The sequence below is a fragment of the Malus sylvestris genome, chromosome 13 (genome assembly GCF_916048215.2).
Source record: "Malus sylvestris chromosome 13, drMalSylv7.2, whole genome shotgun sequence".
Classification (NCBI taxonomy): domain Eukaryota; kingdom Viridiplantae; phylum Streptophyta; class Magnoliopsida; order Rosales; family Rosaceae; genus Malus; species Malus sylvestris.
In genome coordinates this window covers 4,710,928-4,851,216 of record NC_062272.1, presented here as the reverse complement: position 1 = coordinate 4,851,216, position 140,289 = coordinate 4,710,928, and the positions used below count along the sequence as shown (strand labels likewise).

General features: G+C 37.6%; 15 protein-coding genes, 1 long non-coding RNA gene and 1 pseudogene across 29 annotated transcripts; 6 read left to right on the top strand and 11 right to left on the bottom strand.

Moving 5' to 3' along the window:
• Positions 1 to 1,270: 1,270 nt before the first annotated feature.
• Positions 1,271 to 3,255, bottom strand: LOC126596644 (homeobox-leucine zipper protein ATHB-13-like). The gene is made up of 3 exons (XM_050263310.1): positions 2,864 to 3,255; positions 2,356 to 2,732; positions 1,271 to 1,866 (listed from the first exon to the last, which is right to left on the bottom strand). Exons 1-3 carry the CDS (start codon positions 2,991 to 2,993, stop codon positions 1,504 to 1,506), a joined length of 870 nt encoding a protein of 289 aa, XP_050119267.1. The 5' UTR covers positions 2,994 to 3,255; the 3' UTR covers positions 1,271 to 1,503.
• Positions 3,256 to 10,049: 6,794 nt separating this feature from the next.
• Positions 10,050 to 15,867, bottom strand: LOC126596636 (sucrose transport protein SUC3-like). 6 transcript variants are annotated; one of them, XM_050263293.1, is made up of 15 exons: positions 15,337 to 15,867; positions 14,740 to 14,805; positions 14,372 to 14,470; positions 14,211 to 14,275; positions 14,042 to 14,126; positions 13,860 to 13,893; positions 13,628 to 13,727; positions 13,290 to 13,365; positions 12,279 to 12,644; positions 11,906 to 12,049; positions 11,563 to 11,796; positions 11,415 to 11,478; positions 11,279 to 11,322; positions 10,469 to 11,081; positions 10,050 to 10,376 (listed from the first exon to the last, which is right to left on the bottom strand). In XM_050263293.1, exons 1-14 carry the CDS (start codon positions 15,625 to 15,627, stop codon positions 11,043 to 11,045), a joined length of 1,707 nt encoding a protein of 568 aa, XP_050119250.1. In that variant the 5' UTR covers positions 15,628 to 15,867; the 3' UTR covers positions 10,050 to 10,376; positions 10,469 to 11,042. The 6 variants fall into 6 exon arrangements, with proteins under 6 accessions (XP_050119250.1, XP_050119251.1, XP_050119249.1 ...); XM_050263294.1 differs by having other exon boundaries at positions 10,469 to 11,031; XM_050263292.1 differs by having other exon boundaries at positions 10,469 to 10,762; positions 15,337 to 15,866.
• Positions 15,868 to 16,954: 1,087 nt separating this feature from the next.
• Positions 16,955 to 19,105, bottom strand: LOC126596646 (binding partner of ACD11 1-like). 2 transcript variants are annotated; one of them, XM_050263313.1, is made up of 5 exons: positions 18,923 to 19,105; positions 18,596 to 18,724; positions 18,429 to 18,504; positions 17,662 to 17,769; positions 16,955 to 17,524 (listed from the first exon to the last, which is right to left on the bottom strand). In XM_050263313.1, the coding sequence occupies exons 2-5, from the start codon at positions 18,709 to 18,711 to the stop codon at positions 17,126 to 17,128; spliced, it is 699 nt and encodes a 232-aa protein (XP_050119270.1). In that variant the 5' UTR covers positions 18,712 to 18,724; positions 18,923 to 19,105; the 3' UTR covers positions 16,955 to 17,125. The 2 variants fall into 2 exon arrangements, with proteins under 2 accessions (XP_050119270.1, XP_050119269.1); XM_050263312.1 differs by having other exon boundaries at positions 16,955 to 17,533; positions 18,923 to 19,093.
• A 4,459-nt stretch (positions 19,106 to 23,564) lies between these two features.
• Positions 23,565 to 25,181, bottom strand: LOC126596643 (uncharacterized; annotated as a pseudogene).
• A 6,567-nt stretch (positions 25,182 to 31,748) lies between these two features.
• Positions 31,749 to 32,941, bottom strand: LOC126596649 (transcription factor PRE6-like). Its single transcript, XM_050263315.1, has 2 exons — positions 32,547 to 32,941; positions 31,749 to 32,188 (listed from the first exon to the last, which is right to left on the bottom strand). Exons 1-2 carry the CDS (start codon positions 32,682 to 32,684, stop codon positions 32,036 to 32,038), a joined length of 291 nt encoding a protein of 96 aa, XP_050119272.1. The 5' UTR covers positions 32,685 to 32,941; the 3' UTR covers positions 31,749 to 32,035.
• Positions 32,942 to 39,830: 6,889 nt separating this feature from the next.
• LOC126596645 (peptidyl-prolyl cis-trans isomerase CYP23-like) lies at positions 39,831 to 42,441 on the bottom strand. The gene is made up of 7 exons (XM_050263311.1): positions 42,203 to 42,441; positions 41,853 to 42,115; positions 41,658 to 41,730; positions 41,488 to 41,577; positions 40,836 to 40,875; positions 40,453 to 40,535; positions 39,831 to 40,373 (listed from the first exon to the last, which is right to left on the bottom strand). Exons 1-7 carry the CDS (start codon positions 42,362 to 42,364, stop codon positions 40,353 to 40,355), a joined length of 732 nt encoding a protein of 243 aa, XP_050119268.1. The 5' UTR covers positions 42,365 to 42,441; the 3' UTR covers positions 39,831 to 40,352.
• Positions 42,442 to 56,759: 14,318 nt separating this feature from the next.
• On the top strand, positions 56,760 to 59,548 carry LOC126596639 (F-box/kelch-repeat protein SKIP11-like). 5 transcript variants are annotated; one of them, XM_050263305.1, is made up of 3 exons: positions 56,760 to 57,063; positions 57,396 to 57,488; positions 57,687 to 59,548. In XM_050263305.1, exon 3 carries the CDS (start codon positions 57,756 to 57,758, stop codon positions 59,082 to 59,084), a length of 1,329 nt encoding a protein of 442 aa, XP_050119262.1. In that variant the 5' UTR covers positions 56,760 to 57,063; positions 57,396 to 57,488; positions 57,687 to 57,755; the 3' UTR covers positions 59,085 to 59,548. The 5 variants fall into 5 exon arrangements, with proteins under 5 accessions (XP_050119262.1, XP_050119260.1, XP_050119258.1 ...); XM_050263303.1 differs by having other exon boundaries at positions 57,391 to 57,488; XM_050263301.1 differs by having other exon boundaries at positions 57,386 to 57,488.
• A 13,347-nt stretch (positions 59,549 to 72,895) lies between these two features.
• Positions 72,896 to 73,835, top strand: LOC126597158 (uncharacterized). The gene has a single exon (XM_050263922.1). The coding sequence runs from the start codon at positions 72,998 to 73,000 to the stop codon at positions 73,577 to 73,579; it is 582 nt and encodes a 193-aa protein (XP_050119879.1). The 5' UTR covers positions 72,896 to 72,997; the 3' UTR covers positions 73,580 to 73,835.
• A 6,625-nt stretch (positions 73,836 to 80,460) lies between these two features.
• LOC126597448 (protein GAMETE CELL DEFECTIVE 1, mitochondrial-like) lies at positions 80,461 to 82,671 on the top strand. The gene is made up of 3 exons (XM_050264243.1): positions 80,461 to 81,093; positions 81,698 to 81,887; positions 82,239 to 82,671. Exons 1-3 carry the CDS (start codon positions 80,555 to 80,557, stop codon positions 82,446 to 82,448), a joined length of 939 nt encoding a protein of 312 aa, XP_050120200.1. The 5' UTR covers positions 80,461 to 80,554; the 3' UTR covers positions 82,449 to 82,671.
• Positions 82,672 to 83,859: 1,188 nt separating this feature from the next.
• On the top strand, positions 83,860 to 85,980 carry LOC126596540 (pentatricopeptide repeat-containing protein At1g26900, mitochondrial). Its single transcript, XM_050263162.1, has one exon. It carries the CDS (start codon positions 84,098 to 84,100, stop codon positions 85,862 to 85,864), a length of 1,767 nt encoding a protein of 588 aa, XP_050119119.1. The 5' UTR covers positions 83,860 to 84,097; the 3' UTR covers positions 85,865 to 85,980.
• Positions 85,892 to 91,366, bottom strand: LOC126596539 (PH, RCC1 and FYVE domains-containing protein 1-like). Of its 3 annotated transcripts, XM_050263160.1 has the most exons (10): positions 91,147 to 91,366; positions 90,554 to 91,003; positions 90,326 to 90,412; positions 90,164 to 90,253; positions 89,897 to 89,977; positions 89,603 to 89,797; positions 87,411 to 89,495; positions 87,027 to 87,173; positions 86,617 to 86,906; positions 85,892 to 86,274 (listed from the first exon to the last, which is right to left on the bottom strand). In XM_050263160.1, exons 2-10 carry the CDS (start codon positions 90,599 to 90,601, stop codon positions 86,181 to 86,183), a joined length of 3,117 nt encoding a protein of 1,038 aa, XP_050119117.1. In that variant the 5' UTR covers positions 90,602 to 91,003; positions 91,147 to 91,366; the 3' UTR covers positions 85,892 to 86,180. The 3 variants fall into 3 exon arrangements, with proteins under 3 accessions (XP_050119117.1, XP_050119116.1, XP_050119118.1); XM_050263159.1 differs by having other exon boundaries at positions 90,554 to 91,366; XM_050263161.1 differs by having other exon boundaries at positions 89,603 to 89,776; positions 90,554 to 91,363.
• A 1,132-nt stretch (positions 91,367 to 92,498) lies between these two features.
• Positions 92,499 to 94,509, bottom strand: LOC126596542 (HVA22-like protein c). Its single transcript, XM_050263163.1, has 5 exons — positions 94,347 to 94,509; positions 94,198 to 94,224; positions 93,838 to 93,960; positions 93,438 to 93,690; positions 92,499 to 92,690 (listed from the first exon to the last, which is right to left on the bottom strand). The coding sequence occupies exons 1-5, from the start codon at positions 94,412 to 94,414 to the stop codon at positions 92,622 to 92,624; spliced, it is 540 nt and encodes a 179-aa protein (XP_050119120.1). The 5' UTR covers positions 94,415 to 94,509; the 3' UTR covers positions 92,499 to 92,621.
• Positions 94,510 to 101,003: 6,494 nt separating this feature from the next.
• Positions 101,004 to 102,862, bottom strand: LOC126597290 (transcription factor TCP15-like). The gene has a single exon (XM_050264071.1). The coding sequence runs from the start codon at positions 102,516 to 102,518 to the stop codon at positions 101,313 to 101,315; it is 1,206 nt and encodes a 401-aa protein (XP_050120028.1). The 5' UTR covers positions 102,519 to 102,862; the 3' UTR covers positions 101,004 to 101,312.
• A 12,056-nt stretch (positions 102,863 to 114,918) lies between these two features.
• On the bottom strand, positions 114,919 to 117,029 carry LOC126596598 (uncharacterized). Its single transcript, XM_050263232.1, has 7 exons — positions 116,763 to 117,029; positions 116,614 to 116,649; positions 116,376 to 116,513; positions 116,201 to 116,287; positions 116,077 to 116,124; positions 115,891 to 115,967; positions 114,919 to 115,239 (listed from the first exon to the last, which is right to left on the bottom strand). Exons 1-7 carry the CDS (start codon positions 116,835 to 116,837, stop codon positions 115,092 to 115,094), a joined length of 609 nt encoding a protein of 202 aa, XP_050119189.1. The 5' UTR covers positions 116,838 to 117,029; the 3' UTR covers positions 114,919 to 115,091.
• A 236-nt stretch (positions 117,030 to 117,265) lies between these two features.
• On the top strand, positions 117,266 to 120,935 carry LOC126596596 (cullin-3A). The gene is made up of 2 exons (XM_050263229.1): positions 117,266 to 117,830; positions 118,767 to 120,935. The coding sequence occupies exons 1-2, from the start codon at positions 117,670 to 117,672 to the stop codon at positions 120,802 to 120,804; spliced, it is 2,199 nt and encodes a 732-aa protein (XP_050119186.1). The 5' UTR covers positions 117,266 to 117,669; the 3' UTR covers positions 120,805 to 120,935.
• Positions 120,775 to 122,756, bottom strand: LOC126596597 (uncharacterized). 2 transcript variants are annotated; one of them, XM_050263230.1, is made up of 8 exons: positions 122,405 to 122,756; positions 122,233 to 122,315; positions 122,044 to 122,127; positions 121,697 to 121,845; positions 121,519 to 121,592; positions 121,330 to 121,423; positions 121,147 to 121,228; positions 120,775 to 121,076 (listed from the first exon to the last, which is right to left on the bottom strand). In XM_050263230.1, exons 1-7 carry the CDS (start codon positions 122,646 to 122,648, stop codon positions 121,162 to 121,164), a joined length of 795 nt encoding a protein of 264 aa, XP_050119187.1. In that variant the 5' UTR covers positions 122,649 to 122,756; the 3' UTR covers positions 120,775 to 121,076; positions 121,147 to 121,161. The 2 variants fall into 2 exon arrangements, with proteins under 2 accessions (XP_050119187.1, XP_050119188.1); XM_050263231.1 differs by lacking the exon at positions 122,044 to 122,127.
• Positions 122,757 to 123,186: 430 nt separating this feature from the next.
• Positions 123,187 to 123,963, top strand: LOC126597638 (uncharacterized). Its single transcript, XR_007614294.1, has 2 exons — positions 123,187 to 123,475; positions 123,700 to 123,963. It is a non-coding gene; the product is annotated as an uncharacterized LOC126597638 (long non-coding RNA).
• The last annotated feature ends 16,326 nt before the right edge of the window (positions 123,964 to 140,289 follow it).

The window sequence follows — 140,289 nt, the reverse complement described above, 5'->3', positions numbered from 1 at the left end:
ATATTCTCTAATGGTCAATCTCTTGATCGATAAGGTCAATCTTACTGTTACAACCAATTTTAGGCATCAACGACTGTATATATAGGTCAAAGATATTGCTTTTGAGCTCAAAATATCTTGGAAAAAAGAGACAGAATTGAGGATGAGGACAAGTGAAAGTGTTCCTGTCACTTGAAAATAACTGTTCGAAAATGGACATGTGTTGGAACTTGGAAGTAAAGCATTACATCATGGAAAAGAAAAAGGAGATGGTAAGTGTGGGAAGGGAGATGTATTTTTCTAAAAGCAAGTTGAAAAAGGATCTTGTGGGACGTTAGAGAGTGGGTGACAATGAGTTCACATGACACACTACTCTTTTCTTCTTCTTTTTTCCCGATAAATTAACATTATGGTTTCAATGAGTCGCACTCAAGTTTACCAGTTTATATTCATATCGTAATTGTGTTAACTCGTAAATTCAAGGATATGAAAGTAACAATATAATAACTCATATTATTTGTCTCAAACCTGAAAAAAGCTACAATCTTACTAGTTAGCACAATGTTGATAGAAAAATGTTAATTGTATTTTAGTCAAATTTTATATTCGTACAAGAATCGAGTCGTGTAACTTATCAAGATATCATGTCCAAGATTGTCTTCTTAACAGAGAGAGAGATAGGTGGGTGGTGAAAGAGGTGATGGTGGTGGAGACAGAGCATAGTTGGGTTTTTGTCCATTCCCTTCGATTGTCAGTACATTAAACTTGCCAACGTCCCCTTCACGAGTATGACCCTTTTCCAACTCTGTTTTCTTCCACTCTCTTCCATCTCCTTGTCTTCATTTCCCTCTTGGAATGTGTGCTCGATACTCTCCCCCTCTCAGTACTCTCCCTCTCTCTCTCTCTATAATTTCTCTATATGTATTCTTTTAATTCACTTCAAGTAGATTTGTTTTAGCAAAAACTTAAAAGTAGTAGATTTTGTTCTCCGTTTTGTACTGGATTGATGAAATCAGCAAGCAAATCATTACAAAAGGACTTTTTTTCACAGCACTTGTGGCAAATTTTCATTGACAGTACAATGCCATGATTCCAAAGTACAGAAAAACTCTAGAACTTTTATTTGGTTAATTTTCTCACTAAACTTATAAATGTCCAATTTTATTTGATAAATTTAATATAGAGAAAGTAAAAGGGACAAATAAGAATAACATTTATTGACCAACATGTTAATATTTTTTGACAGAAAATTAGGGAGAAAATCGACAATATACTAAAAAAATACACAAAATGGCGGAGGAGAGAAATCCTTTTTTTTTTATTTATTTTTATTTCATAGTCCATGTTAGCTAGGAGCTGCTGACACACTCAGTCACTAGCTACCATGCAATTCAAATTCACTTGGATATTTTTTTCATCCCATTAACTTTAATCTAGTCACCAAAAGCATGGAATATTTTAATTAAAAACTGATAGAAATTAACATGGTAATTTGGATTTTTTGCCTCTTGATTATTTCATTGCTCAATTGAATTGATGTTGTTCCAACCAAGGCCAAAACCCTGCTGCAGACTGATCGTCGATGCCACAGAACATGTTGGTCAGGCTTTCTTCTTTGACCATCTGATCGATCTTCTGGCATTGCATTGCTTCAGACCTTGATGTGTTTTGGAAGAGCTGGGCAGGCCTTATTATTGAAGACGAAAAAAGGGTTGGATTTTGATGGTGGTGATGATGGTGAGAAGATGGAGGGCTGTCGATCGCCGGCGTTCTCGAAATGTCCAGTTTTATATCGGAATTGTTTTCACTTCTGTTGCTGCAGGATCCCTCTGTGTCTTTGTTGAGGTTGATGGATTCTGCTGGCTCTCTGTTTTTTAATGCCATTATCTGCACCCATTAAATTGATCAGTAAAAAATGTAAGTTTGTTTCGTAGCCGGACCAATTCAAAGATGTATGAAAAAAATAAAGATCTCTACTTCTAGAATGATGATTACCCTTTTAAGCCCCAAATCATGTTCAATTAATCAGTGCATAAAAAGTTTAACCTATCTTGGAAAAAGCAACTTAATGTAACCAGAGATTATTGGTTCAGGGACCCCAAATGATCAACAGTTATAAAGGTTCTTAAAATCATGAGACAATCATTTTAAAGTAAAAAAAGCAAAAATCTTTATGATGAAAAGCAGATGATTAAGTTCCAAACCATATTCTACAGAACCAGAGCACAATCGTATGCAAAACTTGATTTGAGCGATATTTTAATATAATTTAAACTATATAAATAGAGTTTCAGAACTGCTATAACCAACTTGACTACGAGAAGAATTTGATTTAATGCGTACTTTTATAGATCACTGTATTTGAATTGAACTAACCTCAGCTTGAAGTTTTTGGTTCTGAGATTGGAGAGCATCATTGTCAGCTTTGATGGCATCAAACTGTCTCTTGAGGAGATCATAATCTTTCTCCAACTGCTTTGTCTTCCACCTGGCCCTCCTGTTCTGAAACCATATAGCAATCTGTCTTGGCTGCAAACCAAGAGCCCTGGCCAGCTGCATTTTCCTCTCAGGCTCAAGCTTGTTCCCCAACTCAAAGTTCTTTTCAAGTGTCTTCACTTGCTCCATGTTTAGCCTCCTCTTCTTCTCCCCTACCTGTGACCCATCATCTGATAAGTCATCCTCCCCATGAGCTTCTTCTCCCAACTCAATCCCCGAAAACGACACCGATCGCTTTCCTAGAAACGATGCCACTCCTGCATAAACACAACAAATATTAACGTCAAGATTTCAGAAAGACAGACCAGCGAGACGGATTAGCGGCCCACTACTACTTATGAACTTGATTGATCAAAAACGAATTGATGTTAAAGTTTCAGAGACGTGCCATGGAAATCTTGAGGTGTGCAGGAAGGCAGCATTGGATTGAGAGAAGTGGGAGGTTGATGGTCATCGTGACCATGGGGGTTCTGAAGCATGAAATTTGAAGAGAAGAAGACCATCCCATTGGTAGTCATGGTTTGATGATTAATCAAGCTTTTGCCACTAATCTTAATGATCTAGCAGCTGTCATGTTCAGAGAGTGGCACAGAATCTAACTGTTGGTGAAGGAAAGATAGGTTTGTAGATTTATCACAGAAGGAAATGATAGATTTTTTGCTGAAATATTCAAAAGGGAATATTAATTTCTTCAAACGGAAGGGGATGCAGAAATTGATGCAGTGGGTGGCTTATATACCTCATCAGCAGCTTCTAGGAATTCATGTATATATATATATATATATATATATATATATACATATATATATATATATATATATATAAATACACTCACACACACATTATTTTTTGAGGGCTAGCTGTAGGAGGGGAGAGAGTGCATGATTCTTAAGTTATATACATTGTTTTTAGGCTATCTCCAATTCAAGAGTCAAGAGTGAGAAATCTTAAATTTTAGCCCCATATTTTTTAACCATTTATTTATACATATGAGGTTAGACAGTTTTTTCTTCAATAGTAAGAGACCTATAATTCCCACCTCCAACTTTATAATTTATTAAACTTTTGTATTTTGTTAAATTTTTTTGGCTAATAGTTTTGGAATTAATTTTTGTATAATATATGTTGTTTTATTTTTACGAACATTTTGATATAAAAAAAAAATTCAAATTCTTTAAAAAAAATTGTGATGGTAAACACAAACAATTCCTTGACATTACATAAAATTAATAACATTACAAGAACAACAAAAGGATTGCACAAGAATACTTAAAGACGACAATCAAAGACACTAATTAATCACTTTCCGAGATCTATGGACTGGGATTATAGGATGCAGTGTCCAAATCCGGGTACGAGTTTTGTGCAATAATTGCATCTTGTTTAGTTTGCCAATACCTCTTTTTTCTTGGAGTATATTGGAGTGGATCCTTCTCGATAATTTCTCTTCTTTTTCTTCTTTAAGCAATCGTATCCTCGCTTTTCTGTCGTCCCTCGTCTAGGGACGAAATCTGAATTTTCTTCTAGTAGGGTCAACCGAAAACAACTAAGAAAATCTTATTATAGTATGATTATATACAATATGATATTAAGGATGATTTCAAATGATGATGTATTACAATTCCAATGTTACAAAAATTTCAATATAGTAGTGGAAAAGTGATGAGAAAAATATAAGTACATGATAGGCGGGAGAGGGTTTTTTCGGTTTGAATGATAGAAAAAGAGCACTATTGCTCATATAATATTTGATATGGAGTATAAGTATAATGAATGTATGTTGAATATTAGATATATATATATATTTTGTTCAAAGATAACCTGTGTATATTATATAATTGTAGTAAGCAACTAAACAAACGAATTACTTGAATGGGGGCATCTGCCCCCAATAAACCTTCATTGGCTCCATCCATGCCCTCATCTTTACTCCTTATTAAACTAAACACAAGTACTCACCAGATTGTTGAATAAAAAAAGACTCATCATTTTTTTTTCCCTTTTTTTCTCGTCTTCTTTCTATTTATCGCATCCATCTAGCCGTGGGAGTGGCGTTACAGCTAGCTCGACCTCTTCCCCCAATCCACACCATATGTGGAACTGTGAGAAGACTTTGTTCGTTGCCCCCCAAGCTTAACCCACTTTGGAGAATTTTTAGAACCTCCCAAACATTGCAACTTGAATTTTGCGTGGTTGCATGATTTATTTCCAGCTTCAAAAAATCGGTGTGCTTTCCACCCTTACGCATATAGTAAAGGAAAGTTAATCAGATGAAAAATATTAACACAATTAAAACTGTAACATTTAAATATGTGAATTTACCGTATATTCTACATTGCTACCACTTGCTGGATTACGATGTACAACACTTAAAGGTGAACTCCATAGAGTGACATTGTTGGTTGAGAGTTTTGAAGCGAGGTTTACATCATCCTTGTATTCGAGGTTTTCCCCTATAGTGCCTAGATTGTTAGTGAGAAACTTTTTGTAAATACGCCCCCACATCGTATCAATTGTTTAAAAGCAACCAACAAAACCGTCTTCGGCAATCGACACCCAAGCTAAGCATAAGGCGACATCTTCACTAGGAAGCCAATTGGCATTTCTAGCGCTCTCTGTCTACCATAAGAGATAAATTTGAATGGAGAATTGAATGATTGAACAAATTTGGTGGTGAAATATGAGAAAATTGATTTTTTTATATTTTATGGATAAGTGAACAAATGTATGGGTATTTATAAAGTTTTAAAAGAGTTTTGGTGTTGTATCTGATTTGGATTAATTAATAATATCAATTTGACCGTTATTTAAATTTGAGTCATTGAATTTTTTTCTTTACCGTTAAAATTGCTTAAATTAGATTTGAGCCATTGGATTTGAAAAAATAACAATTGAAGAAAAATATTCAAAATTGGCCTTTGGATTGCAACGATAAAAAAGTCTGGGCAACACAAGAAGGACATGTTGGAAACTAATGGGTATGGCGCGCCACACTAGGTCATAACCTAGGAACGCACCAATCCCAGTCGTAAAAAGGCTACTGCTGGTGCATTCGCCCGTAGACAATTAGTCTGCCCTGTTGCATCTGCTGCTCGAGACCCGCCTTTCCCCTCTTCATGTGTTGTAGAAGCAAGTTGGGGGTCATGCCGCCACTTGCTTTCCTTATCCATCCGGGGTGGGTTGCAGTCCCAGATTCTCACCCTCAAACTCAAAATCCCAAAATTTTCACACCCAAAATACATTCCTTGAAGAGATATGGGCCCAAATTTTGAGGTTTTTATTGTTTCCCACCTCCTTGAGACAGCCTCATAGTCATAGGATGTGATTTCCCTCTTTTTATATGAGAGTTCTCCTACCTATGACTTTTCTTTTCTTTTTTCAATTACAAGCAATATAGACTTTTTGGTCTTTCTTTTGTCCGTCACACTTTACCAGAGAGTTAGCTGTGGGAGTAGAGTTGTTAAGTCACTATGAATATGAGTGGGAAAATGTAAGAGGGATTGACAAAAGGCATGCATGTGTGTGTGTGTGTGTTCTTGATATGCATTAGGTCAAATATTGATAATCAGGGCAATATGCCCATCGTTACACCTAAATTCAAATTTCACCACTCTTAATAAATGAAAGTAAGTTTCAAATATCGCTTTGTCAAAAATAAAAAAGAAGAAAAATGTCTTCAAGATTATTTTTACAAGGGGGAATGGAAACTTTTAAACTAGCTTTGTTTCGATTGTGAATTAAAGGGAAAACGCAGGTGGTTCATGTCTATGCTGGACAATGTCAAGTGGGTGACTTTGGAGAGAAAAAGAAATGTCCCTCTTTTTGGACTCAAAAGACATTGTTGGGATGGATTGAGCTTGGGCGTCCTAGAAAAAGTGAAAGGACTTTGGGTTTCATCAGAAAAAAGAATAAAGCATATATTTGATTGATGATTTCAGTTATGTAAAAAAAATGATCAAACCAATTACTTGAGGATAAAAAAAAGGAAATGAGTTGGCGAGAGCGAGAGAGAGAGAGGGAGGGGAGGCAGGAATGAAGGGGATGGGGTCCAAAGAGGGGGGCAGGGTTTGCTACCTAACCCACCAACAGGTATCGTGGGTTAGGACGAAGCTCTCCCGCTGCTAACACTGCTCACTGCTCACTCCTCACCTCAACTCTCTCTCTCTCTCTCTCTCTCCCCTGCACGCCGCTGTGAATTCGAGTGAAGGGGAAACAGTACGTATTGAAAGTGAAAACGAAAGGTTGTTGTCGTAAACCCTACTACTAGGGCCAAGAGCTGGTCAGTTTTGTCTTTGTGCACCCATCATAATCTTAGTATATACCCCCATATGCATGCATATACTTACATATGTATATATACAGATATATATCAACTCTCTCTATCTATATATATCTCACCACTGTTCATCTCTCTTGATTTGTTCTGTTACACCACCTCAATTTCCATATGGGATATGTCATCATCCCTCCACAGTCCACCCCTTCAATTGGAAACTTTCAACATCATCTTTATATATCTGTGCATACTATATAGTTAATAATTACGTAAAGTAACTGTAGTATTCATACGACCACCAGTTGTTTTAATTTATGGTAGGAAAACTTGGAAAGGGATCCTCCAGATCCCTTCTTTCTAATCCATCAAATCAGGAAATCCGTACCGTTGAAATTTGATCCAACGGTTACAAACAGGGAACCACTTTAAAAGTTATAATAACTTCAGCCGTTAGATCAAATTTCAACAGCACGATCCCCTAATTTGATGGATTAGGAGGAAGGGATCCGGAGAGGATCCCGAAAAACTTTACAACTTTTTACTCTTGATCATTTTTCACCTCTTTTTCACCTTGACACGTACAAGTTAACTCGTACAGATCGAAAATTACCCAGGTGCTAAATAGTGTGTGTGGGACTCGGCGGCAGCAAGCACGCGGCTGCATGCATGGAAATTTAAGATGTGGGACTAGATTCTTTACATAATTTTGTCAAACTCCAAGTGTACGTAAAGGGGTGAAAGGACTTGTACAAAGTTAATTAATACTGGAAAATGGAGCTGCGTTGCTCTTTCTGTGCATTAAAAGGAATCGGCAACTAGCGTATCAGCTGGAAAGGATAACAAAGAGAGGGGGCAAGGAAAGCATAGCCCTTTACAAGAAGGATTTCATGGTATGAGACATCACAATGGCGGTGCAGTCAATATTTCAAAAAGAACTAGCGGTTCGTTACTAATGGACCAATCACCGTACCATTCTTAAGTTAGCTACATGATAGCCCAATATATGTGAGGTTTTCTCACAACAGTCTTAAACTAATTTGAAACAAAATCACTTATTGTAATATATACTATATTACATTCTTCAACACACTTGTGTCATGTAAATTGCTCCGAATAAAAAGGGTTCCCTTAGCTTATTACCTGTTTCTATTCATCTTCTGTTCTTTTTCTCATTTTATCATAAATTCTATATGTTGGGAAGCTCGCTTCCTTAACATAAAAACTCAAATTATTGACGACAACAGAAAAAACCACAGAAATGAAAGAAGGTGAAGCAAGAGGGAACCGTGAAATAACTAAAGTACCCATCCATGCATAGTGATATACGATTTGAACCAATTGACATTTATCTGATCGGACGTCATTTAATTTGATTAAAGTACCGCTTCTTAATTTCTTGTTAGCAACTTAGCATGCATGATATGATACACTGATAAAATCATATAACCCATCTTTTCCTTAAGGAAAAGATGTACTTATCAAATCTTTAACTAATCTAGTAATTAATAAAACACTAGAGTTTATTACATGCATGGAGATGGGGCTAGATTGTCAAGGCCTAACATATCTATTTCAAGTGGATGGAACTTGTTTTTGAAAGTAGACCCAGTCATCGTAATAATTGTGAGTCGTTGATGCATAGATGCTCAAATACAAGGGGTTGGCCGGAGCATCCAGGTGTCAGGCTGCCTGATCGAAGATTTGAAAGAGCATATATAGTGTAGAATAATAGTGATGATGGGACATGAAGTGCCAATAGTAACATTAAATAACATAAACAGTTGGTTTAATATTTGGCAAAGACGAGAGTGTAGGCTGCTAAATCACATGCCTGGATTAGAATTGAGTTGTGCAGTAGTTGCAGTGGGGGTGTGCTGTGCCTGTGTGCCCACAAATCCAATGGAATGGGGTGGATATCATATCCATGCATGTTCCCAAATTCCTTAATTTAGTACCTGAATAATATTACCTATATCTATCTGTTTTGTTTTTCTTTATTTTATTAAAATTCATAGAAAATTAGAGAAATTAGAAGGAAAAAAAAGAAAGAGAAAAGGAAGTAACAACTGGGCGAGTGTTTTTGGAATAAAGAAATTGCTGAATCTTCTCCTCTCCACATGCGCTCATAGGATTCTGCTCTCTTCATGTGGCCTTCTCTTCCATTGCTTGACGTCACTCCTCTCTCTCTCTCTCTCTCTCTCTCTCTCTCTCTCTCTCTCTCTCTGTGTACATGCATATGTATCCTTCTTTAGAAATTACAATATTTTATTTCGAGAGCATTTTTACTTGCTACCATAATTATGGTATATGCTCATCATATTTTTAATCATCTATACATTTTTTTACTTAATTCTAATTAATTTTCACATTAAATGTTATCTTTTTTATTTTAAAAAATTAATCAAATTTAAGTGAAAAGACACAAATAATTAAGTATATAATGAACGTACATCATAATTTATGATGATAAAGCAGAAATGTTCCCTTTTATCCTTTTCTTTTATTTGTTGAATCTAATTGTTATATTTTTCTGGGATTTGCTTTTTGGGCAGAGGAGATACGCATACTGATTCCTCAACTACCATGCTTAGCTCAAAAATTAAGTCTCGCACTTTGACACGTCATCAATTTGATAAAATTACAAAGGAAGGAGATCATTCTCTTTCCTTCAAAATTTGCGGATCAAATGATCTGAACTCTTGAAATTTGATATAACGGTCCTTGAAATCCAGGCCCCTAAAGATTGTAATAATTTTTTACCGTTAAATCAAATTTCACAAACCCAAATTACTTGATCTGCGAACTTTGAAGAAAGAGCTAGAGAGGATCTCTTTCCAATTACAAAAACTAGAATTACATCAAACGTGTTAGGTGGCTCCCAGTCTTTTTCTGATCTAGGGATTGAGGTGGGGACAGTGATTCATCTGAGCCGTCCATTTCGTTGGTTGCCTGATGCCGATGTGAGACGGTACTAGGCAGAGCATGGACGTGGCACACATCTTTATTTAGTACTTTTTAATCTTAGCAATTGCAAGCCCAGTCATGCAGGCATGCATTGCCCCTAACAACCCTAACTAGGTTTACCTGCTAATTAATTATAATTAATACGACTAATGCATTCTTAATTAGGGGAAACTTTTGGTGGATCGGTTTGAGATTGAGATGACAGACTAGCATTACAACCTAGTGATCTTTACCAAATGAAAAAAAAAAAAGCATCTAGTGATCTGTACAGCATGAGACTGAGAGGATCTTGAAAAGGAAATAAAGGATGATTAGACTAATACAAACCCACCAATTAACCTCCATCAACATCATATAAACTCATTTACTCGTGTCTCTTGATTGTATATTATCATGAACTTTTAATCAAAATAACGTTTACTTCCATCAAATTCGGGTTACCGGGAATGGGAAAGTAGTGGTAGCCACCGGCCACTTCAGGTCACGCTTGCCGGAACCCGGCCACAACATACTTGCTGCTTTATACAAGGCAAAAACAAAAGTCTTATGAAATATATACATATCCAATCGTAAAATGTTAATCGGATGAGGAGGAAGTGAACAATTTTCCGAGAGCGGCATTGACATTATATGCATGTATGTATTATCCTTTTCAATGTACCTGACAACATACACTCTGCACAAGAAGTGAGGCAAAAAAAAAATGAATGAATTTACGGAATGGGTAATTCGGTTGGTAAGTGTAATACGTACGCATAATTCCAGCGCCAGAGCCAGAGCAATCCCTTGGAGAGCAAATGCTCATGCATGGTTGAATCGTACGCGGGGTGGTCATCATCTGCTTCTGTCATTAGCCGATCGGGTGAACTACTTCTGTCATTACCCAAAATGAAAACCTGTTGAATTGAAAGAACTCGATAGATTTGGTAGTCTGCGAGCTGCGATGATGCCACCAGCAAGGGCAGCGAAGGAGGCCAAAACAAAGGCAGGTATATTTCCTCCCCCAAATAAAGCATCCCATGGCCCCGCACCAAGAGACACAATCATCTACGCAATATCAACGAGGAACATGAAATCAGCACTACCAAACTTGAAGAAGAAAAAGTTCTAAATAAAAAAGTTATGAACGGTCAGTCCATGAAACGGGAGGGACAGGAATAAGAAACAGGTTTATCCAAATGCAGATATCAGGACCCAGGTTACACCGCCACACTACTAGACCTGATCATAGGCTTCACCTTGCTCCGAACTTCTACTTCACTTTTGTCGGGTTCAGGCTGGGCCTATCTAGAATTTGGCACTCTCCAAGGCCAAACCTGGTCCATGATCAGGTCAAAATTTTGCATATGAAATAAGAAGCCTGGTTCTGAAATCTTACCATGAGAAAGTAAGTAAAAAGGGATCGGAGAGAACGAAAACGTATATATATATATGCATGTATACCAAGCACAGTGACGGTGAATTGTATCACATGAAAAAAAAAAGATCCAACAGACAACAGCCTGCAGCATTACATAATTGAGCTAAACAAGTGATAGAACAGGAATAGTGCATGCTAAATACCTGTGGAACAACAATTGCAAGATTCAAAACTCCAATAGCCAATCCTGCACAATAGTAAAAATGCGTGAGAATTCAAATCACCAAGTTCAGTAAGAACAGAAATAAGTTGCTAGATTCAGGAAAAAAACACACAAACCTTGGCCACCACCTGCGTCAGCAGTCAACTCTGCTGTAACAGAAAAGGGAACGCTGTAGGTAATCTGCAACACAGAACATACTCAGCGCTTTGCATACTTAGGGGTAGGTAGAAAATGGACATTTTCTACAGGAACACTAATACTCACAGCAAGAGGGAAGCCAAGAAGAGCAAAAACAATCAGGGAAGCAATCCTGATATTTTGATTCCCACCAATTACATGTTCAATCCCTTTAGAATACTCTCCAACGGATATCAAACTTATGATAGCGGTGCCTGCCATGCAGGCAAACACAATAAAATTACTCATTGCCCACACTAGTCTTGCACCCATCTGCTGACACATTGGCTCAATTAGGAAAGAACTGATGCCAAGAACAACCTACGCCCCAGAAAAAGAGAAGCTTAAATTAAAGGTTGCTTGATAGTATTTGAATTACATATGACAAATTTTGGAAATCAAGTATTGGTTCTCAATTTTGAGTTCTTACTGAATTCAATAATAGACCGAATGCACCTTCTCTGACACCCTGATCATAAGCTTGTCCTTTGGCTGAGTTCCCATTCGGATCCCCATGATATACTTCCCTACCCATCCAATCCGTATCAAAAAGAAAGAATGGAAACCAGGATAACTGCATGTAAGAATTGAAATGAAGATAAGTTCAAAACAGAACTTCGTAATGGCAACAAACACAAATTCTAATGGTACCAAATATGAGAAAACAGAAATAAGCAAAAATGCTATTAAAAAGGGTGAGACGGAAAAGCTCATGCAAAATAACAGTGCCACATACCCATGTAAGAGCCATAACAATTAGCACTGAAATGGAAAAGCTTGTGCAAAATAACAGTGTCACATACCCATGTAAGAGCCATAACAATTAGCACTGAATGCATCGCTGGTGGTAAATGCCTTAAACTGGTCAATAGATTGACTAACACTGCTCCAGGTCCATCATTAAAATCACCATTCTTATCTTCCTCAACTTTTGAGATGGCCTCCTTTAGATTCTTATCCCTTTCATAGTCAGTTCTGCTTCCATTTGCATTATCAATAACTTGTTTATCACGCTTTAACTTCGAAAGCTCAAGACGACTTTGTTGGGGATTTAGTTGGGGATCATCCAATAAAGGAGCAGAATCTGATAAAGGATTCTGCTGATACATAGTGAGTGGAACCTCCTCAGCAAAATATAAGGTAACAAGTGTACACAAAGTGAGAAAGATCTGCACACATAACAAACTTATTATCTAGAGTTGTACAGAGTACAATACACCACATGCCTCAGCACCAAATTGCAACACTAGAAGTTCTCATTTGAAAATGAAATGAACTCATGAACAACTCTATGCCTTAAATTCCCAAAAAAAAGGGAACAGAAACTTAATAAATAGATCGATATGATTTCTTTAACCACCCAACTATACACTTGATGTAAGCATATCATACCTACCTCAGTTAATAAACTCAATATATATCACATTGACAAGACCAGCCAAAACTTTTATTACTTGTCCCAGACATTGAAAAATATCATAATCTGGGGCCATCTTATAAGAAATACACCATCCAGTGAAACAATGATTAGTGGCTACGCAATTTAGTTCAGCATAACAAGCAAACTGCAAGTAGGCAGTAGTTAATCGGAATCTTCCATTCATGATTGAGCTAATAAAAATATGTAGCAAATCAGGAAAGAAGTCATAGAAATAGATAGTACAATTCATGGATTTCAAGCTGCATTATTGAGATAGAAGCAGGTTTGCTGATAGAATTGTCAATCATTAAGCACCCAAAAGAAATTAGTATAATTCAAACAGTAGAACATGACTTCATAAATACATGCACTTCCGTGCATGCTGGTAACTCACCACTGCAATAAGAAATGCTGCTTTAAGATTTCCACAGGCTTCACAGCAAGCTCTACTCAACAAGAAAGGAAACCATCTGCCAAGAAACAAAATTGTCAGACAAAGAAACCGCCCCTAGAATTTGAGATGCAAACAATAAGTCTATATTATGTGGGAAAAAAAGAGCAGAATTCAGTGATTGCAAACTAAGTTTGATTAGGTTCAGATGGCATAAAAAGGGTTTAGTGTAAGGGTGATGAGAAGTATATACAAGGACTTTAAAGTCCTATGCAAACACATGCCACTGCACAAAAATATCCCATAAAAAAAGCAAAAAAAACATATTTGAGGAGTTTCACCTGTGCCAATTTCCACTTGCACCAGCAGAAAATCCTAGGATGTTACCAAAGGCCATCCATGAGCAAAACACAGCATTTGCAGTATTGCGTTGCTCGGGGCCTAGAATATAGTTGTGACACAACATATTATGTTTAGACAAAGTATTACATACTTTAAATTTTATAAAAAATAAATAAATAAAAATTTAACATAAATGTAACTAGTTCTATGATAGTTTGGGGCGAAAGTCACCTGCTAGATCAGCCAGAAGAGCACGAGCTGGTCCCTACAAAAATTACGAGTTACACTTTATTTTGAGACATGAGTAGCATTATACTAAAAGTTTGATATTTGTTTTTTCATTAGGAAACTACAGTGTAATCTGTTTTACATTGTGATCGAATCGCACAAACTGATAGCCTTAGAACCATTACCTGCACTGTATTGTTGGCAAGATCCAGCAACCAAAATCCAATAATAAAGGCAAAAGCTGCCCTTGTCCGGGTACCTTTGAATGTGCTGCATTGGCTCAAATGATTTAGCTAACAGTTCATGAGATTTTATAATATAAAACACAAAGAATCAACAGAAGGCAACAAAAACCTGCAATGCTCCTTTGTATCTCCTAATAAATATCCAACGTCTGCAGAAAACCCGATTAACACCACCTAAATTACAAGACTTAGTTTAGCAAAAAAAAGGTATGCACCAATTAATCTAAGATATAATGGTAAAGTACAAAAATAAAAACTCTCCGCACTTACGGAAACTGAAATCATGAGAGATCCTGCAAGAATGAAGGGGCGCCTTCTTCCCAATTTTAAAGAGCATTTGTCACTCCAAATACCAACACAAGGTTGAACCTGAAGAAAATAAAAGTTGAGATAACTTAAGGAAAGAAAATATTTAAAAAATATCCAGATAGCTTCAACCCTAACCCTCCCAGCATATATCCCAGTAGCCAAAATAATCGTGATGGCGCATGCACCAACAGTAGGCTAGAATAAAATCACCCCATTAGGAGATATGTTTGTGCCCCCATCAAATAGACCAACACGATTATAAAGGTTACAACATATATGTTACAATCAAAATTGTTGAAAATTGCTGGAAACTAGCTGCCGTCACTTACCACAAGGCCTGTAATAGGGCCGCAAAGCCAAATAAATGAAGAAAATGCATGCCCTATTCCGAGCGTCTGCATAAAAAATTCAAACAGTGGATATTAACCAAACAAGCTTTCAATAATCCAAAATTAGCACAGGCATTTGTATAGCAATATGAAGATCAAGAAACGATATGAATTGCGAAGATTAAAAAAGAAAAAGTGATAACTAATGCAGTTCGGGTTAATCAACAACCGCTTTCCATATTAACAGTAAGATTGCATTCCATATTCGGAATACACTACACTATCATCTTCCTTTTCATTTTCCACAGCAGAATGTACCAATCGAAGATTGCGAAAATATTTCATGTTCACGCATTACATTAACAGAAAAATAAATTAGTCTACAATCTTAAGCAGTGTGATTCAAACTACAGAATTTGAAATTAAAACTATACAGTAATCTACTAAATGGTAGATATTATACAGTAAATTACACAACAATACATAAAAATTTATTCTTGACATGCAGTAATCTACTAAATGGTAGATATTATACAGTAAATTACACAACAATACATAAAAATTGATTCTTGACATGCAACAGATTCAAAATCTAACCTGTATATAGGGAGTTAAAAGCGAAAGCTGCAACGCCCAACCGAACTGTACGCCGGCGGCGACCGTGCAGCTCAGAATAAGCGTCAAAAGAGTATTGTGTTTGTGTCCGGGCTGACCGGACGGCGAGAGGCCGCCGCCGCCCCCATTTGGAACCCTAGGGGAGGAAGACGTAGACGAATTGAGGTCGATACGATGATGAGGCTCGTCCGTCCCCATCATTTCCACTTCCGCCTCCCTCCTCAGGTTCCTGTACGGCACCCGGATGGACTCCGAGTCCGTCCTCCCCGCCATGGCGACTCGGTTTCACTCACTGAGTAACGGCCGCGAGCCAGAAGCTCAATTTCCCGCGCATTAAACGGAAAAACGGTGCGGATCAAGGTTTTTGCATGTAGATCGGATTCCGGCGTCAGAACTGCGAAGGATCAAATTTGGGCGGGTGCGCGAGCGAAGAGTCTGATCGCAATTCGGTGGCAGATTTAGCGTGCACCGCAGCACCATGAGGACTCCCTACTTCGGCGCCTGCTTTCGGTTTATCAGCTTTATGGGCCCCCGCCAACTTTAAAAGGCCCAGTGAAAGCTACGGTGTGGGCCTATCGCGTGATTCGGACTTAAACATGTGGAATTGTATATTTTTAATATAAAGCCCATACGTAAAGATAACTTTGAATCTGGACCGTCAGATTCGCATTGATTGGAAGTTGAGTCAAATTTACACGACAGTCCACACTTGTTTGTACTCATGAAATTCAAAGTGTGTGACCTGGAAATTCAATTTGATAAACAATGCTATGGCCTCATGCCTATGGTATGTTGCCAAATAAATGTTATTTACGTAACGACATGTGTTTAGTCAAGTTAGAAATCAGTATTTTGATGATGTGTAGTCGTGCTATATCAAGTCCAGTAGGTCGAGAATTTGTAATCCCAAACAAATGATGTGTGTTTTTGGCTATTTCCTTCACGAGAAAGGCTATTCGAGCCTTGATCTTGATGATGACGATCCACTTGCAATGCTCTTAGAATTGATAATCCAGCTTCTTTCAGATCTCCTACCTCCTCTCTCTCCTCTCTTAACCCTAATGCTCCCTCTTCTGAAACTAATCCTAGGATTGCTCCTACTGATGATGCAACTAATCCTACAAATGCTCGTACTACTGCTGCTGCTACTTGTTCTGATTCTGTTAATCCTCCTAATCATGCTCCTAATCATGCTCCAACTTCTCGATCTGCTTCTTCTCCTTCTCGGCCTAATCGAACAATCTCCAGACCAAAGTTATTTTCTTCTCCTTCTGCTGCTTCTCCTTCTCCTTATCGTCTACTTAATCGACCAATCTTCAAGCCAAAAGCCTTCTCTGCTACAACCAACCTCCATGGAAGACCGCAATGCAAGAAGAGTTCAATGCCTTGCAACAACCAGGCAGTTCGTATTAAAAGAAACCCTGACGGTTCTGTAGATAAATACAAGGCCAAGGGCCGTCGCAGGCCAGAGGGCTTGGATTCTACCCAATACTTTCAGTTCATTGGCAAAACACCGCCCATCCTAATTCTTCTCACTTTAGATGCTAAGTACAACTGGTTCGTAAACCCAAATGGATGTTAATAATGTTTTCCTTCATCGTTTGTAAATAATTATTCGCTTCATTTCTCCACTTTGTAATGTTCTTCGGGGTTATGAATATGTACAGAAAGCATTATTTATACTAACGCCAAGGTATCGAAAGTACAAAATGGCTACAGTATTCTGTTCTATATACGAACAAAACAAGAGTATACGATTTTATCAAATACCTCACTGCCTAGCATTATGATTTCCCATATCAGCAGCAGCTTTAGCTGCTCGGTTTAGAGCACCCGACACCCAAAGAGCTCCGTTAGAAAAGTAGCTACTGTTCACTAATTTTCTTCCTGTCTCTGATATTGCTGATTTGGTGATCTCTGACACATGATACCTCTCATTTACAGACTTAACAGCTCCAACCCCTGCATGAATTTTATCGGTGACGCCAAATCTCTGGTTCAGTTCAGTCACCCTAGCTGCTGCACTTGCCGAGACTTGGTTAGACTCGTCCAATGCTTTTGCCTTGGTTAATGCATCTTTTCCGAGCACAAAGCCCCTGGCCAACATGGTCAAGACTACTTCCGGAGCCCCACTCACCACTTCTCCGGCACTAGGAATGTTCCAGCTTCCCTGTGGACGCTGCCAAGAAATACTGATCGCTTACTCTTGCAAACCTTTTTCAGTACAACAGTATTGTGCGTGTGTGCGAAAATGTACAAACGAGAAACCAAATATTTGAGCGGTAGAAAGAAACAAAATATACATACGGTTGAATAAGTTTCATCTTCGTGCCGAGGCCTGTTCCAAAAATCAAATTCATCTTGATAGTGCCCCCAACGCGTTATGCACACAGCTTGATCTATTATTGTAGCACCCTGAGACAATAAGATTTTAAGGGGGAAACATGAATTAACGCTCACAAATCATCGGCGAGAAAGATCATAAGAAACCGCACAAGCGTCATCATCTAGGCATCAGTAAGAAGCCACATACGAGCACAGACAGGTTTAAGTTAATAAAGGACTAGTAAACAAGATAAACCATATAACCAAACCATAATGATAAATACAGCTTTAAGTAAATGTTTCAGGAGGTGGTCGGGATGTGATATAACCAAGCTCCGGCTATAAGGACACTATGATAACACGGAAGCCCATTCATCCAAGCAACAACTTATTTAGTTAAGGTCACCAGTTGAGCCCGGTATTTCGAAATCTTAGGCTATATTGGATACCATCAAAGTTCCATCACTGAATTGTTTAGTATAATTACCATTCTTCTGTCAAAGTATCTATCTCTTGCTATGTATATAAGCACAAATATATTGTCGAAAGCATTTGGCAAGTTTTACACAAATTTTAACGGGACAGCCGGCATAAACGAGCTTTAAGCACCGCTATATTCATCGGTCTAGGCCAACACGGAGCAACTACGACTATGTTTATATGCACAGTGCATTAATCAGAAGTTGATCACGAAATATAGGAAGCGAGCACATGAATGATCAGTTGCGACGAGTCGAAGAAACACTCACACTGAGCAAGCAAGCAGTCCCCTGAGAATACGAATCTTTGAACGTCACATAGGCAGTGCATGCACAATCACCCGACCTGAATTTCCCCAGATTAACAACAAATTAATATCCCAAAAAAAAAATTTAAGACAAAAAAAATATTCAAAATGCTAAAAACACCACGAAACCTGACGATTTCGACATGGTCGATGGAACCAGAGAAGGCGAAGAAATCGTAGACGTCTTTCTCCGTTGCTTTTGGGGACAGACCCGTAACTTCGACGGCGTATCCACCAGAACTCATCTTCTCCGAAAATCTTACGAATTTCATGAAATTAAAAGACTAATTAGTCCAATTAATCCAGATTCCAACCAGAATCTCACAATCTAATCTTCCGACTTTCCAATTCCCAATTCCATCACAGAAATTGATCAAATACATAATCTTCACACAATTTAAACACTAATCGGAAAAATAATGAGAAACGTAAAGCGTGAGGAATTCATTAACGCACCTGAGCTCGGTGTTTCTGATCAATGTGTATCAGAAGACGTGCAGGAGGAGGGAACCCCTTTTAATATCTACTTACACTTGTAGACAAAAAAAAAATATTTGTTTTATAGCAGAGCGTATGGTCACACTTGCTAATGGTGATTGGAGAGTTTTAGTAAGACGACGGTGAATCATCTCACTAGAGATAAATCTAATCAAAATCCTTAGGTTTCACACTAAGCAAGTAAATTATCTTCACTCCATAACTAATAATGGAGAATGGTAATCCAACTGATTTACGACTATACCACGAATAATCGGAGAAAATGCCCATGGCAAAGCCCAATACAGGGTACAATTACAAGCATGAAGCCCAACCCAGCAAATTGGCAAGGCCCATGGCGTATGGATAGATTTGGACCGCAACGTATTTCGACACCGTACCTCTCAGGAGGGGTACGGTCTGGTTTTGTAGAAATTGTCTACTTGAGACTGTCGTTTGACCCGTAGATCTCAACACAAGGTTAAAGTTCTAATTATTAGCATAGGGGGTATAAAAATTTAGCTAGATGTAACTGTGAACACGGAAAATTCCTGAAACGAAAGAGACAAGAAACGACGTGCACAAACAAATATTTGTATTTGATGATTTTGGGTTACAATCTCTCTCTATTTTGATCCTCTGATTCGATCTCCGTAAGGTGTGTATTTGAGGATGTGTGATTGATCCAAAGGGCCGTTGGGCTTGATCTAACGATGAACGTTCTTCAAGGGCCGTGGACTTGATCTTGAAGGTGGATTTGAGCGGATCTTCAAATGGGCTTTTGGGCTTGATCTTTGAAGAACAGTGATGAACGGATCTCCAAGGGCTTTTGGGTTTGATCTTGAAGAACAGTGATTAACGGATCTTCAAGGGCTTTTGGGCTTGATCTTGAAGAACAGTGATGAACGGATCTTCAAGGGCTTTTGGGCTTGATCTTGAAGAACGGTTGGATGTGTGGATTTGTCGACGTTGTTAATCCAAAGGGCCGTTGGGGCTTGATCTTGGATGAACGGATGATGAACGATGATGCTTTCTTCAAGGGCCGTCGGGGCTTGATCTTGAATTGGTGGATGGTTGATCCAAGGGTCGTCGGGGCTTGATCTTGGAAGAACGATGAACGAAGAACGAAGAACACTTTCTTCAAGGGCCGTCGGGGCTTGATCTTGAAGGTGGATTTGATGAAGAACGAAAAGGGGTTTCTTGATTCTTCGGGAACCTGGATGCTTGAGAGCTTCGGAGTTTCAGAGCTTCAGAGCTTTAAGGTGTAATATGAATTGGTTCCCCCAAATGAATGAAATGGGCTTGTATTTATAGAAATTTCCAAGGCCTAATTTTGAATATAATATTCCAGATGAAATAAGTCGTTTCTGCCAGGTGTTGACACGTGTCCTATTTGATGACTTTTCCAACTCATTTCAATTTTCGTTGAGTCACACGCTACGTGTAAAATTTATGTAATACATGAGCGTTGACACTTTGATTTATCGGTCAACATTTATTTACCGAAATTTCGATGTCTACAAATGCCCCCACTTCAAGTCGCGTCGTGTACATGTGCTTGTCGCGTGTATGAGATGCGTTTTGAAGTCCCTTACTGTAGATGTCGATCCAAGGGCCGTCGAGGCTTGATCTTGAATTGGGCTTAAGATTTCTTCAAGGGCCGTTGAGGCTTGTTCTTGAACTTTCGTTTGAAATTTCTTCAAGGGCCGTCGAGGCTTGATCTTGAAGGTTGAAATTGGACCACAAGGAGCTTCATGTGGCAGATGATCTTTGGCTTTGGTAGTGAGTGAATCGACACGTATTTTGTTGCGCTTGTTGACTTTCCACAGCTTTGATCTTGAACTGGGTTGAAGGATTTTCTGGATTCCTCCAATTGTTGATTTTCCACAGCTTATTCTTGAACTAGGTTTTGATTCAAGGGTGGTAGACACTTAATCTTGAATCGGACTTGTGATTTCTTCCAGGGCCGTCGAGGCTTGATTTTGAATTTGGCTGGAAGCTTCTTCAAGGGCCGTTGAGGCTTGATTCTCAAAGGCTGACTCGAACACATGGCAAGCAGGCACGAGGTGAAGGTGACGACTTGTTGCTTTGTTCAATCTTTCTAATTCACACCTGAGCAGTTTGGTCAACGGTATGATCTTCAAGATTGATGGGCTCTTCTTCCAGTTGGTGACTTGATCTTTAAGGATTTGATTCAAGGGTGGTGAATCGGCACGTACAGCCCACAACGCCTAGTAAGTTGACCCAAGAATTTGAGGGTCAAAACAAGTTCACCGTCCTCAGGCAGATGCGGCATCTTCTCGAGTTCTTCATCTCAGACTCTTTCTGCTAAGTTGACTGTGCATGCTGCATTCTTCTCTGCTTGTTTCTTCAGGCAGATATGGCAGCTTCTCGAGTTCCTCAGTTCGGACTCTTTCTGCTGAGTTGACTGTGCAGACCGCATTCTTCTCTGCTTGTTCCTTCTGTACGTTGTCTCCACATGCTGCAAGGTATCATTTTCACTTGCCTTATCTATTCTTCAGGCAGATGTGGTAGCTTATTTGGAAGTACAGCAGCAGTGGGAGACGAGTCCTCGAGAGCAGTGCTAGGTAGGCAATCAGGGAAGGGTTCCAAGCAGTCAGTTCCTTACCCAATCTTGAGTGGAAGTTTCGGCATATTGTTTTCTTTATCCTTGTCTTTGTAGGTAAGAACAAGGACAAAGGAAAGGACAGGGGGAACGCATGATATGAGATACTCTTGCTTTCTACCCTGGTGATATGAGATACTTTTGCTTTGGAGTCATCGGCTTGCAGAGGCACCCCAAGGAATAAGGAACATTGAATGACTCGAGAGGCTTCGTTGGGAAAGCATTTTTGGAGATGAAGAAAGGCTCTGCATGTCTGCCTTGCTATGGAAGGTGAAGGTGGACAGTTATAGGAGGTCCCTTAATACCTGTAGAGGTACTATTCTTTCACTCGTGTCGGCAACTAACGCGTGATTGAACAGTAAACTTCACGTGCTTTCTCCTTCACCGAAAATCTTCGACAAATTGCCCGTGATTTGCGCAAAGTTGAGTGTGCATATGACAGGTGATGACGCGGCTGAAAAAAACTGGCGCCTCTTCGATAACTGGGATCGGCGCTTCGACAAAATTACCCGTGATTTCCGCAAAGCTGAGTTTGCATGTGATGGGTGCTGACGTGGCTGAAAAAGACTGGCGCCTCTTCGATATCTGGGATCGGCGCTTCGACAAATTGCCCGTGATTTTCGCAAAGCTGAGTTTGCGTGTGACGGGTGCCGACGCGTCTGGAAAAGCAAGATGCTTCTCCGATTTCTGAGCTTGCCTCTTCGATTTTTGAATGGCCTCTTCGAATTCTGAGCTCGCCTCTTCGATCTCTGAAATGCCGTCGAGTGTTGATTTTATAGAGGCACGCAGTTCGTTTCAAAGCACACTTCGCTTGTGAAAACTCCCCTCTTGTACTTCTAAGCTCTTGATTTGTCTGATCTCTTCTTCCTTCAACACTTTGAAAATGTCTGGACCCTCCGACCGTCGTTTTGACTTGAATCTTGGTGAAGAGGCAGTCCCGCCTTCTCCAGACAACATATGGCGCCCATCATTCATATCCCCTACTGGTCCTCTTACCGTTGGGGATTCGGTGGTGAAGATTGATATGACTGCTGCGGTGGTGGCCCGGAACCTTGTCACTCCCAGAGATAACAGACTACTTTCCAAACGGTCTGATGAGTTGGCTGTTAAGGATTCTCTGGCTCTCAGTGTGCAGTGTGCAGGTTCTGTGTCTAATATGGCCCAACACCTATTTGCTCGAACCCGTCAAGTTGAATCATTGGCGGCTGAAGTGATGAGTCTCAAACAGGAGATTAGAGGGCTCAAGCAGGAGAATAAACAGTTGCATAAACTCGCACATAGCTATGCGACAAACATGAAAAGGAAGATTGACCAGATGCAGGAATCTGATGGTCAGATTTTACTTGATCATCAGAGGTTTGTGGGTTTGTTCCAGCAGCATTTGCCTTCTTCTTCTGGGGCTGTACCGCGTAATGAAGCCTCAAATGATCAACCTTCAGTGCCTCATTCTCCTGGGGTTCCGCCGAGTACTGAGGCGCCACCTAATCGTCCTTGAAGATACCCTCTTGTAAATTTGATTTGATTTGATTTTTTTTTTTTTTTTTTTTTAAGGTATGTATAATGCAAATTTATGTAAAATTTCCAGAAAAATAAATAAAATGGACTTCTATTTCTCTCAATGCATTTTTTTTTTTGCTATATACATACATATATTATGTATGTATGTATATATATATATATATGTATATTTTTTCACGTGGACTCATCCACCATTCCAAAACCCTTCCCCTTTGCATGGTGCTAGCCACCAAGAATCCACCATTCTCTCCTTTTTTTATTTATTATTATTTATTATTATTTATTATTTTCTTTTCTTTTCTTTTCTTGCCCATGGTGCCAGATGCACCATCTTTTTTTTCCACATGGTGGTGCTGATCCACCAAGATTTTTTTATATTTTCTTTTCTTTTCTTTTGCCAAAAGCATCCCCTTTTTTTTCACGTGGTGACAGATGCACCACCACCTTTTTTTTTTTTTTTTTTTTTTTTTTGTATTTCTTTCTGTATAAATTAGGATGGTGGGTAGAGGAATTTGCAGGGAGCGGACGAAGACGGACGGAGAGCTTTAGGCAGCAGCCATGGCGGAGCAAGGAGGAGAGGATGAGGAGCTGGAGAACTTGGGCAGCAGCCATGGTGGAAGAAGACGAAGGAGTGGAGTTCGTGGTGCATGCAGGAAGTCTCGGCCTTGAAGTAGACGAGGGCACGACTTGCCATATTTGTGTTTGAAGGGCGATAAGTACTGCCTGGCGTTTCGTCTCTGCGTCGCCATTCTTCATCCTCTTCATCAAATGCAATGTAGCAGCGGTGGAAGAGACAGATTGGGTGTTACACATGCAGGGAGGAGCTTGGGCCATGCAATTCACCCACTTCTCTGCCGTGTTGAGATTATGCTTCCTCGTGCGGATGATGTTGATGAACTGGACCTGGTGGCGTAGCTCCTCACTGGTGAGAACTCGCCAAGAAGGTGGTGTCTGATGAACTCGAAATTCCGAGACCTGATCAATCATGATATTCCTCTCGAGCTGGAGATCGGAGCCGACGTCTCCACGGTACCTTCTAGTGGATTCTCCTTCAGTTGCAGGAGCGGTGCTCTTAATAGATCCGACCTTGCTATACTTGCTCATGAACTTGTATTCCCCGTCCTGCAAGGCCTCGAGTTCGAATTGACTAAGACCAGAGATATCACCAGTCAGATCTTTTTCTTCAAACAACATTTTTGCAAGAGCTATGCTAGCATCTTTCTCCGCGAACAGTGCGTAAGGCCCACCAGGTCCATAAAACGTCCTGCTCTGGGACATGTCATATATCTGACCCTTGATAGCCATGAGCAGAGGCTTCTTGGAATCAGAGGCTTCAATTCTTTTTCGGTGATCTCGTCGAGCTGGACGGGAGGACGATATAAGGATGCAAGTTTACCTTGAACAGCATTTGCTGAGGATGTATCACCTTGGTCCGATTCCCATACCCCAGGATGCTTCATTTCCTCCTCAAAGTTACGGAAGGCAATTACAGAACCCTGTTATGAAAATCTAGCCCTAGGTGCTCCATAGAGCGACATATCGTCAAAAAGAAAGTCCCTTATAACAGGCATAGGAGCGCGCACCTCATCATCAGCGAATTGTTCCGCATTCTCATTCACACCAGGAAGTGCCACGTTTTCATTCACACCAGAAGCTTGTTCGGCCAACTGATCAATACTTTCAGTCGGTAACGGCGTCGCCTTGGTCATTATCCCAGCTTCATTACCCACGTAAAAGGTTGAATTGCTTCCTCAAGCTTACACCCAGTGGCCTGCAGAAACTGCCGCGCCGTATCGGCGGTCTGGCCGACGGTGATCTCCAAAAACGAAGAGACCAGAGTCTGCTGGTCACTGACTGACATCACACCCTCCATCTCTCGATTGGCAATGAGTTCTGTTCTTCTGAGATTTTGTTTCTCTCTGAAATCCCTGGTTGCAGATCTCGCACACGTACCGATCCGATTCGAGTAGGGTCTTGGAGGACAGAGACACCACTTCTGCATCCGGATCTGGTGTGCCTGCAGGTCCAGGTAGCTATGAGGCACGGGTGGAAGAAAGACACGGGTTCAGCGGTTGCTGGAATTGAGTTGCGGCGGCGCTGGTAGACGCGGGGGTTGTAGCGACAGGTATGTGGACTTGCTCCGGGTGTACGCACCATATGCAGTACGTGGGGTTTGGTGGAGTGAGGCAGCCATGGATGACGACTTTGGCGTGAAGAGTGTGAGGATGGGCAACTAGGCTTGTCCGGACCATTGTTGGCCCAATAGCATTGTTGATGCTGGAGCTTGGTGTTGGGCCGAGACGTAAATATATATGTTTCCCTTTTCTTTTTTTTTTTTTCTTTTTTTTTTTTCTAAATACATAATAACATATGTATTCATTTTTTTTTTTTCGAAGAAACTGTAATTTATTTTGTACAAAGAGAATTGCAAATTTTCTTAACAAAATAAATTTGTAATAAAATTGACCTTCTTTAATAAAACATTTATTCTTTTTTATTTTGATGTGACTGAACTCGAAAAATTGAACATTCGAGTTGCCTACGTACCCCTCCAAAGAAGAGATCAAGTCGTAACGTAGTTCAAATACTTTTTTTTTGGATTTTCCCTTTTTTTTTTTGTGCCGTTTGCAGTTTCGGCTCATGCAGGCAAGGAGTGTTGGTGTCGTTTGCAGTTTCAACTCGTGCAGACAAGGAGCATTTGGTGCCGTGTTGCCATTTTAGCTCGTGCAGGCAAGGAGCGTTGGTGTCGTCTTTTATGCTCGTGCAGACCAGGAGCGTTGGTTCGTGCAGTTTAGGCTCGTGCAGGCGAGGAGCCTTGTGTCTTGCAGTTTAGGCTCTTGCAGACGAGGAGCTTTGGTTCGTGCAGTTTTAGGCTCGTGCGAACAAGGAGCATTGGTTCGTCAAGCGATCTGAGAGAGTCGTTCCTCGCAATCTTCATAGCAAGGAGCCTTGACTGAGTAGTTGAAGAAGTCTTCAGGAAAGAAATCGCGCATCGTGATGGGGATGGACGATCTTCGTGTCAAAGTTTCATTATCTCCAACACTTTCACATTGTTCTAGAGGTGAACAGGAGCTGTTTTGCCCCATTTCCCATTGGTGAGCTTGTGGAGAAGACATATGCTTCTTGTGCAATTTCTTCGGAGTGACATAAGTCCACCCTTCAACTTCACTCGGCTTGACTGGCATGTTTTTGGAGCATGCCCCCAGCGATTGAGGTGAAAATTTTGAGTTGACAGAGCCGGAAGTGACGTCTTTTTCCAGGATTTCGCCTTCTTTGTCTTCTTGGGCCTTCTCTTCAGTGCGGTCCTCTTGGGTTTGTTGCCGTGAAGATTGGCCGGTGTAGATGATGGTGCGCCTCATTACCTTCAATGGTCATTTTGTGTCGACTTCCAAAGTTGCTTGGCGCTTCATTCTTGAAGGAATCAAGCTTTGAACATCGTCTTTTCCTGCTAGACTGTCGAGCTTCTCTCCCTTTGGCGTTGTCTTCCTGTTTCTAGAAGGCTTCTTAGTTTCTTCAAGTCTGTTCAAAGCCGACCGTTGCGGAGATCTAGCTGTGCCGCTTTGTTTATTGGGTTTTGATAACCTTTCAAAGACTGATCTTTGCGGTGTTGGCGTCTCAAGCCTTTTGAAAACGGAATTTTGGTCTCGACCACTGATGCGATCAAGTGCTGCAATTCTAGGTTTTGAATAATTCAGCCTTTCGAAGACTGAAGTTCGAGGGGCGGGTTTAGGCTCCTCTTTTGGCCTTGTGGCTTGTGGTCTTGGCTTCCTCGTTTTTTTGTAGGTCACCGATGTCCACCATTTCTTATCACCAGTAGATGCATCTTGGTTGCTTACCCCCGGTGATGGTTGTGTAGGAGGTGCCATGTGACTTGAACATTGACGGGAATGGTCATGCATGCTTCGGAGATGCACAGGATCGAGTGATTCAAACACGATAGTAGTAGTGTGTGCCGCAACCGTGTCTTCGAGGTCAAGCTCGATTTCCCCTTGCTGTGCTAGCTTCAGGATGAGATCTTTCAATACGAAGCACTTTTCTGTCGGATGACTGATGAAGCGGTGGAATTTACAGTATCTTGGACTGTCGGTACGATTCATCTCTTCCGGTCGTCTGCACTCAGGCAAACTGATCACCTTCTTGTCCAACAGGTCATCCAACATGGCAACCACATCAGAGTCGGGGAATGGATAAGTCTTCTCCTCAAGCTCCTTCAAAGTGCGTCTACGCATCTCTTGATCACGAAAAGCTTCGGTTTGAATCGCCTTGCCTCGTGTGGAGATTCTGACGGGAGCTGTGTTGACCGTCATTGCTTCCTTGGTGGGTTTCCATGCAGCCTTTTCCACATTTGTCCCAAGAACTTTGTCGTTCTTGTAGTCGGCGATCGGTTCTTTCTTCCCATGATAGGCGATGCTCAACTCTATGTCATGGGCGCGAGTGGCCAATTCCTCGAAAGTCCGTGGTTTAATGCCTTAAAGGATGTATTGCAAACCCCATTGCATGCCTTGGATGCACATCTCGATTGAAGAGGTTTCCGAGAGCCTGTCTTTACAGTCGAGGCTTAGAGTGCGCCATCTGTTGATGTAGTCGATGACTGGCTCGTCCTTCCACTGCTTTGTGCTCGTTAGTTCTAGCATGCTCACAGTGCGGCGGGTGCTGTAGAAGCGGTTGAGGAATTCCCTTTCCAATTGCTCCCAGCTGTTGATGGACTCAGGCTCTAGGTCCATGTACCACTCAAAGGCATTTCCTTTCAGCGAGCGCACAAACTGCTTGGCGAGGTAGTCTCCCTCCGTCCCCGCGTTGTTACAAGTTTCGACGAAATGTGCAACGTGCTGCTTTGGGTTTCCTTTTCCATCAAACTGCATGAACTTTGGTGGTTGATAACCCCTTGGCATCCTTAGGGCATCAATCTTCTTGGAATAGGGCTTCGAGTAGAACAAGGAGGTATGTGAGCTCCCTTCGTACTGTGCCTTGATGGTGTTGGTGATCATCTCCTGCAGCTGCTTGATAGAAAGAGATCCCATGAGTGCTGCTGCTTGGTCTAGCTCCGGCTTCCCATCGATTTTCTTCACCGAGGGTTCTTCGTCTCCGCCAGCTCCTCCCTTTAGTGGATCATCCTCTGGGTCGGGTTTATCGCCGTCCTGCGCCTCCAGTCGGTTGACTAGTGCTGCAATTTGCAAGTCTTTTTCTTCCACAGTTCGGGTTAGCCTTGCGATTGCTTCATTCATTTGAGCCAGCTGCTCATCGATTGAAGTTGCTCCAATGGTCATGACTTGCATGGCTGAACTGTCGCTTGAATCGGCATCGGAGAGCATGGATTCGGGGTATTTCCTTGGGCTTTCCCCCCTTGGTGCCCTTAGTGAGGCTAAGGTGATCAAAGGCTCGTGCTTTGGGTGCTTTTGTTCCCTTGGCAGAGTTGATGCAGAGGTGAAAGAGGCGGCAGAAGTAGCTCTTGCCATGCTTCGAGTCGTGATGCCCAAAGTGACACCACCTGCGACGAGAACGCTCTTGTTCTTTGTGCCAGTTGCGGGAACAGTTTGAGCCTTCCTTGAAGCCATTAATTTTGGAAGTGTGCTCGAATTTCTTGAACGGAGAAAGAGATGAGAGGTAGAGATTGTCCCACTGGGCGTGCCAATTTGTGAACACGGAAAATTCCTGAAACGAAAGAGACAAGAAACGACGTGCACAAACAAATATTTGTATTTGATGATTTTGGGTTACAATCTCTCTCTATTTTGATCCTCTGATTCGATCTCCGTAAGGTGTGTATTTGAGGATGTGTGATTGATCCAAAGGGCCGTTGGGCTTGATCTAAGGATGAACGTTCTTCAAGGGCCGTGGACTTGATCTTGAAGGTGGATTTGAGCGGATCTTCAAATGGGCTTTTGGGCTTGATCTTTGAAGAACAGTGATGAACGGATCTCCAAGGGCTTTTGGGTTTGATCTTGAAGAACAGTGATTAACGGATCTTCAAGGGCTTTTGGGCTTGATCTTGAAGAACAGTGATGAACGGATCTTCAAGGGCTTTTGGGCTTGATCTTGAAGAACGGTTGGATGTGTGGATTTGTCGACGTTGTTAATCCAAAGGGCCGTTGGGGCTTGATCTTGGATGAACGGATGATGAACGATGATGCTTTCTTCAAGGGCCGTCGGGGCTTGATCTTGAATTGGTGGATGGTTGATCCAAGGGCCGTCGGGGCTTGATCTTGGAAGAACGATGAACGAAGAACGAAGAACACTTTCTTCAAGGGCCGTCGGGGCTTGATCTTGAAGGTGGATTTGATGAAGAACGAAAAGGGGTTTCTTGATTCTTCGGGAACCTGGATGCTTGAGAGCTTCGGAGTTTCAGAGCTTCAGAGCTTCAAGGTGTAATATGAATTGGTTCCCCCAAATGAATGAAATGGGCTTGTATTTATAGAAATTTCCAAGGCCTAATTTTGAATATAATATTCCAGATGAAATAAGTCGTTTCTGCCAGGTGTTGACACGTGTCCTATTTGATGACTTTTCCAACTCATTTCAATTTTCGTTGAGTCACACGCTACGTGTAAAATTTATGTAATACATGAGCGTTGACACTTTGATTTATCGGTCAATATTTATTTACCGAAATTTCGATGTCTACAGTAACTGTTGAGATTATCTTACACTAAATGATGAAGGTGTCTAGACGTCTCACAATACGTGTGAGCAATTGATTAGAAAAACTTACGTTAGTGAGTTCAAATTTGATGTGAGCGCATTTGTAGTCAGTTGAATGAACAAATTCAGCAACTTCTGATCGAGTATGGTATGTGGACCAATAGAATAATAAATTCTTATGATATTTCTTTTTTTTCAAAATCTATACCAAGAGCAATTATCTTGCAAGAAATATGTTTGTCACGTTGAGAGACCATTTGATGTCTTATCCATGTTTTTTTCAATATCATGTTTGCGGGAGTAGCGCCCGGGGAGTATGCAAATTAAGGTCCACTCTTTCTTCTTCTAGAGTTTAAATTTTGGTACTTTAGAAACGATTAGACTTTGATTTCATTTAATATAAGCTATTTATCTTTTGAATTTTGATGTTTTTTTCAAAGAAGCAACATATATGTATTTCTTGTAGGAAACACTTAAAGTGCTTTTTCAGAATAACTTCTACTAAGGATTTGTTTGAAAAATATTTTCACCAAATACGATTTAAGTTATTTTAAAAATACTTTCAAACGAGTTAAATCTAAACCAATTTCCTTCGTAATTCGCTTTTTAATTAAGCTGTTCCTTCCATGTGATGCAAGGCACTACATTTTCGACTAATTCTGTGAGCTATATTCTTGTGTTCAAAGTTGAAACTACACAAGCAAATAGTAAATTTTCGGTTCTTTGCATGAGCATCTAGCCATAGCTGTGAGCTGGCATACTATGGATCTTACAGTAATATTTAGGTCCAGTTTACATGGTATAACGTGTAAGAATGCACCGATTACCAAATTAATTTGGTCTGAAAGTCACATTCCCCAGTTAATTGACCTTGAATTTGACACCACTCTATAGTAATAGTTAGGTCCCGTTTTTACATGGAAACATATTGAGTGTTACACCGACAAATGATGTTACTAATTCCCGTATTATATTAAAAGTATATAACATGAGTGAAATAATAACGTTATGCGGCAGTGTGTGACAATCACATTGAACAATATCATACTTGTTTGTTTAATTAAACTCTTGTATTTTACTTATTTTATATAATTAACCCTTCCACATTTGCATATTTTGGTTTAGCTAAATTGGTTAGAACAACGCTTTCCACTCTACACCATTATTTCGTCTCTTTTCTCGTAGTTTAGATTAATTAGCGACTGTTACTTGTAAAACCATTCCACATTCCTTCATTTCCATCACCGGGGAGTAATCACGCATAGAAGTAATGACTAGGTAACTCTTCCGTGCTAGCTCTTCCAATTAACTTTATAATTAGGACGAGCATGAGAATTCTTTGAGATCGAGTTGTCGTATATTCAATGAGCTTCAGAGTTGATAATGTGAACACACCAGAGATTTTCTGCATGATGTTTATTTGTCATGGCATAATCCTCCTACCGCTAGTTAATTAGTACAACAAATTCACTGGAATTATTTTGTTACCAAATTGGTAAGTAAATTTATATGTGGGGTAAAGTCACATGTTCGATTGACATTGTCAGCCTCAATGTTGCCTCTACAGTCCACATCTAACATTTTAATGTATACAAAAAATGATGAATAATATTTCAACAATTAACTAATCACGTGTATTGTTGAAGAATAATATTATCTAGACACACAAACTATTATATCATATTTGTTGACGTAAGAAAAATATCGTATTTGTTGACGTAGTCTCTTATACAAGTATGTTCTGCATAAAATAATATAGTTCATCCCTCTTACGGAATTGTATCATCAGAACTGATAATTGTATATATACAAATAGTATTATCGGTTGTATATATATAGCTAAATATTCACTATAAGTGTCACAATCACAAATAACAGATAATATTAAGAAATTCAGTTTTCTCCGAATGGATATAGCTATTGAGATTTGAATTATATATATAATATATAGACACATACATACATACATACATATATATATATATATATATATGATCCAACACAAATTAAAAGAAGTAGAAGTCTAAAAGTGCTTTTATTATTACCAAAGTTAAAAACTTACTACACGTCGTCGAAACTCGGAAGTAATAGCATAGACATGGACTGAAGACTACTCCATGTCACATTCTTGTCAATGAAAAAAGGAAAAGAAAGAAGACGAAAAAAATCTCTTTCTTCTGGCCTAATGAGCAAACCCTAGCTAGCTAACTAGCCAGATTTATATATCAAAGGCTCACGACAAAAAGAGTTTTAACAGTACTAGTACTTAACACTGATGATTAATTAGGAAGCTCTCCGTACATATATCATCACATAAGTAAACTCCTAATAATGGCTGCTTGGTCGTTATCCATGTCCGTCGTGGCCAAAAGCTCTGATAAGCGCTCACTTAGGTCATCCACCTCTCTGTGTAAGTTTCTAATATAATTGCAAGTCTCTTCCAAAACCTTCGACGCCGACGCCTGCCAAAATATTAATCGGAACACATTAACTAACAAATTAATACATAATAACTAATCAGTTACACATATATAATTATCCACCTCAATTTAGACAGAAACATATACAAATGAGAGGGTCTGGTGAGGATGGCATGGGGGAACAATTGGAGTCCCACACCGCAAGTTGTGGCTACAGAATAAATGAGACGAGTGTGACTTATCTACCTCTACATATTATCTAACCAAACGGAGACCACATAAAAGAATAATTGCATTAATTTTTGCAACATTATATTACAAACATGAAAGGCTAAAAGAGAGCCAGGAAGAATGAAAGTTAATTTTAAAAAGACAAAAAATAATAAATGTATATGTATACCTTGTCGGAACGCCTATTGCGAATCTCGGGAAGAAGCTGCTGTAACTTGGTTACGAGATCAGTGATCTGTTCATCACTGATACTGTTGTTGTTCCTGCTCGACGACTGCCTCGACCGTGAGGACCTTCTGCTCGACATTGTCAAGTATTTGGTGAGTTTGAAGTTCTGACAGAAGACTCAAAGCTCAGAAGGAATAACAGTAATAGAGTTTGAAGTTCGTCTAGAATCAATTATATTAATAGAACGAGAAAAATGAGAAAAATCCTGAGAGACAAATGAGCGAGAAAGTATGAGCTGAGAGAGAGAGAGAGAGAGAGAGAGAGAGAGAGAGAGAGCAGAGAAGGAATGCTTGAGGAGTAGGGAGACAAGTGCATGGGAAGAAGCAGTGGGCTAAAGGGTTGATATTAATAGGGTTTGAGGAATGAGAGCGATGGAAGGGATAAAATTGAATTTTTTAAAAAAAAAAATCTAGTGGGGATCACAATGGAGAGCAACTTTCTTGACATAGTATTTTACGTTAATATATAACGTTATATAGAGAAAAATTTATGTGCAGTGTTGTATAATTAACATAATATAAATTACATTTATGATGTACTCATACCATATAAGTTTGATTTTCCAAAGTGGGGAAGGGATGGAGAAATGGAGATACGCCGGCCATACTGTCTTTTGATCAAGTGTCTGCAAAATAGGGTTAGAGTTCAAGTGGGTTAAGAGGAATGTGCTTGTTATCGGCCTACTACGCGGGCCTCTCTGTGTCAGTCCCAGCACGCAAGGCCATGTTATCTTATTACTTGTTTGTCATTTTAATTAATTATTTAATTAACATCTGTACCTTCTACAACATTATTTATTAATTTGTTTACTACTTGAGAGTGGTGAGGGAGGCTCCTCTCCTCCATTTTTCCTTGTTTGAAAGCTCCAAGGTGAGTACTGTGCAAGTGTGTGTTGTATGACATTGTTGAATGTTGACCCGGCTGATCTCCAATTAAGCACTTTGGGTTTAGAGCATGCACGTGTGGTCTCGTCTGTGTCAAAATCTAAACCGGATTCCCAGGCAAAAAATCTGTCTAATTTTACTTTACTACTCATTGTAATGCTTTCATTATATGAGTTAAGCATGCTTCTTGTCAATTTAAACCCTAATTAAAAAAAACATAAAGTACAGATTAAGCATGTTTTTAGCAGTTTACCCTTCAAGTTCAAGCATAACATTTTTGGAGCCATGGATAGATTCTTAACATAAAGTTTAAAACTACAAATTATACTATATAGTTAATGGAGAAATACTTATACAAGACATCTTGGTCAAACGCTATTTTATAAGACCTCATGCCTTCAATTGTTTCTGTTTTACTATCTAAATAATATATTCTTTTGTAGCATCAACATATTGTCGTACATTTAAACATCAAACCTGATGTATTACAACTATTAATAGATAAGTCTTACACATCGTGAGACCAACCTTACTAGTTGGTTGGTCTAACTAGTCTACTGAACTAGTTTTTCACCCGTTATAAGATAGAATAATCTGAAATATGAGTGTCATATCAGTTTATTGACCTAGTATCTAATTCTGGTAATAGAACTAACCCGCCCATAGTTTGGTTGGAGGAGAGTGAGACTAAAGAAGCACAGCTTACTGATATTGCATTGCTATTTTACTTAAAGTATTTCTCCAATATATACTCTGAAGACCTTAATGCAACTAATTAAGTTAAATATTCATATCTAAATATAACCAACAATAATAAAACAAAACATAATCAAAATATTAGGGGTCACAAACTGCACTTAATCGGGAATTTTCTACTTTTCCAAGACAAAAAAGTACTAAATCCCCGGACAATATGTAAACTTTTTTTCTGGCGTGCTTCCTGGTAATTAAGTTGGTATGTCGACGTTAGTCGTTGGCTGGGGCTTGGGATCATCACTGTAAAATCCCGATTGCGGTTTTTACTGCACGTGTTTGTAGTGGTTTTATTTTTATGGGTAAATTACATAGTAACCTTTCAAGTTTGAGGTTTATTACAACTTCATACAACATATTTAAAACATTTCACTTTCATACCTCACGTACTATTTTATTTCAAAATAATACATTCATTAGATTTTCCAGTCATTGATCCGTTAATCGCTGACGTGACTGCCAAATGTGTGTCATGTGGCAAAAATAATATTTTTTTTTTGAGACTTTGGATGCGGTCCCTAACTATGAATATTCTTTGACTAAAACCTTGTTGGTTTTCAAATTTTGATCCAAGTCCCTAAAATTAATGTGATAATTTTATTTCTATGTACGTTAATATATTTTTTAAATTAAAAATTGAAATTTATATTTGTTTATATTAATGAGATTTTAAATAAAAAAACCATAATTTGTGGGATTAAAAATATTAAAATATAAATATACTATTGTGTGTGTGTGTGTGTGTAAACATGGGTATATTCATCAAAATTAACCAAAGAATTATTGTATCAAAACATGAGTACATTCTTCAAAATCACAAAAAAAGAGATATTAGGCTTAATAATATTAGTAAATTTCTTCGATTAAACTTAACATGGATACATTCTCAAATCAAAGAAAAAAGAATGTACCCATATAAGTTTAAAAATTGATTAGAAAAAAAATTGAATAGATTATATATATATTATAAAATGGTACATTTTACATATAACAAATTGGTATATTTAAGAATAAGTACATTTTAAGATTAAAAATTTGAAAAAATTACATGAATGGGTACATATAATTAGCATGGGTACATTTAGCAAAAAAAAAATGGGTACAAATAAATAAAAAAATATGGGTACAAATACAAATAAAACTTTAAAAAATACGGGCATAAAAAGAAATTAATATATGGGTACAAATTAAAACTAAAAAGAAAATTGGTACAAATTAAAAATGGGTACAAACTAAAAATAAAAATAAAAATATATGATAAAAAATTTAACCATAAATATAAATATATTACTTGTAACATTTTTAACATTAAATGAATATATTTAGAAATAAAAAATATTTTATTATTGAAATAATTAATGTGTTATTAATACCAAGTACCTTGATAAAGCAAAAGTAAGGATGAGAACCTAATTTCTTCATTTTTTTTAAAACCTGAATCTTCTTAAAAATAAAAAAAAATCAAAAGCCGAAAGAAAACCCCCACTCCCGTGAACCCCCCAAACCAAAAACCCAGAAAGAACCCACCCCCCCCCCCTAAAACCCTCCCTCCCCCACAATCCCCAAACCAGAGAAAAAGAAAAAAAAAATCAAAAGCTGAAAGAAAATCCCCACCCCTATGAACCCCCAAAACCAGAAACCCAGAAAGAACCCCACCCCCCTAAGACCCTTCCTCCCCCATGACCCACCTCCCCCCTGCGGAGCCCCTCTCTCCCTCACAACCCACCTCACCCAGAAACCCACATCCCTCCCTCCGCACCTGCCCTCGCACTCACCCACCCTTTTCCCTCCTCTACACACACACCCCCCCCCACTCCCTAAATCCACATCCATTCCTCCCACCTCACGAACCCGACAATGACGCGTAAACGAGATCTGGGTTTTTTTTTTATTTTTTATGGGTTGCAGGTAGGGGGTTGGGGGAAGAAGATGAAGATGTGGGAGAAGAGAGGGGAAAATGATGGGGAAAGACGAACTGAAGGGTTTTTTTTTTTTCCTAGGTTGCAGGGGGAAGAAGATGAAGATGGGGGAGAAGATAGGAGGACGATGGGGGATAAGGTTTCTAGGTTTGGGGGTTGCGGGGAGAAGAGAGGAGGAGGAGGGGGGATAAGTTTTCAGCTTTTTTTTTCTTTTTTTTTTTATAATTTAGAAGATTTAGGTTTTTTTAATTAAAAAATTATTATTTTGCCACGTGTCACATATTTGACAACCACGTGGCAGCCACGTCAACGCTTAACAGATCAATGAATGACAAATCTAACAGAGGTATTATTTTGAAATAAAATAGTACGTGAGGTCTGAAAATGAAATATTTTAAAGATATTATATTGGGTTATAATAGACCTCAAACCTGAATAGTTACTATATAATTTACCCTATTTTTATTTTTAACTTTTAACTTGCACGAGAAGATAAGGTAACAATCAATCAAAGGGTCACAACCAGAGAAAAAAAAACTAAGGCATGCGCGTGCATGTGAAGAAGTTGAGAGCAGCCAAATTTAACTGACCACATGCGCCTCCTGTGGCTTCTACACCTTTCGAATTTCAAACAATTATTTTTATTTTTCGCATATGCATAATGCACTAATTAAATAACAATAAAGGTAGACGGCGGTTTAGTGCAGCAGTAGAAAGTAATAATATCTATGTATTTTGGTGCAAGTTCGATCTTCACCGACAATTTAACCTAATAACATTATCATTTATCACAAAAAAAAAAATAAAAGATAAAATGAAAAATTGTTTGAAAACTTGTTATTATGAGAGAAAACACATAGTACCCACATCCCGGACATGGGAAAAAACTTCAACAGGACAGAAACACTCACAAATTCTCCTGTTTTTTCTGTTAATTTGATCCTATTTGTGACAACATAGCAACTTCTTCCTCGGCCTTTATAGACCTCATATGACGCTTCTACCAAAGATTCACTGTTGGTATAAAGTGTTGTTTCATTTTATTTTTTCAGTAAACAAAAGTGTTTTCTATATAAACATGCCCAAACAATACAAATAAACTGCGATGACCAGCGTTTGCATTCGGGCTTTCACCCGTAACTCCATTGAATTATTTTGAACCAAGTATTCAATTGGGATTTTGAGGGATTTTAATTCTTTTAATGAATCCAGAGGTATTCAATCTGGATTTTAAGTGATTATCTGAAATTCAATGTGCATTCAATTAGGATTTAAAGATAGTTTATTAAAATCCTTAGAAATCTAGGTGTATTTAGTTAGAATTTTAAAGAAATTTATAACATTCCAGGTGTATTCAATTAGAATTATAATTTAAAGAATTTGGAAAAGTTGAGGAATTAGAGGGAATTGGAGAGATTTTGTAGTGTATTTTAAGCATCCACAAATCTTACATATCTCCATGAGATTTCGAGTGAATTGAATCAAAATTTTACATGAAATCTCTACAAATCAGTCAAACTTCATAAAAATTTATGAATTTATAAATTTATTAAAATATTTCAAATTCTTAATTGAATACACCCTTTCAAAATGGGGCCTGGAAATGCCAAAACGTATACCAACCAATCTGAACGGGCTTCTGCGATTACATAGTTGTGGAAATAATTTCTTTTTCTTTTTTTTTTTCAAACAGATGATGCCAAAACCTAGTCACGTGACAATTATTTCAAATGCCGTGAATGAACTTGGCAAACCTAAATAGGAACGTGGCATTGCCAATATAACAGCCGACTAATTCTTGTGGCCCAGTGGTTTGGATGAATTTCAGATTCGTATTTCAAACGGTACGTTTTGAGTTCGATTCCTGATGCTAGTGAATCACACGATAATGATCATAGGAGATTGAAATGTCTCTATGAGCCTCTTTGGCCCTCCAAAGATTGTACTACCATGATGAAGCCACCAATTGGTTCTCTTTTTAAAGAAAAAAAAAAAGGAAAAAAAAATTCTCATCGGCCCACTTTGTCGACATTAATGGTAATCCTTTTTCTCTCTTGTAGGCGGCCCTGCTCTGATACCAATTGATACGAGCTGAATGGTACTACAACTTACCTTACAAAACCAGCTCGTAAACAAACTATCCCGACACAGGCTGTTGTTCCAACGTGGGATTTTGGGTCCTAACATTTTAAGAGTTTAGTCGTTTTTCTGTTTTGTCTCCAATCAACTTTAGGTGGAGCTTGGGATGAAATTGGATTCACGTGGAACACCCCAAACAAATTAAAAAAAACGTTCGTTGTTCCATGTGATGGGTCGAGTGAATTACCAACCAAAAGATGCAATTAATCACATATGGGGTTAAAGAAGATTGATGCCATAAATTAATTCACGTAGACGACTTTGTTCTGTGTTGGCGTTTTAAATCCATGTGGGTATGTTTGTCTTCCATCACTTGAAGACATTCAAGCTTCTGAAACATCATAAGACTTCCGTCTCCCCTAATGTCAAGCCTGCTTGAGTCCGTTGATTTGGACACACATGTTGAGAGTGAGTCCCACACCCGGATAAAAGAGACCTTCCGTGTGCTTCTAAATAATTGGCCACTCCCCATATTGCCAATTGAGTTTATGAAAGAACCTTAACTTTCTTCATGGTATTATAGTAGGTTGTTCCATGTGTAAAGTGGAAGGCCACACATGCTCTAAGTTACCCAATTTGTGTTGTCCACGTGTACCCATTGCAAGTTTGCAACTCTAAATTGAAAATTGCTAGATGGATTGGAATGCAGCTCCTACCGAATTGGACATATCCTCGATTTTTTTTTGGTAGGACAACATTCTAAAATAGTCTAATTAATGAAAACGGTTTGAACTTGGATGCAATGTCGGAGACATTACTATCGTAGCCAACTTGCCTAAATTAATCAAATGAACTCGTATAATTTTCTACTTATGTGCGCTCCTTTTAGTATGTTTACTTAACATAAATGAGAGAAATAATGAATTAGAGAACTTAAAAAGTGAAACGATTCTCGTACCCATATTCTAGTAACACAAGGAACCCAATAATCAAAATGATCCCAATCACTATTCCTGGTAAGTAAACATGTCCTTAAACTCTTATTGATTAGTCGGCATTGAAATCCGATTTCGGCTTCATCAGTGGCAGAACACATGGGGGAGGGGGAGGGGGAGAGATTTTGGTATATTGACCAGGACAAAGGGAGGGAGGGTGGGTTACCATCTTCCTCGTCACCAAACAGTTTGCTTACTCTGATCAGATTCAGACATGTGACTCTCCACTGACTGCGATTCCCATGTTGGTGTAGGCCATCTGCGGCCTTCCTGGTAGATTAGGTTGCTCGATAAATTTCACCATGCAACACATGACTCCTTGTCTGCAAGGCCAGCGACATGTTTTGACCCAAATCGACCGTCAACTGAATCTTACTGTCTCGCTTTTGTCGTTACGGTGAAAGTTGTGGGCAGAGTCCACTCAATCTACCTCCATACATTTTACGCCCTCAAAGCACTAGGGTACTTCCGGTTTGTTAGGAATTTGACATGTTTCCGATTGTTACGCGAAGCTGCAAATTTCTCATCAATTTGGTGGCAAAAACCGGGCTAATAAGAGTTCAACTCTCACCGTCCTCTCGAGTAAAGATCAAACTTCCGAGGCGCCAAGCAACATTTCAATCTTATTTTATAAGTCTAGAGTTTTCTTGTGTACGGTACGATACTTTGCAACATATGTCATTATAGGCGGCATCTCAAGATCAAGAGTAACTTGAACTTGGGATACCGTCATAGTTACATTCTCGTTACCCGGAAGTACTTTCCATACAAACAACAGTGAAGAGTAATACTACCAACACTAAGCCACTATAAATCCATTATTTGCTTCCACAGCTAACATAAAGAATCAAGTGTGTGGTTTCAACGAACATGTCAGCCATTATCGACATCCAGTACAACATCAGGTTTCGATGTTCACTTACAGAGACAGCTTTAGTGTCAGGTATTCAGCGGCAGATACTCGATTGACACCACAAATATTGTCTCCCATCTGCTCGAATGGATCTTTTTGAACTTTCCTCACCCTTTGTACACTGTTCTCTGACAACATACAGCGGATATCTGGAAGATTGATAGCAACCACAGCATCTCTTCATTCTGATATTTGCTTGCTATGTCATGGGAAACATTTCATTCTCTACAAATATGACACGTGATAAGTCCATGTTTACATTTGGATGTTTGAAAAGATAATGTTCGTTGTAAATCTTATTTACCTGTCTCTCGATTTCAACAGCAGATGCAGCAAGCCTCTGCTTCATGACAGACCTCTCATGTTCACAATGCTCCATCTCGGTGTCTAAAAGTAACACAATCAAGCCATAAACACAATGTAAACTAAACCGATTTAAATGATTTAAATGTGATCATTAAAATCTCCAATGCAACAAACACTGGACCCGTCATCACATGGCAGACATGTATCAACAAGGAAAGAAGTAACGAAACGGAGAACTTCAGAGATGTGCACGGTTCGGCCTTTGGCCTCAAACTTTTCAAAAAACCTACCGCTGCTCCTTTATCCAGTCGTTAAAGCTAGTGTCAATACATATGAAACTAGTACAAGCAATGAATAAATCAAAGGGTGCTTGATTCTCACCATAGTAGTATGTTGACAGAATTGTAATGCGCTCGGTGGGCTGGAGGGAAAAATAAGAAAATGAATTAAAGAGAATAATCATTTCTGAGCCAAGAATGCAGTGATTCTCCCATCAAACGGATATAAGAGTTGTGACCCAGAGCATATATGATAAAGGCGTAACTGAAGCATAACTAATAGGCCGTGGTAAGAAGCACGGCTACTTTACCACATGCAACCAATGAGTATAATGTACGGGGAAATACTAATGCCGGAGACACTGGTAGATAACACTACCTGTGGTGCATAGGGTAAAAGTACAGCAGTCCAAGTATGATGACAAAACATTTATACCCCAGAGAGAGAACCATATGACTCCACATAACAAGAATTTTAATTTAATTTAATTATACGAAACTCATCCAATTGGATGTCAAGCTCCCTAGCAAAGCGAAAATATTTAGTTTCGACTCCAATCCATTAATACATTTGCACATCAAATGTAATGGCAATATCTATAGACATCTTAGAAGGGTGAAAATAACTAGCTATATTGTTCTATGATACTATCCTACGTAACTAACACAGGAAAACTATGATTCTAACTTTACAGGATTGACGAATTGATCTTATCGAAATTGAAAATAAGCGAATAGCATAGGGATAAGCATACCATTACGAAAATCCCTTCCCGATGTGTAGGGAGTTCCTCGAGCGCTCTCAAGGTCTCATCACCTTTGGTAACTTTCCCAAATATTGCATACTGAAAAGGTTTTCTTATGTCAACACATTATCGATGATCATGCCCGATTCAACAATGTCATCAAAGTGTAGTCAGCTTACCTTCCCATCAAGATGAGGGGAATCTCCAAGCAGCATTGAGAAGGAGGATCCGGCGCTGTTCGGATCGTCATATCTACACAAAAAAATAGCAAAAACAACAATTACCCAGATAGTAATTTACAATTAAAGACACGAAAATGCGAAAATTTCAAACTTCTAAGCAAGTAAATCAGAAAGATAGAGACTTCACTGTACCTTCCCATGGAAAGAATGCCCCTGACATGCTTAACGGCACTGAACTCTCCGACAACCGTCTTCTCCGCCTCTCTCCGCTGTTCCTCGTTCATCGGAGCCGACCTTCCGCTGGCCACGTCGGCCACTTGGGCGACGAACCCTTTCTCAACCCTAAAGATGTGGTTGGTGTTGTAGCCGCCGAGACGCACCAGCTTGAAAATGTGCTCCACCGTCTTCGGCGCGACGGTCGGGTAGAACCCGAATTCGATGTCGCCATAGTTGGTCTGTAAAATCACACAAGATCAAAATCCAAATTCGTCCCCAAAAATTCACATTAATTTCTACTACGTTTTCAAATTTAATTTTTTTACCTGAAAAACGACGCGGGCGGATCCGAGCAGCGGGTCCGGAGAAGAAGCTGCGACGAAACTTGTCAGAAATGTGGAGTGAAAGTAAAAGCAACTGATCAGTCCGATCAGTGCCGATTTGCGGTTCAACATTTTCCCACCAAATCTGCCGTCCGTCCAACGCATTTCGCGTCAACTACCAAAAACACGCTGCTCGGTTCAACATTATAGGGCTTTGAGTATTTTATGAGGCCCAAATTTTGCGTGCCCAACTCTTGACCCAAAAATGCTACTAGAGGCCCAATAAATTTGTAAGCAGTGCAAAGTTATGGTTTTCGGATGTTTTGTAACGGAACTGTCGTTAGTACTCCAAAAATAATGATGCTGCAATCTTTTTTATTTGTAAATTATGGAGGAGTTCATGACGAGTTCTTTGCGGAGCTAGTTACACAAAAATTATGTTTAATTTGATATCTGGGTCGAGTTGAGACAATGTTGATTGTATGAAATGTCCTCTTATTGAGCTAAAACGACATGTTTTCGAGCTTTCATATGGAGAGGAGCCTTGATAACACACCATTTAAGGAGGAAACTAAGCTCATGTTAGTTAAACCATGACTAACATGCCTAGTTAAACCATTCTGGTAAAAGCATGAAACTTTTATTTTGAGTTTCAACCGAGCTCATGTTAGTTTCACCTGATACGGAGATGCCATGCAGACGTATAAGTTCCTTCTTTGAGAATGCAACCATGACCGGCATCTTGGATCAACAAGGCACCATCCTTTTTTCTTTTTTTTTCTTTTTTTTTTGTAGGTGAGAAACGGGCCCAACTAGGCCTATGACGTTGAAATGTCATCCGGTCCACATAGGCTACAATTATTATTGTATCGCCATGACCTATGGGAAGGGATTATTTGCTAATATGTGCTCTTTTTCACGAGTGGCTGTAATGACATTGAAACGTCGTCGTCCAATGCAGTCATGTTCACCAAACCAAACACCCAGTGGACTACCAAATAGTTCTCCTTTGGACATTGGATTACGATGAGTAGCCATCTATGAACTTTACAACCTCAAGGGGATCGAGCAAGGTCTTTGATTTGAAAAAGTCTTGAGTGAGACTGCCTCAACCGGCGTTTCAGGCATAATGCGATCCCATCTTAAACGAGTGGGGTTGAATTATGTGACAGTTTCGCCCAAGATTCTTTTATTCAATTCGTAGTATCCATCGAACTCGATGTGAGTTGTAATTGCACCCATTCTCTCAATGGCTCATATCAATTTGGTATTTGTTTCCTAAGCATATGTGCTAAATATTCCATCCACATTTCCCAAAAATCAGTTTTTGGTCAATGACATTGATAATTCGTTGATGCTTCTATCTACCTAGTAGTAATTTGATTCCCATCTTCTAAACATATCAAGTGTCCCTCTTGCACTCTAGCCCAGCCCAATTTTGATCTACAGTGTTTAATTTTATTAAATTGTAAAAGAAAATTACTGTTTATATGGTGTTGTTATTTACGCACTGATCTCCCGAGCAAATTTTTTTCTTGCATTTTTCTTGCTTTTATATGAAATTTTATAGCATGCGTTGATATATTCAGTAGTCAGTACATCGGAACATAATAGAATTCCGGTTTTTACATACAATGAACACTCTTTTTCTTCTTCTTCGTAATCATGATTTCGGCTCCACGACACAGTGCTTACAGCCCGGTCTTCTGTTGAAAATTATCAAATCCCCAATCATCAGTTTCTCGTATCAATCCAATCAAGGTTTTCAGATTGCGCCAACCTTATGCATGCTCTAGAAGTCGTAAACTTTGACAAGCATTGGCATCCAAAGGAAAAGAAAAAGAAAACTCGAAAACAAAAGCGTTCAACTCTCTCTCTGCGCAATGTCTGCATACACAGAATCTGCAGCAAAGAAGAGGTGGAAACAAAATCAGAATTGTCTGCTCAATTTTCCAATGCTAGTTACACAACAAGCCCTTCAAAACCACAATGATGCGTGTATATTGAATGCATAGACTTGAAAATAGCTAACTAACAATCTATCATGAGTTGTACTAATTAATGTGCTTATGTGCTGTCTTTCGGAAAACTCTAGCAGATGATGGTCGTATGCAATGACTACGTCTGTACCTCTTCTCGCGCGACGAGAAAAGTAATGCATGCACAATTGTTGCATGCAATATATCGAAACTATTGAGTTTTTCTCCTCATATATAGTGTAAACGGTTACACTAATCAACGAAAATCAAACTAATATCATAAGTATTTACCAAGAAATTTAACCCTAGTTTTTAGGGCATCCAACAAACTCAAACCTCATCAAACTAAAACAATAACAAGTTGATGATCATCGGGACCATGTGATGACAATAAACTGCAGAAGATGTCCCACTTCTGCACAATGAAGAAGACGCTGAGAATATGGATGCCATCTCACGTAAAAATTTGGCAACTTACAACACCATTTAATCGTACAAAACTAGCTAGAAAGAAACAAAACCAACAAAATAATAACAAACCAGCAAACAAAGACATGGTCTTCATAATGTAATGTATTCCATAATTCATATAGCGTGCGTATAAAATAAATATGTATCTTTTTTTTTTTTAACTTTGGTTTTGAAAACGTGTGATATTCATTACGATAAAAAAAACGTACAATGTATGTTCAAGTGATCATGTTATAACATTGTTAGGACTTTCAACTTGATCAAGGAACAAAAAATTGTCATGCGCGCACCAACTCTTCAGCTTTAAACATGCATCAAGTTGAGATAAACCCTAGACCGTTTTATGTGATTAATTAAATTGGAAATCATCTTAATCATCAGCATAAAATTCTCCCACTAGCTTCCGTTGGCGTGGCATCATGTACGTGTAGAAAATTGCTAAAAGAAAAAAGTAATTGCAACATATGGTTTGTCTCTCAACCCCACTTGATCATCTATCTTCTTTGATTAATTATTTGTTTTATGCAAAATATGATTCCGAGACATTACAAATAATTGTTATAAACTTAATTAGAAGACACGTATATACGATGATACCAACCAAATAATTTATCTTCCATCTCCCCCACCTTATTAAATTTGTAGGTTTTCATTGACAATTGCTCTTTGGAACATGCATGCAATATTCGCAAACAATTTAGCCTATTAAATTATAAGCTATCAAGGAATAAAACATTTGCCAATGTCACAAATTTAAATAATATATAGATTAACATGCATGATGATGAATGATGGTCCTCCATTTATTAGACGAGCAATCCAAGATTAAGATGGTGATCTGAGACGCTACTCAACAATTAAATATTGAAATTAAAAAAAAAATGAAATCCCCCAACTTCTTCATAAAGTAATATGAGAAAATGATGTTTTGTTTAGATAGATACAAACTAATTTGATAAGAAATGTTCGAGTCATACCATTTTTTGACAAGAAGCGATAGTGATTTCATTAACAAACAAGAACAGATACAAGGTTACCACATGGACACATTCTTCAGTGGCCAATTCAATAATCTGGAAATAATTAGCACAAACAAGCATAAAGATCAACCTCTAGCTAATTGGCTACCACAAGCACTATCGGTACCAGCACAAGCGCACAGGTTTAGATCCGCCACAAATACAACAGACGCAACGAACCTAAACTAGGCACACATAATGTCATCTCCAACAAGCGAGACCACATCAAATCATTGCTAACAAGCGAGGCCACTTTACTCACTAGCAAGCGGGTCATATCATTAAAAATAATGGAATGGTTTCTAGGGTTGTTGCACGTAGAGATCAAACGTAGACGAGCATAATAAGATATAACACACCGAAGATTGAGTAATTTTATGTGTTCAGGCGATAAGTGACGTGATCCAATCGCTAACATTAAAGTTTTTTTCTCTCATTGGCGGAGAACACGCATCTAAATTCTTGGCTTTTGTTAAGAAGTAAAAGGCAAAAGGAAGAAGAGAAACTTCAAACTTGTGTTCAGATAAAGAACTCAAAGATTCTTAGCTTCTTTTTCATACATTACACAGCGTGTGATCTTTTCCCATTGCCTGAATGGACCCAAGTCGCTGTCACGAAGGCAGTCATTTTACATGCGTATTTAGGGTTTCAGAGTGTTTTATTAATCAAAGTCGGTTGCTTTGGTTTGGCGAAATTCACGGGTTTCTTGTTCCTCCCTTTATTATCTGTGAATACGACATAAAGCTAATCTCATACGCTGCATCTACAAGTGTCGTATTTATGCGTATATTTCCATTTCCATCAGAAAATGAAGAAAAGAAAAGGATGGGTTTTGAAGATGACGTTTGCCTAACAAAAATGTATTTTCTCTCTATTTTTTTCCAATATTTTTTGAAAAAGATTATTCGTTAATGCGGAAATGGGAGGGAGGGCACGAGGAATACGTCTCTTGTGCTGACATTTTCCACTTGGCTTTTTATGCTTATTTGTTGACTTATTAGGTCTTATAGACCCCCATCAAACTTGTAAATCTCTCAATAATTTTAAAAGCATCTACACTTTATATCTGCAACCTTTATACTATATATACATGGGTTCATGTGATGATTAAGTTTGGATGGAGTTACATACGACTTTGTATGCATACACACACACACACACACACGCGCACATCATATCTACATCGTTTTATGTGATGTATTGCGAGCATGTTTGTACGAAGCATGTTTATACGCAGCTAGATGTATGGATTTTTTTGTTTTGTTGGAGGCATAATGTTTTAATGATTCGAGATCGTTAAACACGACCTAATATGTTTTGGTATGGATCATTTGAAAAGACTGATCTCATGAATGGCATAAAACAATTCAAATACATTCTAAAGTGAAGAATTGTGTACTTTTGACAAACAATAAGTTTTTATTTTTTGGAGTACTCATTTTAGGAGTCTAGTAGCATATTATATACTTTTATTTCCTTAAGCTCCGAAGTGTGTCAAATGCACGTTCGTTTGATCTCATAAATGCATAAAATAGTTCAAATACAGTCTTAATAAAATAAAATAAAAATATAATACAAACAAAAAAGATTGTCCGTTAGGTTTTCTTTCTATTTTCGTCGTGTTTAGAAATGGTTTTACTCGTAAACAATGAATGTCATGTCAAAACAAGATATTAAGTAGTTGATACATTATGTATTATTTGCGATATACAATTTGTACAAAATAGGAAAATAAATATTTGAAATCATTACTACTCCCAACAAGTCTATTTTCACCGTGTTTAGAAATGATTTTACTCATAAACAATGAATGTCGTGTCAAAATTAGATATTAAGTAGTTGATAATTAATGAATTATTTGCGATAAAATTTGTACAAAATAGTAAAATAAATACTTTAAATCATTACTACTCCCAACAAAAAAAACATGAAACATTTCCCCAAAAAGTGAAAGCAAAATTGGGAGGATTAATCATTTCTTAAATGAATTTGTTTCCAATTGTGAGCGAAGATTAAACACAAAGTTTACCACTTTTATAGCCTTGTGTAAATTGATGTCGTTGAAATGGGCCCTTGACGTATAAAACCCAAACTAACATGCAAGCAAAGCTGTATTGTCTTGCATACAACCATACATGTCACATGGGTTAGCCACCTCCCCCCACAATTTCACTTCTCTTTCACTCCAAAACATCACCGCCAAAAATTTGTTTCACGCAAATGAGACATTCCCCACTATATCACGTGATAAGGGCGATGTTCAAACGAGGAAAGGCTTAAGGTGGATACCTAGGCACCCAGAGACGAGGAAGTGCGCAGTAAGCAATAAAATGCTTCGAGGAGTTGAAAATAAGCATAGATTCGAAGATTTCCCGAATAGGTTAATCTTTCGAACTGCTACTTAATCTATGGGCCAAAATTTTCTTTCGTTTCTGATATAGATAAGAATTATGTTGTCGATGAACTACAATATATCGTTTGTGTTCTTGTATTCAAAGGAGGATGCACACTGGGACTTAAATGGTCTTGCAACCACCCGGAATTCAAAAAGTATATATGTGAAGTTTTTTCGTAGACTCTCCGAATATTTTGTACTAGTCCCTTTGTACCTACGAAGTGTTTTTGTTAGCCATATCTCGATAGGTTGCATAAACAACACTCAACAAATTCTCTCAATATCACTCGTCAAGTGTTTGAGAAAATACCTCAATGAATAAATTGATATTTTTTTTTGCCGTACTTCACACTCTATTTTTATCTAAAAAGCATAGACCTTTAATATTACAACCACTTAAATTTCGAATCCTAAATCCGTCACTACTTATTTTTGCATGATTTTACGGTCTCACCTAACTTAGTTCAAAAAAATAATCAAGTCAATGAGCTACACGAGACTTGATCACCATCATCGTCATCGTTAACCTTAATTATCTGGTAATTAAGTTAAGTTGGGTGCAGACTGCAGAGCACTTGGAAGTTTGAAATGTGTATATTTGTGCGAGTTGCGATTAGTAAGTGAGTGTGATTAAACACCTTTCTCATCATCCAATAATGCTCCACATGACCACACGTCTTTACACAAATGACCGACACGTGGTCGGGCCCCGTTGGAGAAGGGACTGCCTCGGTTCATGAAAGAGGATTATTACTGTTAATAATTATTTATTATAAAATTTGCGAGTGCACGCCAGAATCTTTTTTTTGGGTTGGAGGAGAGAGAAAGAGATAGAGAGAGAGAGAGAGAGATAGTGGAGTTGCTTGGTTTTGAAGTTTGTTTCTTTACCCTATTGGATTAGTCGATTAGACTATAGACATGCAATATTTTAAAATAATTGTTTTCGTTAATTAAATTTCTTAAGATCCTTGAACATGATGTCTGCACGTGGTCGTGTTTACACCGCGTTTCCTATGTTTATTTTTAGTCTTTATCGATGAATTTTGACAAGTTACATAATGTATTTTCACATGTACAGTAAACGATAGGATTGATATGTCTTACATTAATTATACATTAACAAAATTGTATATACAATAATAACTAAACTTTATTCTAATAAGTGAAGTCGGTTGTATAAATTCTAAAATGCTATTGTGCTCGATTTTACGTCAAGTCTTACGTTAACTCAAAGCCTCCAAGTACTCCATATATGTTCTTATAGTCTATTTCAAAGTCTTTACAAGTCTTTTTCTACCCATTTTGCCTTGAGCTTTCGTCTCATAGTCATATATTCTAATCAAAACATATGTAGGTCTTCAATTCATGTGTCGAAACCATCTTAACCGAATATATATATATTGTTATACTTTTAGTTAAACTATAACACCGCCTAATATTGTTTTGGGTGATGCTATCCACGTACCCTTTATTACTTCTCACACACCTCATTTAATTTTTGACTGTTTAATGAAATAATTGAAGAAGATTGAAGGACTAAAATTAATAAGGGTACGAGGATAACACGACCTTATTGTTTCGACTGTAGTGAAAAATTTATCATCTTAATTTTAGGATAGAGCTAAATATCCTCTAAACAAAGTCACAAAGACGTACTTACAAGCATTATTCTAATTAATTAGGGTTTGCTTTCTTTTATATATAAAAGAGTACGACCCTCCTATAGGGTATAGCTATGAACAATCCCACTTTCAAGTCCTTTTGCGAGCTTTTGCCTTTATTTTGCAATTGAGTGATTCCATATGAACCTTATTCTAACTTTATATTCTTTTGCACTTCACAATTATCATTTTGTATTCCTAATATTCACTCACATTACATTTGATCCAAGCAAAAGAAAATTCCCCCCCCCCCCCCAACATGTAAGTGCAATTATTGTTAGGATCTTATGGTTTATACAAGTTGCATTTAGATGGAGGAAATGAAAGTGTACTCATTCGAGTTTTCTTCTTTGTTTTGTTTGTTTCTATCATCATGTATTCATTATCGCCACATCGCTCAATCTTTGAGTAATTCTTAATCTTTATAACTGAACGCTAATTTAAAATATAGCACTTAAAAGCTGCGCCAAAATTTTACCAAATGAATCGTGAAGGAATAATCGTGCCTCTTTCAAATATTGACAAGACAACACTTATAAAAGTAGCACATAATTATGTTACGACTTTAGTATTATGTGAGATCACCGTTGTCATCTATATTCTTCGTTTTCCAAATATGATGCTAATGATAGTGAAACAAAATCACAACTAGAGAATATGATTTCCTAAGGAAAAATAACTTGGAGATCTCATAACATATAGTTCAAGGTATGTTTTTAATCTGAGCAAGCAATTGTGGTTTGCTACGCACCTATCAGATGTGAGTATGCTCTATTAACATGAGGGCTTAGGCCGCGCTTAATGTGAAAATATTTTGTTTTGTTTTTCTCACCCCAACCTTAACCTTTTTTATTAAATTTATTTATTTAAAGGACAACTAGTGACAAATCACTATTATTCATTATTTTCGAGCCTGAAACAGACTAATTGGGAAATGCAACGTACCTGTAACGAGAATAAAAAAGATTCACAGCTTACAAAGTATTAAATTCAAGACCTCATGTTTTTCCTTTTCGCATGTATCTACTAGACTATCCATGGTTAGTCTTTGCGTTTAATTAAAAGTTTTGTAAAACAAATAATTAAATTATTAAGAGAGGAAATGTACTATTAAATTAATTAAAGAACTGATTCACATACATACACCAATCTGTAACCTCTTCCCTTCTCTCTCGGCTACAGCACTCTCAGAAAAACTTAATTCCCGTGCATTGCACCATAGCCTTCGACGTCATGTCATCATTTTACCAGCGGATGCTGCTGTCCGTTTTGCCTTTATGCCATTCGGTTCGTTTTTTTCTTCTTCCGTTGTGTTTTTCCTTTCTGTGGGCGTAGCAGGAGAGGTAAAAAATTTAATCAAGACTGGACTGTAAGCCGATAAGAGAGGAAGATAATATAATCAAGCCTTTTTAGTTAAAATTGTTCATGAAATTTGAAATCAATATAAATAATTTCTGAGATTATCCATCATCAATTATTTTGGTTATTCGGTGAAAAATTATGTTAAATAAGAATCTAAATGACAAAATTACCCTCAATATAATAAACAATAGGACAAAATGATTTGAAAAAAAATTAAGAGTATTTTTGTTATTTTATCCTTATTTTATTGAGATTTTTCAAGAAATTACCAAAATGATTTATTGTGGACAAACTTATGAACCAATTATGCCGATTTAAATTCTCAAAGACCAAAGTGAAGAGTTACGTAAATCTCAATGATCATTTTGGCTAAAAAGCCTATAATCAATTTTTTAATTGATGGGATATAGATGAAGGAATAAGTGGTACATTTAATTAAAAGGAAAACCAATGAAAAATGCTTGAAAACTTTGTGTTTTAACAAAAATGACAAAATAAAGGGTAAAGTGAATAGTATCAGGATTGTTTTTTTAATGTAAAAATGTGATTTTTCGTTAAAGTGAACACTATCATGAGCTTTTCGTTAAAGTTCCTTTAATTAAATGCATGGATAACCATGATTAGTGAAATAGACACTAGAAAAGGATCATCTCTGGATCTCTTCCTCCTAATCCACCAAATTAGAGAATTTGTGCCGTTAAAATTTGATCAAACAGTTACAAACAGGGGCCCACTTTAAAAGTTATAATAACTTCAGTCGTTGGATAAAATTTCAACGGCACGAATCCCCTAATTTGGTGAATTAGGAAGAAGGGATCCGGAGATGATCCTTTTCCATAGACACTCACACCATTCCGAAAGACACGGTTGATGGTCAAGGGGTGGATGTACATTATGACCAAGGTGGTACAAGTCCTTTTTGAGAACTCTATAAATGTTTCATATGAGTCTTTTTTGTGCCCACCAAATATTTGATGTAATGCCCGATAGTTATATCTTGATAGGTTGCTTCGACAACACTTAACAAATTCTCTCGATTGAGATTTGAAATCAATAGAAGTAGTCCCTGAGTTTGTCCACCATCAATCATTTTGATTGTTCCATGAAAAATCTTCATTAAATAAGGTTAAAATGATAAAAATACTCTTAATTTTTGTCAAAACATTTGATCTATTGTTCATTAAATTGAGGGTGTTTTTGTTATTTTGGTCCTTATTTAATATAATTTTTCATGAAATAACCAAAATGATTGATGATGGACAAACTCAGGGACCAGTGAAATTGATTTCAAATCTCAGGACCAAAGTGATGAGTTATAAAAATCTCAGGGATCATTTTGGTTAAAAAGCCGTGGATAATATCAATATGCAAATTTGTGAAAATATCGACGGATATGTTGAATATCGACATCGATATCGGTTGATTTCAATGGAACGATGAAAATTTAAAATGAAACTTTAGGGATTGTCAAACATTCGTTTGGATGAAATATCAGAGTTTCTCTGATATAAGGTGAAGTTTAGACTTAACCCCCTATCTTCATATTTTTCTCTGATGTTTTAGTCTTTATCTGATTTTTTAGATATTTTTATAAAAATATCAACCATATCGAAGAAATTTTAAACACTGCTTGAACCTTTAACATTGGAACCCTGTGAGATTCACCAATGGTTACAGTCACCTTGAATTAGGAGTAGAGCAAAATCAGACTCAAAGATTTTAGGTGGTAAGTACGCCTTAGTCATGGTTTCTTACGCATCAATAAATTCTTATTCAAATTAAAAAAAAAAATTCATAGTTTCGTGGTTTAAAAAATCGTGTGAAAAGCAAAAAGCCGATACAGACGGACATTCTTCCACATGTTTAGTATGAGATATTTTGGATTGGCCGATATAATAGGGAAGCACAGTAGACGGTAGACCGCCGTATAATTACAGAGTAATTTAATTGGCCAATTAACGTTAAAGTTAAACAAACAAAAAAAAAAGCCATTGCTTTTTGGACAATTTCTTACCGCCCACTAGGAGCCACCCACGTGCAGCGCCGACACGTGGCACATATTTCTATATCAGTGTCTACCCTCAATAGAAGCGCGCCAAATCTATGGAAATATTCTTTATTTTATTACGGACTGCGAGTGATTTACTAAAGTTAGTAATAATTAATAATAAAATTGCATATAGTTTAATATTCTAATAAACAGTGTGATGGGTTCTTATCTGTGCGTTTCGAGTTTGAATACACAAGCAAAGGTACTGTGCACGAGTGTGTGTTTCAGGAGTACTTGATAGAAAAATGTTTACTTCTGACGAACAAAATTATATTAAAAAATATTTCGTAATATACTTTGAGTGCACAACCAAATTACATCGTTATTTATAAACGAAAGAAAATTCCGTATCGTAGCTGCATACCCCTTTAACTTGTAACTTGGTGGAGATAAAAATTATGGAGCAAAGCTGGTTTATATATGGAACAATGTTTTGCCGCTGAAGTTTTTTTTCTAAACATTTTAATTTGCATTAAAGTTTTTATTGTTGATTCTCCAAAATAAATAATGATACAACATCTTTCTTTTGATGAATATGAAATTATATAGCATTTTAAACACTTGGTTATAACTAGCCAAAGGTAGAGTCTACTTGTTTTTTGTTTGGTAGTTAATAGTATGCGTGTAGAAGTTATAATAAACATGCATACTATATAATATTCGTATTCGTGTCAATTAAAATTTGAATTTTCTTTGATTCGTTTTTTTTTATTTTAAATAAGATTAGCTTGCGGTTTTGATATGGCAGTTCACCTTATCGCGTGAATCATTAACGCTATAAATTGAATTCAGAACATATCGTATAGAATACGATTTTGAAATTCGTTCTAAAGACGATGATTAGATTTGATTGATGTGCTATATCTGGTGAGGAATGGATTTCTACCTGTATTTTGTTGTGTAGCTTGTGTGTGTTTGTTAGTAATCAAGTAATGACACGTCCAATCCGTCTATTTTTATCCGCCTCGCAATATCAGAACAAGATAATCTAAATTAATTCAAACAAATTTTGGTTTTTATTAGACAGGGTCAAATGGGAAAAGCCGTCTACTTAAATTGACACTTCAGCCCCTGACCCCTCTCGTACCATTTTATTATTTACTATTTATTTTATTTCGATTATGTTATCCTATTACTTATGGACCTTATCATATCCAAAGGGGCAAAGGGTATTTTCATGGAGGTTGAAATTTTATTTGATTTGACTGAAGCTTTTGCCGACTTGGAATTTTCCACCAAAAGGTAAATTAGTTTCAGTTTTACTTTCTATTTGCAGGATTTTTTTTGTTTAAAGAAATGATATTATTTATTTACAATAAGAGGGTGATTGAGTAGACTAAACATCACAATGAGCTAGCAATAATATGGGTCAAATTCGCATTTGGCGACAATCGAACTTAAAACCTCTCACTTACAAGTGAAAATGAATACCACTAGACCATAATACTAAGTGACAGAAAAAAAAGGAGTTAAAAGAGAATAATAAATTTAAAAAAAATGGAAGGTACCAAGTTCTTAGAAATGTTAAGAATACTCTACATGGATTGACTCTCTGTTACCTTACAATTTAACGTTAATGTTTATATCAACATTATAAAATATAGCATAAAAAATATTCGATGTTAGAGAATCCATGAAGAGTCTCACTTTTAAGAAATTCTCCTTAGCATTTCTCAGGTTCATATGATTATGACTAAGGAAAGGGATCTGGATCCCTTCTTCCTAATCCACAAAATCAGGAATATGTGCCATTGAAATTTGATCCAACGGCTGAAGTTATTATAACTTTTAAAGTGGGCCCTTGTTTGTAGCCGTTGGATCAAATTTCAACGGCACAGATTTCTTGATTCGGTGGATTAGGAGAAAGGGATCTATTTCCACAACTTCATGGTTATAGCGTACATGTGGGAAAATGCGACAACTATTGATCCTAAGTCCTAAGTCCTAATTTATATAAATTGTAAGTTGATAATTACAAATTGGAAATGAGATCATTGAGAATGTAGGCATGGTAAAAGTTGATGAAATGTGATTAATTTGACACGGCTCTCCCCCGCACGAAATGGATTTTTTCTAATTCGAGCATGTCGACACGTAATTTTAAAGTGCTAATGTCCAAAGACAAACTTCAAAGTAAAAAGAAGAATAATTGATTGAAACATTTTGGAGTTGTGACACCTTTTCATCATGTTAACGATTTGGTTGAACAAAAAGTAAGATGAAGTTTACCTATTTGTTTGGTTGGTGTCGAAGCCCAAAAAATTGAATCCTTAACAAATTTTCAACATGGCTCCCATCTTTCATACTCAACGAATAATTAATGATCTGGCATATAAATTAGTCAAGTTGATCTTAATTTTGTATGATAAAAGCAGTCGTTTCAACATAAATATGTCACTATTAATGAGTGTGGCAAGTTGTTCAAGTGCATGTTGCAGATTTGTGTACTAATGAATGTTCATAAGTTTATGAATTACTTAGTGGTAAACACGTGTGTCTGATCAATCTACCTCAGTTTATATCTTACATAGACGAGTAAATATAACATTTTATCCCTACAGAGTGCAACCGCTTATATCATATTTCATTGTACATTAATGTTAAAACGTTCTTTCTTTTCATATAATTCAATCTAAAATTTAGCGAGCGTACCTAATTTATATATAACGCAAAAAAATGACACGCCCCCTATAAACCCAATTTTCTTATTCAACAACAAATTGCATCAAATGAAACAAACAATTCACTTTTCACATCAATAATTGGCTATTTCTAATCAAATTTTTTGAAAACCTGAGAAGAAAATACGAACTTAATTGAGAATTATTGGCAGAAAATTAGGGAAAAAAATATAATTTTTAATTAACATCGGGGTCGAATATCTCATAACATTGATATCTTTTTTTTTGGAACAAACGATATCATTTACGTTACATCGGTGGGGAAGTGAGACAGTCATAATAATGTAGTTCAAATTCGACTGTGTCAGAATCGAATATAAGAACTCTCACTTACAAGTAAAAAACACAATACTAAGTTGAGCATACAAATTGATATTAAAGTTTCCAAGTAATAATAATGATATTAACAATATAATTAACGGTGGATTTGACCAGTCAAATAGGGTTATGAACGAAGGTCCTTTTGTTTATGATTTCACCACACAAGAGAGAAAGAAAACAAAAAAAAAAAAAAGGTTAACCACCAAAAAAGCAAAACGAGTGTAAGAAGTTCAATCGCAGAGTATCCCAACCTCCAATGGGAGAGGCCGAAACCATCCGGAAAGTTCCGATAAATTGACCAAAACGACAGACGAGAAATCGGATCTTTCACGGGCAGCAAATGACGTAAGATTACGGAGTCGTGTCCAGCCAGCACGTCGACGCCAGAGAGGGACAGTTGCCATCGCCAGTCTCCCCGGTCAACACGTATGGAGGCGCCAACCGGTTCCCGGTAATTATAACGGCAACTACGGCTAGAACTTCTGTTTGCCAGGCTTTTTGGGGGACCCACCTCCACTCAACTAGAGATGTTAACACAAAAGCGACTTCCGTAGTGCTTCCGACTTAAATAATAACTTAATTAAATAATACTGTTTTATGATCTTAAAAAATAACGTCGAAATATTAAAAGCCAAAAAACCAAGAAATTAAAATTTATAAATTTAAATGGAATGGTTTAAGAGGGATAGGGGGGCTCGCTGAAGAATTTTGCTCCAAAGCCGAAGAAGCTCAGAGCTTTCTCTGATTTGCAGAGAGAATCCAAAGGAAGGACAATTGGGGAAGAGAGAGAGAGAGAGAGAGAGAGAGCTGCGAAGAAAAGACACAGAGAGTTTGGAGTTACAGTTAGAGAGAGAAAGAGAGAGAGAGAGAGAGAGGGAGAAATTTTGAAAATTCCAACCAGGTCCTTTTTCTTCTTATCCAATCCGTAAGTCCCTCGCATTTCTTTAATCTCTCGTTTTTAATCAATTTAATTTGCTTTTTTATGTGAGGAAATTGCTGGATTAAAAAGGTTTATTTGTGAATAGCCAATTCTAAACAGATCTAATTTAACTTTGTGTTATTGTTTTGGGGGTTAATGAGAACTTATAAATTAAGCTTTTTTTGCTCGTTTGATTCGCTGGGTTTACAGATTTTAATGTTCCAACATCGACCCAATTTTCTTTTCTGACAAACAAGAATTTTCATTTTTTTGGGTATTAATTTCTGTGAAACTCTGGTTTTGATTTGACTTTCTCACATATTGAAAGGAAAGAAAAGGATAATTGAGAGATTGGTTTTTGGAGAAAACCCATCTGGATCGTTGGATGATGGAGTTGGAAGGCTGAAAGTTTGACAGATAGTGCTGAAAAGGTTGGACTTTCTTCATCCGATTCATGCAAAGATTTGGTTTTTATACTATTTTTGACAGACAAACTGGACATTTTTTTTTTCTTTTGATTGAATTCTGATTAGTTTGAATCTTTTATTTTGACTGAACTTTCTGAGGGACTTGGGGGATTGGATTTTTGGAAAATTTATCTGTGGAATTTGTCAATTTTTTTTACCCAGAGATAAGAGGCTTTTGGATAGGATTTGGGTCTGAATTTGGTGGCCTGCCATTGATTGTTTCCCGGAGAAATGTTGGAGGGTCGGTCCTGCTTGCTTTCGAGGGTGTTTCCGAGCTCTTGCCAGCCAGAAAACGAGTGGCCATACATGACTTACCGCCGGCTCGACGATATTTCCAACAGCAAGCGCCCATTGGGGTTTGATGGCGGTGATGACGACGAAGAGCATCGAGAGAGGAAGTTGTGTAAGCTATTGGATTGTTGTGACATGGTGGAGACGGAGGTGAATCAGTCATCGTGTGAGCAATCGGAGGATCAACAGCATTCTGGGTCTTCTTCAGATTCGGATAAGCATATAAATAGGATTGGTAGGGACAACTTGATCAGCTGCCTCATTCGCTGCTCGAGGTCTGATTATGGTTCCATTGCCTTTGTAAACCAGAGCTTCCGCTCGTTAGTTAGGAGCGGGGAGCTCTATAAACTGAGGAGGCAGAATGATGTCATTGAGCACTGGATTTATTTCTCTTGCCACCTACTTGAATGGGAGGCTTTTGATCCCAATCGCGGCAGGTGGATGCACTTGCCAAGGATGACTTCCAATGAATGTTTCATGTGTTCGGACAAGGAATCTTGCGCCGTGGGAACCGAGCTTCTTGTATTTGGGAAGGAGGTGACTTCCCATGTAATCTTTAGGTATAGTATTTTGACAAACTCGTGGTCTTCTGGAATGAGGATGAATGCCCCGAGATGCTTGTTTGGGTCTGCCAGCCTCAAGGAGATTGCAATTTTGGCAGGTGGTTGTGATTCGCAGGGAAATATACTCAGCTCCGCGGAGTTATATAATTCTGAGACTCAGACTTGGGAGATGCTCCCGAGCATGAATAAGCCCCGGAAGATGTGTTCTGGGGTTTTTATGGACGATAAATTTTATGTTATTGGTGGGATTGGGGGAAGTGATTTGAAGGTTCTTACATGTGGCGAAGAATATGATTTAACGGCAAGAACATGGACAGAAATACCTAACATGTCTCCTGGACGGAGTGGTGCAGCCAGAGAGACTGATGTGCCTGCTGGTGAGGCACCACCTCTGGTTGCAGTGGTAAATAATGAATTGTATGCTGCTGACTATGCTGACATGGAGGTGAGGAAATACGACAAGGAGAGAAGAGTGTGGCTGACGGTGGGGAGATTGCCCGAGCGGGCAGCCTCAATGAATGGTTGGGGTCTTGCATTCAGGGCTTGTGGAGACCAGCTTATTGTTATTGGCGGCCCTAGGGCTCTGGGTGAAGGATTCATAGAGATCAATGCATGGGTTCCGGGTGAAGGTCCTCCACAATGGAACTTGCTTGCGAGGAAGCAATCGGGTAACTTTGTCTATAATTGCGCAGTGATGGGATGCTGAAGGTACACATGTATAAGATTGGATTGTCCATCGACACAGGAGTCTTGCTAATTGGTAACTCCCCCTTTTCTTTTTGATTGTTAAACCCCTTTCGGGTGGGGGACAATGGGGAAGAATTTTAAATTTTACTCAAAGATTCAATTGAATGTTTTCTGGGAATGAGATCTTGAGTAAACTTTTTTCTTTTTTTCTTTTTTACTTTCCCTTTTTCCAGCTTATATTGATTTCCTCGGATGGAATTTGTCTTCCCCCATTTTTAGTAACATGAGAAATTTTAAACCTTGGCATCGTGTAGGATAGGAACAGGTTCAATAATTTGAAGTACCAACACATCGGTAGGTTGTCTGTAGTGCCTGCTGAAGCTTTTTAAAATACACACAACTAGTCTTACGGGTTTCGCCTTCTTGATTGTATTTGTGTTGTCTTCACAAGAGGAAATAAATTATGAAGGTTGTTATCTTTGATGCTGGCTTATGTTCTGATTGCATTACTTGATGAAATTGTGATGGATTATATATGTATCGAACTTTTGACTTTCCTCTGAATTATTGGATTCCTATCTAATCTTCATAAACAGAGGTCGCATTTGGTGCGATGGCAAGTGCCTTCGCCCATGAGCGGTAGGTCTCGGGTTCGAGACTTGGGAGCAGCCTCTTCATAAATGGGGCTAAGGTTAGCCGACATTCACCTCTCCCAGACCCTGCGTAAAGCGAGAGCCTTGTGCACTGGGTACGACCTTATCTAATCTTCATAAACGTTTATGGTAATAAATTTGCAAAACTGTATTACGTACGCAACATTTTCCCGTTATTTGCAAAACAAAAGTTACCACATTAGGAAGTAAGTTATGTGCATCTTCCCTCTTCTGGTACTGTTGCTTCCACATTTAGGTGTGTCTTTTGAAATTTACTGTTGTTCGGCAATGTTCTCATCGTAGTTAGAATACTTTTGGCGGATTTGTGTTGCAGTAGATGTTTCCATTCATGTGTTAATCTGTTGTTTGAGTGTGTACTTCTGCACTCTTCCCTTTTTCTTTTGTCCCTTGGTTCGTCTTTGGTTCGTGATCCCAAAGGCTAGAAAAACGAGGAGTGTGCTATGGTTTCACTTGCTTATGGCTTCCTCCGATTTGATATTAGGGGAGTTGTTATCGACGCTCCAATAAAAAAGAGCAAGAGAAGGTTTTAAAGATGACTATTTTTGAGTGTCAATAACGATTACGGCCAATGGTGTCTTGGCATGTGGAGTAGAATAGCCGTGCGATATGATTGGTAGGTTTGAAACTTTTGAAAGTAGAGCGCATTGACCTTCTGCTTTTTCTTCTTTTTAAATCGGATAAGACTGATTTCTTGTTGTTCATGCACGTCAATTTGCTTGACATGATCGTTATCTGTTCGTGATGCGCCTGGTTTTGGGAAGTGATGGTTATTCTTTCAATGGAATTTTCTGTATGGGTTAAAGTTTTATTTGTTTGGATACCTATGCTTTCGGCTCAACTTGGCGTTTTATGTTTGAAATTTGAGAAACTTTTCGTGACGGATGTCGTTTTGTCGTCACATGATGTTATCAACTCACTTATATGATAACATATAAATTAATTTATTACTATATCATGTACAAGGTAAAACAACAATGTTGTTGACCGGCCCGCTCTTTAACGGGCGGGGAAATTTAATAATGTCACATCCGGCACACTAAAAAATTTTCCGTTGAATTGTATACCAAAAAAAGAAAAAAAAAATCCGACATTGGGCCTTAATGGGCTTTTGTAAAGGGTGCTCCAACTAATTAGCTCACCCAATGAGCTCATCCCTTTCTCACCAAACCATAACCAGAAAGTAGGCCTCTACCTTTGTAGCCCACGAAGGCCCTTCTGATTTCAAATGCGTTTGGGGACTTGGGACACTACAAAGTAGAGAGGATTTCACCACTAAACTTAGAAGCTCGCTGAGGCCCTTTTTTGCAGAAGAACATTGCTTGGCTCCTAACATGAAATATAGGGAGGTGCTATCCTTACATTCATTTTTACCTTTCACACATCTCTCGTAATTGGATTAAATGAATTGAAGAATATCAATGGACAAAAGGATTTTCATCTTCCCTTTTGGGTGCTGCTTGATTAAAGCAACTCACACGATAAGAACTAGGAACCAAACTATAGCAAATCTGAAGAAAGTTGAATCTTCATCATAAAATCAATTAGCAATATGGGAAGTAATCACATTACTTATAAATACAAGGTCCCTCCTTTCCCCGATGTGTGTCATACTCTCAACATGCCCGCTCACAAGGTGCAAACTTTCAAATCTAACACGTGGAGAACACAAATCGAATGACGTGGAGTACATGTGGTCATTGAGCTTCACAATATGGTATAATCTGCTCTAATATAACAAAGAAAATTATGATTACACTATAAAACTAATTGATTATATGAAAAATAACTTAATTACATATAAATTCATGCAAATTCTCTCTTTTCTTCAACGTGGAATCTATACTCTAAACAAAATCAAACAAACAGACACACGCAATAACAACACCAGTTAAGTTTTTGTCCTCCCTGTCGGTTTTGGTCTAAAAATCAAAACCAGGTGCCCAGGTGTCAGATGGAAATCGGAGCAATCCTAAGAACCCCATATCTACCAAGAATCTCCAGTTGCCTCAGCTAATTGTTCTCGACTGGATCCATTTTGGTGAGAATTCTAGGGATTCGTGAATTATATTTGTTCATCGTATATCGTGTGATGAATTACATTCACCTCTCCCAGACCCTGCGTAAAGCGGGAGCCTTGTGCACTAGGTACGACCTTTATCGTATATCGTGTGATCAATTTTTGTCAAGTACTGTATATGTTTATTTTTAAATAAAAATATTTAAAATAATTTTTTATCTGTACGATAAATGAACACGATTTAGGGATTCTCGAAATCCTCACAAAGAGGATTTGGACTCCTAATTGATCCCTTCCTATTAGATGTTTTAACTTTTATATTAACAAAATCAACACCAAAATTATGTCGAAATTGACCTAAGAAATTCCTCAGAACACAATTAAAATCCATGCTTAGTTAGTGCATAATAATGTACAGGACCTGGTGGCCCATAAAATAAATGATGAACAAGATAAAGTTGCAAAAGGCAGCTAAGAATAGTTTAGTGGTGGAAAACATAATCCCATCATCCATTGAAATTCCTTTTGATGCCACAAACAATGGCTTTTAGTTATGTCATCCTCTCCCACTAATTGATCACAACATGGGATAAAATCAATGGAAAAGATAAACTAAAGGCCCATTTCCTCCATTAAGTAGCAATATCCCCAATCTTTTTATAATCTTCAGGTGGTTAATCTTTGGAGAGCAATGGTTTGCTTTTTCACTTTAGAACCAAAACCCCACATAATGTGACTAATGTGTATAATATTAGGGCTAGGTGAGGAATCCATCCTAGATTTGGTCTCCCATTTTAGTATCTTAAAAGCCATAACTTTTTTAGTGTAACTGTCATATCGTAAAGGGGGTTTTGATCAATTCATTCGTGTGTATAGCATATGTATTTATTAGTATTATGTTATAGGTACATGACGTATTAATAATATCCTCTTAAACCCTGAACTCCCTTGCGTTAATCTCACAAATCCCCTCCACTCTCACGTCCTTCTAGGCTTATATCTCTGTTCGTCACCATAGTTTCACATTACTCTTAGCATCTGGGGTGCCAATGAATGCTTTTAGTTTCATTTTCATATCATGACACATATATTTGTAAAAGTGATGGATTTAGGATTCGAACCTTTTAGGGTTCCTATGTTAAAATATAAGTTTTTAGATAGAAACAGAACGTGAAGTGTGCAAAAAATAAATAAAAAATCAGTTTTTCCACTGAGGCTTTTTGTCGATCACTTAGTGAGTTTATTGTCGTCAATCAAATCATGTTGCGCACATACCAACAAATATCGACATATGCCAAAACAATTTAATGAGTGATATTGAGAGAATCTGTCAAGTGGTGTCGACACAACATGTTAAGATATACCTAAAAGATATTACATCAACCATTTGATAAGCACAAAAAAAACTCAGTACCAAACATTCAAATAATTATCAGAAAACCTTTACGTATATATTTCTGAGATTCCAAATAATCTTGAAACCAGCTTATCTCCAATGTACATCTGTACATGATTAGTAACATTAGGTGATATAGCTGTCCAAATACAAAAGTTTGTCCATAAGAAAAGAACTTGTCATGGAGGAGCATAAATAGCACCTATGCTTAAGTGACACCTTAACTCTATGTCGGGCCAAATAAAAGTGACACAATTCATGCTTTTTGTTGAGTTGGTTTTGGACTTTTAAGATCTTCAAAGATATGATGAGTTAGTGCTTAATAATCTCTCAACGATATGATCCCCCTATATATGCATACGTTACATGTGCTAAACCTAGCTATAAGATTCCTTCTAGTGATTGGAGAACTAATGAAATGGACACCAACGGTGGAGAACCTTCAAACAAGGTAATAAAAGTATATAATGTTGATTAAATATAATAGTGGCATGAGTAATGGATTACATTATATATATGTATATATACACACACACACACACTAGTTAATTAACAACCTGGATTATATTTTGGGTTTCCAGTTTCAACGCAAAGGTTGTTTGTTTTGTTATAAAAAAAAAATCACAAACTCGAGTAGTGAAAACTTATTTTCTAAGTAAATGTAAGACCGCATACCATAGACGTTATCTTTTGCGAGAAGCAACCAAAAAAGGTTTCTGATTTTGGTTACATATTCAGAATTAACCCTAATGAATCATGAAGCAGTCCAAAAACACGATTACATTTTGTTACAAATTAAGCATGTATTATTATTATTATACTTCATAATTGTTCTAATTAATTGCACTAAATTAGATGGCCTTGTTTCGGGATCACGATCCTCTCCTGACCCTTAAAAACTGAGGTTACTGAGCAGGCAATCGTGACCGTAAAAATTTGATTCAACGGTTAAAAACAGGAGACCTTCTAAAAATTATAATAATTGTAATCATTAGATCAAATTTAAACGATCATTATTGTCTGCTCAGCAGCCTCAGTTTTTAAGGATAAGGAGAGGATCTTGATCCTTTGTTTTGAGGCATCTTAAGCTAAGAATGCGGCACGTTGAGTATGTCTGCAGCTCTAATAATCTTCTTATGATTGGTTACGATATTTTGGAGGAAGATTTCATCTTAAACACCATTATTTCCATTTAATTGTTTAATTTTGGTCAATTCACTTGATCATCATTATTTCCATCTTATTTAGCGACTAAAGAGGAAGAATTATTATGCAGATTAATTTAAAAAGTACTTTAACGAAAAGTTATTGGTATGGTTTATTTTAATAAAAAATTACATTTTTACAATAAAAAGTTAATCTTGGTACTATTCATTTTACCCTTTATTTTGTCCTTATCGTTAAAACTCAAAATTTTCAAACATTTTTCATTAGTTTTCCTTAATTTAAAATGATGACGGTTGAAGTAGAAGTTGCACGCTCGATCAAATACAAACACCATTTTAGTGTTTATGTTTAATCTTACTCGATCTATGGTGACTTATCAACTGAACAACAAAACAAACCTGATTCATTTTAGCAGATTTATTTTTGTTCTTAACTGGAGATAAATTTTGCACAAATTCGAGCTGTAAGTGGCATACAATCCTTGACTCGAAATGGCCCAACAATCGAGTCCACCAAGGATTTCCCCACCGGTTGATGCTAAACTGTATGTTCTGCTTCAGGAACTATTATTTTCTCTGAATATTTAGGTAAGAAATTGAATACCTCCATTTCTGTGGCTGGCAAACTTGTACCAGAATCCCAATTATTTTGTAGTTGAATTTCGAGTAGGATCGTAACATAATTGACATTTCCACATCCTTCTACATGCAAGATACCCAATTATTTAATTTAGTGTGTCAATTTCCAAGTTTAAAAATAAAAATTTGAATTAGCTACAAAAATACGGGGACATCAGGTGCATGATTGACACAGAAAGTATAGTACTCTGTATATGTACCAAAACTGAGGCATGCATCAAACCCCACAAAGAGTGACGGCATAATTGAACCCTCGACCATAAAGGAAGGGAAGCCCATGCAACCAAACAACATGATGACATAAACACTTAGAAAACCAAAGGAAAATATGGTCCATCTGCCAAGCGGTTGAGGCGCACACATTATGGAAACTTGCAACAAAATTTTCATGCACGACTTACGACTCATCACTACTACCTCAACTCAATCAAATTTTATTTTATTGCACATAATCAGCTAGTCTAGTTGCACCCGATTGCCATTTAATTAGCCAAAATCTCAAAAAGTTGTATTTATAGTGAGCTCAATATTGAGTAGTAGCTCATTAAGTTTCAAGTTTGTTCAAATCTGGCCTGTCAAAGGGACTTGATTTTTGCACCCTCCACTGAAGAGTAGGGGATTAACAATTGTCTTTCTTGCATACCTTTATGTAGACTAAATTAACAAACTAATCAATACTTTAAATAATAATTTAATTATTAACTTCTATGTTATTTGATTTATAAAATTTAGTTTATAATTTAATCTCTCTAATATTACCTTTAATTTTTATTTATCTAAATATTAAACAATCAAAAAGATAAATAAATAATTAAGAATAAGCAGGGACGTGCGATAATTATTTTCTTTATTTAATTACATGGTTTATACTATTCATTTAGAGATATAATTAAAGAAAACTAACGAAAAGTCTAAAAAAACTTCTCCTTTAATGAAAAATCATTTTTAAAGGTATATTAAATAGTACCAGAAAAAATGTATAATTGTGGTTTTTCATTAAAAGTAAACAGTACTGTGATTGTTTTGATAAAACTCCCATATAATTAAGGGGGCCAATTATTGTCTGTCCTCCCTTTTTTCATGCCCTCCTATTTTGTGTGGTCACGGTTAAGTCACGTTAACATTTTATATTATTTTTTTATAAAGATAATAAGACAAAATAAATAGTAATATAAAATATTAACGTGGATTAACTGTGACCATGCAAACAGAAGAGCATCGAAAGGCATGGAAAAAACAGAAGGGCATACAATCCTTGTCCAATCAAGGGAACGGAAGGAAGGGAAGATCCATGTTCCGAGGATTGTGTCATCACTGTCATGGAGCAGCACTTCTTGTTGAGATTAGGTATACGAACCACGTGCAGTGCACTGTCTGATGACTCAGATGACCTCCACAACCCACATGCACTTCTTACTTCTTGGCCAGATGTAGCACGTTCGTATGCTCACCTTTCCGTCTTTCACAATTCTGGATGTCCTCGATCTATCGTAACATCCATATCCATGCCTTCTGTCTGGTCAATGGCAAGTTGGAACGAGGAGAAAATCGTACAAGCATAAAAAATCAACTCTTAAAAACGCTTAAGCATTGGTTGAGTGAGGATTGGGTGTTTAGCGCTTAAGCGACTAGATCGAACCTGACACAGGACCTAAACGGAGACCTAAGCAGCGCTAGGAGAGGAATTCTAGAACAGTGCATAGAATACATGTTACAATCAAAGTGAGAAGTTGGAATCTCATACGTTTTGGTAAGGAAAACCTTCCTGCGTAACTACTCAATGGTAGAGCTTAACTTCTACACTTGTGATTCTTCCTTTCAACCCATGAGATTTTATTGAAACAATATGAAAAAATCGCATATCTAGAACTTTACGAAATAAACATAACTTATATCAAATGATTTTACTTTTAATTGTTTGCAGAACTACTCATTAGTACTTACCCAATCAGCTTTACGTTTTCATGAACATTGAGATAGCCTGAGTCTCAAACTTAATTGTCCTAATCCTGAATTATCACTCCATCCTAAGTTGATACTTAAACTACGAGAAGAGGGTCGACTTCAAACAAAATACGAGTATTTAATTATGAAATTTATATTTTTAATTGGTGATAGGCTTGTAGGTTAAGTCATAATAACTTGTTTATCCACGCATGGCAAGTTTAGATTCTAACGCATCCTCCATTTTCTTGATCAATTCATAAGATAAATAATGATTCACACATATCAAATTTATTTGGAATAATTAAACGATATTAGTTGAGGTTGTATTAGTTAGAAAATGAATAGAAAAATGTAGCGGGACGATCCAGCATAATCCAGACAAAGTGATTTAGACAGAACAAGTGTGTCCCCATTTCTTAATCCTGATTGTTGCTTGGGTTGGGATGCCTTTTGCAAAACCTAATTATTTCACTTCAATAATTAAGTTTAACACCAAACCCTAATACTAATATAATAAATTAATATATATGACAGTGCCAGGAGTTTAATTCTTGATCGACAAACTGGTCATGATGCACAAAACAAAATAAAATTATTCAGGGTTAGTCGTTCTATGAGAGATTAATTTAAAGCAACAGTCCGCGTGATTAAGATCCGATTGCCCTATATTTGGGGTTACTTTAACTAATTAATTTCGGTCAGGCACGAAACATGAACTGTTCAACATGAACCTTCTTGGTTACTTAACCAATCAAATAAATAATTTATTTAATTAATAATGAAATACTCTATTCGCTTTGCATACGAGCAGTTTAAGATGCAAACAAGATACTTTATAAATCATATGACTTGATTGTTGATGATTAAATATTTATTATGAATGACACATCATATGATTTGTAAATTTAGTCTGAAAAATTAGTTTATCTAGTAGTACTTCTTTAACCTAGTTACGCAAACTGAATGTTTAAATTAATAGATAAGATAAGATAATCAAATAAGTTTAATCACGTAGATTAATTATAAAAACTTGGGGAAGCTGGCGTGGGTGTTAGGCTTTTTGTCGTCTTGACCGGAATTCATGAGCAACTTCATCAATACCGCCGGCCTAAATTAAAAAAAAAAGGGGGAAAGTAATCAAAGTTATTTTTTTTTAATTAATCTTAATAAGTGAACCACTTTGAACATGGCACCCTTGACAATTGAATCAGGTAAAGGAAAAGGACCCCTAGAGAGGCAGGGTTTCTGTTTTTCTTTCTACTTTTTGCTTTTTAAAATTTTTTTTTTACTCAATGAACATTATCATTTTAAAAAAGCAATATTGAAAGTGTGGAATGATTTGTTTCGAAGTGTCAATAGCAATCCCCAACTTTTTACATATTAGAACAAAAAAGTATGAGAATTTTTTTTTCAAACTCTTAAATACTAATTTCACGACTGATTTTGTTGTTGCATTGAATGAAGAACAATACTTGGCTACTAAAAAATAAGTAGGAATTTCTACTTAAAAATTTTCAAAATTGTTTGTTGCCAATTTATAGAATTTCGTGTTTATAATCAGAACCGTTCATATTATAAATTACCCTATAAATATCACATATGTAAAAAATCAATTAAAATTAAGATCATTTAGTCATCAAACTGTTTAAAAACAAAATAACGGTATTGGTAAAAACATTACGAACTGTCTATGTATTTGCTACAATAGATTGCCTAAAATACCTTAGTTTTAATTTATTTTTTACAGAGATGATCTTTATAGTGTGATTCATAATATAAACGATTCTGATTATAAGTACAAAACTCTATGTTTAAAATACTAAGAGTTTCGAGTAGGAGTTCATTTTTATCTTCAAGTAAACAAGTATTGTTTTTACATATGAATTGAAGAAAATCAATACACAAAAAATTAAAAAGAAGTGCGTGAAAGCACTACCCTTTGGTAAATCCACCAAAACTTTAGTCTTTGTTGACAAATCATCAGCCTTGTCTATCTTATCTTCCAAGAAAGTTCGAAAAAGAGAAATTGTATTCTCTCTCTCTGAAGTCTTAAAGTCCAAAGTCTAACACCACATACCACCCAGGAACAATCTTGCTTTAATTAAATTCACTTTGTGTTGCCGGCCGGACTGGGGTTTACATTTTCTAGTTGGACGTTGGAAAAATGCTATCGGGACAGAGACAGTCCAAAAACGAAAAATAAAATAATAAAATTGTAATATTGAAACATCATCGTTCCACTCTTATCTTTATCTTATGTGGTGTGTTTGGCCAGAAATCAACTGTTCCACAACTTGAACAATTAGCTACGTCGGTCGCAAGATACCAAAAACCCTAGAAATATTAAATAAGCAGTTAATTAGGTTACGCTTTGCTTCCATCAAACACGTCGCATCCGTATGCCCTCTGCTTACAAGTTTGACTTACGTGATAAAAATATCTTTCATTAGATCCACCGTCGATGTCCATCTCTTATTGGGACTTGGATTGTCTGCCCTCCTAGTTGAGGTGTCCTTTCATGCTCTTCTATTTTGTGCGGTCACGTTTAAGCCATGTCAATATTTTATATTTTTATTATTTTTTGTCTTATTATCTTATTAAAAAATTAATATAAAATATTAATGTGGTTTAACCGTGACCGCACAAAAAAAAAGGGCATGAAATGACACCATAACTAAGAGGGCAGACAATCCAAGTCCCTCTTATTGGACCTTAAAAGATGCAGTTGTGTATTCAGGCTTGAGCGATGCTTTACGTGTCAAAATATAAGCATGCAACAGTTGAAACCTTTACGAATAATTTATTTAGAGAAACGTTAAATAAATTCTCTTAAAAATGAGACTATCTAAAATGTATTTCAGCTCATATTTTTAACATAATATTTTGTAATAATAGTATGAAAATTGACGTTAAACACTGATATAACAGAAAATTTATATAAAATCTCATTTTAAGACAGTTTCCTTATAATTTCTCATTTATTTATTAAATCTAATTTATATTTGCACAAAAATCCATTGTATCATCACCTAGAATTCTAACAATAGCAATCACACTAGCACTATGATTACGTGAGAAGCTTTTAAATTTCATCGATCGATGTTAATTTAATAAAGGATGTATTGCTAAATGTTAAACAGGAGAAATTAAAATTGTAACAATGAGTAATATAAAAGGTAGGCGAATGATAGGAAGATCATATACAAAATTTTGTAAATTAAATGACACGAAAGTTGAAGTTTAAATTATTATTGAGTGCTGATATCTCTACCGTTGTGTCTTATTTTCCCACTCATATCTTAATAAAAAATTTATTTACAAGTTTACTTCTTAACAAAATGACGAATAAAGACAAGAAGTTGTTCAAAGTGCAATCTTTGATTTTTACTGTTCTTACTTTGCTCTCTCAGCTCCTTTTCATCCCCATAACCCTCACAATATTATCCTCCTTTTTTCTTTTTTCCCCATCTGATTTTTTTTTTCTTTCTAAATGTTTTCCCCATCTGGGTTGTTTTGTGAAAGCCAAATTAAGCTACTTATGTTAGTGTGTGCTTTCTTCCTGTGCTAATTTGGATGGGTTGGGATCTATTTATTGGAGAAAGCAAATCCATAGGCATGTTATTTGGAAGGAGATTGAATTGAATGCGTTTTTGGGGACTGCGTTGGTGGATCTTCATAGGAAAACTGGTTATTTGGATAGCACTGGATACGTGTTCCAGCAAATGGTAGCTAAAAAAGATGTGATATTCACACATCCTTTTTACTTCTTCTACATTTTTTTAGTTTTCAACCGTCGGATTGAATGAATTGAAGAATATCAACGAACATAAATTAGATATGTGTGAGAAGTAAAAAGAGATGTGTGGATAACTCATCCCTTAAAAAAATGTGTACTTGAAATAGGATGGTTTCTGCACTTTCGTTGAAAATGAGGCTTGCAAAATAGTAGAATATGTAAAGGACATCTTAGGAATATAGGTGGGTGTAGAAAGAGTCTTTTTAATTTTTTTAGCTTTTTTAAGGGGTGGTAATATAAGGTGGGGTGGGGACGTAGGGCTCTGGGATGAGTCTAGTATTTATTTTATTATTTAAATATTAATAAATATGTTTATTTGTATTAATGATATATTATTTAATTTGTAAATTTTATTTACAAATCTAACCTCTTTAGATTATCTCTAATAGTTAGGCTAAAAGCCAAATATTTTAGTTTAGAAAATTTAACTTTTAGCCCAAAAATAGTTTTTCAGCTCCAACCGTTATAGTCTAAAATTTTAGCCTGGAATTATTAAAGAATGAACTTAGGTTTTTTTTTGTTAAATTAATTTTTTTTAAATAAATATGTAGACTATCGTAAATTAATTTTATGAACATTTTAATCTAAAAAAATTTTAATTCCAATTTCTGAGCTAAATTTTGGGGGAATCTGGCCTTGGTTTAACATTTAACATTTACTCCAAGTTTTCCCCTTGGGTTGGATTGGGTTTGGGAGGAAATTTTGGAAGGCAATTTGACTTTTAGCCCACCATTGAAGTTAGACTTAGGATTATCCTAAAAGGTACGCAGGGAGAATTTATAAATGATGAAGGACAAGGAGGAATACGACAATCTCTCTTACATCTTTTGTAATATACATGTTACTTTTCTAATTTCTTTTCTCTAACACAATCTTAAAGTTACGAGATTTGGAGTTTTCCGAAAGAAAAAAAAAAGTTACGAGATTTGGATTTGAATCCTCTTCGGATCAAAATATGAGAATTTTATGAATTCTCATATTCTAATCTTATGGTTAAAAATTATTTTAAAATTTAAACATAAAATCAAATATAAATAATATCTAACAAAAATTAAACGTATGATATACAATACAAGGTTAAAATGTCAGGATTCCCAGGATAATGCTATTAGACCCAACTACTTAACATATTTATTATTTAATTATTAAAAATCAAAATTATTTTAGTACTAGTAAAGCAACAATTCTTTTGTTTAATTACTTTTTTTAGTTGCTACTTAGTATTACAGTTTAATGATATTTTTTTAATTGTAAATGAAAACTCTTAAGTTTGACCATTACTGAAGTCGAATTTGAACCACATAATTACTAATTTACTGTGAGTCTTAGATCAATCTTTTATTACGTAATGTAGTTAATGTCGTTTGTTTAAAATAAAATAAATTTCTAGTTGTTTTAAAATTCGGGATCAGTAAATTAAAGAGAATTTTAACAAAAAACTTTTGGTATTATTTTAACAAAAAATTATATTTTTACATTAAAAAATCAATTCTGATACTATTTATTTTACCATTTATTTTATATTTTCAAATCCGAATCCCCCACCTACCATCCGCCTCGAGCAAGAATCTGCAGCTCTGCTTTATCACACGAGAGACTCATCACTGACATTACCATTACTCTCTCTCTCTCACTCACCCACGCCTCACTGCCTTTGTCATTTTCTTTTGGGTCCTCGAGATATCTTCCTCCGCAATTACCAACCGCTCGTTTTCCTCGACAACGCCAAAAGCCAATCAAACGGTCTGATGCATTTACATCTCCCCTCTGTACAACACCTTTTCCATTAAATACTATTCTTTTAGGAAAATATTTTTTTTAATTAAGTCATGGTTTCCAAGCGTCTTTTCCCTCTAACACAACACCAAAAAAATTGATTAAAATATTCCCCAGCCTCCATGTTTCGATTATTTTGCGGAATTTGGATCCTCTCCTCTCCTTAGCTCAGCATCCTGAGCTTACTGAGCAAATAATATGGACAGTTAGATTTTGATCAAACGGTTACAATTATTAGAATTTTAGAGAAGTTTTCTATTTGTAACTGTTAGATCAAAATCCAACCGTCCATATGATTTGCTCAGTAAGCTCAGGATGCTGAGCGCAGGAGAGGATCCAAATCCTATTTTGAGAGCCCTTTTGACCGGCCCTTTACTTTTCCCCATCTCTCCCTCACTCTATATAAAGACTTTACATCCCCCATTCTCTCTCATCAAACCCTTTTCTTCCTCTTAGCCACTTCCTCTCTCTCTACATCTCCTCTTTACCTCTGTCTTCCTATCTACTTCCTCTCTTGACAAATGGCTATTGCCGATCATACTCCGGCTAAACAGCAGAGGGATGAAACCCTAACCCCCGTTGACGACAGTGTTCGTCAAGCTACGTCTAAACGCCAAAGGGACGAAACACTAACCCTAGATGAGGATTCCGTTGATCTCAAGCGTCAGAAGCCCTACACCGACATACTCTCTGTCCTCGACGAAGAAGAAGTTGAAACTTCGGAGGACTTGTCCTCTCTAATCACATCCCTGCAGCAAGAAATCTCCTCTGAGCCTCTCAACACATTCCACGGCTCCGAAACCCTAGCTGCTGAGTCGTCTCTAGAAGGCTATGCCTCGTCCTCTGGCTCTTCCACTCCTACTTCTTCTAATGCATGCTTTTTGAAGGAGGATGAGAGCGAGAGGGTTTTGCGACGTCTTCTAGAAGCTTCCGATGACGAGCTCGGGATTCCGCAGAGGGAGGCTGACGGGTTCGATGACGAGGCGGGTAACGGGTTTAAATTCAACGGTCTGGATGGGTTTACTTTTGGTGATGGGTTGTGGGAGCTAGAGGACGAAGCCGCCAACTACTATACCTTGATGCAATCTGAACTGTTCATGTAGTACATTGATTAGGGTATGGGTTGGACAGGTGGAGGGGTAAAAATGGAAAGGAAGTATATGTTAGGGGACTCTGGACGAAAAAAATGATGTTTAAAAGGAGTTAAATGAGGGACAATACAGAGAAAATGGAGAGAATTTTTAATTTTCATTTTGGTCCCTCTTCTTGTGTAAAAATATCAAACCGTCCTCTGCCACTTATTAGGAGATTTAACTTGTAGAAGGAAAATGAAATCAAAATTTCAAGAAATTATTTTAACACCTGTATTTGTTATTGTGTTTGTTTGTTGAAGTACCCATTTTGTCCTTGCATTTTAAACTTTCACACAGTAGGACTAAACCAAGCTGAATGGGTAAATTTGACCTTTGAGGAACACAAATTTCCTTAATTTTTCACCCTTAGCTTATTAATAAAGTAGGTCCACAGTGGGAAAAGTTAAAACGCTGTGTGTTCTCGGGAGCTGCTAACGTGAGCCATGCTCTGCGCACTGCGCACTTCAAAAGATTTTTGTAGGATGCACAGGGTACATTTGTACGTAACCGACCAAAGTTAAATTGAACGTTGCGACTTAATAGTAAAAATATTGGTTCCTTTTTCTTTTTTAAATAAAAGCGAACCATTAGTATTAAACCACGGTTATTCATTCTTTTTGAAGGTCTAAAAGATTCACAAGGATGTTTCAATTTTTCCTTGGCTATAAGTTTATAGCTTTCACATCAACAGTAGATTTCAAACCTAAAACCTTTAGTTTTTAATTTTAAAGAAAGTTCGTAATCCGTCATTTACCAGGACCACTAGCTCATGGTTAAAATATTGGTTCCATTTGGATTCGCTTGTTCTCTCACTTCACTGCACATCAAATTATATTATCTCGTTCACCAAAAAAAAAAAAAAATTATATCCACTTTCTACTTTTGATTACTTAGAGAGTGCGACGACGCACCGTTCCGTAAAAAATACAAAGATAATAGAAATTGAAAGACGATGAGAGTGCCGACGAGTCGTACGCAAACCAAAGCTGTGGGGCCGTATGAGGAGGTAAAACCAAATCATGTGGCGACAAATAATATTGATGGACCTAGCGGGACCGTAGAGGAGCGCATTTGTCCCACTATTTTCAAGTGGTAATGCTCCATGTGAGTTACATAATACATTATTTTAGTTTATGAGATTGAAAATGAATAGAAATAGATCATGAGATTGTTCATCATCCATTATTTTGATCATTCCGTTAAAAACTCCGTTAAGTGTCCCAGAGTTCTTGATCGGAAGTTTAGGCAATTTTCAAAGTTTTGTAACTCAATTGTTTCTTAACCAAATTCAACCTATAATATACCAAAATGAAGATAGGAAAGTGTAGAATAAGATTATACCTATTTGGAAGCCCAATGTTTGCCGGAGATGGCCGGAAAATATCTTGAAAAGTAACTGGTATGCGGGAAAATTGAAAAACTCGCTGGAAACTGGGTGAACTTTAAATGTTCATAACTTCTTCAATACTCAAGGAAATCGAGTGATTCAAAAATGAAAATCATACTTTTCGACGAGATTCTCGTTTTTGAATCACTCAATTTCGTTGAGTATTGAAGAAGTTATGAACGTTTAAATCTACCAGTTTCCGGTGAGTTTTTCAATTTTTCCGCATACCAGTCACCTTTCAGGCTATCTTCCGTCCATCTTCCGGCCATCTCCGGCCACCATTAGACTTCCAAATAAGTATAATTTTGTGCTACACTTTCCTATCTTCATTTTGATATATTATGGATCGAATTTGGTTAAGAAACGATTGAGTTACGAAACTTTGAAAATTGCCCAAACTTTCGGTCAAGAGCTTCGAGACACTTAACGGAATTTTTAACGGAATAACCAAAATAATAGATGATAGACAATCTCAGATACCATTTCTATTGATTTTTAATCTCAGGTACTAAAGTGATGTGTTATACAAATATTATGAACCATTTTGACTAAAAAGTCCCTAAATCATTACAGTTAAATGAGATTAAGGGTCAAAATTTGTGTTTATCAACTATCACTGCACGAAGATTTTATTTGTTAAACTCATAAATCATGATATATAGAATAATGAACATCATCTACGTTAACAAGGTTATAAGCCATCGATGGCCATGCATATGTGAACTTATACGAGACATGTACCATGTCATGGGGATGGGTTGGATGATGTGATACGATGGGAGGGAAGATATTGTGGGATGGAGTGGTATGCATCATGCATGGGGACCATGGATGGACACATTTGGGGCGACAAGGACAAATTACATCGTGGTGCCATCGATTCTATATCTGCTTGACATGGGGACCACGAAAATAATAACTGGGTTCGAAATATCGATATCAGCATTTACGTAAACGACTCTGGTCCTAGTAACTTCCGTGGTTCGGATTTTAGCTGTGATCTTCAATGCCTGGTTGGTTTACATTAGTTTGATTAACCAATGATTTTATTAAGTTGTCGTTTTATCCCCATTTTGTTTTTAAATAAATAGACATAAACACTAAATTTAAAATAGTTATTCAACGATTTCTAAGTTTTGGTTTTAAATCATAGTTTTAATTAGGGGCCTTCATTTCTTACAGCCCTTATTTCTTTCATGTATTTTCAGTTTATTTGAGCATTTACAAAAGAGAAGTAAAATTCCTATGTGAATTGTTTTGACAAAAAAATATGATTTTTTTTGTTTCAATGGAGATGTCAAAATTCTACATAAATTAACTTTCTTCTCTTTGCTGTCAAATTTTAAAACAATGTCAAATTTTCTATTATTTTAGTTTAATGCTAAGTCCACATATTTCTTTACTTTTTTTTTCGTTATTTTTTGACCATTTAATTATGCATTGGTATATCTAATAAGTTAAATATACCAATGCATTGGTATATCCAAGGTTTTAAAAGACGTTAGGCGCTAGTCAGGTAGCGGGCTGAAGCTTAAGACCTTGGCGGTTAGGCGGAGCTTAGGCGGGCACCTAGACGGACTAAGCGGATTTAAGTAAACTTATTATATTTCATATAAATAAGTGTCTGCTTATATTTAAAATTTATATATTTTCATTATAAACTACAAAATAGAATGACATGTATATTGCGAAATATTGGAACATAATGAAAACATGGGGAACAAGAATATAATGGGTGTTCATTTAAGTATGCAACAAGTCTCTTACAATTTATAAAAAAAATAAAATACAAAATGAAAGTTATTTATTTTATAATTAAGTGAGCCATGACCCAGGCATGTGCCTAGGCGGATCTGGGCGGGTTAGGCGGGATCTCAGTAGGTTTATGCGCCATTTCTTAATTTTCAAATGTCTAGACATTAATTGGGGCGACGCCCGACCGCTTAGCGCGTAGGTGAGAATTTTTAGAATAGTGGGTATATCTAAGTTACCAATGCATTAGCATTCTTGTTCTTTCAATGTGGAGGATAACTTAGATATACCAATACATTATTATGTAAATTAAGGTTGTTGTATAACAAGAAGAAGTAGGAAGGCGATTTGGTTTCATTTTCATTCAGACGATTTATTCAAATCAAATACACTTCAATTTGGCTAAGTGTGAAAAACATGGGCGCGTCAAGTAGACTAGAAGACAATTGCAAGGATCGTGTCGTTTTCACTTCAAATTTAAAGAACAAGAATACTAATCGTTGGGCACATTGAAAAATTTCTTCCCATTTACTTTTTTCACTTTTTTTTTTTTACATTTAGATATTAATACGTGAATTTCATTGGCACATCAAACTCAATAATCAATAATCAATACTCTTAATGTGTGAAAAAATTTATCATTTCACACATAAAAGAATCTCTTCCTTTTTCTCTAAAAACGTTTTCAGTTATTTAAAAGCACTTTTCAAACAAGCCTCAAAACAATTTTCCAAATTTTTATTGCAAAAAACCCCTACTCTACTATTTTAGGCCTCATTTTAGTCTTGAAAAAGTTGTATGAACTATCGTGTGTAATGTATGATAAGGATGGAGACTATGGTTGAAGCGTGCCATCATCGCAATTGTCCAACAATTAATAAGCAAAAGGGAAGAAGCTCAACAACGAAAGTGGTTGCCTTAGGGGAAGATTCCAAATTTTAAATCTCCACAAAATTACAAGTGGAGAGAATACGACTTTGTTAATTAAACACACAACTCAAGAGAAAGTGGGTAATTGATACCCATTGAAATGGTATGGAAAGCAATTTGTATGGTTAACCAAAGCAAACGGTTATGATGACGTTTTGTACTAATTATATAATGACATATGAAGAGAAATTAGCATATATATTTGTATTATTTATACTTATTTTATAAAATTCATTCTCTGTGCTGTTGGGAGAAAATCTTTATAAGCATCAAGAACATTAATCATACGGTGTATCGTTTCGCGTATTATGAAACACAAATATCTAAGATTTTGTTTGAGTAAAATAACATCGTCAGATGATTTGTTCGGAATATATTGAAAAATTATTTGAGGCGCGAGAAGCTTCCTCAGACACAGGTAATTCCAAAATCAGATTCTCCCAACCCCACCAGTTTCCAATTTCTTGCAATACAAGCAACTCAGTAGTTAGTAGCTTCTTTCCAACCTGCGGTTTGATGGCGATTGGCTCTCTCCTGTCTATTTCTCTGCAATTAATTCCCAGTTTTTCAAATATCTGGAACTTGAAAGGAATGCGTATTGACACTTAACCACAATTTCTTCGCGACTATATAGATGCGTATTTTATGGGCGAGATGTTTCCACATATTGCTTCGATTGGTGGAGGAAGGCAAAGTCCGTCTAGATTGACAGTTACAGAGATTTTTCAGTGTAATCGATACACGGGTGGTACATCACGTGTTATTATACAAATGGTAAGATATGTGTGCTAAAAAGTTAGTAACTTAAAAGATAAAATTTCCCACCACTCTTATTAAAACACATGATGTACTACTTGTATTCCCGTCAAAACTAAAAATTTCTCAATAGTTACATCCATGAACTAACTAATCATCGAACACTATTAATTATGAATCACGTTATTTGTACTTTAAAAAATCATAACATTCGTTTGTGGACTAGAATTAAATTGCGGTGAATTACTCATAGAACTCAAGATATGTTGAAGATAAGAGGAATAAATTTTCATTTGGAGCAGATTAGAAGAAATTAGACATGAACGAAACTTATCTTTCTAAGCCTATCATTATGTTGGAATATTTTTCGTTACAAGGGGGACCAATTGGTAGTTTTGTCAAGACAATCCACCATTCCGGGGGTCGGGAAGACTCACAATGGCATTTCAGCCTTCCCCTGACCCCCATTGTGCGACTCGCCAGTGCTTGGAATTGAACCCAGGATGTGCCATGTGGAATATAGACTTGGAATTCGTCTTTAACCACTGAGCCACCCCTTAATAGTTATGTTTGAATTGAAATAGATAAGTTTATTTATGTACCATTCATCTTCTACGTTTAAATTAGACGAAATTATTCATTTATTTATTTAACATGCTTTGAAATTGTGAATATATCAATCTAATCCTGATCACAAAACAAGCGCATAACGCACAATTTATTTATCAATGTACTAGATGAATTATTGAATCATATAAGTAGAATTCGTTTGGAAGTACTTTTAAAATAACTAAAAACGTTTTTGGTGAAAATATTTTTGAAACCAATTCTTAGTAAAAAAACAAGTAAATCTTAGAAAAACACTTAGAGTGCTTTTAGAACCTAAAAATATTTTCTCTAAAAATACTTCAAATCATTTTAGAAGCACTTCCAAACGAGCTCGTGTTTTTATTTTATTTTATTTTATATTAAGGTAGGAATAACAAGTTCATTTTAAAAATTATAGATATGAGATAAGACCCTTGAATGCGTTGTACCATCGGTATGCTTGTCTAAACATGCTTTAAGAGTATTCATCATAACCAAGATAACAAACAAAACTCGGAGCTCAGCTGGGCTTTGTATGCTGTGGCGTGGCCTATCCATTTGCGTAAGGTTTACGGTTTATGGGGTAGGGGGCCCCAACACCATTACTTATTTAAATGAGTGAACAATAAAAAAAAAAAACAATAATAATAGCTAATAAATACTACGGTCTGTTAATATTTATATTCAATTGTAAGTGAGAGGTCTTAAGTTCGAATATCGTAAATAGCGAATTTGATACCAAATTAGGTTACCCATTGTATGGCTTAGCCAAACTTCCCTCTTCCTTTAGTGTAAAATATATCGTTGTATTAAAAAAAAAAAAACATTTTGACACTTCCTGTTAAATTTTGATCTCGCAAATTGAATACTTTATCATTTTTTTACGTTTATTATTAAGGACGACAATTTCAGACACGGTACGTTACACGAATTAAAACACGCACGAATATAGGACCTTACAAGTACACAATTAACATGAAGAAATTACGATTAAATTAGTCAACCAATAGCATACTCGCGTGACACATCTAATTAGATAAAACCTAAACAAAACTTGTTGCCACGCCCATTCCACAATAGGATTCTCTGATTTTAAATTAGAGTGAGAAAACCGCTACACTTACATGTTGCTGTCAACCTAAAAACAAGGGAATTAAGCTTTTGAGGTTTGCATAACTAGTGACAAAAAGTGGGGAAAAGGTTAGGATTGGGATAAGTCGGGGTTCGATTTCCTCCAATGTAAAAAGAACAAAGAAAAAAGAAAAAAAAATTAAGCACAAAGTTTTATTTCTTTCTCTATGGCCCAATATCGAACGTACGGCCCGTTATATTATTTTAAGGCCGTTGAAATACTTGGGCTTTAGGTTAGGCCCAATATCTCAAAGCCATTGAAATACTTGGGCTTTTGGTTTGGCCCGTATGTTGTCTTCCTCCTCTCTGCGTCCCCGTCTCTCTAAGAACGAAGGGTTTATGCTTCCATTTCTGCGATTCTCTCCGATTCTCTCCGATTCTCTTCACCGATTCCACAAACCATGCAAGCCCTTAAACGCATAGCAAGAAAGACCGAGCTCCACCGACTTTCGTCCACAATCGCTAAAACCCAATTCATTTCAGCCGCCAATGTCCGAACCTTCTCCTCCAACTCAAAGAAAGCGGGCGGCGACGACGACTGGAACGACGCGTGGGAGACGGCGTGGCTCCCACCCGACCTCTCGGGAAATAACAGCAGAGCTCCATGGGAGACCGACGTCAATTTCTCGTCTCCCGGGTCGAGCATCGTGCTTCCGTCGGACGCTGACCACGACACGAAGGCGTTCGTGGAGGACATGAACGAGAATTGGAACGAGAGGCGGAAACCCAAAGAGGAAACGAAGCAGAATCAGCAGAGCGAGAGTGGGTCGTCGCTTTATAGCCTGGAGAGCTTGAAGAAGGACTATCGGGTGAAGAAACAGAGGATTCACGCTGGGCTTTGGATGAAGGAGATTGAAAAGCAGGAGGAGGCTAAATTGGCCGACTCGAATTCGATTGGCGGTGGCGACGACATCGAGCGATTGCTCGATAGTTGCTCTGAGTATGTTAATCTTTCTCTCTGTTTACCTTTGCATATACATGAATGTATCTGTTTGTGTACTCATTTGTAATGTGTTTATGTGTTTTTAAGTGCTTTTATAAAAAAGCGTTAATTGACAAGTTTGGCTGAAAAAGTAAAAATGCTTCTGGGATAGAAAATCACCTTGAACTGAAGGGGAAGCATTTCAAGTCCTTTTGATTGAAGCTCTGGGCTTTTTATTTGAAATTTCGACGTGATTATGATAAAAGCGCTTCCAATAAAACTGCTTATTAGTAGAAGTGCTTTCTAGATACGTATGGTGGGTTTTGTTCTGCTTCATCAGTTGGTATGAACTATGGAATGTGAATGTTCTGCTATCAATTTGATGTGGGTTATGTATCCGAGTTCAGATGTTGCACTTGCACATGTAAAGTTATGACCTCGTTATGTTTTAAGAGCTTCGAGTCCAATTGATTGTTTTGCATTAAAGTCTTCGGTTTTGCACGGAAGTTACTGGATTAAATCTTCAATCTTTACTTTCTGTTTGTTTCAGCGTAGTAGTAGCAAAGTTTCTTGAGGTTGCTTGCGAATTTACATTTTTGGTTTACCTTTTTAATACGTGCAGCATTTTTGACTCCCCTAACAACGATTTGGGGAACTCTAATGCACCGAGTGCTTCTGACTACAAAAACAAACCTGATGGTTGGGAAACTACATCTAAGGCTCAGGAGGGAAATATATGGGAGATGACGCAGAGAGAAGAAGACATTCTTCTTCAAGAGTTTGAGCGTCGGATTGCATACAATAAATTTCAGGTGTGTATATTCACTCACACTAATAATATAAATGAACGGTACAACTTGTTGGATTAGCCCTGAACTTTACATTCTTTGTGTGAACCTATTTCATATGCTAGAAAAGTTCAGCTCGTACAGGTTTGTAGTTTTAGTATGGTTCCTTTCTTGTTGAAATGAGTAATTGGAAGAGCCATCGGATTAATAACTCAATCGCAGAAGTTTCACATTGCTCTGGTGAACCAGACTTTGCAAAGCCTTTCTACACAAAATTCTGAATTCATTCGTTTTATTACACGCATGACGATCTTGCTAACAATTTCTTTCTGCTGTCTCGATGCTTACCGCTGGTTGTATGACATTGGCATGCAGATTGCTAGCTTTATCAAGACTCACATATTTAGCCGGAGGAGACCAATTGATGGGTGGAAATACATGATAGAGGAGTTAGGGCCGAATGCGAGGAAAGGGAAGGGTTCTGTTTCAAGGCTACCAAGTCTATCCGATGCATCAACCCAACCCTTCAAGGAGGAGAAGACTCCGATGAGCAGCGGCAGTCTTTCCCCATATAAGGAAAGGTAGTTTGGTATCGGGCTACTTTCATATATTCCGTTTCTGCCGACGGTAGATATCAGCTCCGAAGAATGTATTTATAGTTACCGCATCACTTATTGCAAGTTGTGATATCGGGTTTTCTCAATGTATGACGGTACCATCCTTTAGGCAACTGAAAGTGCAATTAGCGCAAGTGAATATATGTATATCCTTCAAAGTTGCAGTTACAACTTCCTAATGGCGTTTTTCAGTTGGGAGTATCATAGTATGAACCTTGAATATGGTTTTGCAGACAGCCGCTTACTCTTCCGCCTCCATCTCCACACGGTTTACCCGTCTATAGGTCATTTTCACATCACTTGTATGGAAGAGAAGTGGCTTTAGATCATTTATCTTCTTCGATTATTCGATTCGAAAACCGAAAATTGAGAGGGATGTGTGAGAAGTAAATATGAGTGCGGATAGCACTACCCTAGAAACATGCAAGATCCTATTGCCTACATTTTCGCGGACCATAACAACTGAGAGAAACTTACAAGCATGGAAGTTGTGTAATTTGTGGAGTGCAAGACCGGTCAGGATACCAAGATGACAATATCCCAAACTATACGACATATGAGCAAGTTAAAACAAAAAGAGAGTGGTAGTTACTAGATACTATTACTTATGATATTTCAGCTGCATGTAAGTTCTCACCATAACAAGATACAATAAAAAAAAAAGAACCTGATAGTCGCGATGACAAGATCCTATTGCTTACATTTTCACGGACGAAAGTCTAAAATTAATTGACTACCATAACAACCGAGAGAAACTTACATGCATGTAAGTTGTGTAATTTGTGGAGTTCAAGACCGGTCAGGACACCAAGATGACAATATCCCAAACTAGACACATATGAGCAAGTTAAAATAAAAAGAGAGTGGTGGTTACTAGATACTGTTACTTATGGTATTTCAATTGCATGTAAGTTCTCACCATAACAAGATACAATAAAAAAAAAAGAACCTGATAGTCGCGATGACAAGATCCTATTGCTTACATTTTCACGGACGAAAGTCTAAAATTAATTGACTACCATAACAACCGAGAGAAACTTACTAGCATGGAAGTTGTGTAATTTGTGGAGTTCAAGACCGGTCAGGATACCAAGATGACAATATCCCAAACTATACGACATATGAGCAAGTTAAAACAAAAAGAGAGTGGTAGTTACTAGATACTATTACTTATGATATTTCAGCTGCATGTAAGTTCTCACCATAACAAGATACAATAAAAAAAAAAGAACCTGATAGTCGCGATGACAAGATCCTATTGCTTACATTTTCACGAACAAAAGTCTAAAATTAATTGACTACCATAACAACCGAGAGAAACTTACTAGCATGGAAGTTGTGTAATTTGTGGAGTTCAAGACCGGTCAGGATACCAAGATGACAATATCCCAAACTAGACGACATATGAGCAAATTAAAACAAAACGAGAGTGGTAGTTACTAGGTACTATTACTTGGTATTCCAGTTGCATGAACTTTTTGAACTTTATTGAATGGAATGCAAAAACTGACACTACTATACATGGCTTCGGAGCTTTGGTATTTGAATGCCTGAATTTTTGGCGTGAGCTCCAAACAATTCAAACGCTGCCGCCGCCGTGCCAGCGCCGCATGGCTGATGACATTGATAGCCAAGTCGTCACGTCTGGGGCAAAGACTCACACTTTCGCCCACACACAACTCCGTCTTCTTCCAAGATCTCAGCCTCATTTCTCTTTTACCATCCTGCAAAACAGTCTCAGAAATCTCACAGATCCATGGGTCCATGGTCAAGACTGGTCTCGACCACCTTCCTTTTCCCTCCAGCAAGCTTCTCGCCTCTTCCATCCAAGACATCCAATACGCCGCCGCCATTTTCAACCGAATACAAAACCCAAATCTCTTCATGTTTAATACCATGCTCAGAGCCTACTCCATCAGCGATGATCCAAAGCATGCTTTTCATATCTTCAATAACCTGAGAGCTCAGAATATCACGCTGGACCAGTTCTCTTTCGTCGCGACGATCAAAGCCTGCGCTCGTGAATCGGCCATTGGGACCGGCCGAGGGATTCATGGGGTTGTTGTGAGGTCTGGGTTTGGACCGTTTGTCAATGTAAAGAATACCCTTTTGCAGTTTTATTGTAGTTCTGGGAAGATTGAAGATGCCCGGAAGGTGTTTGATGAATTTCCTCAAAGAAATGATTTGGTTTCGTTGAATACTTTGATGGGCGGGTATCTTCATGCGTCTAAGCCTCATGTGGTTGTGGATTTGTTCAAGCAAATGTGTAGAATCGGTTTTGAAGCTACTGTGACCACCGTTTTGAACCTTTTGTCTGCCATTGGTGGTTTAGAGAGTCACCTTGGAGAAGAGTGTATTCATGGCTATTGCATCAAGATTGGATTCTGTTCGGATTTACATGTTCTTACTGCTTTGATTGATGCGTACGCGAAGAAAGGGGAAATCGATTTAGGACGTCGGATTTTCAATGGAGTTTCTGTGAAGGATGTCGTGTTATGGAATTGTTTGGTTGATAAGCATGCAAGATGTGGCATGGTAGAAGAAGCAGTAGCCTTGTTAAGGCTGATGAAACTCGAAGGAATGAAACCGAATTCATCTACATTGGCCGGGTTGCTTTCAGTTTGTGCTGCTTCTGGGTCTGTAAGTGTAGGGAGTTGCATTAAGGATTATGTGGAAGACGAGAACTTGGTATTGGATGCGGTTCTCGGAACAGCTCTGGTTGATATGTATGCTAAATGTGGGTTTTTGGACAAGGCACTTGACATCTTTGAGAGCATGGAAAGCAAAGATGTGAAATCATGGACTGCCATGATTTCAGGTTATGGTGTTCATGGGCAGGCGGGTAATGCCATAAGGCTATTCGATAGGATGGAAGAAGAGGGCTGTCAACCTAATGAGGTCACTTTCTTAGCAGTTTTAAGTGCTTGCAGCCATGGAGGGCTGGTGGCAGAGGGAGTTAGGTGTTTCGAGATGATGGTTTGCAAGTATGGCTTTGTGCCGAAGGTGGAACACTATGGTTGTATGGTCGATCTTTTGGGTCGTGCCGGGTTGTTGGAGGAAGCACATAAACTAATTGAAAGCTTGCCCGTTAAGACTGATGTTACAGCATGGCGTGCACTGCTTTCGGCTTGCAGGGTTTATGGGTATGTTGCTCTCGGGGAATCTGTACAGAAAGTGCTACTGGAACTTAATGATGATCATCCGACCAATTCAATGCTATTATCAGGTACTTACGCGATTGCCGGAAGGTTGCCGGATCATATAACAAGAAGGCAGGAAATAGAAGATGAAAATATGGCGGGAGAAGTGAAATTTCGGCCAGTTCGAATAGAAGACAACCTGATTAAGGAAGCTGGACTGAGCTCAATTGAGATGGATAGTTAAGGTTGAAGAACTGTGTTCAACTTGATGTACAAAAGATAAGGTTAGAGATTGATATTTGTACAAAACTAGTATTTTGGCACAAATTTAAGGGAAAAAAAACAGCATTAACCGCAGAATATCTAGAATTCTCAAATGTCTTTCTCATCTTTTCAATTTTGACATCCTAATATATCAGTCTACCTACTAATTCCGACTCCATATCCTTCGCCCTATCTCGGCGGAATGATTTACGGGTTCAATAATTTACACGTTCTGGTGGGGAAGAGGATCATTGGTTGTACGCATATGAGGTTTGCACAGGAGAGCTGACAGCATATTACTCTGCACCTTTTATGTTGTGCCGCTCACATAACTTTACCCCATTTTCAGCCCACCATCTCTCCGCTGCTTCTTCAGTGAAATGTCTCCGGCTGTCGAACAACAATTTAAATTTCAGCAAACAAGATAGAGGGCATCAAATACATTTCATCAATCCGCACCGTGATATTATAAAGTCGATTGTAATAGTTTCGTTCGAAAAATCTAGACTATGGAAAACTAACATAGATATGAATGATTCAGAAATGGTAGGATAATGTGAGAAAGCTGATGGAGATTCCTCAAGGTAATGGATTCAAATGCAATGACGGCACAACGTGGCAGGCCGAAAAAGAAACAGAGTGAATCTTCTGCAGCCTAAGCCATGGCCTTAGATATTTACTTGGTTGTATTTATCTGACTCTGAAAATAAAGGGGGAGGAGGAGAGAGGTACCTGAAGCGAACACGCCTGAGTTCATTACTGCCGTCTGGCAAGGAGCTTAGAGTTATATATACACCAGGTTCATCTTGTAGCACCCGCTCGGACTTTCCAGTTGGTGATTTAGTCCCATTAGTTAGGATTCGATCCATTGAATTGCCATTGGACAAAGTTTGCGAAGTATTTATGTTTGACAGAGAGGGCTCTTTGGATAACTGGTTTCCAAAGCTGATTGCATGCGAAATAGAACCTGTATTGCAGTGACTCATCTGCCCTTCAGGCATTCTTTCAGACATCTCCTTCAACTGTTCGACAAGTAAAATCAGTGTAACACTAGAAAATTACGGAGGATAGGATAAGTTGCAACGCCAAAGAATCAGAAAGCATAAGAAAAAACAGAACATCGAACACAGAACGGTTGCAACCTGAGCAGTTAGAGATTTAATAACTTCTTTTGCAGATTTGCGTTTTTCAGCTTCATCTGCGGCTATTGCAGAGACCTCCTTCAATTTCTTTGATGTGCGTTGAAGTTCAGCTTCAAGATGCTGGGATTTGAGAGTAAGGCCTTCTACCTACATAGTTTTTGGAACAATTTCAGCGTAATGTATACACATTACTTTAACTAATTTTCGTAAGGATGCAAATTTTAATCCAATTCCTCAGTTCATAAGCTAGGCTAGTTCCTCTCTCTTCAGCAGCTACAGAATGTCAAAGATTTGGATCCCAGAACCCACCAAAAGATTTAGTTATATGCACGGATGTCATCAACTATTAGATTGTAGACATTAAAGCACTATAAAAAGGCCTACCTGTGTCCTTAATTGTATGATTTCTTGGCTCAAACTTCCATTTATATGCTTTGAATCCTCAAGAATGATTTCTTCAGAAGACCGGCGTGGACTTGACTTTCCTGAAACAGGAGATGTATACCGAGAAGCCTTTTTAGAGGCAGGAATAGAAGGCGAAACAACTTTTTCTGAACCTGCAGTGGGAGGAGTTGATGCTCTTGTCAAATTAAAACCCCCTAACTGCAACTGTCCATTCAAATCTGGGAAGACACGATTATCACGCACTTCTGGTTTTCTTTCTTGCTTAAGCTGCTTGCTTTCGCCCTGGTTGTTTGTGCCAAAAGAAGAGAGTCTGGAGAGCGTTGCCCGTAACATAGGGATCAGATTTTCTTTATCTGTCACCTCATGGGATTTAGGACGCATATTTCCACTTCTTATTGGACTTCGCAAAGCAGAACTGGCTTCTGCAGCCTTCTTCAGTTTACTATAACACTCGTCGCACACCCGATATGGCTTGTTCGTATTTGGAGCCAAGGCAGCTTTCAGAGATTTCTTGCTGCTGCATGCTTTGCAGAAGACTAGCCCACAGTTGTAACAATTGTGACGTTTTCTTCTGAAACCAAAGGGATTGTGACAATCAGAGCAAACAGAATGGTCAGCACTTGATACCCATTTATGAAGACAAATGGCCGCCGTTAGGTTTGGACCACATGCTACACTCTTTACTTGCTTATCCTTCATACAATCAACAGGGGTAGGCGTATATCTATGATCATTGTCTCCGTGGCCTAGTTGCCCATTCGAACCCCTTCCCCAAGTATAAACCTCAGTCTTGGAAGTCAAAACTGCAACATGATAAGAACCGCATGCAATTTCTTCCACAAAACTAATTTCACCCTCGACCAGAGTGGGAACTTTCCCGTCAGCTGAAGGATTCCCAAGCTGTCCATAAGCAGCACTTCCCATCGTATATACTTGTCCTGAGGTTGTAAGGCCAACTGTGAGATTATGGCCACAGGCTACTTGACAAATATTTTTATCAACCAATGCAGCTACGCGTGCAGGAACTAGCTTAGATTGTTCATCACCATGTCCAAGTCGGCCTTTATCACCATCACCCCAAGTGTAGAGCTTCCCATATGAAGAGTTACTAGAAGTCTCGGGGCTAGACGATTCATTCACTACTTCAACAACTGCAGCAGTGTGCCAAATACCACAAGCAATCCTTGTTGTTCTTAGCCCTCTCAAAGTCTCCACCTCCCGCGGCGTGCTTGTGCTACTATGATCCCCATGTCCTAAGGCACCAAAAGTTCCATCCCCAAAGGTAAATAACTGGCCACCTGATGTCACAGCAGCTGTATGCCACGGTCCACAAGCGATATAGGATATGTGGATACCTTCCAAGTGACCACATACCTTTTTGGGAATCCAGTGACTAACTTCACTTCCATGCCCAAGCAGGCCAAAATGATGAGTACCATCACCCCATGTATAGAGATCTCCAGAAAGTGTAACAGCACAAGTGTGATATTCCCCACATGCCACTAATTCCACATTCATCCCACTAAGAGTCTCAATGAGCTTTGGGTGGGAAACATCTGTATCAACACCGTGACCAAGCCTGCCTCCTGACTCCTCTCCCCAGCTGAAGATTTCCCCTTGCTTGGTGACTAGAACAGCATGTCTGGCACCACAAGCAATTCCGTGAACATCTACGACCACTGTTGATTCTAATACCTTAGGCAGAAGAGCATCCGTCCTGGAACCATATGAGCTCCCTACTCTATCCACACCGCCTCCAAGTACTCCACCACCAATACCTTCGCCCCAAATAAAAACATCTCCTAAAGTATCAAAATCATCTTGACAAGAACCTTGACTAGACGAGCTTACAGCACTAGATAAACTAACCCGAAATGCTTCAGATGCAGAATTTCGACCATTGGAGTTATCCACAGATACAGGTGATAACGATGCATTTGAGACTGATTCAGCTTGTATGGCATTCTTGGGGGTGGCGGTATAAGATATTATGTCAGCGAATGCTCGTCCTAATCTACTCTGTGGGATATTCTCCAAAGAAACTCCCTCAGTATCTCTTGGATCCTGTCGTATTTGGTAAAAACACCAAGAAATAAAACGTAAATGCCAGATACATCAAGAGAAGTATATTCTTTGTTTCCTTATAAAAGAAATAACAACAGATAAATCACCCCAATGCAGAATGGTGTCACTGTTGGAGAATGTCGCCGAGTCCGAGCATGGGGGCTATCTATTGATGTGCCCTCCAATCTTGATTCGCTTCTCCAGTTCCGGTAATTACCTCGAGTGATTATCGCCTTAAGACCAACAAACCAAACTTCAGCTTCATCTTTGTCTTTACATATCTGTCCAGCAGGGGGTGGTAACTGATTAAACCATGATATACCAGAAAATACAATTTCTCAGGTGCTTTATACATGCAGTTGCATCAATGATCCTTGAATATATGTAGCAAATTTACTCACCAAGTCCAAGGACCTATCGTTGTATAGAAGCGAAAATGACTGGTACTCCTTTTCAGGCCGTGGATACCGCTGAAATATTGCCTGCAAAGAAAAACCGCAGTGATGTTTATAATTATCTATGGAAGGTAATTGGTGAAGCCACCAAAGAACAAATCTTCCATGTAAGCTTCTTTCGAGAGCAGGCATAAGCGTTCAAGAAAATTGAGATTTTACAGTCAAGCTTTGGTGGAGATTTTATCCGAAAACAGAATGGGAGCTGAAACTCACAGTACGCTGGCCAGGAATAATTGTCGAAACATGACAAAGTTTAAGGTGTTTTTCTTCTTTGCCAGAGTACCATATCAAAAGAGCCTCGTCCTGAAACGAAACCAGAATTATCTGAGCCAAAAGAGCAGAAACCAAACAAGGCTATATGTCGAGCCAACTTACATTAGAAAGCCGGAATGGGCAGAATTTCGGCTTCCCTCTGCGTCCATATTTTAACAAAGTTGCACCTTTCTTAAGTGCTGTGATGGCCTGCAAACAGAATGGAAAGAAGAAAAATGGAAACATGAGCTGAAATGACTAAGCTCAATACATCATTTGAACAAAAAAAATTTGTCATGGCTCACTCTGAGTGTTAATTCCATGGGAAATAACTGATGAAAAAGAACAAACCTGGTCGATATCCCTCTCGACCGGACCGCTTCTCTGAGGACTAGCCATTCAAGTTGCAATATCAGGTTTTGCCCAGAAGTCCAAGACCCAATACCCATTTGAACACCACCACCACCTAATACCATAACCCAATTCCCAACTCCTCCCCATTAAAACAACAAAAGGAAATTTTTTTGCTCCACCCCTAACCCATTACACCCACAAATAAACCTCGGCTCTCAACAACATAACCTTGCAGCTCAAGAAACTCAAACCCCTCCTCAGAATTTTGCAATTCCGTAAAACCAAACCCTAAATTTCAACCAAACGAGGCTCCACCGATCAACTTTCTGCTCCGAAACAGCTCAAACCAGCTCCTTGGAAATCAGAGAAACCCTAAAATTCACATACGCGGTCGAATTCCTCGGAAAACTTGAGATTTTTGTATTTTTCGACACCAAAGCACACATTCTAAACCAAAAGAGAGCGCAGATTAGGGCAAACGAAGACTGATTTTACCTACATTGCGAGAAAGATGAAGAAATTCGCCAAAAATCGGACGTCGCTCACTTCCAAAAAGAAAAAAGAAAGTTAAAAAAATTGGAAAAATTTACAGGAAAATGGGAGGAGAAGTAAGCGAGCGCTCTGCGACGTCGGAGAGGTCGTCGTCGTCGTCGTCGTCGTCGTCGGAGAGGTCGTCGTCAATGTGGAATGTAGCAGAGCTTCGGGGATTGTGGTTGTTTGTTAGCTAACGTGCGCGCCTCTCTCATTCTTTTCTTTTTCTTTTCCTTTTCCTTTCTCTCTTTCGTTCTTTTGAAGTTGAGCAGTTGGTTTTGTCGCTCCTGCTTCATGCCACGTCACCAACTGAAAATCTCGCGGGACCGGGATGGTTTGCTTTTGTCCTTATTTGCGCCAATAAGCACTGTCTTATTTCTTGACCAAGAAAAAAGCTTGTCGTATTTTGTTGACCAAGAAAAAAGCATGTCTTGTTTTGTTGACCCAAATAGAAACCATGTCTTATTTTTTGACCAAATTAAATAACACAGATTTCAGATTAGATAAATTAATTAGACTAATGTGGTTTTTTCTTTGTATTAAAGTTTGAATTTTTTTTATATATAATTTAGATGAATTTAGTGTAGTAAATATTTTGTATCATAATATCTGTATGTAGATGTGTCTGTTGTTATATTCAGTACAACGAATGTGTTTCTCTTATACAAATAAGCTTTGATTTTACTTTTGCAATCAAGATTGGTTTTAGAGTACAATATCGTTTAGATGAATCTGAAAATTAAATTAGTAGAAATACAAATATTGTATGTATTAAAGAAAACCAGTCCTGTTTATAAAATTAATTTTTAGCCTAGGTATAAAGAATAAGCTCGCTTTGGATTGCCACTTTGGTGGTCTTTTTAGATGATAAAAAAGCACCATTGAATTGATTCTTTATAGAGTTATGTCCCCTAATGCTTTGATAAGAAAAAGATGTCCCCCAATAATGTTTCGATCCCAAAATAAAGAACAAGAAGAAAGAGCTGTCACCAAATATGCTTTAAAAAACAAAAAATCAACAATATAAATAGCTTGTTTTGAAGTACTTTTAAAATTACTAAAAGCGTTTTTGGTAAAATTAATTTTAAATTACAAAATCACTTGGATTTTTATTAAAGAATATTCGTTTCAAAAACATTTTCAACTTTTGCTGGAATCCGATGTGAAGGTATCGGCTCAGTTATTGACTATATATTGGATTTAGGGTTTAGGGACATATGTTTTTTCGTTTCGTGATAAGAACTGTGATGAAACTTGCCATGCATATATATATATATATATATATATATATTCATTAAATAATTCAAGAAAATTATTAGTTTCGTTCTTGTTTATGTGGTTTTAAGTTGGTATCGCATTGTTAGATGTATGTGTTGGCTTAGCAGCACAATGCACTTGCAGCCAAAAATACTAAAAACCAAATCCACACACACCATTTCATGATTTAAGAGACGTACCATACAAAATGTTGTTTAGGAAAAGATCAGCATAAGTACTGTTAATAGAATTAATTAAGACAGGAACTGCGATTTAATTAGTACATATAATCGTCATCAAAGATCATGTAGTTGTTGCTCTTCCTGTTGCTCCTTTCTCTATCAGCCTGCAAACCAGAAATAATATTCCTTCATATACTTGCAACATGAACATGGAAAGATGATCACTACCAATTAACACTTATATTGTTTCTAACTTAATCACATTCACATATTACCAGTGAGTTGAATAAGGTTTTATATATATGAAAGACTGCTATAAATACAATTAGTAGTGGAACTATTATATGTGTTAGAGAGTTACAATAGTTACACCGTTACAATAGTTATAGACATTAATTCTAGAATAATAGCCAACTGTCAATTATGTTGTAGCTCTATATTTATGTTGATGTTTATGTTTATCGCCTTTGAGCTGTAACCGTATATTATTAGCCACCCATTTGTATATATATCTTGTATGTTGGTCTTGTAAATATTTAAGAAAATCAGTTTCTACACGTTATCAACTTTCTAAAGCCTCGTCCGATCCTCATTCTCCGTGTTTCTCTCCCTCATGGCAACCTCCTGCACGCTTCCTACTCTTTCCATTCCAAACAGTTCTCATCTTGTTTCCTTGAAACTCATTGACACCAACTATCTGATATGGGAAAGCCAAGTCAAACCGTTCCACCTCGGCCAAAATCTTTGGCGTTTTTTTGATGGTTCTACAATATATTTGCATTTTATCTGTATTTTAGTTTCTTAGCTTCTTCAGTTTCTACAATATGTTGTATTTTATCTGTATTTTAGTTTCTCAAGTTTCGACGTGGGACTTTCACATACACACAAATTAGCTAGGCATATCAATGTACCTTGCTTATGAGCCTTTCAAATGCTTCTGTCCCGTGCTCTTCCATGTACTTTTCGGCAGCGGTTAAAACGTCATCCGGCTTGCTGAAGAGGCTACCGCCCTTCTTTCTTGGGAAATACCACATTTGATGAGCAACTTGTGGGTTCATATAGTAGGGTCTGATGAAGCGTCGATATACATATGCAGCTCCGTTGAATTGTGGCAGCACCAACCAACATGTGAATATCAACTTGGCATAAGTCCATACCGGAAAGCTGATCGATAGTGAGGACATATATTATAGGATAATTAGGGTTATAGTTTGCCAGTTTCTAACTAGATACTTCATTAGACATTGAGAATTAGACCGGAATTAGTTATGAACAACATTCTATCTGAAATCTAACAAGAAAAAACAGTACCATTCAAGGATTTTGGCGAATGTGAGCTCGAAGATTGTCATCAGAGAATACAGAACCCAATAGGTAAGCCATTGTTGATCATCAGTACGAGACTTGGTTTCTATTGCCCTAATTGAAGCATATCTAGCAAAAAAAACACAACAATTATCATGAAACCATAGGTGATTGCTAGCGAAACTTCTAGTACGCTCAGGTGTATCCTATATATACAAATGTTTTGTTTATCATTGATTCTTAACTAAGATCTAACGGAAGAAATATATATTCAGTATGTAGAATACTCCATATAGCATACTAGAAAAACCGTATTAGCAGTGTTCGTTCAAGAAGAAAGGCACAGAATCATGATACTATACTTACAGGGGATAAACTAGTGTGACTAGAGGCCTGCAAATGAGAGACAAAGAATCCAACTTAGATATGTTAAGGACCAGATTAATTGAACAAGAACAATCATACATTTATGTAGTTGTAGAATTTAGAGATGGGGCTAATTAAGGGGGACATACAAAGCAAGAACATCAAAGTTGTTAGCCACAACTTGTAGAAAATTCCCAGAATTATCGTTACGACCCATCTCTTGCAGATTGGCTGTATACAATCTTACTGCTACGTCCTTTTGAGCTCTTATAAAATTATGAGCTGGGTCGATAAAAAGAGAGATTGGAGAAGGGTTTCAAAAAGCTGGCTATAAAGGTGACAAGAAAGAAAACGTTGAAAAGTTTGCAAAGTGTAAGCTGATTTTGCGGAGATTTGTACACAAGAAACTAGGCACCGATTTTTGAACTTCGAGCCTGCTTGACAGTAAGATACAGTCGCTAATCATCATTAGGGATTGAATTCTCTGTTAAATCCTTCTCCAACCTTGTTAATTAACTATCCAAACTTGTTGCGAACCCAGTTTTGTTCTAATCGTTTAACCCTAAATTGTGTTAGCCTCCAAATAGGCCAAATGATTGACAGCTTGTTACTACTAGACATTGCTAGTAGGCATGTTGATTAGATTGTCATGCCTCAGCAATATGGACCTGAATTGTCTACCTTCCTCATCTCATACATTTCTTATCTTTTTTTATTTTTGTGGTCACGATTAAGCTGCGTCAACATTTTATATTGATTTTTTTATAGAAATAATAAGACAAAAAATAATAAGAATATAAAATGTTTACGAAGTTTAACCGTGACCATATAAATAGAAGAGTATGAAATGGGGTAGGGCAGACAATCCAGGTCCCAACAATATTGACTTGTAAATGAGAAGTTACCGATCGAGTGAAAAAACTTAATCAAATCTAAAAGAGGTCACCACTCTCATCCTTCAAATCACTCGAACACTATAAAAATCATGCAGTAAGATTAAGTGATATCAGGACGATATCTCACGTAATTGTCACACAATTGACATAGAGATCAAATTTTGTTAAGACTGCTTTGCCCAAATTTTAGATAATGCATGACAGTCTTTAACTTCACAAAGAAATAGCAGATTTGATGTTAATTAATTGAGCAATAATTAGTGGGCGGATAAATTGGAGTGATATTTTAGTTAGTGCTTCTGCTCGAGGCCCAAAATCTAGGAAAATAAACAAATGAGGTGGCCCACCGTATGCAGATCACTATGGACAAGGATTGTCTGCCCTCCACTTTTGGTGCCCTTTCTGTGCCCTCCTGTTTGTGTGGTCACGGTTAAACCACGTCAACATTTTATATTATTATTTATTTTTTTCTTATTATATCTATAAAAAAATAATATAAAATGTTGACGTGGCTTAATCGTGATCACACAAAACAAGAAGGTACGAAAGGACACCAGAAATAGAGGGCAGACAATCCTTGTCCGATCACTATAGCTCTAGGTCCCGTTAAATCGTAAACAGTGCTGTTTTCACATATTTAATAACTTTCCTTCAGGTTCAAATTTTCTCTCGATGGAAGGAGGGAGGCATGGCCGAGAAACGGCAACTTCACTGCAATGTACTGTCACTATACACTGTGAAGCTTAAATTTTTAGGAAAACTAACGAAAAGTAAAAAAAAAAATTCATTTTAATTGAAAAACTATTTTTAAAGGTATAGTGAATATAGGGAAAGGTATAAATGTGATTTTTCGTTAAAAGTGAACAGTACCATGAGTGTTTTGTTAAAACTCCCTAAATTTTTTGCATGCAGTATCCAACATGCATGCATGTCACATTAAGACCTGACTATTTTTAATTTAGTTGACAAACATTGATTTCCATTCAATGGCGGAGCTAGAAAATTTTTTATGGGTGGGCTAGCCAAAAAAATTATCATAAAATCAAATGATTTTTATTTTATTTTTTGCTACATATATATTGCATGCACAAATTTAAGTTTAACGTATTTGTATACTTCAAATTTACTTGGCATGAACTCAACCATCTTTGCATTTGCAAACCGCAAATATTACAATGAATCATCAAATTTACATATATTTAGATGCAAAGACAAGAAGAAGATAAAAAACTTGACATCTCAATTACAATCACACAACTAGCACAAATCAAAACAAGGAAAGTAGATGTAAAGGCAATCTTAAAAAAATTGATTGAAACTAATATAAAGTCCGCTGAATCAAAGCAGAATAATCTTGAACAAAATGGCATCACATTTTCCATGATAAGTTTTATATTTCTAGTTATGCTAAATACTCGCCGGGCTAATTTCATTAAAAATTAATTCTTCTTGCAGTTTTTTTTTTTTGTCTATTATATTAGATTATGCACTACGAGATATACATATATGCACTAATATATATATGCACACACATATGCCACAAACTCTTCCTGGGCTACAGCCCACCGTAGCCTTTGGTGTGGCTACGCCATTGTTTCCATTAATTTGCTCTTGAATTTTTTGTTTTTTTTTGTTGTCATTTTGGTTTAAGATTCTTATTCTAGTCTCTTGGGCGTTGTTTGATATAGAAAATTGAATTGGAACAAATAAATCATGATTTTCAATGTATGTTAAAGGGAAATGAAAAAATTGTGGCCAACTTGAAAATAGGATACTCACAAGATAGTAGGAGTAGAAAGAAGAAAATTAAGTAGAATGAAGAAATTTTCTTCATGTGTATCCCCTTTGTAATCCCCTCAAAATGAAAAAATTCATTCTACGCTATCTTTAATATATCTTGAATTTAAAAGGTTACCCATTCTATAATTTAATCATATACAACATATTAACGAGGCCTTAAAAATTTACTAGCGATACCGAATTTGAGTATAGGATTAGAACAAACCAGAAGCATAGCCGGCAAGCTCAAACGGTTTGAAGACACATTCCTTTCAAATATCAATGATTAATCAGAATGATTAGAGAAGTATAGTACAACGAATCACACGCATACTTATCGAAGCATTAATATTTAATAGGGATGTGCTATCCACACCCTCTTTTTACTTCTCACACACCCCTTGTTAATTTATGTCCGTTGATTTTCTTTAATTCATCCGATCCGACAGCCGAAAACCAAAAAGATGTGAGAGAAGTAAAAAAGGATGTGTGGATATCATATCCCTATTTAATATTTATTGAGTGCTGGCGAACTCACCTCTAACTGTCTTAACTCCACACTCACTTTTTAATAAAAATTTCATACCAATTTTATCCTCTTAAAATGACTCCTAATGACCAAAGCAAAACAAAACAAAACAAAATAAAACCAAAAACAAAAAAAAATCTCTTTTCCATTCACCATCCCTCACAATTATTGTAATTCCTCGAAAAAAAAAAAGAAGAGAGGATTTTCTCCATTTTATATTCCTCTAGTTTAATCATATATAATAGTTCAAAGCATTTGACTAATAAAATAATTATTTAAATTTTCAAAAATGAAATGGGAGACGAGAAGAAGAAATTGGGCTTGGAGGGATGAGATTGGGTTGTCCCCAATTTGGAAATGGGGCATATGAGGATGAAATTTGCGAATGCAGGGGAGGGAAGGGGGTTGCGTTGGGGGTCTGAAGAGAGGAGGAAGAAGAGTCGCAATCGGCTGAAGATCTGGAAAATGACAAGATTCTAGAATTCTAACAGGAATAAAATCGGGAAGGGAGGCCTTGGCATGAGTGAAGGCTCAATTGGACTTATCAACACTCTAATTTGAGTAGAGAAATAAGACATTGGGGTGAGTATAACAACACTCTATTCATTTTAATGACGTTATCATCATGTGGTTGCAGTTAAATGAAAATCACTGTATGAATCACTAGCTAGGTATGATTTATATAGTGAAGCATCTGGATGGTCCAATGATGAGCAATTTTATCTTCATAGCTAGCTTGCACATAGTGCTATTTAAATAACAATAATATCCACCGGGGCCTGCAATACTAATCGTACCTACCAATGTGGTATGGAGATTTTAAAGTCCTCTTGCCATACACTCATATATATTATTCTATATTTCAATATAAATTGTGGTATGACTACAATACTACGTCTCAGTTGTTCGGCTATAATGTTTGTGTATTTTTTACACCAGTACTTCAATATACGTAGTACGAAAACCATATCTATCGTTGAAGAAGAAGAAACAAACAAATTAACATGCGTTTCCTCTCTTGCATGTCTAAGTTTAGAGCTACATACTCTTTCCTTACATTCAAGTTTGAATTTTCTTCTCCATAATTTAGATATGAGTGTGTAAAATAACGATTTTGTAGCCAAATTAGCATGTGTTTCATCTTTTTAAGTGCTTGATTTAACCAAAAAACTAAGAGATAATATTGATCCAAGCGAGCTAGTTCAAGGTTCCCGGGAGCAAGTATATATTGTAATTAAATTGGGTAACTCTCGTTTTCACTCTATTATAAAACATGAAATTGTTATTGGCACTCCAAAAATCTCATTCTACCCTCCAAACTTTCTATATTTGGAAAGAAAAATATACATGTGAGGAGTGTAGAATAAAAATTTTGAAGTGCCAATAACACTTTCCATAAAATAAATTAATATTATCACTTTTATTCAATGAAAAAAATCCTAAACTCTAAATGAAACGGTTGTTTAAGAACACTGAGACGAAATAGAACAATCATACAATACTGACATCATGCAAGTTATAATTCAATAATTAAAAATAGGCTTAAAAGATTGCAACTTGCATCCAACAACTCTTTGAGCATTTATATACATAATAAGTGTGTGTATGTATATATATATATAAATATATAATATATATTCATGAAAATTAATCAATAATTCGTGTATGGCAAAACCAAGGTTTTCAAATAATGGGGTTATGATTTTGACAAAAAAATAAAAAAATTATGGATCATTTTGTCAAGCACCTGGTAGAAACTTGTTGATTTTTGTCAACATCTACCGAAGGCTTATGCCAACATATCCCAACAACTACTATGATATGTAGAGGCTTGTCGAGGGTGGCCATAAGAAACTGGGGAGTAATGTTGAAGATTGTCAAGGTTTGTCAACTCAGGCATTTTTTTGCGAGTTTGGTGGCAACATAGAGTTGCACACAAGAAGAGAGAAAGAGAAGACAAGGATGATAGAAAAAAATAGAAGAATAAGTAGGAGGAAAATGTTGTAATTTGGTTTGTCCTAACTGTTTATAGGGTCAAACACAATACACATATTTGAAGTTGTTGGGTCATGGACAACCATGCTGGCTATAACATAAAAGCAAAGCAAACCCATGTCCTAATGCTAAGTGACCAAACTTAAATGACCGACGTTTCACATCGATCGCTCTCTGTCATTGCTTGTTAAAAAAAAGTTAATTAAGATAGGAACATATATAGGTAGGACAAATTAATACACACACATGTAAATGTGCATATATATGTATATATTTCCATGAAGAACTGCAGTAGTATCAACGTCTATCTGCCATGTCCTAGCTAGCCACTTAACCAATACAATGAATGAAAATGGTCATGCAGGACCACATGCAGTAGTAGCTAAGCTAGCTAGCCAGCCACTTAATTTGATCCATCTCTATATATACCATAAGATAGCACTGACGACGACCTTAATTATATACGAACAAATAAGTCGCTACAGAAAGAAGAGAAATGCATGCAGAAGTCAGCGAGTACCACTGTATATTATTGGTTTCAATTTATTTATAGGCAATGGTCGGCTAATTCACGAGTACATCATTACTGCAGCGTCTTGCATCAGTGATACAAATACATGTGTAAAGTTTTATTTACATACCGTTGTATCATTGACACAAGATGTCACATTAACGATGTACTCATGCCTTTAAATTGCTCTCCCATCTGACCATTTGCTGATAAAACGTGAGTAGCGAGTGCGTACAGCCATCTTAATTAAGGGTCCGGATCGACCTGATTAGGCGTTGTGGGGCTTCTTCATCCTGGCCCGGCTTACGTACGGAACCTGAATCACAACTGCAGTAGCTACTGGGAGGGTAGCAGTATGATGCATATTATTAATTCATGATCGTGGGAGATCATGTATACGTATTTCTAGCGAATCAGAACCAGACATGGAAACTCTTTCAAAGAATTTTTAAGTCCAATACTGCAGTGTGGGAAACAAATGTTTCTGATTCTTAGCAGCTCATAAAATTTTGATCAATGAAAGGTTTTGTGAAAATTCTACAATGCTATGGTGTATCCTATATATGTACTGGGAGTATATATACTTGAAAGTTTCAGATTTTGATCAATGAAAGAAAGATACAAAGAGCCTTATATGATCATTGATTGAGTTTATATTGATTGATCCAGGATAAAGAAAAGAGCCTTAATTCATTAACGACGACAGAAATGCATGCACATAGGCTTTCCTAAACTCAATGTAGCAGTTCGAACATTTGTGCATCTCATACACCGATGTATTTTAGAAAAACTCTAGTTCATGATCGTGGGACATCATACGTAGATATGTCTAGCCAGTCATAATCAGACATGCAAACTTTTCAGTGGGGGAAGCAAATGTTTCTACAGAAACAGATTATGATCGAGTTTATGTTGATCCAAGATGAAAAACAAATGAGCTAGCCTTAATTCATTAGTAACGACAGAAATGCATGCATGTAGGCTTTCCTGAACTCGATCTGTGGCAAATATGTTATGGCAACACATATTCTGAATTAATAGTTATTAGCAACTAAACCATGCATGATGAAGTTATATATTGGTTGCAGTCCAATCATACCAAAAAACACGCCATACGTTTTTGTAATTAAAACACAACTGTCGTTCACCCATATTATAAACGAAAATTTTCCTCTAATAAAAAACCCTGATAAAATCTTCTTACTAGCTGACTCACACCAAATATCCAACATTAACTCAAAATTCAAAGCAATCAACCTTGCGCCTTCGCTCTAAAATGGACATATATGCACTTAATTAAGAAACTAGCTAGTAATTATTAATTCTAAAAAACAAAAATAAAAGTACCAAAAACCATAGTACTCTTGTTGGAATACTTAACCTAGCAAGGATTAATTAATAGAGACTACCTAGCATTGGTATTACGATCATGTCCCTCGTCCGCTCCCTGGTGCGGATGCTGCCCATTCACAGGAGACTCCATGGCTACCCCGCCAAGAATAGGCCGATATGCGTTGAGCGCGGCCAACATTCCCAAGTGGCCGTCGGCGGCGCCTTGGGTTGTTGTAATTGATCCCGTACCCAATTGTTGGCCAGGCAATATAGCCAATGGAGAAGCGAAATTCATAAAATGCAAGCCGTGGCCACCGCCAGCCACGGGCCCTCGATACATATTGCCGGCGTTACCAACTGTTGGAATTGTCCACATGGGATTAATGGAATTAATGTGTTCGTGGTGAATACTCCCTTGGCTACTACTAGGGTTATTATTTGCCACCATCCAAAATGTAGCCGGAATTGTATTTTGACTCGCAGGAATTGAACCTGTACTCGCGGATAACAAATCTTGCTCCGGCCGAATTCTCTTTCTCGCCATACTACTTGCCTCATCGAGAGTAACAGCCTGATGATGATCACCTAACTCTTGCTTAGCTTCCAACATTGTATTATTACTTAGATTATTGTTGCCAGAATTATTGAAATTCCACAACATCGACGACGGAGGAGAACTCTCAGACGACATTAACCCTGCCCCGGGAAACAAAATCCTTCCGCGCTGCGAGTGCTCCGCCGTACCCAATTGCGCGGTGGGCGCAGCTGCTCCGAAGTTGTTGGAGTTGAAGTAATAATTACTCGCGTTAGTCCTCAAGTAGTGCGACGGCGCCGACATGCTCGACCCGGAGCTCCTGAGCGAGATGTTGAGGGAGGTGAAATTGGCGGGAATAGTGCCGGTTCCGGTGGCGGCGATGACGGAAGGCTCGGCCTGCTGAAGGAGCCACTCGATGGTCTCGCCGTCGGACTTGTGCCCTAGCTCACGCGTGAGCTGGAAAACCCTAGCTGCGCACGTGGCGGGCATGCGGATGCGGCGGCCCCGCCCGTCGACTTTCGTGTGCCTGTCTTTGGTGGATGTCCTCTTCGGGGGAGGCTTCTTGTTACTGGGTTGTTCTTCTTGAATGGAAGAACCGGTTCTGTTGGGGTCTGAACCGGGATCGGCGACAGTAGAGCATGCAGCAGCTGGTTCTGGATCGTCATCGACTTGGTTTGTTTTGTCGAGGAATTGTAGTGGAAAATTGGGCCTGCAGCGGATCCCATTATCTGCTTCCATGATCATATGGAGGGGACGATCGATCACTCACTATTTTTTTATTTTTTTAATTCTTTTCCCTTGGTTTCTCCTGGTACAAACAACTGTAGAAAGCTGACCCAGCAGCGCAATTTCTATCAATTTGTGGTGGCCTGGCCTGGCCTGGCCTAGTGGGTCTCTCTCGTGTGGACTGCGGAGCATGAAATTTTTGCCGAAGGGGGAAGGTGGCAGCTCAGCAGCTGTTTGAGTTGTTTTTTTCTCACTTTTGTTTGAGAGAGAGAGAGAAGAGAACAGAAAGGAAAGGATAAGGGTCAAGACTCAAGGGAAGAGGCCAGGCAAGCTTTAAGCAACAAAAATAATGAGTGGGAATTATATGGTTGGCCTATGATCCATAATAAATATCTAAAATATATATACATACATATTATAAAGAACAATCTTCTCTCTTTGTTTTAAGTTGTTTATTTTTTATAATTACCAGATTATTTCAGATTTACATTTAGATCCGTGGCGATATGATATTAAGTATTGGCAAAAAGAATTATTTTAATAATCTAACAATCCTATTGTATTGAAGAATTCATCAAATAAGTTTGAGGGACGCCTTATGAGATGAAACATAAGAGATGATCTTTGAAAGAATACTTGAACGATTAATGGTTGAATCATTCAATTACAATTTAAAATATTTTTTGTTATCATGTTTGTTCTACATATATATCTATATATATCGATGTTTCTTAACATTATGATAAAATACTTTTTACTTATTGATCATGTTCTATGTCTGCATGAACTTGGTTCTATAATTCTTGGAATATTACCGTTCTCTTTTTCTTAAAAACAATAGTTTTTTCCATTGAAATTATTGCTTTCATTCATTAGAAGGATGAGAGAGTTTGTTTGTAAGTTTGGACGTTTCTCAAATATTTTTTTTTCGTTTGATTTCCTACCAAAAATATAAATTTAATTTGCTGAGTTGTGTCCTTTTTATTGTGGTTGGACAGTTCCTTGATTCAGACTCCACGTGTGGTGCTCCTTACCATTCAATCCATGAAGAAGGTGGTGGCCGCAGGTGGAGACCCACTCTTCCAAGTCAAAATCCCTTGAGAAAGGATTAGTGTACTCTCTTAAAAGTGTGATTTTTTATAGACTTTTTATCACCTCAAATTTTTTACACAATATTTTATAATGTTAGTAAAAAAAATTGAAGTTAAATTATGAAATATAGTAGATAATCCATAAAAAGTCTCACATTTAAGCCAATTCCCTTAGCATTTCTTAAAACCCTAATAGACTGATTGGTAATTTAAAAGAGGAAAAAGATTATCTAGTGGCTCCAATCGCATTCATGTAATCATTGCGGTTTTGCCTTTGCACCTTTGCCCTTTACCTTTGGAAATTAGGTTCCCACTTCCCACCATTTTATGCTACCTCCTCGAGGATCTTCGAACAATAAATGGATAATAATTTACCATAGTAAAGTTCCAAATATTACATTTATCAAACACGCATAAAGGATTAATATACGAGCTGTAAAAAAACTGTGACTTTGTTAAAATTTTACATATAGTTGAAGCATGCATATATATATGGCATGTAATAATGTATGATAAGAAGAATAAAGTTATCTTTATAGTAAACAATGGGATAATCAATAATTAATTAACTTATTCAAACGCCTAAATGCAGAGACTCATGATCGTTACATATACCACTTAAAGCTCTAAACTATCAACTAAAACAACCAAGGATAAACATGTATGATAAGAAGAATAAAGTTATCTTTATGTTAAAGAATAGGATACTCAATAATTAATTAACTTTATTTCAAACGCCATAATGCAGAGGCTTGTGTCCCTACATAAATATACCCTACAGTTTTGGTGTTCTCTATTCAATACATGTGAGCCACGTTGCGCAAGATATTTGATCCTCATGACTCAAGCACTATGTTTTCAAAGTTCAAATTCTGAAATTTGCTTAATGATTCTATGTATTGATCGTTATGAACTAAATCAAACGGAAGAGGACTTTCAAAATTTGTTAAGGTGGTTTGAGCATGTGAATCGAAAATCTACATATATTGCGATTAGAAGATGCGATTATGAGACAGAAGCTCAGAGAAAAGGGATAGAGGAAAACCTATGAAGACTTGGAAAGAGATTTTAAGAAAATGCACGGAGTACTTAGAACTAAAGAAAGATTTGACACAAAACCAAGTGTAATGACGTTCTAGTATTCATACAGTCAATCCGACTTAGTAAGATAATACTTTTTTGTTGTTGTAATTGTTACATAATGCATCTATATGATTTTGCATCACTGCCAAGTAACAGGTATTTTTAGCAGAATATAAATGTATGAGAAGGTTACAAAGTATAACATATAATATCTCAGTAGAGTGTGTCGTGACTACTTTTGATGAATATTGGGGCTGGCACACATAAATGTCATCGTGTTCGCGAAGTAATTTAATATTTCATCTCAATGTTTTTTCTTGAGGATTTGAACTTTAGAACATTGTAGATCTCAAGCGCTGTGCTTAACACACCTAATAGTCAATTAGTGTTACTTAAAAGGGAGCAAAGAGAAGAAAAAAAGAACATAAATCGGAAGCAGGAACAATTACATTTCAACAACCAACAAACCTATCCAGCAGATAGTAATCATATATATGTACGTAGAAACTAAATAAATCTTTACACGTAAATGGAAATAAAACCAGTTGGCATTCGATAATGACAATTGAATCGATCGATCGATCGATCGATCATTATCTTTCACGTCTGATTAACTTGTACTAAACTAATTAAACTTGAATGCTAATACTGTGATGACCAGCACTAACTAGCCAGTGCCTAGTCATTTCATTAGTATCCCAAGACATTTACTTTTCTGCACCCAACTTAATTAATTAATCAATTATTATTTTATTATATTAATTTCTATTCTGTATTATAAACGGTGAATTGTTCTAATGATTAGGATTTTTCTTTTTTAACTCGTTGTGTCTCATATTTAGACCATTTTTCTTCCACTTAGTGTTGATTAGTGTAAAATAACGTTTGTAATTAAAAAATAAAATCATGTATTATAATATAAGTTTATTTCAATTATATCTTTTCTCTTCTCTTTAGGGTAAAACCAAACACCATTGTAAAATAATAAATTATAAATACCAAAATGGTTGTGACAAAAATAGCACTATCAAGCTCTTTACACACACACACACATATATATAAGAAAATGAATTAGACTTAGCTTCTTCTCGTGGAATAGAAATTTTTACATGCATTTCTCACACTTTTTTTTCAAATATTTTTTATATGTTGTGCATAAATTCAAATTTTTTTTTGCATTTTGAATGACTTATTTATGTTGAGAATGAGTCCCACGTTGATGGGAGGAGGGACATTCCATGGGCTTATAAGATGTTGGGTTACTCTCCATATTGCTAATTGGTTTTATGATGGAACCCCAACTTTCTTTATGGTACCAGAGCAAGTTGTCCCACATGTGAAGCCAAACGGCCACACGTGCTCCATGTCATCCCATTATGTTGTTCACGTGTTAGGCATGAAAATTCGCCACACGTGAGGGAGGTGTTGATAATGAATCTCACATTGATAGGAGGAGGGATCTTGCATGGGCTTAGAAGAGGTTGGGCTACTCCCCATATTATCAATTGGTTTTATGTTGGAACCCCAATTTTCTTCAATTTCTACACATATATGTCAGAGTATAATTGACAAAAACGTAAGAATTATTACTTTTAGAAAAGGGTAATGCTAGATAGAACAAATTTTAACTACATTTTGTAACTAAATGTTGTGGTTGTTGATCATTGGATTATTATTTAAGTATTGATTTGCTTATTTCCCATTAGTGACACATTATTTAGTTTGCAAATTTAGTTTGAAAAGTTGGTCTACCTAGCATTACCCTAAAAAAAAAAGAGGCATTATCCAAAAAAAAAAATTGCCCTCCTGTATCGTAGGTTCTATTCTCTCTCTCCAACATCACAATATTGAATCCACACCGTTGAAGGGATATCGAAAGAGACCAATGGGATTAATACCTGACGATGATGGCCTAAGAAATCACGTGTCTTGCTACGTACCTGGCTATCATATTCATGAGGGTGATGAAGATGGCTTACCCTCCACACAGGCTAGTTCATCAGATTCAATCATATAAACAAATTTGTCGGAATGTTGGTGGTTGGCCGAGCTATAAATAAATCATTTTCGTCTTCTTTTAGGCCAAGCCAGTCCCTCTTTTTTTCAAAAGATACAATTCAATTCATATCCAAACATATTATAAGCACCATGGATTTAATATCTCTTGCCTTTATACTCAAATTCTTGGCAAAAAATAAAGACTCTGGTTTAAAAAATTCCAGTTTATGGCCTTTTGTGTTGTCCAAGTGGGCATGCTAATTAAGCAGCATCAATTGGTTATGCATGAGCCATTTGTTAATGACCAACTGCCGGGCAATTGATTCTCACAAATTATGTCACACACTAACACATTCTTAATCCATTACCATCTTTCTTTTTAATATCGAACAAGGTCTCAAATTCGAATTTATATTTAATAAAAAACTTGCTTTTGTACGAGATCTAACACATTCAGCATGACGAAGCAGCGTTCCATTCTTTTCGATGAAATCCTTCCGCATTGGTGGCGAGTGGAATGCCACAGTTCATTCATCATTATTTATCTACATAAGCCAACACCCATAGCACTAATGACGTCTCCGGCATAAATGCAAAAGAATGTGTAGCTGATATAGGGTCTTGTGGAACATGATTTGATTCTCAAGCGGTTCGATATGAACGAAGAAATTTCGAACAAAAGGATTGGAACTTGCCGATTGGAAGGGAGTGAGAAAAAGCTATCATGTGCATATACACAATGTGACCCCTATGCAGAATAATGTAGTTACAACCCGTCTGTGTGTAGATTGATAAAAATTATATTTAAACAATAACCTTCTTAGCATGCATGGATGAATTTCTTTTCTATGATTAGAAGAATATTAGCTAGCTAGAAAGATATGGAATGACAGTTGTGCACGCATGCACAATATTAATCCAAAATAAAATGAAGTAAAAGAATGAAGTACTGAATGACAGGTTACTGGGATCATGTAATTAATCATGAGTGCACTCTTTTAAGCAGCTTAACCAACTTGAAGAATCCAATAAGCACTTTTCCGTACTATGCACAGAAAGAAATGTATTGATGAATATTTGTGGGTCATTCCACAGCTATTGCTTGCGGTGACCTTACCTAGTTTTAGTAGCTGGTTGCCTTGTTGGTAGCTAGAAACTGTGCGACGGGTCTCCTCCTTCTGATATCCTTTCCATCTTTATGCTGCTTTCATAATTTTATGGTCTCTGTCAGCAGAGAGGACAGCTGCATGCTTCAACGCTTCACCGTCCAATTTTCTTTACGTACAAAATACTATCTGCCATGGTAGAATACGTCGTGCATGCAAATGCGGACCGATCTTGACCGTTCATATTTATGAGTCTCTCACACTCACATCGACTTTGAAAATACGCTGATATGCATATTCATATAGAAGTCAACTCAATTTTAAATTCTGTATACAAGTTTCAAAATCGTACAAGATTCAAATTTGACAAAAGAGGCAGTGTTATGAACTTGAGATGGAAAGCAATAGATCAGTCTAGAATTTGATGTTTCATAGAGATTATTGTCTCCTGTGTCAAAGCAGTGATTGGTGTGATACTGTGATGTCCAAATCAAAGGCAAAAAATTAAATTATGATTCGGGGGTAAGGTATCGAATTTTTTGTTCTAAACTTGGTTAAACCAAAATAAGACCATGTAAACAATTATAACTCAGTAACAGTTAGTTAAGAATAAAGGAAAACTAATGAAAATGGCTTGAAAACTTTGAGTTTTAATGATAAGGACAAAATAAAAGGTAAAATGAATAGTACCAGGATTGACTTTTTAGTGTAAAAATGTGGTTTTTCGTTAAAGTGAACAGCACCAGGTGCTTTTCGTTAAAGTTCCCTAAGAATAATCACCCTAATAATTTGAAGTTTGATTCCTCTGTTACTCTTATTAGCGCTCGGATAAAAAAAAAGGAAAATTTGAAATATGTCCAATTTTATAGATCTACTTTTGAAATAGGTCCAATTTTTAGTGACTTTTGATTTTTGAAATAGGTCAAATTTTTAGTTATTTTGGACCCATATCAAATTACCCCTAATAAAAAAAATACAGTCAACAATAAATTCATTATTTAAAGAAAAACCCCATATCATTAGTGTTTGTATATGACTAGATTTTGCCGGTTGAACATGGGATGTATGGGAAGTGTTGATATGTTTGCTTGCATGGTGCAATAAGTAAAATAATAACAATAATGATAATTAATCTATATTAATCTAATTACCGTCTCCATCATGAGAAAGGAATTTACCATACTAAACTAAAGAAACCATATCACGATTCACAGCTATGCCTGTGTCGGTAAAAGTATATCTGTGAGCACGATTGAGGTATGGGTCCAATAATTGTTTAAACTCATATATTTTATATATTGTTCTATCCTCTAGGTGTTTCACTTTGTAATTTGAAATATGTCCCAAGCTTTGCACACTATGATTTCAAGGGATGCAGGTAACAATTTTTGGAAGAAAAGATTTGAAGTAAACTACATAATACATTAGTCCTAAGGAAGTATTGAACTCGTCAGCCAGTAATAAGTGGAGAAAAATATACTATGTAAATGCATGCAAATTCTTCTATCACATAGCCGATGACCTTAGTTTGGAATCACATGTGATATACACAAAATTAACTTCCTGTAAAACATGTTATCGAAACAACATTTAATTCTTCTAATTTTAAGAATTAAAGTCTTTGTACGCCAAAATATAATTTAGATATTTGTGTTGAGAATTAAACGCTTAAGCATTAACGCTGTGATTATGCTATTAAATCACATTCAGTCGTAAAAGCACACGCATTGATATTACAAACTTACACAAGAGAAATGGGCATAATTACAACAGTCAATGGAATGTCTTTCTCCTCCTCGAGGATAAAGACTTGCATGGCACAAATGCATTGCCACACGGTGTCTCATGTAAGTAATACAATAACATGTATGTAATTGTCAAATGTCTTGAAGTTATAGGCACGAATCGTCATTATTACGGTGTAACGTGTCATACAAATTACTTTCCTTCTTGAGCATTTTTGCCGGAGTTGGTGGGTGGGCAGGGACAGAGGCGGCGTTGAGGAAGAGCAAAAGGTGCAATCACATAAGGTCCCCAAATTTAAAGGGCCCCCCAAAATTGTTTGGTATCTTATATTTATATGTAAATGTTATATATTAAAAATACTTTTATTAGCACTTTAAAATCTTATAGTGTACTTTTGTAAGTGTAATTTTTTATTCTTTCTAAATAAAAAAATTTGGAGTGCACAATGAGATAATAGGAGAGCCAAAACAACACCTTAAAAAACGATTTTCTTTTCAATTTTATTGTATAATAATGTTATATATTCAAGTGAAACTTTAAAGTTAGAGTTTTTTAAGTTTTTTTTTTCTTTATTTGGTTGCTTAAGATTGAACTGTTTTTTATTAGTTAGTGAAGATTATATTTGTAACTCTTTTTACTTATTTAATGACATTTGTAAACTTACAGTGAGTCCTAAATGTTGTTTTGATTTATTTATTATTTTCTAGTACCAAAATATTGTCCTACTTTTTTAAAAATGAAAACTATCTTAAAAATAGGCCTTTTTATAAATTTCGCATAGGGTCCCCAAAATCTCAGAGACAGTCCTGGGTAGGAAAACAGCAACATAGGACTCAAACAATCGGAATCTGCTTGTCCTCCTAATTTTATGGTATTACCTTCGACACGAAGCAGCTCGCTCGGTAACTTCTTTTGTATCAACAAATGGGGATACTCATAGTAAGATAGAGTATGTCTTTTTCCTAAATGGTTGTCTACTACTCTTGTTGAGGATGTAATGTTTCATTACGAATCCAGTGCTATTATGGTTTGACAAAATAAAAAGGTTTATGAATTATTTATGAGGTTTTTTGTTTTTTCTACCTTCTTACTTTCCTCTCAAGATTTGGGGAAGTTATCTAAATACTGTAATATTTTGGAATAATATGTATTAAGATAAGATTAAAAAAGTTGCGGTAGTTGGGGTCACATCATGTCTTTTCTTTTAGATACCAGATGATTAGCTTATGTGTTATCAAGTCAGATGGACTTTAATTGGCCTGGCTCGCCACTAATTTGACGTTAACATCCCTTAACTTTAATTTATTTTTTATTTTGAGTGGTGTTATTTATACACTTGTTTTATCTTTCACACCCCTCTTAATTCAACCGTCAAATCAAATAAATTGAAGAAGATCAATAAAAACAAAATGAACAAGAACATATGAGAGGTAAAAAAGAACGTAAAAAACACTATTTTTTATTTTTCATTGCTCTTAACTTTCAATAGAAACTTCAATAATACTGTATGATTAAAGTAGTTCTCAAAATCGGATATAACTAGTAGAGTTGGGTATATACAACCAAAATATAGGGTCTTCGTTTAATATGTGAATCAGTTGGATAATACACGTGATCGTCGCTCTCCGGTCGAATCGACCAATAAATGAAAGGCCAACAATCCACTATTAATCTATACAACATCGTATTATTGGTCAAATTTTTTTTGTGATCCTTGTGGTGACATGCCACTTTTGATGTGATTTGTAGTGAACAAACTTTAAATTAAATCCTCGTGGTGGGCTTTGTTAGCAATTGAGGTCCAAATCCAAATTTATGTTAATCTTCCGTTAAATAAACTCAAATGACTATCATATGATGGGTTAAATTCGTTATTTCAATACAAATTACATCTTATTAAATGGACATCTAGTATAATTTTGGGTTTAACTAAAATTAGATTTTACAAAAAAAAAAGAAAAAAAAAAGCTTGAATGCGAAGACTGAAACTAAATCTGTAAAACCACATCAATGGCTAGGAGAAAAGGTGAAGGTGAAGTCGCGGAAATCCTGATACTTCTAATATACCATTGTTTTTTTTTCCAATGCCAACACGTCTTTGATCATGAGTTAGAGTCTTAGTCTTACTTGAATTTTCATTCTTGTATCAATTTGTACCAGTTTGAATGCATAAATACCTTTCAGTTTTTTTTTTAATCGGTAATGTGGTTTTATGCAGGCCCTAGTCGGCTAGTACACAACTTTTCAAATTTTTTTCTTAATCTTCTTTGAATTTTAATTCTTTAACTTTCTTACGCTCTTGAAGTTCGTATGCGGAGGGCAGACCTAAAGATTGAATTTTCTGCAATGCCTTTCACCCATTGTCTTTAATTCTACAATGCCTTTCACCACAAGATTCACATTGAAAGTGGCGTGTCACCACAGGGACCACAAAAAAAAAAAAAAAGTTGGCCTTAATAGTTTGATCATGTAACCACCACGGGGTGGTCAAGAGGTTAGAAACGAATTTCAGACCCATATTACGTGAAAATCAGTAAACTTGTCAACAAAATTAATAATGAATACATAGCTCGTTGCTCCGACAATTTAACATTGATACATCATCGATTATTGACATACTTTTCATATTGATAATATCGAAACTTTATATAATTATTGATGCGTTGTTAGCAATAATCTACATATGATTGCACGGTACCAGACTACGTGACCCAAATTTTCCTGGAGAGACAAAATAAGAGAAAAACTTAGGGGAAAATGTTAAGGAGATCACATATGTGTAGTGTGTAAGTGTAACTTTCACTTTGGCAAAATATATACCAAGTCAATCACGTGGCAGGCAGCTAGTTTGAATTATGAACTTAGTGGGGCCAAAAGCATACAATATGGCTGCCCTCCCTCCCACTGTATTTTGTTTTCATACTTTAGAGATGATGACTAATTTGTTGAAATTATTGGTTGTCAAATTTGCCCAATTCACATCATATCATTGCAAAATCTTATAATCTAGATACGATAAGTGTGACAATGACATAAAATATCAGGATTTATTATCTTAAGCTTTGCCATACATTGTCTGAATAAATCAAGAAACCAAACTCCTTTCTCACTCAAGATGAAAGAAAGGGGACGCCGGTCCAATTTAAAATTTAGGACGGTGGCTTTAGCTTGGTGAGGTATAGTTTTTCTTTATTCAATCAAAGTACATCTAAAATAGGTGTAATTTTGGAGAAAAACTTAAGGAGGAATGTAAAACTTTACAACTGAGATGTGACAAAATAAAGAATCACATCGATTTTTTTGATAAAACTTCACACTTACTCAACCAAAAGAAATTCCCCACCTCCTAGGCTAGCATGTCACTAAGTTAGAAATATTACGGGCCAATTTTTTTTTGTGGTCCCTGTGGTTATACGCCACTTTCAATTTGACTCTTGTGGTGAAAAAAACTATTAATTAAACCTTCGTAGTGAGCCCTGTTAGCAATTGAGGTTCAAATCCAAAGTTCCGTTAGTCTTCCGTTAAATAAAATCATGTGACTATCACATGTGGATCAGTCAAAATTAAGTTTATTTATTTTGAAAAATAAAAACACATAAACATTATTGAATTAAAAAAAATTACAAACAAAAGAAACTTGTAAAGATAAAAAAAACCAACAGTTCCTGTTTCTCATCTCAAGCTCCTAGCCACCGCCATAGCCACTAGTGGACTCCTCCACCGTCACTAACCATCACCTCAATTTGATAGTACATGTATCTCAACCTATATAATGCAGAAAAATCACATATGCACAAAAATAACTTAAAGAGCTAAAGAAAATGGGTGAAATGCAGTATATATGCATTCAGACGGGTGAAAGGCATTGTAGAATTAAAGACTATGGGTGAAAGGCATTGCGGAAAATTCAATCTTCAGGTCTACTCTCCGCATATGAACTTCAAGAGCGTAAGAACGTTAAAGAATTAAAATTCAAAGAAGATTAAGAAAAAAATTTGAAAAGTTGTGTACTGGGCGACTAGGGTCTGTATAAAACCACATTACCAATTAAAAAAACAAACTGAAAGGTATTTATGCATTCAAACTGGTACAAATTGATACAAGAATGAAAATTCAAGTAAGACTAAGACTCTAACTCATGATCAAAGACGTGTTGGCATTGAAAAAAAAAAAACAATGGTATATTAGAAGTATTAGAATTTTCAAACGAAATTAAATCATACCTAAGAAATTAGACACGATTTCACCTTTACCTTTTCTCCTAGCCATTGACATGGTTTTACAAGTTTAGTTTCAGTCTTCGCGTTCAAGCTTTTTTTTTTTTTTTTTTTTTTTTTTTTGTAAACTCTAATTTCAGTTATACTATAAATTATACTAGATGTCCATTGAATGAGATGTAATTTGGATTGAAATGATGAATTTGACCTTTCATGTGATAGTCACGTGAATTTATTTAACGGTAGACTACCGGAAATTTGGATTTGGACCTCAATTGCTAACAAGGCCCACCTCGAGGGTTTAATTAAAAACTTTCTCACTACGAGGGTCACATCGAAAGTAGTGTATCATCACAAGGATCATGAAAAAAAATTTGGCCAACTATTAATAATATCAATAATAAGCCAAAATATTTTCGTGGTCCTTGTGGTGCAGTGACTGATCCAAAATCTTACCTCAAGGGGTCAACGTGTAAAACTGTTTAAAATTTTATTTCAAGGAACAAAGAAATAAAAAGTTAAACGATAGTAGTTTCATGACTTATTTTTAATTACGCCCTTTAGAACTTCATTTTGATCTCACTTTGTCTCTGTAACTCAAAAGTCACCAATTTACTTCTTGAAACTTAAAATTCGTTCATTTGACTTGTAGACTCTCTCTTTTTGCTTAAACTTATAAGTCGCCTCCTAAAACATATGTGGAATCTAATACCCAATAAGATATGCCACACGTGTAATAAACTTGATTAAAAATCTTCATTATGCGTTAACATACAACAATCATAGAATATTTAGTTTAAAAGAAACCGAAGAGATGCCAAAAATAAAAAAAAGAAATTGATTAGAATGGCACACCAAATCAAAACCACATAGAAATTAACAGATCTAAAACAATGTGGTGCGGATTTTGAAATTTATAGAGACGACTTTCAAACTTGAGGGGGCAAAATGGGATCAAAATAAAGTTTCAGGAGGCAAATTGAAGCGATTTTTTTAATTTCAAATATAAAGTAGCAACTTTTAAGTTTTATGAGTCATAGTGAAACTAAAATTAAGTTCCAGATGACGTAGTTTTAGCTACTTTCATACATAAATCAACGTTATTGCTTGGTTGTCAATCAGATGCCAAGCCCCCAACATCAATTTTATAGATGGTCTGTACTCTTGTAATTTGAACTTTTGTGATCGGAAGAAAACTTGAATTCTTAGAAGCCCAAAAGGGAAAAAGAAAACAAACTACAAAATGTCACAACCCATGCCTCTTCCAAAAACCCATCTTATCCTAATTTAGAGTTTCACCTTCTCTTAAAAATACTGCTGCAGTCTGCAGATATGAACACACAATACATCTCAGGCAACAGAACCAAAAAGATTCCAGTCATTGACTCTGAAGCTAGAGACGGCGAGTTTAAAGACCTCTGCTACCGGCATATGCCCAGATTGTACTGCAGGTACCGCAAAACCAGCCCCCACGATGTTTGCACTTTCGCTCAAAGGACTGCAACCAAAATAACATAACCACATCAATGTCATAGAATGCACACGTCACAAATTATCGACACATAAGACATTAAAATGCACATATTTTCAATTTTTGACCTGAATGAATTCAACCGCAGCAGACTCAAATCCTTTCATATCAACCGTATTCTTTTCTACCATCATACACGATAATGATAACATAAAAGGAGGAAGCTATGCACTAATTGTTTGCATTTGGCAGATTTTCAAATCGATTGACTCAACCAAACTGCTTACAGACGAGATGACACGAAGATTATATGCAGTACTAAATGAAAACCAGGGAAGGCTCATCGGGAGGGACCTGTATTTCTTAAAGCGTCCAATGGATTAACAATGTAGGATGTAATTTCCCCTTTTTAGTTGCTTAACGGAAATAAGCAGCAGAATAAAGTATATTGCAAACTTCATGTAAGAAGGCATACACGACATCTAAAGGGTATGGTGCAGTCAGGAGGTGGTGTAATTCATATCACATCTTTCATACATACTCGTCAAAATCTCAATCAAAATAAACGGACATCCACGATTATCATGTTTCCAAGAGACAAGTTTCTGTTGTATCTAGATGAAAGAGCCAAAATAAGTTTCAGTCAAGAACAAACGTCAAATTTGTACGGAAACTTACTTTATATGAACGGGCTCATATGCAGTAATCAGCACATCCGTATTAACTCCCTTAAGGCGCAGATTCGCCACATAGACCTGGCCAACTCCAAACGATAAAACCTTGGTTAGCATACTTGCCCAAGTGAACTTGGAGTAGCACTCTGAAACAATTTAGAACACCAGAGAACACAACAAACAAACATACCCTCACAATATTTTGTGCATCTCTTCCTTGCCGCCCCTTGGAAATTGCCTACATTCGAAAATGAAAAACACAGATATAGCTCCCTAAAACGAATGGCATGAATCAAAAGCGAAACCGCACATACCATTTGACCAACAGCAGTTGTAACAACAGCAGGCGTGTCTCTATAACACAATCCGGGGGCCTCAATTATGCCAGACTGCTCGATCACCTGACGAAATAATTGTGAAAATAAAACGTTGAAATACAATTGCAAAACCGATACATTAGGCTGCAAAGGTTTAGGGTTCAGGGTTTACCATGCTTCCCTCAGCATCTTGCTCAGTGGCAAGGTCCTGAAGAAACCAGTTGGCGCTTCCATTGTCGCCGACTTCATGCTTGAATTCCAAGAGCTCAAAGATCAAGCTTTCGTCCCGGGCAGGGTCCACAAACGCCTCCTTTAAAAACCCACCATATAAATAAAATCCACAACATGAAATTAAGTAAAAGAAGCAAAATTTGAAGAAGTAGTAAAACCAGTTAACAAAATTAACGAACCTGGTGATCGGGAACTTGCCGAATGTTGCTCACATCCTACAAATTTGACAGAAAAATAAGAAAAAGATGCAGAATTTGGAATAAAATTACGAAAACAAAGACCAAAATAATCAATATATATATATATATACACACACACAAAAACTGACCTGGAATCTGAGAGGGAAGGTGCTAGTAATGGCGCCGCCGAACAAGGGGCGCTCGGAGTAGATATCCTGGGACATTTTGTTCGGTGATGGGAAATGGAGGCGAGCGGCGTCGCTTTGTTCCTAAAGAGTCAGAGCACAGGAATCGTGGAACCTCGTACCGCTGAGAAGCAGAAGCTTCTGGTTTCTTCTTCTGTAGAAGCTTCTGAAAGTTCGAAGGCTCTGCCTTCTGCAGATTTCTGTGTATATTTATAGCATGCAGTTGCTTGAAATTTACGACCGCTTACTTCTAACGCCACGCCCAGAAGGAGAGAGGCGCAACGGGCTTAAAAGCCCATTTCTCATTAACTTCTTGGGCTTCCACTGGCTTAGGCCCAAGTCAAGGGTAGGAGGCCCAAGAGGAGAGAGAGGCTTGGTTTTCACCCTTCACAGAAGCGAAACGAAACGTGCGGTTAAAACCTACCAACGGACGCAACGGCGAAACGTTTCGTAACTTAACGAGAAAAGTAGTGAACGAAACGAGAGAAAATACCAAAACTCCATCTTTCTCCAACAGCAAAACCAAAAACGAAATCAAATGGCATCGTCGCAAACCCAAGCCACCCCCTGCCTTGCTTCTCCTCCTCCCACACCCTTCAACCTTTTATATTTTTTATTAATTAATTTAATTAATCAATAATCCCTCAATGATTAATAATACAAAGCTTTAAATCCCCTCCCCTCCACCATCCAATCAATTTCGTTTCAATCATTTTCAACGTCGCTGTCACGCGGCAAATCAAATCAAAAGCTCCAATCACCGCCGGTCTCCTCCCTCCCTCCCTCCGCTCGCCTCCGTCAAATCAAAAGCAGAGGAATTTTCAACGACACAGTCACGCGGCGATACCGAAATCGGAAATAGAAGAATCCGATGAGTAACCAGAAGAAGCGGAATTTTCAGATAGAGGCCTTCAAGCACAGAGTGGTGGTGGATCCGAAATACGCTGACAAGACGTGGAATGTTCTGGAGCACGCAATCCGCGAGATTTACAATCACAATGCCAGTGGCCTCAGCTTCGAAGAGCTTTACAGGTTCGCTCGCTCCCTCACCCTCCTCTTAATTTCATGTATTTGTTTTTTAAATTGCTTTGCTTTTATTTGGAGATTTTAGATTTTGTTGATTGCTGTTTATTTATTGATTATTATTATTATTATTATTTGTTAAATTCACTTTCATCGTTTTGGTTTCGATGCTTTCGAACCAGGAATGGATTGATTATTTGTAAAGGGAGAGCTAAATTAGGTTCCGAGTGTTTTGATGCCAAATATGTTTGAATGAAATGAAAACAACCTTGCTGCAGAAAACACTTGTTTGCATATGTAACGTCAAAAACATATTAAATCTTCCGACAATTAGTTGGAATGATTAGTTTTTGACGTTATTTGCAGAAATGATCAGTTTTTGAGATTTGATTGCAGAAATTATCAGTTTTTAGCAACGACGACATATTAATCATATATCGATAACACAATGATGATATAGCGACCACACAACGATGATATAATGACGACATGTAAAACTGATTATTTTTGTAACCAAATGTCATAAACTGATAATTTCAGCTAATTGCCCTAAATTTTAAGCGAGTTTTAATGAAACACTCCCGGTACTGTTTACTTTTAACAAAAAACCATATTTTTACCTTTCTTGGTACTATTCACTTACACATTTATTTGTCATTTTTTATTAAAACTAGAGTTTTTGAGGACTTTTCGTTGCCTCTCCTCCTCAAAGCACATTCACAAACCAGAAGCACTTCTAATTTGTCGTGCCAAATGCATCAGAAAGTGCTTTTGGTCCATGCGGAAGCAGTCCAAACATGCCTAATTGTGAATTGATATGCATTTAAAGTGACTATAATTGAGAAGAAGTGCTTTTAGGATTTTATGTGATTTTGCATTTTATTTAGAAAATGAGAATTGATTATATTGTTACTGAACTATGCTCTGGTTGTTTTATGGACGTAGAAATGCCTACAATATGGTGCTTCACAAATTCGGCGAGAAGCTTTACTCGGGACTGGTTACAACCATGACTTCCCATCTCAAAGAGATATCTAAATCGATTGAATCTGCTCAGGGTGGAATGTTTCTTGAAGAAATGAATAAGAAATGGACCGAACACAACAAGGCGTTGCAGATGATTCGAGACATTCTGATGTACATGGACAGGACTTACATTCCGAGCACCCAGAAAACCCCAGTTCACGAGCTTGGGCTGAACCTTTGGAGAGACAACATTGTCCGCTCTAGCAAGATTCAGACGAGGCTTCTAAACACACTTCTTGAACTAGTGCTGAGAGAACGAACAGGTGATGTTATCAACCGCGGTTTGATGAGGAATATAATCAAGATGCTTATGGATTTAGGTCCTTCAGTTTACCAGGACGACTTTGAGAATCATTTTCTTGAGGTTTCAGCTGAATTTTACAAGGGCGAGTCTCAAAATTTTATCGAGTGCTGCGATTGTGGAGATTATCTGCAGCAGGCTGAGAGGCGCCTGAATGAGGAACTGGAGAGGGTGACACATTACTTGGATGCCAAGAGTGAAGCCAAGATAACGAATGTGGTGGAGAAGGAGATGATTGCAAACCACATGCTGAGATTAGTCCACATGGATAATTCAGGTTTGGTGAACATGCTTCTTGATGACAAGTACGAAGACCTTGGAAGAATGTACAACTTGTTCCGTCGGGTTGCCAACGGTCTCTCAACAATACGAGAAGTGATGACTTCCCACATCAGGGAAACCGGTAAACAGCTGGTTAGTGATCCGGAAACGTTGAAAGATCCGGTGGAATTTGTCCAAAGGCTCTTGGATGAGAAGGATAAGTACGATAGCATCATTAGATTGTCTTTTAACAATGACAAGACATTCCTAAATGCCTTGAATTCCTCTTTCGAGTACTTCATTAATCTCAACAACCGCTCGCCTGAGTTCATCTCACTGTTCGTTGATGACAAACTCCGCAAAGGTTTGGAGGGGGTCAGCGAGGAGGATGTAGAAATTATTCTCGACAAGGTGATGATGTTGTTCCGTTACCTGCAGGAGAAAGACGTATTCGAGAAGTACTATAAACAGCATTTGGCAAAGCGGCTTTTGTCCGGTAAAACTGTCTCCGACGAGGCAGAGAGAAGTTTGATAGTTAAGCTCAAGACCGAATGCGGATACCAATTTACTTCAAAATTAGAGGGCATGTTTACAGACATGAAAACTGCCCAGGATACAATGCAAGGGTTTTATGCAAGTCATCCCGAGCTAGGGGATGGCCCTACATTGACTGTCCAGGTTCTGACGACAGGGTCCTGGCCAACTCAACCTAGTGTGACATGCAACCTTCCGTTAGAGATGTCAGAACTCTGTGAGAAGTTCCGTTCGTATTACCTCGGGACGCATACAGGTCGGAGATTGTCCTGGCAGACTAACATGGGCACGGCGGATATAAAGGCTACCTTCGGGAAAGGCCAGAGGCATGAGTTGAATGTCTCCACTTACCAAATGTGTGTCCTAATGCTGTTCAATAATGCCGATCGGCTGAACTATAAGGAGATTGAGCAGGCGACGGAGATTCCTGCTTTAGATTTGAAGAGATGTCTGCAATCCATGGCTTGTGTGAAGGGCAAGAATGTTCTTCGGAAAGAGCCTATGAGTAAAGACATTGGTGAGGACGATGCTTTTTTCGTTAATGACAAGTTCACGAGTAAGTTACATAAGGTGAAGATAGGAACTGTGGTTGCACAGAAGGAATCAGAACCTGAAAAGCAAGAGACTCGGCAGAGAGTGGAGGAGGACAGGAAGCCCCAGATCGAAGCTGCGATTGTGAGGATCATGAAATCAAGGAGGACTCTGGATCATAACAACGTAATATCCGAGGTCACAAAGCAGTTGCAATCTCGATTCCTGGCCAACCCAACGGAGGTTAAGAAGCGGATTGAGTCTCTTATCGAGCGGGAATTTTTGGAACGGGACAATGTGGACAGAAAATTGTATCGGTATCTTGCTTAACGAAATCGTTTAATTGTTGTCTTAGCATTTACAACTGAAAAGTGTACCTCGGCTAGGGCAAATGTAACGTTGTCCTGATCTCTGTAAGCTCCATTGATGTTCAATGAATATCCATTTATTTCCACTTGAAACATTCACTGTTTGAGTTGATCGGATGATATTTTCCTTTCCAGTAATATCACTGGTTAAATTAATGAATCTGTCAATCGATCAGTTGGAGCCGAAGACACTGCTTGTGGTTCAATCACTGCTTGGGATTCACAGTGCGGTACCTGAAAAACAAAGAACAAATGAGGATCGAGCAAGCTTGAATTTACAATCGACAAAAATGCAGCGTGGTACCTAGTTCTTCGGAAGCTAAGACTCTGAAATGAGAATGCGATTTTGAATGTCGGAGAATGCCTTCACATCTAGGCCCCATAACCTGCTTATTCAAATCAAGGGTAAGTAGTATCGACTCTGGAATCAACTAAATTTACAGCTTTGTTTTGTATAGTGCGACATTGTACTGTGAAGAACTCTTACCAGCAATCAATTCCAATGGCATTGGCCCCATCCTTATCTGCAATTTTGTCGTCGCCAACATGTACTGCTTTGCCAGCATCCACACGTACTTGATCTGCAACAACAGACGGACTTAGAGAGTAGCTTCAAAGTGTACTTTTAAATTGTAAGAACAAATCTTGATCTCTACGACGACATTGCTATGCATACCTAAAGCGGCTTCGAATATGCCTGCATCTGGTTTCTCATGCCCAACTTCTGAAGATATGATAACGGAATCAAACCTGCAAACAAAAGCATGAGAAATGCTTTATCTCTTCACGTAAAAGAAACGAAGAAACCCTACACCCGTGCACCTCGAATCCAACAGGCTAGCCCAGATGCTCACAGATGCAAAACATTAAGGTCCTCAAGTAGCTTCCGTAAGCGGGAGTCGAAATTGGATACAACAGCCAGCTTAACTCCAGCCTCTTTGAGAAGAAGCATTGTTTCATAAGCTCCATCTGGAAGACGCCATGCGTCGCCTTTAGCATAGTACTGATAAAAACAACCAAAACCATCAACAATATCATAACCATGGTCGGTTTAGACTACTTCTGGAAGAGCTAAAAGTACTTTCTGACAACCAAAAGCACTTCTAACAATGAACTAACAAAAATTTCAACGTTTTCCTTTGCTTCCTTCAAAGCAATTCGCTTCAAAGCTTCAATCTTTATATATAATCACTGAAATTACCTCATAAACTTGTTCGAAATAATCCAGATTAGAACAACCAGTGGCTTGGGACACAACAAGTTTCCAAAATGGCCTCCCATCTCCCTATAATTATCGATTAATTACAGCCTTATTAGTACCCAAAACAACTAATTAGTCACACTAGTTTTGAATTATTCGCAGAAATTTAAATTAAACCAATTTAAGAACCTGGTAACGCAGCTTCTGAGGCCAAGGAGCAGAAAATGCTCTTCTGAATCCCTGCTTGATTTCAGCTGGAGTTGCAGTCACACCTGCAGAAAAAAAAAAAAGGGTTCTTTGAATTTGGCTCCAATTTTAAAATTTTGATGGGAAATTGAGGAGTGGGATTTCGATACGACACCGTATTTGGTTCCAATGGAAGCGTAGACATCTTCGACTGGCTTCGCCAACTGCAACAGAGTGCCTCCAGCGTCTAACAGCAATGCGTCGTAGACCTTGAGACTAAGAGCCGATCCTCCTCCTCCGCCGGAGTAGACGGACATGGAAGAGCCGCGAATGGAGTTTCTGGGGAGGTTTAAAGGGAGGGGTTTGAGGTTTTTGAATAGTGCGCCGCCGTGAGAGCATCTCATCAAGCAACCTTCCATGGCAGCGTCGTTAGGTAAAAGATTATAGTTATTTCGTTTTATTTTTCCCTAACTAACTTTTGTAGAAAACCAACGGTCTTACCAAGAACCTTTTAGTAATAAACAAAGTCCTACACAAGCATTATGTTCAACTATGTTCGTGGTTTCCTATTTATCACTGTGGAATTATAATCATCGTTTTTGTTTGATTTATTAAATTCGATAATAAAAATCTCTAATATTAGAAAGCCAGAAGGACATTTTGGTGTCTCAAGGCTTCACCAAAAAAAATTGGACCGAAAAGCCCCTTAAACAAAAAAACTAAAACTGGTTGAAAATAATGCAATCAAAATACAGGGATACTTCTGTCACAAAAGCATTAGAAACAAAACAGAATTAAAAATAAAAAGAAAAGAAAATAATTTCGTGGGGAAAAGAATCACCACGTCCAGCACGTTTGTTCAAACTGTATAGCAGTTCCGTTCATTTTTCGAACTCCCACGTCCATTTATGAAATCACGTCAAAGTTTGAATTTTTTATAGACGTGTTTTTGGGATTTTGGGATTTTAGGTTGCTAGCAGATCGTCTATACTTTCAATGGGATGGATATTTTCGATCATTTTAGCCATTGCGTTTTTGGTACTGTCATGGCAATTGAAGATATCATACATGGTTTGAGTAAGTGTGGGATCATCCAGTTATAAGAAAGGTTTATATTTGTGATACAAACTAATACAACCTGGGTTGTGTGCAGTGGCTGCTCATCTTACAGGAATTCACAGTGCCATCAAGATGCTAAATAGCAGAATTAGAGTGCTTCATCACTATCTTCTTGCTACGCAGAAAGGTACGCACATACTTATAGTATAATTACAAGGTCCAGAAGTCATATTTATAGTATAAATTCAGAGTTTCTCCACCCAATTCTGTATTATAATATTTAATGGTGTCAGTGTTGTCCAATCCCTAGCCCAATTCTGTATGGTCCTCCAATTTCATGTTTTCTTTGTATTCAGATTCCAATTGCATGTTTGAGAATGATCAGGGTTTCAGTTTTTGCTTTAATCTTAGCTGAAGGAAGATATAAAGGATGATGAGGGCAGTCGAGAAAAAAGATGATGAGGGACCATCAATTCACCAAGGACTGTAGCGGCAAAATAGGATATGGAATGCACCAAAGCATCTCGGGGATTTACACACTTTGATTAGGTTTGTATCTTCGTTGGTTGATGTATTTTATTTTTTGTATTCAATTGCTGTGATTTTTTTCTTTTCTTTACACACTTTGATTAGTTTCTTAGTTTTAATAAGCAGAACAGTTCTACCATTTTTTCATTTTAATTATGCTCTTACATGTACAATATAATCTGGGAGGAAGAAGAACGAGAAAGAATGCCACCAGTAGAAAACAAAAGAAGAAATCGGCACACAAATTACATATTATGGATTCTAAAGCAAAAAATATGAGTTAGAGCATGATTACGAATAAACGTGGTATATTTAAAAGATTTTTAAGGGTCCGTAGCTCCCGTGAAAAATAAAAGGTCTAACAAAAGAAGAAATAGGCAAAGAAATTAAACATCATGGATTAATCTAAAGTAAAAGATAGAGGGACTCAGAGTAAGATTACAAATAAACGTCGTATATTTAAAAGATTTTTAGGGGCATGCAAGGCTTGCGATTAATAGAATCTGTATATTGCGCGTAGCGCGCCATGATAAAAAAAAGATCTTTCGCACGCGCAAGGCGCGTGCAAAAAGGCTAGTATAAATAAAGTCAATCATCATTTCGAGCTTCGGGGCATACATCATTAATAGGTAAAGGTGCTACCAGGCACATTCGCTCATCCATGTCAGTTGGATGAGAAAAAAAATACGGTAAAATACTGTTTATTATCTTCATATTTTGTGGTTTTTAACATTTAATACATCAAGTTTTTTTCGTCTCAGATTCATACCTAAAGTGTAAATTTTGGGACAGTCTCATACATCCGTTAGTCAAACTGTTAAATCTGTCGTTAATTGTGACGTGGCGCCATGACTGGACGCCACGTGTCATCCACATTTTTTTTTCTTTTCTTCTTTCTTCTTCTTCCTTCTTCTGCAACTTTTTTTTTTCTTCCTTCTCCTTCTTCTCCTTCTTCTTCCTTCTCCTTCTCCTTCTTCTTCTTCTTCCTCCGAATCTGGGGAAGTTTTTTTTTTCTTTTTTTTTCTTTTTTCTTCTTTCTTCTTCTTCTTCTTCTTCTTCTTTTTCCTCCGACTGCAACTTCTTTTTTTCTTCCTCCTTCTTCCTTCCCCTTCTTCTTCTTCTTCTTCTTCCTTATTCCTTCTTTTTCCTTCTTTTTCTTCTTCTTCCTTCTTCTTCTTCTTCTTCTTCCTCGAATCTGGGGAAGATGAAGGTTTTTTTTTTGTTTTTTTTTAGGAAGATGAAGAAGAAGGAAGAAGGAGAAGAAGGGGAAGGAAGAAGGAAGAAGGAGAAGAAGGGGAAGGAAGAAGGAAGAAGGAGAAGAAGATGGAGGAAAAAGGAGGAAGAAGAAGAAGGAAGAAAAAAAAAAAGCTGCAGTCGGAGGAGGAAGAAGAAGAAAGAAAAAAAAAACCTCCATCTTCCCCAGATTCGAAGGAAGAAGAAGGGGAAGGAGGAAGGAGGAAGGAAGAAGGAAGAAGGAGAAGAAGGAGAAGAATGAGGAAGAAAAAAAAAAAAAAAAAACCTTCATCTTCCCCAGATTCGGAGGAAGAAAAAAAAAAAAATTCCCCAGATTCGGAGGAAGAAGAAGGAAGAAAAAGGAAGAAGGAGAAGAAGGGGAAGGAAGAAGGAGAAGGAAGAAAAAAAAAGTTGCAGAAGAAGGAAGAAGAAGAAAGAAGAAAAAAAAAAAAACGTGGATGACACGTGGCGCCCAGTCATGGCGCCACGTCATAATTAACGGCAGATTTAACAGTTTGACTAACGGATGTATGAAACTGTCCCAAAATTTACACTTTAGGTATGAATCTGAGATGAAAAAAACTTGATGTACTAAATGTTGAAAACCACAAAACATGAGGGTAGTAAACAGTCTTTTACCCAAAAAAATAAAACAAGTGGATGAATATAACAATACTCGTCGTTTTTAACATTTGAGGCAAGCTAAAATTTCTAGATCAAATATTTCGCTGTGTCTGCGCTACATGGTCAGGTGAAACAACAAAATCGATGTCAATCAGCACGTGCATATTTGGAGATATTGGTTGGAGCGTTTCAGAGGTAAGATAAAGATCTGAACTTGGCTTTTCTTTCTTCCAAATTTTTAATCTGTGTTTTTTTTTTTTTTATTAAAGTCGATAAGTGGAATTTCCTTCTCTTTCTATTTTGGGATCCTTACACCAATATCGATCGGGTTACCGATTGTGGTCGGATTCGATTTGTTGGGTGGAGCCTTCCTTAAGCTAGTCTCCACATATTTCTTGGGATCTTCCATTACTCTGCTGCTGCTTGGATTATTTGGATATGCAGAAAAGGAAGCAACTGCAAAAGCAAGCAGTAATCTTCTAGGTTGGTTTCTGTGTCTCGAATGAATTTGCAGTTGCATCAGCTCTTGGTGGATTTGCAGCGGGATAAGAGGCAGATCTGAGTTCGGGCGGTGCTATTGAGTGATGGTTCGGGTGGAGACGGCCTTGATTGTATAAATAAAAATAAATAAAAAGAGGACTCGTTGACCCTAGCCCGAATCGGCCCATTTCAAGCGGGTTGGGTTAAGTTCGGTTTCCGTTTTAAAATAGAGAAATTAGAATTAGATGCCTCATTTTAGACTTTTGTAGATTAAACATTTATGCTTTTTGAGTTTTTTATTAAGCTTTTGAAACATTTAATTAAGATACTGAGATTTGAATTACTTCAAATTAATTGAAATTAATTTACATTTAACTATCTACTATATATTTTAAATAATTTCAACTATATTTAAGTCTAAAAATTTAAACTTTTCAAATCTAAATATACACCCACGCCAAATGGAAACGTACCAACATTAAATGAAAACGTACCAACATCAAATGAAAACATACCAACCCTGAATTAAAACGTACCCAATTATAAACTATATTAAAATGAATATTCATCTTTTTGGAATGTTTAAAAACATGGATTCATACACAATGCTCTAGATAGTCTTGTTTTTTTGTAGATAAGTCTCCAGAATCTAAATAATAATGATAAATCATATACTTTTGAATTAACAAAAAGGTTATTATCCGTTGATTGATGACTCTTTATAGAAAAAAAAAATTAATTCAAGTAATTTAAACTTTTACATTGTTAACGACTCTTTATATAAAAAAATTAATTAAAGTAATTCCTCATTATTAGAACAAAAAGTAATAAAACTTATGTTTTGAAAACAAATGTATTGTTGATGCACAAAATCAGTGAGGACTTTGGTACAATAGAAAGTGTTAAGTTTGTGACCTTCGCTAGATTGCTCCGGTCACTAGTATGGATAAGTATGTAAATGGATAGAGATAGGGAAGCAAACACAAGATATACGTGGTTCACCTAGATTGGCTACGTCCACGGAGTAGATGAGTTCTCATTAATTGTGAATGGTTTACACAAGTACATAGGTTAAAGCTCTCCTTTAGTGAGTACAAGTGAATGATTTAGTACAAATGACATTAGTCAATATTGTGAGAGAATGATCTTTATTTATAGATGAGAGTTTCTAGTTTCATTCTAACATTGACACGTGTCGTGTTGTGATTGGCTTCTGATGTTGACGCGTGTCGCGCTATGATTGACTTATGATGTCGACACGTGTCGCACTGTGATTGGCCTCCTGGTTGGAAGGAAACTCTTCTGGGTCCTTGACAGTATAATGTTGACCGGTGCTCAGTAGTTTCGGGATTGGTCAAGTATGGTACAAACAGTGCTCCCCTAAGTTCCCGAGTGAGGGAAGCTCCTCAGTTGGGGACTTGCAAGATCTAAGCCATTGAGTAATCACGAAACTTCTAAGTACCGAAGTGTGATATCATTTTCACTTGCCTTATCTGTCTCATATGTAGATGTGGTATCTTCTCTGTAAGTACTTTTCCTTCATCCAGGGGTGGTATCTTTAATCGATGAAGATGCACAAGGTAATGTATCAATTTCACTTGAAGCTTACTTGTAGTTTCGAGCTTAGTCAAGTGCGATACAAAACCCTATAGTATGAGTCCCCCAAGTTGCCGAGTTAGGAGATTTTCCGAAAGAGGTAACAGACAAGGTAAGCAATCAGACTTCCAAGCAAGCAACCTGGATTAGAGGTTCGACTTCGGCTTCCGGTTGATAGTTCTCTTTCTCCTTGTGTCGTAAACAGCAACAAGGATAAGGAGAAGCAAATGGAGAAGAGATGATATGAGATACTTTTGCTTTTAAAGAAGTAACTTTCCACAGGTTTATTCTTGAACTGGGCTGGAGGGTTTTCTGGTTTCTTCTCAGATATGAGGAAGGGTTGAGCATTTTTGCAAGTTCACTTGTCCGTGAAGGATGAAGGTCAACATATATAGAAGTCTCCCTAACAACAAGTAGTAATGCTATTCATTTACCCTTCTTGGTCATAGCAATGTAGTGGAAGCTGCAAGCTTCACGTGTTTTAACTTTGTCAGAGCACTTTGAAAAAGTGGTATGTGGTATCTAGAAAGCTGATGTTGCGTGTGAAGATTGCAGACAAGCTTTATCCAAGGAAATCTGGCTCTCGAAGTTTGGAGAACGATGCCTCTTCGGTTTTCGAACAAGCAATCCTGTCGGGGATCTGGCTCTCGAGATTCGGAGAACGGTGCCTCTTCGATTGTTGAGAAAGTAATCCTGTTGGGAGTCTGGCTCTTGAGATTTGGAGAGCGGTGCCTCTTCAATTTTTGAGAAAGTAATCATGTTGGGAGTCTGGCTCTCGAGATTCGGAGGGCGGTGCCTCTTCGATTTTTGAGCAAGTAATAATGTTATTCCTTTACCATTCTTGGTCATAGCAATGTAGTGGGAGCTTCAAGTTTCACATATTTTAACTTTGTCAGAGCGCTTTGAAAAAATGGTTTGTGGTATCTGGAAAACTGATGTTGCATGTGAAGATTGCAGACAAGCTTTATCTAAGGAAATCTGTCTCTTGAAGTTCGGAGAGCGGTGCCTCTTCGGTTTTCGAACAAGCAATCTTGTAGGGGATCTGGCTCTCGAGATTCAGAGAACGGTGCATCTTCGATTTTTGAGAAAGCAATCTTGTTGGGAGTGTTTTCTCGAATGTGAGTAAAGGTTGGGCATTTTTACCAATCTGCCTTGCCACGGAACACGGAGGTTGACACACATTGAGACTTTTTAGTTATCAAGCAATGGTGGTGTTCCTTTACCCTTGTGGGTAATAGTAGGGTAACTGGACCTTCAAAATTTATGTGTCTAAACTTTGTCAGAGATCTTTGGCAAAATTATATGTGGTACCCGATGAGCTGATGTTGCGTTGGAAAGTGGTGCCTCTTCGGAATCCAAAGAGTGGTGCCACTTCAATTTTTGAATCAACGGCCATGTTGCCCTTTCTTTTATAAAGGCACCAATTGTGTGCAATGAGTACATTCAGACAGTTATTGCTTGTAGGAATTTTCCCCTTAATTCAGATATTTATTGCACCTCATTTCTCCTTCATCATTTCTGAGAATGTTTGGCCCATCCGACCGTCGTTTTGACTTGAACTTTGGTGAAGAGGCAGCCATGCATTCTCAAGACAACATATGGCACCCATCATTCTTATCCCCTACTGGTCCTCTTACTGTTGTGGACTCTGTGATGAAGAATGATATGACCGCTGCGATGGTGGCCAGGAACCTTATCACTCCCAAAGATAACAGACTACTTTCCAAACGGTCTGATGAGTTGGCTGTTAAGGATTCTCTGGCTCTCAGTGTTCAGTGTGCAGGTTCTGTGTCTAATATGGCCCAACGCTTATTTGCTCGAACCCGCCAAGTTAAATCATTGGCGGCTGAAGTGATAAGTCTCAAGCAGGAGATCAGATGGCTCAAACATGAGAATAAACAGTTGCACAGGCTCGCACATGACTATGCTACAAACATGAAGAGGAAGCTCGACCAGCTGCAGAAATCTGATGGTCAGATTTTACTTGATCATCAGAGGTTTGTGGGTTTGTTCCAAAGGCATTTATTGCCTTCGTCTTCTAGGGCTGTACTGCGTAATGAAGCTCCAAATAATCAACCTTCGGTGCCTCTTCCTTCTGGGGTTCTGCCTAGTACTGAGGCTCCGAATAATCACCTTATGGTGCCTCCTCAATCTGGGGCTCTGCCGACTGCTGAGACTTCTCCTGAGCAACCTTGTGAAAGCTTCCTCTTGTTTATTTATTTTGATTTATGTATATGTACATATTTGTAACTTATAAGAGATATCAATAAACAAGCTTTGCTTCATTTCAACGTATTGTGTTAAATACACCAAGGCCTTTTTCACTAAGTTCTTTGAATTTTTCCTTTTGTTGAAACTTGTATGTTAAAGCTTTGTGAGTGAAGCATGTAGGTTGAGGTAGTGCTCCCTTAATTTCCCGAGTGAGGAAAACTTCTCGTTTGAAGACTTGAAAAATTCAAGTCACTGAGTGGTCGTGAGACTTCCGAGTATCAAGGTGCAGTAGCATATCGTAGGAGTCCCCCAAGTCTCCGGTCGAGGGAGTTGATGAATAAGGCATTTCCTTTCTAAGTGGTAGCCCAAAACTCCTTCTTTATATATATTTGTTATGAAAGTTGTTAGAACCAAAGAAGAAGAGGCCTAGGCAATTTTTTTTTTTTTGAATTTTTTTTTCGATTTTTTTTTTTTGAATTTTCGATTTTTTGAATTTTCGAATTTCCGAAAAAAAAAATATATATATATTTTAAAATTTTGTAGGTGAAACTTTGGTGTTGAAGCTTTGTAGGTGAAGCTTTGGTGTTGAAGCTTTGTAGGTGAAGCTTTAAGGTTGAAGCTTTGTTGGGCACCATGAATTGATTTTGTTTCACACTATCTTGATTAAGATAATGTGAAGCTTTTGTAGGTGAAGCTTTTGTGTTGAAGTTTTGTAGGTGAAGCTTTTGTGGGTGAAGCTTTTGTAGGTCAAGCTTTTGTGGGTCAAGCTTTTGTAGGTCAAGTTTTTATGTGTCAAGCTTTTGTGGGTGAAGCTTTTATGGGTCAAGCTTTTGTGGGTGAAGCTTTTATGGGTCAAGCTTTTGTAGGTCAATCTTTGTTAGGCACTATGAATTTATTTTGCTTCACACTATCTTGATCAAGATAGTGTGAAGCTTTTGTAGGTGAAGCTTTTGTCGGTCAAGCTTTTATGGGTCAAGCTTTTGTGGGTCAAACTTTTGTAGGTCAAGCTTTTATGGGTCAAGCTTTTGTAGGTCAAGCTTTTGTTGGGTACCATGAATTGATTTTGCTTCACACTATCTTGATCAAGATAGTGTGAAGATTTTGAGAATTTGTAGTTGTCCTCCATTGATGAAGCTTTTGTTAGTGAAGCTTTGGAGTTGAAGCTTTGTAGGTGAAACTTTGGAGTTGAAGCTTTTGTTGGGTACCATGAATTGATTTTGCTTCACACTATCTTGATCAAGATAGTGTGAAACTTTTGAGAATTTGTAGTTGTCCTCCATTGATGAAGCTTTGTTGAATTTCCCTTTTTTTTTTGTGGGAAACTAGAAATTTGAAAATGTGGGAGAGACAACATATACAAATTTTTCTTCCACACTGTTGAGCAAGAGATTATGATGCAAGCCACACCTTGTAGTAGTCGAAGGTTTGGATGAACCATATAAATTGAATTTGCTTTGAAGGTCTGAGAATTGTAGTTGCCCTCCATTGATAAAGCTTTTGTTGGCACCATAAATTGGTTTTGCTTCACACTGTCTTGATCAAGAGTATGTGAAGCTTTTGAGAATTGAGGTTGAACTCCTTTGATGAAGCTTTTGTTGGCACCATAAATTGGTTTTGCTTCATACTGTCTTGATCAAGAGTGTGTGAAGCTTTTGAGAATTGTGGTTGAACTCTTTTGATGAAGTTTTTGTTAGCACCATAGATTGGTTTTGCTTCACACTGTCTTGATCAAGAGTGTGTGAAGCTTTTGAGAATTGTGGTTACCCTCCATTGATAAAGCTCTTGTTGGCACTATAAATTGGTTTTGCTTCACACTGTCTTGATCAAGAGTGTGTGAAGCTTTTGAGAATTCTGGTTGCCCTCCATTGATGAAGCTCTTGTTGGCACCATAAATTGGTTTTGCTTCACACTGTCTTGATCAAGAGTGTGTGAAGCTTTTGAGAATTGTGGTTGCCCTCCATTGATGAAGCTCTTGTTGGCACCATAAATTGGTTTTGCTTCACACTGTCTTGATCAAGAGTGTGTGAAACTTTTGAGAATTATGGTTGAACTCCTTTGATGAAGCTCTTGTTGGCACCATAAATTGGTTTTGCTTCACACTGTCTTGATCAAGAGTGTGTGAAGCTTTCTACGAGTTGTAGTGTTTGCATTGTTACAGAGGGGAAATGTTTGAAGCAGATGCAAAAGAGCTAAATAGCTTGATCTTCGTATGCCATGCATTGAAGTTGTTGTTGGCTTGCAATAAGACTTTGTTGGTGACTATAACTCTTGTTGGGCATAAGTGCTCCCCTAGTTGAGTTGTCAAGCTTGGGGGTTTTTGATTATTTGTGAATGCTAGGAGTTCACATGTACAAGTTGTACCACTCGTCTTATAGTAGATGGAGTGAATGGTGAGTTGTTTTCATCACTTGGTTGGTGGTACGAATGTGAGTTCCTTCTTCCCCTGGTTGGTGGCATGAATGGTAAATTTCCAAATGATATTAGAGTACGGGTTGTACATTTCATCACCTGGTTGGTGGCATGAAGGAGAGTACATGTTGTACATTTCATCACCTGGTTGGTGGCATGAAGATGAGTTCCTTCTTCACCTGGTTGGTGGCATGAGTGGCAAGTTGCCAAATGATATTAGAGTACGTGTTGTAAATTTTATCACCTGGTTGGGTGCATGAAGGAGAGTACGGGTTGTACATTTCATCACATGGTTGGTGGCATGAATGACAAGTTGCCAAATGATATTAGAGTACGAGTTGTACATTTCATCACCTGGTTGGTGGTATGAAGGAGAGTACGGGTTGTACATTTCATCACCTGGTTGGTGGCATGAGTGGCAAGTTGCCAAATGATATTAGAGTACGGGTTGTACATTTCATCACCTAGTTGGTGGCATGAAGATGAGTTCTTTCTTCACATTTCATCACCTGGTTGGTGAGATTAAGGGCAAGGTGTCTAGGCACATTGTAGCAAGTGTCAAATGACACAAAATATGTTGAACCCTTTCAAAACACAGTTGGCTTATGTATGAATGTGTTGGAATGTATGATTGAACGGATATACTGTGAAGCTGTTCGTTTATTTGTATAGTCTTGTTGATATATACTTAGGCTTTGTTTCATGTTGGAAGCATTCATGTTGAAGCTTTGAACCTCGAGTGTTTCATTGTTAGGAATGTAAGAGGATTATGATCAAGTTGTCTAAATCACCTCTTTATTGAATTCATGCCAAATAGTCTTAGTTACATAAGATGCCGAACGGCTGAAGCTTAACACTTGTACAATGTCAGTTTACTTGTAATAGTACTTCAAGTGATCAGCGTTCCATGGATGGCCAAGTGTCTTGCCATCAGAGTTTCTAAGCTTGTAGGAGCCAGGGCGACTGATGTCAACAACTTCAAACGGTCCATCCCAGTTTGGACTAAGTGTTTCTTCACTCAGGACTTTGTCGCAGAGTAATCTTTTCTTCAATACCCAGTCCCCTACTTTGAAAGAACGAGGTTTGACCCTTGAGTCATAGTAGTTGGAAATGCGCTGCTTGTAGGCGACATTCCTCAAGTGAGCCTGGTTTCTGTGTTCCTCAACTAGATCTAAGTTGAGGGTAAGTTGTTTGTCATTTTCGCTTTGCACGTAGTTCTAGACTCGGAACGTTGCTTGCTCAAGCTCAACTGGGACAACTGCCTTTGTACCAAAGACAAGTGAGAATGGGGTTTCTTCTGTTGATGTCCGATACGAAGTGCGGTATGACCAAAGAATTTGGGGTACAAATTCTGGCCAACAACCTTTAGCTTTGTCCAAGCTGGTTTTCAAAGTTCGCTTGATGGCTTTAACTTGTCCATTAGACTGGGGATGAGCTTGGGAAGCAAATCATAAGTTGATGTTGAACTTAGAACATAACATCCTGAACTTATTGTTGTCGAACTGTCACCCATTGTCAGTGACTATCGCATTGGGAATGCCGAATCTGCAAATGATGTTATTTCATACAAAATCTTCTATTTTTTGCCTCAGTAATGGTTGCCAAGGGTTCTACTTCGGCCTACTTTGTGAAGTAGTCAACTGCAACGATTGCATAGCGAACCTTGCCCTTCCCTGCAAGCATTGGGTCGATCAAATCAAGTCCCCATTGGGTGAAAGGCCAAGGGCTGATCATAGGAGTTAGCGGCTCGGGAGGGGAGTGAGGAATAGTTGCGTAGCGTTGACACTTGTCACATGAGCGGGATATTCTGATGGCATCTTGGTGGAGTGTTGGCCAGTAATATCCTTGGCAAAAAGCCTTGTGTGCTAGGGATCGAGATCCAGCATGATCTCCGCAGACTCATTCATGTATTTCCCGAAGGACAGTTTCCGCCTCTGCTGGCGTAAGGCATCTTAGGTATGGTAGGTTAAAACCCCGCTTGTAAAGTTGGTCATTAATGATCAAGTAACGGGTAGCCTTGTATCGAATCTGCTTAGCTTGGACTTTGTCATTTGGAAGGGTGCCATGAGCAAGGAATCTATAAATCGGGGTAATCCAACTATCTCCTTGTTGTAAGTTGCACACTTCCGCAGCCATGGTGCTTGGTGCTGCCAACAATTCGATCTGAATTTTTCTCCTAATCTTGTCTTCCACCGCTGAGGCGAGGCGAGCCAAAGCATCTGCATGACTGTTTGCCGCTTGAGGAATTTAGGTGATCTGGTAGTGGAAGTGCTTGAGCAATAATTGTGTTTGTGCCAGATATGCTGCCATTGAGCTATCTTTAGCGTCAAAGTTGTTGGTGACCTGGTTAACCACCAATTGGGAGTCACTGAAGATATCAATTCGTTTAACCCCAAGGTGTTTGGCCAAACGTAAGCCTGCTAGGAAGGCTTCATTTTCGGCCTCATTGTTCGACGCCTTGAATTTGAAACGAAGAGCATACTCCATCTCCACTTTGTCAGGGGTCGTAATGACTAGTCCTGCTCCACAACCTTGGTGGTTGGACGAGCCATCAACATATAGACTCCATGCTGGGGCTGTTGGTTCTATTTTCTGAGTTTCCGAGGGTAATGAAACCACTTATTTAGGCGTAGAAACAATGTCAACAGGATATGTGAAGTCGGCTGTGAAGTCGACGATGAAGTCTGCCACTGCTTGGCCATTCTCAGCTGGCTTTGGTTGGTAGGAGATGTCAAACTCACCCAATGCTATCGCCCATTTGATCATTCGTCCGGAAGTGTCAGGACTTTGGAGTATCTGTCGAAGATGATGATTGGTAAGCACGATGATGGAATGTGCTTGGAAGTAAGGGCGAAGTTTTTGAGCAGACATGACAAATGCTAGAGCCAATTTCTCAATGTTGGAGTATCGTGTCTCCACATCTTGTAAGGCTTTGCTAGCGTAGTAGACAAGCCGTTCAACATTACCATCATTTCGAATAAGAACGGAACTTACTGCTGAAGCTGATACCGACAGATAGATAATAAGAGTGTCACCAACCTCAGGTTTGGAGAGCTAATGGGCTTTACTCATGTAGTCTTTGAGGTTCTTGAATGCCTTAGCACATTCATCAGTCCATGTAATGTACTTCTTACTTCCCTTAAGTACTTTGAAGAAATGAGCACATCTGTCTGTGGCCTTAGAGATGAACCTAGTTAAGGCTGCCACCTTGCCAGTAAAGCTCTGGATGTCTTTTGAAGTTACCGGTTCCTTCATGTCGAGGATTGCTTTGATTTTCTCGGGATTAGCCTCAATGCCTCGTTGGCTTATCATAAAACCTAAGAATTTGCCAGAGCCTACGCCGAAAGCACATTTGTTGGGGTTCAACCTCATTCGATACCTCTTCAGAATGGTGAAAGTTTCAGATAGGTTGGTGATGTGTTGGTCAGCATGTTTGCTTTTGACTAGCATATCATCAACGTAAACTTCCATGCTCTTCCCAATCTGTTCAGCGAACATTGAATTGACCAGTCTCTGATAAGTCGCTCCTGCATTCTTTAAGCCGAAAGGCATGACTTTATAGTAATATAGTCCTCTATCAGTAGTGAAGGCTGTGTGTTCTTGGTCCGGAGGGTTCATGAGGATTTGGTTGTATCCTGAGTAAGCATCTATGAAGCTCAGAAGTTCACACTCTGCCGTAGAGTCTATAAGTCTGTCTATGAGAGGAAGAGGAAAACTATCATTCAGGCATCCTTTGTTTAGGTCGGTGTAATCGACACACATTTTCCACAAGACATTTTGGAGCAGGAGACTTTCCTTGGTCGGATTCTTCTTAACAATGACAACATTTGCTACCCACGTTGGATAATTGACTTCGCGAACGAAGCTTATGCCTTTGAGTTTTTCAACTTCTGCCTTCATTGCCTCGTACCGTTCAGCGTCATAAGATCTTCGCTTCTGTCTCACTGGCTTGGTTTTGGGGTCAATACTTAAGTGATGACAGATGATATCGGGAGAGATGCTTGGCATGTCCTCGTATGACCAGGCGAAGACCTCAGTGTTCTCTTGCAAAAAAGAGATCAATGCCAACCGAATAGGTGGTGACAAGGTGGTGCCAATCTTCACCATGCGATCCGGATAATCTTTTGAGATAGAGACCTTCTTCAACTCTTCAGCGGGTTGTGCTTACTGGGTGAAAGAGTCATCTCGATGATCGTCAGGTTGACTGTTGCCACCGTGAAGATCTAAGTTGGTTTCGTCTGGGCTGGTCTTTATGACTTGGTCATGTATAGAAATGGTTTCCTTGGGCACAGGAAAGTGTTGTTGCTTGACCGAAATGTTATAACATGATCATGCACTAAGTTGATCTCCTCTGATGTAACCATGACCATAAGGGGTTGGAAATTTCATCAACAACATATGTGTGGATACCATGGCCTTGAGATCATTGATGCCTGTGCATCCGAAGATGACATTGTATGCCGTTGGGCAATCAACCACCAGGAAGTTAGTGGTAATGGTAGATGTGTAAGGGCTTGTACCAATGGTGAAAGGTAAGTGTATGCTCCCCAAAGGTTGCACGATATCACCGGAGAAGCTTATCAGAGGGGAAATCGAGCGATCGAGCAAGTTTTCAGCTACATTAAGTGCCCTGAAAGCTTCAGCAAACATGATATTGACCGAAGCCCCCGTGTCTACCAGGATTCGTCGTACCTCAAAGTTGGCTATGTGAGCTTCCACGATGAGTGGGTCGTTGTGAGGGTAGATGATACATCTTTCTTCCTCAGGGTAGAAACATATTAGATCCCAGTTAGGCTTTTGATGCTTACCTCCCCTGATGTCTTCCACGTGAAACACTTGGTGGCCAGACCTTAAAGCACATTCGCTATTTTTCATGGCCATGTTGGAAGATTCAAATATGGGTATGCCACCACTTATGGAATATATCACATTCACCTGGCATTGGTTACGGTTACCCCTTAGAGGGTGACAGAGGAATTGATCAATTTTTCCTTCACGTGCCAAAGCTTCAATATGATCACAAATGGTGATACACTTATCGCCGTCATGACCGTTATGCTCGTGGTAGCAGCAAAACGTGCCTGTGTTCTTTGTGGGCTTGTAATCCGGGTGCCTTGGCTTTGGCTTCGGTATCAGGTGTGCTATGCTGGGGTAAATAGCCACGCATGTGGCGTTAAAAGGTGTGTATGCCTCATACCTCGTGGTAGGCGCTGTCCTGACACGTGCTTGACCTACTGTGTTGACTGCCTAGGGTTGGGGATTATCATGGCGATACCCTTGATTATCGTGGTAGTGTCCCTTACTCCTTGTACTAAAATGAGACTGGTGAGGATGGAAATCTTTCATTTTGCCCTGAGATTGATATGTCTTTTGACTTGGCAAAGTATTAAGTAAAGCAGGGGAGGCACCGCTGCCGTTTGGAAGGTCGAGGTCTTCTCATTTGGTTGGATCTGGCTTCCACTCCCTACTTGCTGATAAGGGGTGGTTGTGGGGGGTTTCCCTTAATATGTCATTGCCTCAGCGGAGGCATGGTTGTAAGCTTGTGCCATCACCTCAGAGTAAGTCTTCTAAGTGTTGGCATTGATCATGTACTTGAAGAAACAATCACGTAGGCCTGCCGTGAAGGCCTTAAGGGCGGTCTTGTCATCTGCCTCAGCGCAGCGAGAATACTCATGGCTGAAACGACCTGCATACTCTAGTAGTGACTCGTCCAGCTTCTGGTGAATAGTGTACAAGTCATCTGCATAATGCAAGCGATCGGTCTGGAATATGTGTTGAAAGACAAACAGTTTCCTCAGTTCCTTAAATGAGTCTACTGTCTCAGGTGAAAGATGGCAATACCAGTTTAGAGCTCCGCCAGAGAGGGTGGAAGGGAAGAGAAGACATCGCTATTCGTCGGTGTGCATCCGATATGCCATGGTGGACTCAAAGAGGTTAAGATGTTCAATTGGGTCATCCCTTCCAGTATAGAGTTGTAAACCAAGCTTTTGTTTTGTCTTCGTTTGAAGGAGGTGTCTATGATCCTCTTTGTGAAAGGGCCAGGCCTGGGTTGGTTCTAGTCAGGTATCTCGGCCTGACGTTCGGCCTTCAACTTGTTTACTTCCTCAAGGAGCTGTAGGACAAGGGGATCTTGAGTGGAGTCATGTGCCACTGGGATTTTCTTTCGTAAGTCTCCATCGCCTCTTGGAAATAGGAAAGTTTGAGTAAGGGCGTGTGATTTTTCCTTGGACTCGTCGTACTGACTTCTAGGGCGAGTCTGTCAGAATACCTTAGAGTCCCATGTACCTTCGTGTTCCTCTAGGACATGTCATTCCTTCCCTAGATTGGCAGCCGGCCTGGGTCGTGAGAGGGGACCAAGTCTTTCAGAAACCCTTGGGTCATTGATCTTCGAGCATATGTGGATGGGATTCTCTCGATGTTGCTTTAGGAAGTCTCGGCAGTCATGATAAACGGTTTTCGATCCTTCCAACCCTTCTGCAAGGAGGTGTCTTCCTCCACTTCTTCTGCTTCGAGTCGAAGCAGTTGGGTTGAGATAAGTCTCACGTTGATCAATGTTTTGATGATTAGCTTGCTCCTCATCAGGGATACCCATGTCGAAGGAAGGTGACCCTCCGTGTTGGGGGCACCCAAATGATGGTTGATATCCACAGGGGCAACGAGCTCGCATGTTTGAGTACGCCTAGTTTCATGGAGCGTCTGAAAGAGCTTCTCATACTGTTCCTGGAGGACTTCATTCTTCATTGCTATCTTGTTGTTCTGAGCTTCTAGCTCATCGACTTTAGCTTGAAGAGCAACCATTTTTCCTTCCTTCTTTCGTTGCTTCGCACTAGGTGCAAGAGGGGTGTCATTCTGTGTGCTATGGCTTCCCTCGCTCCCCATGTTGAAGAGGGATGCCTGGTCAAAAAAGAGTGTACGAATGGTGGAAACCAGCTTGACACATTTGAAGAGAGTTGGAATAAGTGTCGTTTCCCACAGACGGCGCCAAATGTTGATGCACAAAATCAGTGAGGACTTTGGTACAACAGAAAGTGTTAAGTTTGTGACCTTCGCTAGATTGCTCCGGTCACTAGTATGGATAAGTATGTAAATGGATAGAGATAGGGAAGCAAACACAAGATGTATGTGGTTCACCCAGATTGGCTACGTCCACGGAGTAGAGGAGTTCTCATTAATTGTGAAGGGGTTACACAAGTACATAGGTTCAAGCTCTCCTTTAGTGAGTACAAGTGAATGATTTAGTACAAATGACATTAGCCAATATTGTGAGAGAATGATCTCTATTTATAGAAGAGAGTTTCTAGTTTCATTCTAACATTGACACGTGTCGTGTTATGATTAGCTTCTGATGTTGACACGTGTCGCGCTATGATTGGCTTTTGATGTCGACAAGTGTCGCACTGTGATTTGCCTCCTGGTTGAAGGGAAACTCTTTTGGGTCCTTGACAGTATAACGTTGACCGGTGCTCAGTAGTTTCGGGATTGGTCAAGTATGGTACAAACACGTATCAAAAATTAAAATGTACCAAGAAGTCAAATGGACCAAAAATTCAAATGTACCAAGTAACTAAATGTACCATTATAAGAGATGCATAAAAATAGGAAGAAAAAAGAGAATGCTAACGTGAATAGACTTCTAATGAAATAAAATTAAAGTACCAAAATTGTAGGGAAAATGTTTAATCAAATTTGCAAAAGGAATAGATGTTTAGTCTATGACATTTAAAAACGAGGTGTCTAATTCAAAACGTCCCTTTAAAATATGTTGTACCTGTTCCGGTCCGATCCGTTTCTTTTAAACCCGAGTCCAATCCAATCCCTTCAAAATTAAATCCAGCCCTGCCCTAGTTGTACCTAAGAAACTATAGAACCATTGACCTCCACCAGAAAATCAGGTACCAACCGCCTGTTTTAGCCATCCCA

Bases quoted from the DNA above. Each gene is read 5' to 3' on its own strand.
- LOC126597158 (XM_050263922.1), top strand. From the start codon at position 72,998: ATGGCTATTGCCGATCATACTCCGGCTAAACAGCAGAGGGATGAAACC.
- LOC126596636 (XM_050263292.1), bottom strand. From the start codon at position 15,627: ATGGCGGGGAGGACGGACTCGGAGTCCATCCGGGTGCCGTACAGGAAC. The intron at 14,471-14,739 runs GTAAGTGACGGC...TATTTTCTTCAG, and splicing joins GCCCTATTACAGGCCTTGTG to GTTCAACCTTGTGTTGGTAT. The intron at 11,323-11,414 runs GTTTGTGTGTTT...ACTATTGTGCAG, and splicing joins TGACGCAGGTGGTGGCCAAG to GATTGGCTATTGGAGTTTTG.
- LOC126596644 (XM_050263310.1), bottom strand. From the start codon at position 2,993: ATGACTACCAATGGGATGGTCTTCTTCTCTTCAAATTTCATGCTTCAG. The intron at 2,733-2,863 runs GCACGTCTCTGA...GTGTTTATGCAG, and splicing joins CACACCTCAAGATTTCCATG to GAGTGGCATCGTTTCTAGGA. The intron at 1,867-2,355 runs GTTAGTTCAATT...TAATGGGTGCAG, and splicing joins ACCAAAAACTTCAAGCTGAG to ATAATGGCATTAAAAAACAG.
- LOC126596596 (XM_050263229.1), top strand. From the start codon at position 117,670: ATGAGTAACCAGAAGAAGCGGAATTTTCAGATAGAGGCCTTCAAGCAC. The intron at 117,831-118,766 runs GTTCGCTCGCTC...TTATGGACGTAG, and splicing joins AGCTTCGAAGAGCTTTACAG to AAATGCCTACAATATGGTGC.
- LOC126596646 (XM_050263312.1), bottom strand. From the start codon at position 18,711: ATGAGTTCTGGTGGATACGCCGTCGAAGTTACGGGTCTGTCCCCAAAA. The intron at 18,505-18,595 runs GTTTCGTGGTGT...GGGGAAATTCAG, and splicing joins GACCATGTCGAAATCGTCAG to GTCGGGTGATTGTGCATGCA. The intron at 17,534-17,661 runs GTATGTATATTT...ATTTCTTGGCAG, and splicing joins AAGATGAAACTTATTCAACC to CGTCCACAGGGAAGCTGGAA.
- LOC126596542 (XM_050263163.1), bottom strand. From the start codon at position 94,414: ATGGGTCGTAACGATAATTCTGGGAATTTTCTACAAGTTGTGGCTAAC. The intron at 93,961-94,197 runs GTAAGTATAGTA...TTTTTTTGCTAG, and splicing joins GTCACACTAGTTTATCCCCT to ATATGCTTCAATTAGGGCAA. The intron at 93,691-93,837 runs GTACTGTTTTTT...ACTATCGATCAG, and splicing joins TTCGCCAAAATCCTTGAATG to CTTTCCGGTATGGACTTATG.
- LOC126596598 (XM_050263232.1), bottom strand. From the start codon at position 116,837: ATGTCCCAGGATATCTACTCCGAGCGCCCCTTGTTCGGCGGCGCCATT. The intron at 116,125-116,200 runs GTATGTGCGGTT...TTTCGAATGTAG, and splicing joins CAACTGCTGTTGGTCAAATG to GCAATTTCCAAGGGGCGGCA. The intron at 115,240-115,890 runs GTAAGTTTCCGT...TTTTGGTTGCAG, and splicing joins TATGAGCCCGTTCATATAAA to TCCTTTGAGCGAAAGTGCAA.
- LOC126597290 (XM_050264071.1), bottom strand. From the start codon at position 102,518: ATGATCATGGAAGCAGATAATGGGATCCGCTGCAGGCCCAATTTTCCA.
- LOC126596597 (XM_050263230.1), bottom strand. From the start codon at position 122,648: ATGGAAGGTTGCTTGATGAGATGCTCTCACGGCGGCGCACTATTCAAA. The intron at 122,316-122,404 runs GTGTCGTATCGA...TTTTTTCTGCAG, and splicing joins TTCCATTGGAACCAAATACG to GTGTGACTGCAACTCCAGCT. The intron at 122,128-122,232 runs GTTCTTAAATTG...CGATAATTATAG, and splicing joins CTCAGAAGCTGCGTTACCAG to GGAGATGGGAGGCCATTTTG.
- LOC126596539 (XM_050263159.1), bottom strand. From the start codon at position 90,601: ATGGCTAGTCCTCAGAGAAGCGGTCCGGTCGAGAGGGATATCGACCAG. The intron at 90,254-90,325 runs GTAAGTTGGCTC...GTTTCGTTTCAG, and splicing joins GCCCATTCCGGCTTTCTAAT to GACGAGGCTCTTTTGATATG. The intron at 87,174-87,410 runs GTAGGCCTTTTT...AAAACTATGTAG, and splicing joins TCATACAATTAAGGACACAG to GTAGAAGGCCTTACTCTCAA.
- LOC126597448 (XM_050264243.1), top strand. From the start codon at position 80,555: ATGCAAGCCCTTAAACGCATAGCAAGAAAGACCGAGCTCCACCGACTT. The intron at 81,094-81,697 runs GTATGTTAATCT...TAATACGTGCAG, and splicing joins TTGCTCGATAGTTGCTCTGA to CATTTTTGACTCCCCTAACA. The intron at 81,888-82,238 runs GTGTGTATATTC...ATTGGCATGCAG, and splicing joins TTGCATACAATAAATTTCAG to ATTGCTAGCTTTATCAAGAC.
- LOC126596645 (XM_050263311.1), bottom strand. From the start codon at position 42,364: ATGCGTTGGACGGACGGCAGATTTGGTGGGAAAATGTTGAACCGCAAA. The intron at 41,731-41,852 runs GTACAGTGAAGT...TTTTTTGTGTAG, and splicing joins GGCATTCTTTCCATGGGAAG to ATATGACGATCCGAACAGCG. The intron at 40,374-40,452 runs GTAAATAAGATT...TCATATTTGTAG, and splicing joins CTGTTGAAATCGAGAGACAG to AGAATGAAATGTTTCCCATG.
- LOC126596540 (XM_050263162.1), top strand. From the start codon at position 84,098: ATGACATTGATAGCCAAGTCGTCACGTCTGGGGCAAAGACTCACACTT.
- LOC126596649 (XM_050263315.1), bottom strand. From the start codon at position 32,684: ATGTCGAGCAGAAGGTCCTCACGGTCGAGGCAGTCGTCGAGCAGGAAC. The intron at 32,189-32,546 runs GTATACATATAC...ATATTTTGGCAG, and splicing joins GCAATAGGCGTTCCGACAAG to GCGTCGGCGTCGAAGGTTTT.
- LOC126596639 (XM_050263304.1), top strand. From the start codon at position 57,756: ATGTTGGAGGGTCGGTCCTGCTTGCTTTCGAGGGTGTTTCCGAGCTCT.